General features: G+C 43.3%; 2 protein-coding genes across 3 annotated transcripts; both read right to left on the bottom strand.

The window, feature by feature from the left end:
• Positions 1-3,129: 3,129 nt before the first annotated feature.
• EXOG (exo/endonuclease G) lies at positions 3,130-26,773 on the bottom strand. Its single transcript, XM_074869302.1, has 6 exons — positions 26,616-26,773; positions 25,065-25,214; positions 21,232-21,371; positions 18,811-18,887; positions 15,708-15,822; positions 3,130-3,719 (listed from the first exon to the last, which is right to left on the bottom strand). The coding sequence occupies exons 1-6, from the start codon at positions 26,761-26,763 to the stop codon at positions 3,261-3,263; spliced, it is 1,089 nt and encodes a 362-aa protein (XP_074725403.1). The 5' UTR covers positions 26,764-26,773; the 3' UTR covers positions 3,130-3,260.
• A 10,190-nt stretch (positions 26,774-36,963) lies between these two features.
• On the bottom strand, positions 36,964-138,823 carry ACVR2B (activin A receptor type 2B). 2 transcript variants are annotated; one of them, XM_074869301.1, is made up of 12 exons: positions 138,724-138,823; positions 138,082-138,279; positions 57,688-57,895; positions 53,868-53,977; positions 52,370-52,521; positions 51,097-51,240; positions 49,854-49,997; positions 48,808-48,956; positions 45,022-45,136; positions 42,035-42,173; positions 39,582-39,712; positions 36,964-38,418 (listed from the first exon to the last, which is right to left on the bottom strand). In XM_074869301.1, the coding sequence occupies exons 2-12, from the start codon at positions 138,131-138,133 to the stop codon at positions 38,224-38,226; spliced, it is 1,539 nt and encodes a 512-aa protein (XP_074725402.1). In that variant the 5' UTR covers positions 138,134-138,279; positions 138,724-138,823; the 3' UTR covers positions 36,964-38,223. The 2 variants fall into 2 exon arrangements, with proteins under 2 accessions (XP_074725402.1, XP_074725401.1); XM_074869300.1 differs by lacking the exon at positions 138,724-138,823 and having other exon boundaries at positions 138,082-138,495.
• Between the last annotated feature and the right edge of the window lie 5,356 nt (positions 138,824-144,179).

The raw sequence follows: 144,179 nt of genomic DNA, 5'->3' as shown, positions 1-144,179 counted from the left end.
CATTGCAAGACATCAGTGAAGGGTTAAATCCTCACCTAGAATGAGATTCATGAAGAAGCTGCAGTCAAAATTGTCTTTGGAGCAGATACACAACTTGGGTGGTCAATCTAAAGGCACTTTCAAACATTATGTCAAAACCCTTATCTAGGAAAAATCGTTAGCTTCATACTGCACTGCTGTCAATATAATGCTCAAAACAACAATTCATTTTAAATGGGTATCTTAGTATCACAAGCAGAAAGACAGTTATTACAGGCCAGAGACACTTGATTCATATCCCCCATCATTTCTGGCCACCGAGGCTGACACTATGGAAACAGTCTGCCCTCAAAAGGCCAAATACCAAAAGTGCACCGAGTGGAGCTGGGTGGGTTGCAGCCCGAAGCCCCTGAGCAAGCAGCAGCTCTCCCCTCCATTCCTTTCCCATCTGCCTCCCATTTACCATCCCTTTCACCCTGACGCAAGACTAGCAGTAACCATCAAGAGTAGAGAGTCAAGGGAATTATCAGAAAATCACTGTATCAGGCTGCAGACAGCCTAGTCGTCAACTTCCCTTGTGATTCAGTTATTTAGCTTTAAAAACAAACATAGTAAAATAGCAGAGGAACAAAGGACAGACTTCTCCATTTCCAGGACTCCTGCTGCTTAGCTGCAATCAGAGAGTTCATATTGTCATTACAGATGCATGGCAGGGAAGTGATTAAGTGTGCAATAGGAATGACAGATGGACACAGACACGAGCAGTTCTCACGAAGGATCTGGAAGCAATTACTTATGGAGGTGGCTCATACAAGTGTGTAAAGCCTCACTCCCTTGCTATTACTTGTCTTATAGTTCCTGTTGTAAAGAAAGCACGTTTTTTTGCTATATGCTAGACTCAACAGTTACTTCAGATGAGGAAACCAGCAGAAGATGAGCACCTGAAGGTACTCTTCAGCACAGGCCAGCACTGGAAGTGGTTTCACTGTTCACCACCTGCTGCGACCCTCCAAGGGGACCTGAGGAACACCAACCACGCTCAAACAGAGATGAAAATTATATATGGAGTCTAGTCTCTGCAGTAAGCCACAAGGCATGAAAATTATGGTAACTGGGGCTTGCAAGAATTCAAGGGGCACATAAGGCCCAAGGAGGTACTGAGTTAGGGAGCAGCCCACCTCCATGGCAGGCCTCCGCAGGAGTCACGCTCGGCTCTTCTGCTGTTGTAATGGCAAAGCTGTCATCAGAAAGGGAAGATACCTGGAGTTCCTCACATACAGCCGGTGCTGTCCCAAAACAGGTTTTTTGCTATGGATGGACACGTATCTGTAGCACTGAGATCTGTTTCAGCTGTCTGTGGAAGGTGTGTGTGAGCACTGCAGGAGAGATCTGTAACCACTCAGCTGAAAGGATCAAGAGCAAAAGGAAGGTGGAAGGCTGTATTAAAAAACATAAATAATTCAAATAATGAGGAAAAGAGAAAGACAATGCAAAGAGCAGTGACCAGGTATCTTTTCCAAAAGGACACCATCACAGTGCCAAAAGGCTGCTTGGACTCCAGTGACGCACACAAGACCATCAAGAGGCACATGAAGTATCTGGCACTTTGTTATTCCAGGCAACACACACTGACATCTCCCACGTTCTGCAAAAGGAGAGGTGGCTTGTTGTTTTGCGATTTACTGTTTTTGTTTCATTTGCTAGGATTAACAACCAAAATTCTGAGCTAAAATTGAAATGAGCATTTTGTCAGGATTTCACCCAATCTCCCTCTAATTTATGTGGGCAGCAGGCTTTTATGATGTCCTTAGCTAGTCACGTTTCTCTGGTTTTAAATGTCTGGATTTTGTAAATATGTTCTTGGCAAACACAAAGGTGTCATGGGAACCATAACTGCTTTATAAAGTGATCTACTTTTGGATACTGCAACTGAACTGAGATGATGGAAACTATACAGTTTTTAGAACATCCAGCCGATGATTCACAACATCCAAATAATGCTCCTGATTCATCCTTTATGAAAACAGCCCAATTCAGCCTGGCACTACATGACCCTTCTCAGAAACTATTAACTCTCATGTTAAAACTACTGAAGGTGTTTTTATGGCACAACTCCAAATTTATACAGATTCTTACCATTAAAAAAAAAAAAATCTAAATCTTTCCAGCTTTTACTTTCTTTCCAGATGAAAAATCTCAGAGGATACATGTCACAGTAACTTATGTCTGAAATTCAGGACATATACACAAATAAAGTACAAAACTAATGAAGAAAAATAATTTCATTAAATCTCTCAAGCAGATGAAAATCTGAGCAACTTCAGTTGGTGTTGAAACAGAACTGGAAATGCATTTTTAGTCAATCTTCTGCTTTCACATAGAAGTTTTGTTGAGAAGTTTATAGACCAAAGACTGACACTGGGCAAAAAGCCAGTGACTGACTACCACAAACAAAAAGCAAGCAGTGCTCACCTCTCAAACCAAACAATATGCAAGAAAACACGTTTATCCAAATTTAGGGGTGAAAGTGAAATATTAAGCTTACATTTATTTATGAAGACCCTATCAACACTGGTAGCAACTTGTGTAAACTCTGCTTCTTTTGTTTGTTTGTTTGTTTTTAAAAAAATTGCAGAATTATACATGAATGGAAGAAGGCTGCTGCAAATGACAACAGTTGACATGCTGAAGTATCCAAAGCACACAAGGCCAGTAGAGGTAAGAGACAATCTGGTTTGGTTAACACAACTAAGTAAAGACTGTAAGGGATTCAGATTATGTCTTACAGGTCTCTAATAAAAGAGTGTTAAATGAAATATTTCTAAATTAATTTAATTTTTAAAAATCCCAGAAAGTACCATTGCTTCTACAGCATCATACTGAAAGACATTTGGAGGCGGAATTACATTTAAACATGTTCCAGTTATACTCCCAAGGTGTCTATTGTCTATTTTTATAATATTCCTAGAAGGGATTCCATACAAACCCCAAGTCTGACATCTCACTTGGAAAATAGCACAAAGACTTTTCTGGAGGTCCAGTAATCTATTCATGCCAGAAAGGGGTCATTTCCATTTCCCACATCTAAGTACTGCAGCAAACCATGTGTGTGCATCATGTTACACGCGAATGAATGTTATTCCAAACCCACCAGCTTCCAAATGTTTCTTTATTGTTTTCACAATTCAAAAAAAGAATAATTCATAGAGCCCTTGTCTTTGTGTTTGCCTTCAGCTCCACTTTCAAAATACAAAACCCCAAACATCTTCTTGAACAAGTACTCAGCCAGCTTTCGCCTCTCTAGCTGCTACTTGTTTTTCCTGCAGTAGTTCTTCCTTCTTCTTGTGAAGCTTTAGAAGATATTCATCAGGCTCGATTCCTGCCTCCCTTAACTCTGACATGGCTTTCTCCAGTTGGTGCAACGTACGGGCACTCTGCACCTTCCGAGCAGTGATGTACAATGTAAACTCCTTGAAGCCCATCAGTTTACAGGTATCCACTTCACAGATATTTTTAACATCTTTGGTTTTGTCCACCTGGGGGAAGAAAACTAAACCTGACATTTTTTCCAGATCTTCAATATTTACTTGGAATTCAGTCAGCTGGTGACTGAAGCCTATGGGATCATTTGGCACCACAAAAGCCCCCAGTACCAAGGGCTCTGTAGACATTCTGCTCCGTCTGGCAAGGACCACCTTGTACAGGTGGGATGGCACAGCCACATCATCCTTTCCGATTACCTGTGAAAAGGAAAGCTATGTTACAGATCTTATCAGTTGAGGGGGAGGGGAAAAAAAGTGACTAATCCTACTACCTCTAAATAGGAGCCACAGCATGTAACTACACATCAAATCCATGTGCAGTGTTACCAGACTACAAGCTGGGATGGAGTTAATTCTCCCCACAACAGCCCTCATAGTGCTGAGCTTTGCGTCAGTAGCTACAAAGGTGTTGATAACACCCCAGTGTTTGGCTACTGCTCAGCAGTGCTCACACAGCATCAAGGCAACATTCCCCCCTCACCAGTAGGCTGGGGGTGGGCAAGATCCTAGGAGAGGACATAGTCAGGACAGCTGACCCCAACTGACCAAAGGGAGATTCCATACCATATGACATCCGGTCAGCAATAAAAACTAAGAGAAAGGAGGTGGGGAGGCATTTGTTATTACAATGTTTGTCTTCCAGAGCAACCACTACATGTACTGAAGCTCTACTTCCCAGGAAGTGGCTGGGCATCATCTGCTGATGGGAAGTAAAGAATAAATCTTTTGATTTCCTTTGCTTCTGCACACAGCCTTTGCTTTTGCTTTAAACTGCCTTTATCTTGACCCACGAGTTTCTTCCATCTTATTTTCTCCCCTCCCTGTCCTGCTGACGAGGGGAGTGATAGAGCAGTTTGGTGGGCACCTGGCATCCAGCCAAGGTCAACCCACCACAACACCATTTCATTGCAGCTCCTTATATAGCTGGTCAGGAATGAGCTAGTTATTTGATGCCTGAATCTCTCACTTGAACTGGAAAAGCTGGGCAAAGAACACTTCACTACAGGGTTATTCAGCCACTGTTGGTAGGAGACTTTCCCAGAAGGTTCTCTGCCTTTCTCCTGTAACACCACTGACTTTATATTATACTGTTAAGAACAATGATGCAGTCAAAAGGTCAAAAGATTAGTCAGTAATTGCCTAAATATTTGTAAAGATCTGTGACAAGAAGCTCTGGTAGAACAAACTAAAGTTAAATGTCTCAAGCAGATACAACTTTAGTTATGACTGAAACTGAACTGGAACAAATCTGAAAACCACATTTGGAAACAGGGAGTCAGCCAAGACCCCAGCTCCCTAATCCTTCTGCAGATATGTAAGTGTAGCTGACCTGAAGGGATGGCAGCGCTCCTTTCTCATACTGCATCACACTTTTAATGCTTGGAAAGCTGTTTTCAGTAACAGTGGCTCTATACTACACAGTGGTTCCTGTCCTGACTGTTCCAAATCATGCGGTTTTTAAGATGTATTTCAAATCAACTGTAACTTACCTTCTGTCAGTTATTTTTTGTATCTCTATTACCCATACACGAGTTGTATTTAAAAGCTACAGTACTCAAGCAAGTGTTTTTCTGAGGGGTCCTGGATATAAAGAAGTACATTCAATGACTCAGTATCTTGGAAGAGAAGTCTATCCAAAGAAAATGCACCTATTTCTTCCATAAATTCACTATGATTCAAGTTAAGATCTTACACATGTTGGGTTTCCTGCTGTGTCACTCAGACCAGGGTCCAAGAATTTAACTGAAGCATGAGGAGGGGAGGATCAGGACTCTGAATTTATGTGAAATCTGTTAAAAGCTCACACATATATGTATACAGTAGACTGTGTCAGGAGTAAGTCCAAAGGAATATACCTATTGATGACAAATGTAATCTCTCCAGTATTCAAAAAGTGATGCTCATGCATTTATTGTATCAGGCTTTTATTTTTTCTCCAATACTGCTGAAATGAATCTGCCGTGCTAACAAAGTTTAACAGGCTCACACATGGGAAATCTGAATTTTGCATAACCCTTCCGTATAACTGCCCTTCTAAAATTTGTACATTTAGTCTAATGGCAACAGAAGAAAAAGATGCAGATGCCTTACAAAAACTACAGAGGCATCTTGTTTTATACATAAAATCCAGTAATTTGGTACTTTTTCCAGTATTTGCAATACCTGCAAAAGCAAAGACTGCTTGTTTTGATATTTTTGACAGCTTTTGTTACATACAGTTAAAATACAATTTCAGAGAAAGCAGGTATTACTTCTTTCACTGCCACAAGCAGTCACATTAATTGAAAGTATTTTACAACTAATCCAGTATATCAGTTCAGACATGCTTTGTCCATTCATATATTCAGTATAACTCAATCACAAAAGAAACACTTCCTATGTATGTTTTATTCTGAGTATTCAGCACTTCTGCAAAAGAAAATACGTTTTTAAAACTAAACTTTGCCTATGGCTACTGAACCAAGGTTCACATCAATTTATTCCAATAGTTAACTTATTTCAGGTATGAATTCTTTCAGTGCATGAAGTGTTTTTTCTACCTCTGTTGTCAGTTTTTTAAATGACTGTTTTTTAAGTTTTACTGGTTAGACCAAAATCAGAGAAAGTATATTTAGGAGAAACGGAAACCTCTGATAAAGAAAGTTTTTTCATGTTTTGTACAATAATGTAGTAGTGATGTTATTACTGTCTCTGACAAACATGTGCTCTTAGATTTCTTTACTCTGTTACAGATTATTTTCTTCCCCTTCCCTAAACTAGGCTATTTAATGATTTTGCTGTAGTTTAGAGGTTTTTTTGTGGTAGGGCTTTGTTTTTTTACAAAAATGATCTTGTTTATGCCACCAATCTTCTAAATAAAGCTCTGCCTAGACATTTAACAGTCATTGAAACTGGTAAGCAATAAATAAATGCCTTATGCCAAATCTACTTTCCCTTTCAACAACGACAGATGTCTTGATAGGGAAATCAGAGCTCCTGAGTGTCAAAGCACTTTGCATTTAGCATTCAGTGTGGGTGAAACCAGAATTACAGCTCCTCAGGATCAACGGCATAAATAATCAAAACTGACTGATGCACAGGTAATTTTAAAATATCCTAAAAACTACGCATCAACACCCTGTTGTATCTGGTGGGTTAAAACTGAGTTACAAAATGAACGGTATTGGGAGTTTAACCTGTTTGAGATGGGTGGCACTCAACATGCAATGTACTGGGGGTGGGAGGCAGGGAGCCAAGAAACATGAAAAGCCCTGAGGGGGAGAGGAAGGGGTTCACAGTTCCATATTCAGCCAGATGCAGGCAGCGACTGACGCTGCTGAAGGCAGAAGGCTGCAGTTCCTTCTCTCCCCCTGGAGCAGGGCGCCTGCAGAGCCAGCACTGCCTCCCACCTCCTGCACGACCCCGGGGTGGGCAGGGTGGAAGAGAAGGAAGAGCCTGTGCAGAGCTGCACTGCACCCTGAAGCTGCTGTAGCCTCCCGAGAGGAGGCAGTAGTGAGACTAAACCCTGTTCCCCAGATTCTTGCTGGGCCAACCATCTCCGGACCTGCAGCATTCCTGTGCAGCGTGGCCTGTCTTTTCCAGGCCGCTTCACATACTTTTTTCCACATGTATATGTACTAGGTCCTCCTTAGCTCGGCTCCTCCGTCTCAACACCTCCCACACACATACACATACCAGAATCCTCTGTCTGTTGTATAAAAGACTAGAGGAAGGGTGAACACACATATGGAGCTGCTACAAGTATCTCCAATTAGGGGGTATATGGCACATGTAAAACAAACACATGAATGCATGTTGAGTGAGCTAGCAGAGTGAACAGGGGACTGAATCAGGACAGAGCGGGTGGCTAGAAAGGCTGGGGAATTAATACAGCTGCACATAGAATAGTTAGGTATGAAATGGAAATGGTGAATGCCTAAGTGGGTGCTAAGGGAAAACACACCCTGTGCTTATGTAATAATATGCAAATATATACATTCTATGCAAAATAATGCACATTTATGCATAGTATATGCACCTGTGAAGGAGGGAAGGAAAGAAGGAAAGAGAGGACTAGTTCAAAATGAAGGAAGGGTTGGCCTTTGAGAAACATAGTTCTAAATACAACTCAAGTCCATACAAGCAATGGCCATACATGTAATTTATGTGGAACTGAAGTGGTACATAAGTTCTCTTTTGAGGGTTTAAATAAAATCTAAGTAGTGCATAGGCTTTATACTAGTCCTCTGAACAGCAGTAAACTACTTCTGTAATTACTGCACTGAGTTCCAATACTGTTAAAGTGATTGAAACAAACTTCAGCCTGCCAAATGGCCAGAGTCCACAACTGCCCTTCCCTTACTCAAAACAGGGCATAAAGTTCTATCCCCAGCTCATTCTGCTGGAGGAGAATACCATCAAAGGAGAGTGCCTGATTTCTCTGACAGAGTAAATATGCATGAGAAAGAATATATATGTTTTCTTCTGCAGTTTAACGCTTATGTGAACCATGCACAGGATGCATCACCAATAATTTATGCAGCCAGTGTGACCCAATGATTTTCGTTAAAAAAGGAAAAAGGAAATGCAGTTCCACAGCACGCATAATATTTCCATCATTATGCTCTGTAATATACCACAATTTGCTTTTTATGAGAGTAGATACAGAAGCTGCAGATGAATGTCTCCATGGAGTTGCCCCACACGCAGAGCTCAATAGCCAGGGAAAAAAGTGTGATTCTGTAGAAGTGAAGTTTGCAACAGAAGCAATAGGTAGGAAAACCAAACTCAACAATTCATTTCCGATTGCCACCTAGAGGATTTTCCTACCTAACTACAGCAGTCTGAATCACTATTCTGATCTGCACCATCCCATTTATCTCAATGCCTGCCTAACAGAGGCAGATAGCATATGCTCCTATTGTAACAGAACAGAAAATGGGTTAAGATTATCCATGCACACATGCTGACTTTGATTTGTGCTAGTCTACCCACAGGCAGCAGATGATCTTTCAGCAATCAGTGCCTGAAACAGCTATCTGTCCCAGCTGGAGAAGAGCAACAGTTTTTAATAGTATCTGTGATTAAAAAAAAAACCCTCATGCACTAATACAAGCAAGAAAATACAGTAATGGCCTGATGAAAATCACTGCTGTCCCACATGCCTTCACACCGTGTTTATAACAGGCCACGAGGCAAATTTTTGTGTAATCCTTAATCCTTTGAAAATTTCCATTTTGCTATTCCTATAAAATTTTGCTTAGTCTTTCAAATCTTCAACAGCTTCATAACAGAAAGAAAAAAGCACTCAAGCTAAAAGCCTTCTTTTTATAGCATGAAATATATTCCTTTTCAATCATTATTTGTGAAACCGATATGAAATTTCAGATACTATTTCTCTTTGCTGCCTGTATCAGTTCAACACAAAAATGTTCATTGCCCTAACTTTTTGCAGCTGCTTATTCCTTTCATTTTTGCTTTGCTCTTGTTTTCTTTGGTGATCTGGCCCTAGGACTGAACTGGTGTCGTCTAATAATGCAACATTATGATAATGTCATTTTCAGCATAGCGTTTATTGGGCTTTATTACTATTGACATTGTTATTGACATTCCACAAGTGCATATAAATTTGTTATACTCCTCAATGCCCAATTAAACGTGGACAGCTGTCATGAGTTCAGGCCATTAAAATGCGTGCAATTCTTGACATTTAGAGATGTTTACATATTGCTAAAACAACAAATGTGTTGGTAAGCAGTTATACAAACTTAAAGAGCTCACAGGGACAGATAAAGATAAGGGCAGAAGTAACATGATTTCTTAAAACAGAGAGAACTCTGTAAGCTTTGACAAATTTGCTCTCATCGCTAAGTCACTGGATGGGGATTTGTCTTAAACTTGGCTTTCCTCATGATTTTGACCAAATCATTAAACTGTTCTTGGTCGTAGTTTTTAAAATTGGAGGAAGGACAAATTTGATAATATACATGGAGTACTTAAGTATCACAATAAATAATGAAGAAATTTGCTAATGGCATCTAAGGTTAAGTTTAAGCATATGGCATTAACTAATGTCACCTTCATGGTGGCAGTCAGATAAATAGGGCAAAGCAGTCCCTAAAACTGACAGTTTGGAGTTTATGAGAAAGAAAACTCCATTCTTACATAAACAGAAGGAATATATAAGGTGTAATGTCGGGACACTTGGGATTATATTAGAAGAAAACAGAGTGTTACTCTTACTAGAAACTTTAAAACATATACAAAAGTTACCACGTTTTCATTTTATACTGGACTTGTTACAGCTTCCCAGAGTGGTAAGAAAATTATCTTCTGAAAGGGTAGGAATAATTTTTGAAAGGAAGGACTCAGGAATCTAAAAGTAGTGTTTTGCCACCTAGTGACTAGAAGACGAAAATCAACCGTGAAGAGAATTAGCAAAGGACTAGCCTTTCATGAGCGAGAGCCAGCTCTGGATTGGCAATTATCTGATATTCTCTTAGAACCTGGTAAACAGAAATCACATTCAATCATGCCTTAATTGCCAGCACACACTGAAGAGTTCTTGCATCAGAGGGTACCATCATCAAATACAGTAAAATGGTAACTCCAGAAATTCCCTCTACACTCCAGTAACCGTTTTCTCTCTGTATAACAACCAGAGTTTAGAATACTGCAAACCAGAACTGCAAACCATACTGCAAACCAGAACTGACTGAAAACAAGCATACACACAATTCTCTATGTAACAGTACTTCCATCTACATGTGGCAGTAAAAAATTAAGACTTCTGTCACATTTCTTGATGGACAGAATTCAGGGACATAATTCCTGTCACCCACAATAAGACTGTTGCTTTCTCTGAGCAGGCATTTATTTTGTTTCAGCCATAACTTGAGGCATGATACTGACCAGGCCCATCAGATATTTTACTGTAGATAATATCATTCCTGCTGGTAGGACCCCAGGTTTGACAAGCCAGAGCTTTACTATAATTTGATACTAAATTCTGTATAGAAAGAGACTTTCTGCCACTATAAAAAAATTCCTCTTGCTATCAGTATAATTCTATTTACTTGGTCATTGTGACAGAATTAACTGCCTTCACTCCAGTTCCTTTTGGATTTGTGTTATGCAGCACTGATTCTGTTGATAGTGTTTTTTCCCAGTATTTGAGAGAACTGTCAGATGGCATTGAGAAGAACTGAGGGGTGTGAAGGCAGACCTAGCAATACAGAAAATAGAAAACAGTACAGATAAAAATCACAGTAACAATCTGCAACAACACTGCACAGCCAAGCGCTCCAAAATGCAAATGTATGTAACTTCAGGAAAATTTAATTTGTTATGTCTGGTCTGATTGCTATTGCCAAAATGATTTGGCAATAGACACTAAAAATCCTAAAAAAGATGTTAAAAAAAAAAAAGCTGAGCCTAAATACATACTTATGGCATTAAAAGACAAGACACCTCAACCCCGTTATTTTTTTTTATTTTAACAAAGAGGGTGTGTATATGCATTATGATACTGTATTTACATGATGACAGACTACTACTTCCACAGAATCTATTTAGGTTGCTTAACACTGATTCCACTACAGTCCCTATCACCACTCTTCCTACAACAAAGGAACCTTCGGGATGGGTACAGTGCTAAATAAAAGCAACCCCATAAATCTATCCTGCACCTTTGGTGTCTCTTCTCCTCCAGTCTTAACCCAGCGTCTATTAATTTCATTTGTACATCATGTCTAAATTTAGGGCTGACAGAGCTCTAGTCGTTTACACCAGCTGATCTAAGATCCCTTTGTACATAAGTTTTATGGGACACGTATAATGGACCTAGGTCCATTAGTTGCCTGTGTAGCCTTGAGCCCATTTGAAGCAGCCAACAAACAGTAATAATCCCCAGATTTACTTCCTCCTTTAACATGGATTCCTTCTCCTATAGTATCTTGGCTAGGAGAAAACCTCTACTATTTCTGAAAACCGACTGGGGAAAACCGTAAAGTACCACCTTAAATATAAGAGGTGCAATTTGTTTCCCGGGGACTTATTTGCCACAGAACCAGATCACAAGTAAGTATATCTTCTGGAACAGTTATTGTGTATCTCTGGCCCAGCCTAGTCATTCCATTTTGACAGTTAAACAGCAGACATGATGCCAGTATGAACCTAGCACATCACTAAAAAGTACATGAAAATGTCTTCTTCAAACAACAAATAAAATGTTATCTAAACTGTACTTTCGTTCGCCAAACATAGCCAATCCTTCTTAAATTAATACTTACTACGACGGCATTGGGAATAAGAAGGGTGAAGCATTGAGCATGACGCAGTAGAATTATTGCAAAATTTGTATTTCAAACTCTAGATCTGCTGACAGAGGAAAATCACTAAACTGACAGTCACTGGAGAACAGTAATGTAAAAAACAAGACAATGTCATTTTGATTTGGTCTGGACAAAGATGAAGAACCTGCATCTGCCTCTCCAATGACACAGAAATTTTTCCTCTTGGCATTCTATTTTACATATATTCTCAAAATATGTTTTTCAGATACCAAGCATGGTCATCAATCTACTCTTTGCATAAAAGCCTCCACTGGAGACAGATGAAATGACAGAACATATCTGAGGATACAGCAAGTTCAGCCAATAGATAGAACAACACTGGCATCTAAGGAGTTCAAGGTTAATTCCCTTTCTGGAATTAAACAGCAAATGGTACCAGAGTTCAAGCAGGAACTGGGAACAATGCCATGACCGATGCTCTGTTTTTCCTCTATAGTGATCTAAAAATAACCTTTTTGGATGTCTGATGAGAAAAACACCAGCCTGTAAAGCCATGGATACGTATTTCACCACTCCTTTAGCCAAAACCAAGGGAACTAAGATTGAAAAGAGGTTCTGAAACAAATCAATGCAGACATATTCACTGTAGTACTTCTGTGTTTTCTTTTTTCCACAGTTCTAGTCTCAGAGAAGAAAAACATTAGAAAGAAGCTCAGCCTTAACAGTCACACTGCCAGATTATAGCATGTGAGTTTCAGCACTACTGTGTATACTACAGCACTTCTCCTTAAACAGTACATACAAAGAAAAAGGACATCTCATATCAGCTTCATAAGCCCAAACAATAAGGACTAAAAGCCTTTCATTTCTAAGTCACTTGCTTGAACCTAGCAGAGTTCACTCTGAAAGACAGCTAAGAGGTACCTTCCCTTCTCGTTCAGCTGCCAACTCTTAGCGCTCTTGGTTTTGGGGCAGAATCCCAGACTACCGAAATCAGCAGCACTGACTGCCATGATATCCAAGGTATCTGTTTGAAAAGAACTCTCTCCAGTGCTTTGACAGGTTGGGTTCCCTTTTTAAGTGTATGCATTGATGTAAGAAGAAAAAAAAACAAACCCCAAACCCAACAGACCACTCTACTCCATTCTGAAGTCTCCCTCCCCAATGGACAACTTCAATAGCAAGCACAAGAACTTGTGCCATAAAGATATTTCAAAATAACAATTCTCAGCCTGTACTTATTTACTCTTACGAGTGAAGCCAAAGACGACCCAAATCAAATAATTTAATACTTAAAACAAAAAATTGCCTCAAATCAACATTTTACTTTTCCCACTTGTAGACAGCATTATCTGAACTTAAATAGAGCTTAAATGCAAATCAATTTACATCATGAACCTCACCATAGGAAGCTGAATAAAGGATTTATGAATATGGCCAAATGGTGAAATGAAATCACAAATACTATCATGCCACCTTTTTCAATCTTACGCTGAACTTCATATATAAAGACCAAAACTGATAAAACATTCATAAAAGACCAGAGTTGTCATCAAACCCAAAGATGATGAAGACATCTTGGCAACAGACAAGAATAGAATGACATGATAATCAAAGCAGCATGGACATTTTGTGCCACTATTATTCCATCACCATATCCTGGTATCAAGTTATTTTGAATAAAAGCAGCAAGATGCAGTGACTGTTCTTGTTTTTATCTGTGGAATACTAAAATTTACATTTCAAAACCACAATGGAGAGCCACAATCATTTTTCAGAAAAGGTAATCTTTCTCTTCTAAGTAAACACTTTCCCCAGAGAAAAACTAGACAAAGATGACCAAGATTAAAGTGAAGCGGTTGATAGATGCAGTTGATAGATGATTCAACTGCTTCCTGGAAAATAATTTCCAGTTATAAAATGTTCAAGTCAGCTCAGGATTTTAAATTTTGCTATGGAAGACAAATATATATTTTTAGGGATAAAAAATAAGTGCAATATCCTGACAGCTACAAGGAGGCAAATTCCACCAAGCTATGTGCAAGCCTGGAGAACTCTTACGGTACCATTCCGCATGACAGTAAGCCAAACGCTCAGCTCAAGATTGTTGAAACGGAACATCTCCCTCATGCTCCCAGCTGTGTGCTGTTGGATATACCTCATGCTGTCACCAGTGAGTGCCGGACTGCTCTGTGTGCTGCTCTTTGTATGGTAGTAGAAAACAAGCCCAGTAAACAAATAAAGAGTCCAGTACAGATGGTTTGCTATTGCATTGGGTAATTAAGCATCTCGTGGAAGAATCTGACAGTCGTAAGCACTGGCAGACAAGGGAAAGGACTGGAAAGTATAATGGGCAATAGTGAAGTCAGCACTCTCCCTTTGGGTGGCAAGGAACCATTGCCAGTCTAAAACTGGCTTTGCCACTAACTTATTATGTGGCATTGGTCATATGCCTTAACCACAGCTTATTTATCCACTTGAAAATGAGCACAGTTGTCACCTTCCCCACAAAGATGTGGTGAGAACTGAAATCTGGAATGGCCACTGAACATGAAAAAGATAAATTATTATTACTGCATTTTCATATGCATAACATATGACTCTCTGGAAAAAAAAATAACAAATCCCAAATCAAAGCAGCGATTTTGTCACAGTCAAGGTTACAGACGTGTGTGGATGGGGACATAAGGAACAACTGTTCAAGAAATAAAAAGGTAAAAGCAAACAGGAAAAATTACATTCTATTATGACTGAGTTCAAGTTCAATCAAATGGAAATAAGTTGTGTATTTATAATGGAGAAATAGTGCCTAAATCTCATCACTAAACAAGCCGGTGTTGAAAGCTGAACACCTCTCTCTATTGTGTCTCATATCCCTCTGAAACAGGGACTTGTTATAGCAAGCTCATTCATTGCTCCTCAGAGAACTAGCTGGACATCTGAATCACTCATGAGCTGAAGCTGCAGTTGATCCAAGTACTTATTTTCAAGGAAAAGTGTTTTTTCAAGAGGTGCAAAATACAGCATTTATTATTTGCTTTATGCTAGCTTTCATCTAGCAACTGAAAACAGCAATAATATCTCATTACAGTAGGGGCAGAAGGTAATGCTTCCTCCCTTGAATACCTTACTACTCTCAGATCCTACAGATGTCTAAACACATGCTTACAAAGACTAAGTCAGGATAAGCAATAGTAAATTCACCTCTCAACTTGATAGCCTTTCCTATCTGTCTATCAGTGATGGTTTCTAGACTGTGCACAATCAATCCTAAATCTTTACAGTATTTTAAGCAGGTAATAAAAATGGGGGACCAAAAGAAGAAGGGGGCGCATCAGTACCATGGACCAGCGATTACACTGCATTCACCTAAAACCTACTGAACTTGAATGAAGTCTTTCAGTTGACTTTGGTATGCTCAGAATCTCAGTTTCAAGGCCTCATCTAAGTGATGCATATGGGACATCAGCAAAAAACTGCTTTTGAAATTAATGGAGTAAAGAATTCCAATACCCTATATAGTTTTGAGAAACCCACACTAGCTTTGTATTGCAGTTTCTAAAATGTATCAATAAATGATTGAATAGATGCCTATACATCAACAAAACCCACTCACTCTCTGCTTAGATACTGTCATGTATTATAGAAGTCAGAAAACAGTTTACTGCAGATTGCAAACAGACATTTAATAGATCTCTCTTTGGAAATAAACCAAATTATTTTAAAATTATACTTTTTCATGTGTAGGCAGGATAGGACACGTCTACTGAACTCATCCCAACTAGTCTTGGACATTTCATATATTTTGCATGTCCTAGGATGTTCAACTGTTTTATCAAGCTATAATATCAATTTTAAATAAATAAATAAAGTATTACCACTGCACTGTTAACCCAGCAACATATACACATACCTGGTAAGTAACACTCTTCTTTCCATCATCATTTGTTTGAGGCAAGGTCAGAGGCCCAGAAACTATCCAAACATCCTCAAATCTCTCAGTCAATTCCCGACAATACATTTCCATTCTGGAACATATTTGTCAGACAGGGTAAAGTCAGCTAGGAAAACAACATAATATTTGAAACATACTGTGAAGGGCACAATGAAATACTGACAGTTTGGGAGCATTTTTCCAAACTCATGTCATTGACTCGCAAGCTAAGGAAGGTAAAACACAGGCCCAAGTCATACTTCCCACTAGTCCTAGGTTCACTTATTTACAGGTAGGCATGTGTTATCACACACATGTGAAAAATGGCCTTACCACCTGTCCTAAAAACCTGAGTTCTCTACTTACTCCCACACTTGACACTAGAAAGATACTGTTGATAGTCACTTGGGATTAGTAAAATACTTCTTTTAAACAGCATGTTGGTGGTATTCTTACTTTGAAAGGTTTTACCACATTACTGGATTTGTATGTTCCTCCCTAAGGAATCAATGTCCTGCAACATACAGCTCTTTCCACAGCTCTAAGTACTTAAGAAAGTTTCTAGGTGCCATTCCCACTAAGTCTCCTTACTGTTTTTTTTATATAAAACTGTTTAAAAACAAAGTAGCAACTCCAGAAATAGTATTAATTTTGCTCTTTAAATTAACTGGTTCAGTTTACAGCATAAAATATTTCTCCCTATCAGGTTTCTGGATCATGCCTATTTTACATAAAACAAAAGACTATAGCCTGCCTTTGATCTAACATCCCAGATGTTACAGAAATCACATACAGTGAGCACCCATCAGTCCTTTACTAAAGACAGAGTTGCACTTAACTCAAACTGACAAACAGAGCAGAACAGGAGACAGATGAGTCCAGCTAATCTGGCTGCCTCTGAAAGGGGGCGGTTTCTCCCCCAGCTCTGTCTCATCCCTGTTCCTCATACCTCTCACTTGGGCCACCTTTAGCACTCTTAATCTGTCAATAACCCTGAACAAAATCAGGGGGTTTTTTGTGCTGGGTTAGTGAGTTAAATCAGCTCACACAAATCAGAATTAGCAGGAATGAGCCCCATGAATCAGAACTAGTAGGAATGAGCCCTTTCTTCTCTGGTAATAGTGAGCTGCCATGTGATACACCAAAGCATTGACCACAAGCTAATTTTTTTCCTGCTGTCGTCAGCTTTGCTTCCAAGCAGCTCAGTTCCTCGGGCTGTCTCATGGCACGGCAATACAAACACCACCTGGCACAAGGAAAGAATGGGAATAAATGCAGATGTGGAGAAAACTGCTTTTGACGGCAGCAGGGACAGAGATCATAATATAGTGACCAAGAAATCACACTCAAAACAAGACAGAAAATGACAGTTAAACATCAGCAAAGAAAGAAGCATGCATGTTGGTGGGAAGAGAATGAGGAATAAATACTAGAGGTGCAGTTAGACCACACCACTGAACCAATCTCATAGCTTACTATCTAACAGCTTGCTGACAGATGAAGTCCTGCTCTCCCTTTTCCTACTGCTCCCCTTGTCTGCCCCAGCTGAACAGTCCTACTCCATCCTCCGTGCTGGCTCTGGCACTCATCTCACCAGTTGATCCAATTTTCTAACCTGACAGAAACATAACCAAGCAAAACAGAATGCAAATCAGTTTAACTGGGTTAGCAAATGGAATTGACTCGCCACAGTCAGGCGGAATGGACACCAGAATGAACACCAGAGCTGGAACTGGGAAAGCAGAAAAAACACACAGCTGGAGTGTGACCACCACTTTAAAAAACAACAGATCATTAACCTGACTAAGCTGTGTTGTCTACCTGCACCTCAGAAGACAATTCAAGAAGCAAGCAATTAAAAAAAGAGAAAGAGTACTAAAGCCAGGAAGGCATACAACACATGTGAAACATGGTACCCTTAAACCTATTTATCATTAAACAAGTGACTGACAAAACAAGTGGCACAAATACCTTGTTGATGTATTTAAACTGTGAGGATAGGGTGCTGGGGTTGGGAGAAAGTGATAACAGCTGCTTAAATTGTGGGGCTGATAGTGCTAGGGGAAATTTTCAAACACTCCCCATGATTTCCTGAACAGGCAGAGATCCTACTCAAAGGAAATAAAGAGGGTTTCCAACCTTGAATTGGCACAAATGCCTAGCTTTAGTATAAGGAAATTTTATGCTCAAATACTTGAGGTATTAAAACAATACCAAAAAAAAGTCTTAAAATGTTACAGCATTTTATTTGTCTATAAAACAGTATAACCTTACTGAATGCCTCATATGATTTTATATGGATTCTTGTAAAACTGGAAAGCAGTGTGTAGTTGAATGATGATGTATTTTTGATAGACTTTTAGTACAATACTGTACATCATTTTGCTAACCTTCCCTTGAGCGGACCTTGTGAAATTCATCATTTTCCCCTCCTGAGTCTTAATATTCTGTAAGTCCTATGCAAGAAGCACTGGATGAATGTTACTTTTATTAATGTTTTTCTCTGCTCAGAGGAAGGACTGAATAAAAATCCTACATGAAGAAAGTTTAAATTTATCAACCACTCACTTCACCTCAAAGCCAATCCAGCTGGCACTCACAAGTGACAGAGAACCTGCCTGACTCCTGCTTGGAAGCCAGCACTTGAAGAAACACCTAAGACCTGAAGTAGTCACGACTCAGTGGGGAGCGCTCAGTTCTCCAAAGTGAACCACTGTCCACATACAGAGATGTGAACATTCTCACACTGGAAGTGCTTTTTTGAGGAAGAGATGTTAAGGCAAGATCTAAATCCCTTCCTTGCTTCTACTGAATTTTCCTTAAGGACAGAGATGTTAAGCCTGCTACCTTTACCCACATCAGCCAGAAGAAGTCCTCTACAGTTGGACTGAATAAAGAACTAAAGTAGTCATTATACTGTTCTTGCGCTGCGAGGACTGAGCTCCCTTTCATTTCAGAGAAAGGTCCTATGATCTCTACAGATAGCCTATAAAATGCTCTAGAATACTTAGATGTGAAGAAGCATTTTTTATTTATGCCACTGCCTGATATTCACTTAGTTTACTTACAAGCAATTTCTCACCTGTTCCAAAATCCAGCATTATTTTCATAATTCTGAGGTACGATGTTAGACAGATAAAACGTTTCGGCCATAGCTCTCTGCATAGAGAAAGAAAGTAATATAATTTCACTGAAACATTTACAAGCTGAAAACACATTTTAGAAGTTTTTGGATCAGAATCCATTTCTATTTTAGTCTTAACATTATCGACATAAAAGGTGAGATAAAACCTAAATCAGAACATCTACAAAATTATTTTGGATTAAGAGGTGCATAACGGAGGTGCAAACCTTGCAAAATGTATCTACTTTTTTTTTTGGAGGGGGGGGGGGTGTTGATAGAAACATAGCACAAGAATATCAAATTCTAGAGGCACAGGAATTACTATGTCACCTAGTATGAGTTTAGCAATTCTTTGGAAGCAACTAGCTACTCTTCTTTTTGAATAGGAAGGATGCTTTCACTCATGCTTTTCATTTATTTGACTGCTTAATGGATAGCTTTTTCTTTCCCTTACAAGGAAAGGTTTTACTAAAAATATTCATCAATATTTTAGAAATACATAACATGCAGGCAATGAGATGATTTATGAGACCATAATGGTCAAACATCTACATATTTGCTTAGTTTTATCATTAAAAATTGTCATAAACCTCTCTGAACTGAAGCCCACATATCTCCAGATGCAAAGAACCTGGTGCTAAAAAACTACGCATATAGAATCATAGAATAGAATCACAGACTGGTTTGGGTTGGAAGGGACCGTAAAGATCATCTAGTTCCAACCCCCCTGCCATGGGCAGCGACACCTTCCACTAGACCAGGTTGCTCAAAGCCCCGTCCAACCTGGCCTTGAACACTTCCAGAGAGGGGGCAGCCACGACCTCTCTTGGCAACCTGTGCCAGCGTCTCACCACCCTCACAGTGAAGAATTTCTTCCATCTAGTCTAAATCTACCCTCATCCTATCCCTACACTCCCTGACAAAGAGTCCCTCTCCATCTTTGCCGTAGGCCCCCTTTAAGTACTGGAAGGCTGCTATAAGGTCTCCCCGCAGCCTTCTCTTCTCCAGGCTGAACAACCCCAACTCTCTCAGCCTGTCCTCACAGGGGAGGTGCTCCAGACCCCTGATCATCTTCATGGCCTCCTCTGGACCCTCTCGAGCAGGTCCCTGTCCTTCTGATGTTGGGGGCCCCAGAGCTGAATGGAGTACTCCAAGTGGGGTCTCATGAGAGCGGAGCAGAGGGGGAGAATCACCTCCCTCGACCTGCTGGTCACATATGCAGGAAAATACAGGAGAAAAAATTTCTAAGATCTTAACCCACTATCTTCATAGGTCCCATACTTGGTCAATACTTTTCATTTACTACTTCTTCAAAGTGAAGGGGCTGACGGAACTCCTTAGGATAATGAGCAAACACTACCAGCACTAATTAAACTGTGAAATTAAATGTTTATGATTCTGTATTTGAAAGTTTGTATCATCTCACTGCATTTCAAGCCAGGTCCAGAATCTCTCTGGACTGGTAGCTCACCAGCAAGAACTGCCCAGATATCACAAATAAATAACCACAAAGACACTTCCAGTAGAAATAAAATGACTGGTTCTTTCATCTACCACATGCCACTACACTGTCACTCTGCCCCACTGCATACTCTTCTGCCTAGCAGAAATACAAATTCAAACTGCTTCTTAATTGACAAATTGCTGCATTATGCACATTTCACAGGAGGATCCAATAAATCCAAGGCTGCTTTGTTAGTCAGCCAAGGCATTAGGGCATGCTTTTCTTATAGCTCAAATAAATGGCAGGTGAAGACATTTTATAGACTGAAAGAACTACAGCAAAAGAAGGTTCTAATTTACCTCATACACATTGCCAGAAAGGAAAAAGCCTTTTAAATCATCCAGGCAATCCCCTTGCCAATACAGAACAGTACTTAACAGCATCTTTGCTTTGCCCAATGTAGCCTTAAACATCTCAGCACCTGTTGGCCAGAGTGAAGTCATCATTCCCTGTCTCCCTTTAACTGAGCTTCAGAAGACACTTTCAAGGTTTGTTTGGTGAAGGTTATCACCTTTATTTTACAGGTAGACAATATGACATACAAGAGGTTAGAAGACTTGCTTAAAACTGTACTGTACAAGATATACTCACATCACCTCTGCCAAACAAGCTAATCTAGGTGTGATTTAATGAAGAGAGGTATGTCACCAGAGGATGCACCCAATTTAGACGCCTGAAGCAGACTGTGAGAGCATCCTACAGTGCTCAGTCAGGAATAGACCTTGTAACTCCAAGTCCAGCTCTGTGCATCAATAATGAGATCATGTTCCATCTCAAAACAAACTGCAAAAGGAACATTACACATTACTTTTAAGGGTCTTTTGACCCTTTACAACTGATAAACACAAATTAAAAAGAAAGAGAAAAAATCCTACTGTTGAAAATTTGTTATCTCCCGCTGGCGCCATGTGTCCTCGTGACCATCCACTCCCAAGGTAGTCTTCATTGACAGCACTAAACATTAGAGGGATGTTAGGATCTGGTTTGAATTTACAGTGCCTTCGGTCTGCATTGCCTGAGGAATAACACACTAAATTGTTAGGTTATCGTTAAACTGTCATAACAAGAAGAGAAAAAAAAACTGTTTCTGTCATAACTTGCCAAATGACCCATGCTTAAGGATTCAATACATTAATCTAAATTGAGTATTTTTCTCCTCAACCATACAAAAGAAGAATGCAGTTTAAATATCTGTGCTCCAGTCCTAAATTAATTTCCAGTACACATTAGAAACTATAACATGGTGTTTTATAGAGAAGAAACAAAAGCAAAATATATTAGTCTTATCATAAGTGCAGATTAATATTAAAGGCAAGATTGCTAAAGAAATAAACCAGTATAGATTCACTTTTTATGACAATGATACAGATCTTCACCAGCCGCAGTTCCATTTTTTTGTTTGATCCACTACAAGTATTTTTTTCTTTTTCGAACTCTAGCCTGGAAGTAGAATGGGTATATCTTAATAAAGTTACACTTGGTAAAAACATAAACTCATTCAAGAGAAAGTCTTAAGTGTTTTATTCTTCATGGGCACAGAAATAAATGTAGAGCTTTCCTGTTCCTTTCCAAGATTCCCCTTCTGTCTTTCCAGACATTTGGGAATTATGCACAAAAATTACTATGCCTAAGTCTTTCGGTAGACAAAACATTTTGGCGGGAGGATTGTGAGGGGACCTAACTTAACTGTTGCAGAGATGGCAGCCCACTCTCAAAGAGAGCCCAGCTTCTGTCTTTGCTGGGGAGCCTGTGCCTTCTTCCCAGGTTTACTGGCCATACACCTATATTTGCATTCTTGCACTGTGTAGAATCCCAGTCAACTCCTTGGAAGAGATATTACTGACTGGGCTGCAACTTTGAGACCACTTCATCCCAAACACTGACTGCTTCATTGGAAAAGCAATGGCTAGAAAAGACTTTCACGAATTATTCTGGCACTGACAACCTCCAGTAAGACACCATCTTTCGTAGGGAATGGCCTGAGAACCAAGAACATCCATAGTTAAGGAAGGTGCTCCAGAGAAGCAGCGGAGGCATGCGCAAGGGCTGACTCAGCTGTGCCTGTGCAATGGCTCCATCCAGGCATCAGCCCAGTGTGCAGCTGGAAAACAACTGGCTTAGAGCACCATCACTGCTGCCCACAATTTTGTTTTTCCCAAATGACAACATAATTCAAAGTATCTACAGCATACTGATTTTTTTCTTTATAAAATTCAGTGTGTCACCTTAGGCATAATTTTACAGATGCAATATACAGGACCATTATATAGTCTCTTTTAATTTAAGCATGAATCAGGGCCCATACACACCAGAGAATTTTCTTCAAGCTTGGCACTTTATAAAGTACTTCCTGTTGCAATACAACATGAGGGACAATTTTCAATAGTGATCACTCACTGCTAGTTGTTAAAATTATTCTTTCTTCTATAGCTGGCTGTGCATACACACACAAACTGCATGCACTCTGCCTTTTTGGCACGTCAGTATTATCACTGAGCGCATATGCACCCTACACTTCCTTGTGCTCCATACTGAGAACAAAGGGTGGTACATGCTCTCCACTTGGTAGCTCTCTGAAGAACCCAAGAATATTCAACAACCACAAGGAAGAAGGGGAGGGGTGGAAAATGAGCGTGCATATGGATAACGCATCTCTTGGAAACCAGTGGCTGTAAGCTATTTACTCTTCTTTGCTGACCATCTGTGCATATGTCCATAGAGGTGATGTCAAAACAGAGGGGTGGTCAGAGCATCTTTATGCAGTGCAGGGAGAAGGAAGGAGCTGCAGGGAGAAGGAAGGAGCTGCAGGGAGAAGGAAGGAGCTGCAGGGAGAAGGAAGGAGCTGCAGGGAGAAGGAAGGAGCTGCAGGGAGAAGGAAGGAGCTGCAGGGAGAAGGAAGGAGCTGCAGGGAGAAGGAAGGAGCTGCAGGGAGAAGGAAGGAGCTTCACTTCTCTTGTCTGTTTTTGGTAAAGTATGTGACATGACACTTCAACACAGGACTGATGCTTAGGAAGCAACACTGACAAGTTTATCAGTGTGCAAAATGACAGAATTCCGATTTTAAAAAAACATATTTAATCTCATTATTTAAGACAGTGTAATTTATTGATTAAACTTGAAAAATGGAAAAATATATCCTCATTTATTCTCTGTTCACTGCTTTGATAAAAACAGTTAATTTCTTCTGTAACCAGTTTTGTACACCTCATTTACATGTCAAGCTAATTTCTTTCCACTATGTTTTTTAAACATTCGAGTTCTTACTTATCACTAAAATACATTTTTTTTACATCACATCCTTTCAATACTCCAGGATATGGAAGGTTTTTGCAACCTTCCCTGAACAACACAGTTCCGCTTCCAATCTCTGTTAGAGTAGCTATCAGACATAAATCAGAGCTGAATGCCTCAAGATGCTTTAATTTCAACTTGCAGGTCAGTTGTATCTGATAATTTAGAAAACATTTTAACAATTCTGCTGTTAAGGCCCACTTGAAAGTAAGCCTGGAATTACTGCTTTCTCCTCAGAAAGAAGTGCAATCAATGATGCTACTTAGGGGTTGGTTATAAATATTTTCAGGATCACGCTTTTAATTTTGAAAGGTAATTTGAAGACAGTGATTAAGATATATTTAGAGGGGTACTGCGTTCATAAAACATTTTACAATTATACAGTTACCTCCACTACTAATAATTTCCCTTATAAAAACTGAACTAATGCTATAAACTTAATTTACTGTGACTGTATACCACTCATATTTCATTCACTACTGACAGCAAAAAAATCACTGAGCCTCTGTCTTGCATTAAGAACAGGGGAGAGAGTATTAGATAATGCACATCAGAACTGCATCAAAGTAAATAATGGCTGCAGTGAGCAGGTAATGCCCTACCTAGCTTTAAAAAATTATAACTATTGATGCCCTTTGCTCCATTTTTATCTCACAAATGGACATTCATCTTTTCTTCCCATTCTGAGCAAATCTAAGATCGGCAGATGAAGCAGTCTGGCCACTAAAGGTGTTGACTCCACAAGCATTCACACATATGGGGCAGTACTTAAACTGACATAAATTGGACCACAGAACTAACCACACTAGCTAAGGAAGCAAGAGCAATTTTTATGTGCTTGAGCAATAACACTGAACTTTGCAGGTCTGAATCAGATAAGGAAAGTTTAATTTTCAGTGTTTCATCTTTTCTTCATTCATGTTTAAAAGAGGTAAGCTAAGCTTCCCTCCTGTAACATGACTTAAGAGTATTTACACCAACATGGCTATATTGATCTGGTGCTTACAGACTATTTCATAAATTCATAACAGAAATTTCTCATGGAAGGTAGCTCTAGTTCTTCTTCATTCGTCCCTTTCATACTCAAGCCATTGGGCCAAGTGTATCTTGCAGGCTTCAGGACACTGTACGTTCAATACCAGACTAGTCCCAACAAGAGAAAGAATACTGAAGAGGCCTGCCAACCTGCAGTGACAGTTCTCTTTTAAATCACTTGCAACATCAGCCTTAATCCTGTCATGAAGCTGACATCCACCCAGATGCCTTCTGCCTCCAGTGGGATTGTGAATGGGTGGAAAAATCCATACCTAGAGATCACTATAGGATTTTTCTCCCTGCCTGCTCCTGGTTCCACCTTCTGTGAACACCAAAGCCCATTCTGGGCTTCATAAATGTAAGTAAATAAATACCTACATACCCAGCGTCTTCTGTTTTGAGATATGTTCAATCACCCATCTAGGCACCCGTTTTGCCTGGTCATAAGACAGTGCATGATTTGTGTAACATCTGGTCTCTGTTCCAGCTTCAGGGAATCCATATTTTTCCAGCAGAGACTCTTCCACTGGTTCTAAGGAGAAAAATAAAAAGAAAGCCATAGAAAGATGAAATGTGATCAGTGATGACATTAAGAAAAGCATCTCAGTTGATGTAAACATACTGTATAGGGAACTACTTGAGGCTACTGCCACAATTCCTAAAAAAATATTGAGAGCATTCCAGTGAAAATCCTTTTCATCAAAAAAGTTGTGCTTTTCATTCTGTCCTCACACGAGGATTTCAGCTCTAGGACTAACTCATCTACTCTAATGCCTACACACATCTACTAAGCAATCGCTCTGGGCCGGCCTTCAGAGGAAAACTGATATTTGGGGACAAATCAGGCAACAAGGAGTTGCTGACACAGGAGACCAACACACAGATTTCATCTTTCAGAGCTGGAAATTGCACTCCTCCTCACAAACTGAGATGTATGAGTTGAGCACAAGTGCAAGTCCTGCCCTCGCCAGGAATGCTTACACTCTGCTGAATGAATGAAAGTTCCTCTTTGAGATTTTTTTTTTTTTTTGCAAGGAACATTTTTCTCTCATGAAGGAATATTTACATCTGTCTTACTGACTTCCTCAGCCTCCAGCCATCTGTTTGACAGCAACTCAAGTTTTTAAGAGCCATTCTTCCTGTGCTTTCTAACGCTTCAGTACTTTTAAAACCTTCAGGCTGCAGAGAAAACCATTCATTCCCACCAGGCCCTGGTGCCCCCCAACAGCTCCCTCCCCACACCTTGCACCCCCACTAGCCCCCACGTTTTTTCCCCACGCCTCACACCCCTGCCAGCCCCCACAGATCTTCCCCCACACCTCACACATCCGCCAGCCCCCATGGCGAGTGGGCCAGGGCCCTTCCAAGCAAACAGTCACCACTGGTGCTGGCCTTTGGGTCTCCCCAAAGAAGCACAGGGGAAGCAATAACTGAATTTAGTTATGGCCTGACTTGAACTGTGTGTTTAAAAGTAAACATAACTATCTACAGATGCATGTATATATTAAGGGGACATTACCAGCTCACACAGGACGACTGCTCTCAGCTCCCCACTGCAATACGGAACATTTGCAGCCATCGTGGCCACCGCATGAAACCACTTTCCTCACGTCGCCAACACTTCGGTGTGAGCAGGTGCAGCAAGGGAAGCCGCGTTTCTAATGCAAGTTACAGCCCAGCATCCCCAAAAAACCTCCTCCCCCGCCAAGACCGGCGAGGGTATTCGGGGAACTCCCCGCCCTCCCGGCCCCCTTGGGCACCCCAGGATGGAGGCAGCGGGGAGAAGGATGCTCCGTGGGGTGGGAGCGGGTTTAGGGGCGGGGGGGGGAGGGGCGGTCTGTGGGGATTGGGGCCGTGCTGAGGCGCCGCCGCTCCCGCCCCGCGGAGCCACGGAGCCGCCGCGCCCGGCCTCCCCCGTACCTGCGGCGCTTACCCTCCGGCAGGGCTCGCCCGGGGACCAGCTCCGGCTGGCTCTGCCTGCGGATGAGCCGCCACGCAGCCCAGGAGGACGCAGCGGCGCCCACCGCGGCCCCGCAAAGGAAGCCGCGCAGAAAGCGGCGGTGGCGGGGCAAGGCCGCCATGGCGGCGGGATGGGGGGGGGGGGGGGGGGGGGGCGGGAGCGGCGGCGCCGCTCTGCCCCCGCAGCGCCCCCTGCCGGCCCGCCCGCGGCGGCGCAGGCGCCTGGCGGCCATGGCGGCATCGCCTGAGCGGCGCAGGGGAGGGAAACGACCCCCGGGGGAGGGACCCGCGGGGACCGAGCGCAGGGGAATTTGCCCGAGGGCTGTGAAAAGCGGAAAGCGAAGACGCGGGGCTCGCCCTCACGGCCATTACAGGAACAGCCCGGAGAGGGGTGGCTAAACTAGTCCCCAGCTAGTGAGGCTGGGGGTGATGGCCCTGGGACCCAGTCGCAAAAGGGGTTGGATTTAGTTAGCATTTGGTGATTTGACATCCGATTTTTTGTCAGGAAAAGCACCAGCTTGATTATTACTGGTTTTGCCTCACAGGTGTCTGATATTGTTCATATTGGCCTCATGTGGGTCCACTGTAAGCATTTCCAACTCAGCACCAAGTGAGAGGCATTTTTTCAGAAAAAAAAAAGGACCAGTTTAGCAATGGAATACACCAAAACATGAGGGCTGCATCACCATGCCATCATTTCATTGCAGGCAGCTTGCCTGGAGAGCTCTGGCCATGATTCCGATGGTGGCTGAGGGCATCTTCTTGCCTTATGTTGTGGGGATTACAGAGCTCACTGTGTTGCTGTGTACAGGGAGCCTAGGCTTTTCACAGGATCACAGAATCATCAAGGTTGAAAAAGACCTTGAAGATCATCCAGTCCGACCATTAACCTAACACTGACCATTCTCAACTACACCATATCCCTCAGCGCTGTGTCGACCCGACTCTTAAACACCTCCAGGGATGGGGACTCCACCACCTCCCTGGGCAGCCCATTCCAACGCCTAACAACCTGTTCTGTAAAGAAATGCTTCCTAACACCCAGTCTAAACCTTCCCTGGTGCAACTTGAGGCCATTACTTGTCCTATCGCTTGTTACTTGGTTAAAGAGACTCATCCCCAGCCCTCTGTAACCTCCTTTCAGGGAGTTGTAGAGGGCGATGAGGTCTCCCCTCAGTCTTCTCCAACACCCCCAGTTCCCTCAGCCGCTCCTCGTACGACATGTGCTCCAGACCCTTCACCAGCTTCGTTGCCCTTCTCTGGACACGCTCGAGTAATTCAATGTCCTTTTTGTAGTGAGAGGCCCAAAACTGAACACAGTAATCGAGGTGCAGCCTCACCAGTGCCGAGTACGGGGGTGAGATCACTTCCCTGTCCCCACTGGCCACGCTATTTCTGATACAAGCCAGGATGCCATTGGCCTTCTTGGCCACCTGGGCACACTGCTGGCTCATGTTCAGCCGGCTGTCAGTCAACACCCCCAGGTCCCTCTCTGACTGGCAGCTCTCCAGCCACTCCTCCCCAAGCCTGTAGCGCTGCTGGGGGTTGTTGTGGCCGAAGTGCAGCACCCGGCATTTGGCCTTAGCCCATCGCTCCAGCCTGTCCAGGTCTCTCTGCAGAGCCTCCCTACCCTCGAGCAGATCAACACTCCCACCCAGCTTGGTGTCATCTGCAAACTTACTGAGGGTGCACTCGATCCCCTCGTCTAGATCATCAATAAAGATCTTAAACAGGAGTGGCCCCCAAACCGAGCCCTGGGGGATACCAGAGTTTTGCTCTTTTAAAAATCTTTTTCCAGGTCCAGTCCTCTTACCTCACTGAATCCTGTTCAGTTCTTCAGTGAAGCTGAGGAGGGGGGAAAAAAAGCCCAAAACCCATGGTGTATGGAAGCAGCATCTCAGTCCCACGTCCAATGCTCACCCTGACGGCAGGTACCTCACATCAAAGCCATTTCCCTGACTGGGAACCCTGCAGCACTTCTGCATGCTGCGTTTGCTAACAGCCTCCCTTACCCGAGGAAGTACCCAGTCCTCGTCAAGGACTCAGCTGTGCAGTTGCCATGAACAGGGGCATGTTGGTTCATACTCTTCATGGCTCTAACAGCAGCTGTGCATTCAGTGTAACTTTCACTTCCAGCAACTATTAAGGTATTAGCGGACAAGATTCTGTAAATCAGGTTGGAACCATTTAGGTGATCCTTGATCTCTGCTCTGTTCTTCTGCTAGAGCTGGTGGAAGGGAAGAGCAGACACTTCACTGCAAGGTCCTAGGATTTAGCTTAACCCCCCCCCCCATCACTGGCAGTTGCAGCTATGTTGCTGGACTTCATAGTGATACAGTTTAATATGCATGTAATGCTCTGTGCAAGCAGTTCTTCACTGGGAATAAGCAATATTACCACAGTGCTGCAAGAGGCAACAGCCTTAAAAGGACGCAGCGATTCAAGCTAATTCCCTCTTCCCTTTGGAAGAGTTCGCAAATGATGGGTAGTAGCAGGCCTCAGCTATGCCTCTGCAGGGATTTTGTTAGGGATTTTGGATAGCAGAGATGCCACTGAAACACTAAAACATTCTCCAGCTAGATGTCAAAGACAATAAAATAACAATGATTTTCAACGTCGCACCAACAATAAAAGCAATTATTTGTAATTTACTGTTTATTTTCATATACAAAAAGATAAACTTGAAATAGTTCTTTCTAGTTTTTTTCCTCCTATCTGTTGGGGTGTAGCTGCTTCACACAGGGCAAATACTACATTCATACTGGTTTATTCGGACACCCAGTGCAAAGCTGAAGCAGCAAAACTCCAACTTGGCAGATCTAATTTCAAACTTGAGACTCATTTCTAAAATACCACAGTAAAAAGGAACAAAGATCCACTGCAAATTCATGAACTATGTTACAATGTTCTTTCCAAAATGTCTTCATTTCATAACTGCAATACAATGGATGTCTGCATTAGGCCATTTTATGTATATATTTTATATATATATACTTTTGCAGAATATATATATAAAATATATATATATAAAAAAATCAGCACACTTCAATCCAAAAGGGGTTACAGCAACGAGCTTAACTCTCTGTATACTTTTTTCTTTAACAGGATACTTTAGTATAACTTTTGTTAACTCAGTAGTACAAGCTATCTCTGTTCTACATTTTTATAGCTACAAGAGTGAAATATAACCTACAACATTTACATTTCACATATCTTGGTATACAAACAGTACTTATTGAATTTGAGCCAAGGACCAAAAGACTCTTTAAAAATTATTTCACCATCTGATAGAGCTTCCTGTAATTTACACTCAGTTTATTCTGCAATCTTCTAAATCATTTACTTAATCTCATAGTTTTGAGTTTAAATCCATTCAAACTGGAAATCCTGGAGAAACAGGTTACTGCAAACTCTTATGTATACTCTATATATACAAGTTAAGTAACACAGCGTAATAAGACTTAGCTATTTATCCTAAAACTGATATACACATATTTCACTACGCTAGACAAGTCTTAGGATTTTTATTTTATTTCTTTAAATAAAGCACAAATTTAGAAGTAGCTGGTAAAACTTACAATAAGATGGTTTAAAATGACAAATGGTTAGGGTGAGATTTCTTTCTGCTGGTGCCAAAACATTTTCTTGTGAGTTTTGTACTATGCTGTGTTGTTTAACTGTATGTGTCTAATGTTACATGCAGAAAGCTCTTTCCACAAGAATTGACATCAAACTGTACTTAAGTCAACTTTACAGTATAAAATTTGTCAAACTTAAGGACGAATGTGAAAATATTAACAGGTGAAAGATCAGACTTTCAACTCTATCATGAGGATCATGCAGAATTCATAAGCAGATAGTTTGAGCAGATTGACAATGGCATTGTGCGGACTTATGGCATAGAATTGAGGTCAAGAATGTTACTTAGTTTGCAGTAACCACCTCCTTCAATTCTCATCCACCAACAGATCAACTTTTGCATCACAGTTATTCCATTGGAAGGCCAGCAGCATTGCAAAATACCTCCTTCTGGGAGATTTTAGTACTTTTCTAAATGATTTACCAAAGATAATCATAAACCATCAATAGCCATAGAAACAATAGACAGTCAAGGAAAAAATGGGGAAAGACAAAAGTTTCCTTTTATTCCTTTAGTAATAGTAAATTAATTACTAGCAATTAATTACTAGTACTTAATTGAATGAATTTCTAGTAATAGTAAATTCATTACTATTTGGATTGAAAAGCTACTGTTTTTTCCAAGTAAAATACAGTCTGTAGTGTTACATCAGCTATATGGATACATTTTTAAAAACAGACATTTGGGAGGGGAACACGTACAGTAAAATGTTGATGAAAAGAATAGTCTTTTTATTTTTCCCCAGAAAATATATCCTGAACAGAATTCTCTTCAGCAAACTACCATTAAGGAGAAGTCACTGTGGCTAAAGGTCTGCTTTTATGAGAAGGTTCCTGGGAGAAGGTAGTTGGAAAAAGGAAAGGGCCAGGCAGGTTCTAGGTCTTACCAACACATTTTTTGCTATCCACAAAGGCGCTCTGGTGCTAAGTTCAACTTCAGGAGCTATGAAATGCTCCAATGTACTCCTCCTTCTCCTCTGTCATGGCTGGATTTTTGGTTTGTGTTGGGTTTTGGTGGGTTTTTTGGTGGTTTATTTTTAACAGAGGTGGCAATGCAGAGATGCCAGTGACTACTGAATTAGGATTTTGATTGACTAGGATGGTTACTGGTTAAACTTCAGTTCCTCCAAACAGTGAAAAATTTGAATAAAGTATGGCCAACGCCTTCCTTTTCACATAAACAGAAGCTATGAAGTCTTCCCAGAACATGTTTTAGTTTTGCAATACTAACCTTACTGGAATGTTGTACACTGAGGTTTTTTTTTTTGTTTTTTAACAACTGGAAAGATTAAGAGGCCTCTCCTTCAAAATGGGCCAAAAAATGCAGAAATAGTGTTTTAATCACATCATCTGCCCCATTAAAATACTGAAATAAAAGGCTAACAAAGGAAGCACTTTTCAGAAAACACTTTCTTGATATATATCCAGCACAATGCCATTACAGAGCTTCAGAGAAGCCCTTTTGGTTTCAATGTTGGAAAACAAAAAAGTTTTGCTTTTTTCCTTCAGTCCTTGGGGATCACTTTCCATTTACATATATATATCATATATATACATGCATATATATATGATACATATATATAAACACCCATATATAGCAAGGTTCCTGTTTGTGTATGTTACAATATTGTAGTATCAAGGAGAATCCAGATAGCAACACTGTTTAACATGAGGTTTGAGGTAATTGGTTCTTGAAATACCTGGATCACAGACTGCATCCAGAAATAACAGCTGGGCAATGAAAAGTGTTTTTTCAGACAGAAAAAACTAGTAAAAGAAAAAAAAAGCTTACAGCAGTTGCTTTTACATGGAAAAATAAAGGCACAACAGAATAGCATTACATTTCAGAACAGCTGGATAGACATAACACAAGTCTGATCTCTTTCTGTGGAAGTGTCCTGACAAAAAGAATTACTGCTTGATAGGTTACTACTTCAGTCAGGGAACCGAGCATCACTCTAAAACTAGTTTTAAAAAAGAAGTCCCATGTAAGTAAGGGACCAGGTGTGTTTAGAAAGTGCTCCAGGAACACACGCACACTCGCGGTCCCACAGAACTGGATGGCAAGTCTCCCCCTGGCTTCCACGGGGCCAGGGCTTCACCAAGAACACAGACATAGGACTCAGCAATTGCAGGAGCCTGCTCAAAGTCATTTAAGCACTAATTTCAAAAGGCACACTGTCAAACCAGCTTCAAGGTAGCACAATGTATTGTTTGGTTTAAAGCTTTTTCCAGTAACTCTTACCCCACTGACACTGTGCTGCTGAGGTTAAGGGAACCAAAGAGACAGGAGTGAATTTTAGGTCCGATGGGAAAACTTAGTGTAAGTGAAAAGAATACATTTTAAGGTGTTTTTCTTTTTTTTTAATACTTTCAGAATACCTTGGATTGGTTACACAAATTTGGAACGCACTTTTCCCAAGTAGGACTTTGGACATGACAGTGCTCCTTTTCTTTAGTGCCTCCAACCCAGACGGTAAAATCTGACGTTGGGAACACAGAGCACATATCTGCGTGTCCTGGTGAAGCCTGATTAGTTGTGTCACTTCAGAGAGAAGGAACTTCTAGGAATTGGTTTTATCAGGACTCTACTGGCAACAGCTCCTTACAGATCATATTGTCAATGCAGCAGACGCAGCTGCTATAAACGGATACCGCAGCGAGCGAGATCAGCCCGGCTATTTGGTCTCAGTAAATTCTTAACACCCTGACTTAACAACTCACTGCAGCATCACAGCATATGCCAAAAGACACACTGCTCACACATGGACACTCGCATGAATACATGAAAAAACTTCCTGGTTAAACTGGAGATGGTCATAGAAAAGCAAAAAGCACCTTAGCAGAAGGGATGTGACATGCAAGATAACCCAAACATATACTCAGTGCTGTCCTCAAAGCATGTCCAAGTACATCCAAGCTTGCTCCTCAAACTGGTTTCAGGCTAAACTTGTTCCATCCTCTAGACTTTGATGCAGTGCACACTTAATTTAAACATTTTATATATATATTTATTTATTTATTTGCTGTGCGTACACAGACCTTTCTCCCTTTTCCCTGCAGAAACATATTAGACATTACAAAAATAATTTGTGGTATAAAAGAATTCTCACACAATGTAGAATTTTTGTTTGTATATGTAACTAAAATATATATATATTTTTCCAAAAGTAAAAAAGTCAAAATGTCCTTATTTTCCTCTATTATATAGTCTATTTTATTTACAATGTTACCAAACAATATTCTGTATGTAAAAGTGATAATAGTTTGCGGGACACTTCCTGCTTAGCAACTTCTCAAGCGGAGTGTGGTTTGAAGAGGACTGCAACAACAGCACTGTCACAACGTTATCAACCAGCACCTTCATCTGCAGTACGAGTTTCTTCCATACTAAGTGAAACCAGATCGTTCCCCTGCAAACAGGGCAAGTTCTGACAGTCTGCCTAGAAAGTAGCACACAAGGAATAAAACGTGTCTTCTCTGGTTTCTGTGCTGTGATATTAAGGGGGATCAGGATTCCTAATGGCAAGGCCTGACCCAGCCAACCTGGAAATACCCGCCAGCAATGTTGCACTGAGTGGACCCATGGCTTCTGCTGCTTCTACTGGAACCAACAACTTCCAGTGGGAACAGCAGTGAGTCAGGACACCCAAGTAAAGTGCAGTGGAGTTACTGAGGGGCACTCACAGACCTTCTCTTCGAAAAAAACATACACAAAGATCTCAGCATTTCCATAGGTGTAACCTTATCTAGCATAGTATATTCTGTACGAGAACTTCAGCTGAAGAATGAGTCAGAATAAAAAAATGGGGGTTTTTTGTCTTAGAGAAAAACTTTATGATCAAGACTATCTAAAAATCCTTCATCATAACAAATAAGCCTGGTGCTACTTAACTGATGGTTAGACTGGTTTACAGCCACATGCACATATATTTCAACATGAGCCACATACAAGTTCCAGCCCTGCTGTACTAATGCAATTTCATTAGCAAGTTACAGCTCTATCATCTCAAGAAACAGTTTTAGTTCCTGTGGTATTTCCAGTTTCAAAATGTGAACTCGAACTTTCTCCACCTAAGAAACCAGCCCAGCCACTGCAATAAATTCATAAAGGGAGTTACACCAGAGAGATGGGGAATCCTGTCTCCTAAAGTCAAGGAGAATTTTTACTCAGGATATTCAAGGTTAATATTCACCTAAGAACTGCCACACAGGAGAGGAAGGTCAACAAAAAAATTCTGCAGCAAAGTTTTTGAAGAGCTACTTCCTCTAAGTCTGAGTGGAGAGTGAAATTTAGTGCTCGGGAAGTAATGTAAGAGGTGTTGTAGCCATCACATTCAAGGGAGTGTTAAGAGGAAAAAAGACACAATTGCTTATTACAGCTACACCTATGGATGTGCCCGACTGCTGACTAGGAAAAAAACTCTGCAGTACTGAACAGAACCAAAATCATGTCAATGAGAGTTCAAATGCTAGATTAGTGGTGAGGAAACTACTTGCTTGACAGCTCAAGTGTTGAAAGACCAGTAAGTTAATCAGAGCTTGTCTTCGTTAATAAAAGAAATAAATACCAGTTTAAAAGAACAACTTTAGCTAAACTGGTACAAATTTGTAAATAAGCAAACGTTCAGGATTTCCTTCTCTGCTGCGATAGCAAGACACGCATACCTACATATATTTAAAATTTGTAACTGAACACACACGCAGTTTGGAAACTCTTTTTAAAATCAGTTTCTGAATCCTGTTGACAAGATGATCTATAAGGAACCATTACACCAGGGAAGATGTAATACTTTACAATCAACATTTGGTCAAAGTTTGTATGGTTGTGCAGTTCCCTGCAGTAAGATAAGCTACACGTGAGAATTTTTGTTTATGCTTTCTCAAAAGAGAAGATTTCAGAGACTGACTAATAGGCTATTAAAATCATATGGCACTTTCAATAAATACTTTAAAGCTTCTTAAAGAAATCAGGATAAAAAAGCAACTGCTGTAATAAGCCTGTTTTAGCCATAATACATAATGCTGAAGGAAAAAAATCCAGAACAGCAAACAGATATTAACAGTTAAAAGACAGTACAGCTTTTTTTCTTTCTGCAGCAATATGAACTGGCTCCCATTCCCAGGGAAATGGGAGCAAGCCCACCTCGAAACAAGTATTCACTCATTCTTAACTGCTCTACGCTCCACCCCAACCCTTACATCACTTCACTTCTAAAACATAGTCACATTTTTATATAAATCTCAGTGCAGAAATGTATTAAACATGAAAAATACTGATCCTGCAAACCTTTACAACCACACTTAACATTAAGTGAGTGCCTAATGTCATGACACCAGAAGAGCTACCTACATGCTTAATGCTAAGCATAGGTATGTTGCAGCATCAGGCCCAAAGATGCCAACCACGACCAGGGACATCGGCTGGGTCAAAATGGTATCGTTCTGTCTGGTTTTGTCAAGGTGTTCTCAACAGAAGCACATCAAGAAACAGAAACTTCCAAACCTACACACGGAAATACAGTTACATGTGTGTACATACTAATATGCAATATACATTCAGTAACTTGAAAGAATAGGTTAAGACTTTATTCAGATAGACAAATTAAGGCAAGTATTTTAATGTCTCTTCAAGATAAAGGACCATGTCCTCATTTGTGACCTCTAGGTTTTAAAGCTATATTTTTCAAGAAATATATTTCAATTTTCTTTATATTTTCTCCAATTAGTGATTTTGTTTGCTTATTAAATTACATCTGTGCAAGGAATGCACGCTGACAATTTGGCAGTGGCAAAAGTCCAATTCATTTATGTAATACAGACTTTTTACATTTTTATTACAGGGTGTTTAGTTTAGGACTGCATTTTGGCTTAACACAAAGAAAAATTTAGAAGTTCTGGCCATCCAATGGACGTAACTTTGTCAGTCTAGCAAGACACAGAATTCATGTTATATTCAAAGTCAAAAAATAAAAATAATAATTAAAAAAAAAAAGGAAAAAAAAAGATGTACTGTCCTTTCACTAAAACAGACAAAAAAAATAACACAGAATGGAAACAACCTTCACAAATAAAAGTGAATAATGCCCAGGTACCTTATATAGGCAGTTATTCTACAACTGTATACAGTTATTTACAATGGTGCTTTATAAAACAAAACAAAACAAAAATGGTAGCACTTCCTAAAAGATTTTGGAACTTTTTTTCTTTTTTTTCTTTTTTTAAAACTCCCTTGTCATAAAAGCCAACTTACATTAAAATATACTTACTACAAGACAACACAACTAACAAAATATATAATAAAACTCATACAAGTAGAAAATTCTGAGGTATTTCTGGTTTGAGGTGGTCTGTGGTCATGAAGTTTTTAATTTTTTTCAGTTTAAACCTCGGAAGCCACGTAACGTGTGTGTTGTGTTTTGTGGTTTGTTTTTTTTTTTTAGTTTTTTTTTTTTTTAAACATTGCATGTTTTGCAAATTAAAAAAATATTTCAATGTTGAATCAGCAGCATTAGGAACATTCACTGACTAGAGCGAGTTTATGGCATAATAAGAGTAACGGTATTTTAGAATATGCACCACTTTAAGACAAAAGAGTTTCGTCACAGAATAAGGAGAAAGCAGCGTCAAAGAAACCAGTTGGAGAGATGCTGCGATAATCACTGCTGCTGCTCAGCTGCCTCTGTATCCTGCAACTGGGCAGTTCATAGGCTTCTCGGATGCTACAGGAGCCATCTGCCACCAGTTCAGGTATTTCCACCCCCCCCAACTCCAAATTAAATATAAAAAAAAAATAGTACAGAGCCAGTTTTCGCACTTTTCCTCTTTTCACCATCTGTACCAGCAGCTTGGGCTGACAGATAACCAACCCCTAATTGGTTGGCCTAATTTCCTGAACTGAGTCGCACTTAAGGTGAGATGCAAAAATTTTCCCATCTTCCAGTATTTTACCAAAGTGTTTCTGAGAACACACTTTCCCACCTCTTCCAATTACACTGCTTAAAAGTGTCCTTCCTGTTACTATCTGGAGTCGAAAAATAAAAGGTAATTATAGTTCTGCTTTGTTCTTTTACCACCCAAGTCCAAGATACTGGAGGAAGAAAGAACTAGCGCCTTGCTTATAACCACTGGCTCTTTAACTCAGCTTTCTCCATACACTGCAGCCATTAATACTCTGCCCAGAAATGTCCTTCCCCTCCTCTAATGGTTACCTGAGAAGTAGCTCCATAGCAAATGATGTTTCCCCAAATGCTGCCAAGTCCAACGTCACTCTCCCCACCCCTATTCTACGCTCCCCCCTTCAATTCTACCATCAAGAATTAACATTCTCTGCCCAGTTACTTTTTTTCCATGTTACAATGACACCCGTTAGATCCGTAAAAGACACATCTGCTGTTTTTTTTTGAAGCTCACTTCCAAAAAAAAAAAAAAGGAACTGAACCCAAAACCAAAACAAAATGGGGAAAAAAATCCTTTTGAGGAAGGTGTATTCTTTATATAACAGTCTTAAGTTTCCTCCACAGTTTGCAGCATTGCGTTTTCTAAGATGGTAGGTGGTTTTCCTTTATGTCACAGATGCTCCGCTCAGAAGACAGACTGATAAAGAGAAACCCAGAAAACTGAATAAAATAAAAACAACTGAAGTGAGTTTGTTGAGGTTCTGAGGTACCTGCACCTTTTCTGCATTCATTAGTCGGCACCTGAATGCTTGCTGAAATGTCCATTTTTTTAATACAGTAGAGCAATGTGCTGGTAAAATTGATCCAATCCAAAAAATAATAATAATAATAATAACAATAATAATAAAAAGTCAAGATAAAATAGCAGCTGCATTCATGTGTTTGTTGGATTTTTGTGTTGGGGTTTTTTTTTTTTGTGGGTTTTTTTTTTTTAAACTTTTTTTTAAATCCACTGAGTCTGGAAAGACAAAAGTGAACCAGGACTTAGATACTAGACTCTTTGGGCGGCAAGTCCACGTTGGTGACGGACGTCACGATGGAGACGAGGCAGTCCGAGGTAGTGCCGTTTACGGATTTGCGGATCTGCGCAATGCGCTCCTCAACACAGCCCGCCGAGAGCCGAGCCTCCGCATCGTGGTCCCAGCACTCTTCGATGGTCACACAGAGCTGCGCCAAGCCCTGCAGACAACAAGGGGAGAAAGCACCTTCAGCAACAAAGTCTGTTCTGAGGACCATCTTTGCAGCAGACAGGGAGGTCCATTTAACACAGCTTAACGCTGTAAAGAAAAACTAAGAATATTTTCTCCACGGTATGCAAATTATCATGAGATTAGCTTTAAAAATTACTTTAAATAGGTGGTTTGGAGTTTTTTTAAGCTTCTGCTTTCTAAGGTTGTAGGTCTTGGTCACAACCAGCTTTTTTTCATAGGCCCCAAAGTACTTTTTTAATATCAAAATACATCCTGAGGTTCAGTAGTTAAAGCTTTAAAAGACAAGTCATCAAGTATTACAATCCCCATGATAAAACCACGACAGCTGGCAGCACCGTTATCAGTTGCTACAAAACCGTTGCTTTGTTTGCAACCGCTTCTGTAGATATCCCCAAAATAACCCAATTCAACACTGCTGGGAGAGTGTAGCTCTTACTTGAACCCTCATTTGAAGTGGAACACTCATCTCTATCTACAGCCTGCAGCTCTCCTTGACTTCTAGGCAATGAGTTAGTACACCTGAGTCTAGCCAAAACTGGGGCAGTTTGGTCAGAATAGAGGCATTTAGCTTCTTGCTGAAGCGCTGTGAGATTTCATCACCTGCTCAGTTTCCCAGTCTGAAAAAAACCACCTTTTATTAAAAACACAAGCCTGGAATGATCTACCTCTGGGAAACCCACGCTGAATTTTGCTTCATTGTCTGCTTGCCTTCATGTCTAATTAATTTTTCCTCAAAAAATTGTTCAAGTCTTGCATGCTATCTAGCTTGTGAGGAACACGTCTCTGATGGTATGAATAATTTTCTTCTTCTTAATGAAAAGGACTTTATTTTCCATTCTTTCACCGTATTAAGAGAGTCCTGCTAAACCACCACACACTCCACGTTCAGCACTGGCTGGTTTTAATCAGCTGCTTTACTCTCTAGTACAAGGGACAAACAGAAAGGGGAGCATGAAGCTGTTGAGCCAACCCCATTCCCCAGCGCTGACTCTCTCTGGCACCAGGGAGTAGGTCCGTGCACCAGGGCAGACTGGTTAGCTTCCCTCTGAAGCTAACGAGTGATGCATAACCGCATCCCTCATTCCCATCACACAAGAAAACATTGTCCACCATTAACCAGCAAGGACATACAGGGTGTTTCAGCCAGTGATCCTTGAACACAGGGCGCATCTTCTTGTGAACCACCACTTCTTGCAGGTCCTCAAGGGATGGGTGCTGACCTATTTCTTCTTCGAAAGGCAGCATGTATTCATCCACTGGACCTAAGGTGCACATGCAGAACCAGGTTAGTAAGCAATGTCCTCTGCAGAGCCACGTCCTCTGCATGCATGAGTGAGCTGCGGCTCCAGAGCAACCTCAACCCACCACAGCAAAGCCTGAAGTTCACGTCACTGCAGACAAACGTGATTTACATTCCTCCTGCACAATGGACTTTGCTGTCCCCGCTGCTTGTTTGGCCACACATTTTCCACCTCGTCGAGTTACAAATCCGAACCCTCGGCCGGGCCTCCCAATCCCACCACTCTCCTTGAGGAGGCTTGCTGGGTAGTCCGTGATTTATTTTAATAGAAAGAGGAAATCAGCCTGTCCTCCTCGCATTTTAGCATAGCAATTCAACACAGAGTAACCTAGAGAAAGGCTTCAGCAGGAGCATGATTTCTTTTTAGGCACTGACTAGCAAGATCAAGCATATGCAACACTTATAATTTCTTGCTTTGTGATCTGTGCTGAGGCCAGATGCACTTGTCCCAAGTATCATTTCCTAAGTGCAAAATGATTTCTGAATGCTTTAGTTATACCAGTTATAGCTGTGAACTGCCCTGAGCCACAGGAATGAGACAACTGTTATGAGTATCAGTGCAGATGCCGGACAGTTGCAATAACTTCGGCTTATTGAAATGTCTGCTGGCTTTTGGCAATGCGTAGATGCTCTCTCACAAATGGCAGCCCAGTTTAACTGATGGGCTTTCTCAGGGTGCTCTGCAGCATCACTTATATTTTCTCGGTAGCAAGACTGACCTCTTTCAAGAGTGGAGATATTTCAAGAGGGCCTTTCCAGACTAAAATAAAAGAGCTGATCACTTTAGCCAGTCATGAACTATGACACCAACAACATAATGTTTAGGTACTCTAAAAAAACATTAGATCACTACAACAATTTATCATTATTCTTGTTGACACAATGCCAGTCACTAAACCAGACTGAAACACTTGTTCCAATGGATGGCACAGTAACACTCAAGACCTTCCCTTCCTTTTCCTCCAAGAGGAATCAAGGCTATGAAGATCTGCACTGGTGACCTCCAAGCCAGATCTGCTGTTTACACAACATCACTTCTGAGCTAGAAGTGCAAATGAGGTTCAGCATAACTCCCCATCATCCCAAAGGAATCCTTCCCTCTGATTTAACAGTGCTGTGTATGGCATCTGGAGCATCTTGGCCAGCTACTGCCTGAGAAGAGCTGGAAGGAGATCACAAACATGACAGGCAAAAATTCAAGTGGGTATTTGGGGGCCTCAACAGAGAAGGGTTATTCCTACATGAGTGATCTGGGTACCACTGTTTCACCCCATTGTGCTCCTACCTCCCTGTTCCTCTGGCATTTTATCTGGTTGCATAGTACATTTTTGAAGAAAAGGCCTTCTCTTACCACACACCTATGCAGACATCCTAATTACAATAAAACTCCTCAGTCCTACTGTAATAGTAACAAAAACATTTGAGGTCCAGGTGAGGTACTGTTAATTTATGAACTTGACATTCAGTCCAGAGCACTCATATCTACATAAGAAGTTGGAGCAAGCTGCCTTGGAGCTACTACAATGAAATGATTGCTTCCCTGACCAGGGGCAGATATGCTATTTGGACAGAAAGGATGCTCCATTTTGCAGCATCATTTTAGGACAAAAAACTTGAGAAAGCAGACACCATGGAAGTTCATTCTTTTGGAACATCCAGGAAAAAGTGAGATCCTCCAAAGCTGTAGATGGAACAACAAATTCAGCTCACTGCTGAGAGAGGGCTTGATCAGCAGAAGTCAAAGATTAATACCTAACAACTTATGATAGCAGGGAAATGGGCTTACTGACCCAAAAAGATCCTTCCAGCTCTGTGTTCCTGCTATTTCAGCGAGGTGCTTCACTTCTGGGCTTTCCATTCAGGCTACCACACTGCCCTGTAGAAGTGAGGTGTGACAGCCAAGCCGGAGCTGAGCGCAGCTCTTCTTCAGAGCTCAAAGCCTGCCTTGGTCACAGGCAGGAACGGAGAGTGCCACAGAAAGCAGCACAGAGCAGGCTCAGGACTAAAGGACACCCACCTACTCTTCTTCCCTCTGAGTTCTCATCCAATTTGCAATATAACCACTGTAGTTAAAAGCACTTTGAGACTTGAACATTACAAAGGTTATTATCTACAGAAAATGACAGCTTATGTTAAAAACAAGCAAGTGAAAAACAGGTTAGCTGCTTAATAAAGATACACCATTGATTACTGTCTTTTTAAACAAAGCCAGGCCCATTCTCTGGACCACTAAACCACACTGAAACAGTGCCCTCCCCAGGGAAGAGACAATCTTTATTCTTACCATCAACTGCTCTACATCTGGAGACTAGCTCCCACAACACCAGTCCCATTGCATACATGTCTATTCTCAGGAAGGCGTCTCGTTGGAAGTTGATTGCTCCCTCTAACACTTCAGGAGCCATATACCTCCTTGTTCCCACCTAAACAGAAAAAACACAACTCAAGTTACATTCCATTTGGGCCCAACAGCCTCTGCTGGCTGGAGATGAGTGACAGCTGGTTTCATTAGCCTTAAGGCTACTTCTGCTAAAGTTGCACCTCACTCAAAAAACAAGCAAAAGGGGGCTGTCTCTTCTGACACCGATTCTCATTAAGATCATTTGAGTCTAGATAAGCTACCTGAAAGAAAAAGCTTTCACCTGAAAGAAAAAGTGCACGGTTAGGTGTGTGATATTCATTCAGCATACACTACAGGTCTAATTTAAATTCAGCATGGCACAGTGAATACGGATGAAATCCTGCCTTCCCTGTGTCCCACCACATCTTGCTCCAGCAGCACACACTACATGAGAAAATGCTGTCTTTGTAAACACACAAAACACCCTGAGGTCAAGTCAGACTTGGTTATCGTAGTTGTTGAAAGTTCAATCCCCTTTCGCTATAAAAAGATTAAATATATATTAAAAAAAGAGAGAAGAATAAAATTGATATATCCTGAAATGGTAGGAAAAAGTGTTGGTTTGATAGCCCTGGATGAAACAAGTCTTCTACACCCACAGAGTCAGTGAAGCATGAACCCTGAAAATTCTACCCTGCCCCGGCTTGCTGTGATCTGTTTGGAAAAGATCCCCTCTCGCTTTGAGAGGATTTAGTCCTCATTACAGTGCCTTTCTTGTTGTGTTTAGTCCAGGTAGAGCCATACTGAATTTCTCATATAGTTGTGGTTATATACGTGGTAGAATTATAGCCCATAATGTAGGAGAGTGGAGAGGAGAGCAACAGAAAAAGCACCTTTTTAACATGGGAATTGAAATGCCTTTAATATTTTCCTGTAGGAAATTCTCATTTGTTCTTCCTGTTACCTGGGGCAGTGGGGACAGGGGGAAGCCAGGACATGGTAAGGCATGAAAAATACTAGAAATGTCCAAAAAAAGGTGGCAAAAATGAGGAAAGCTGGGGGGGGGGGGCAACCCAGGAAAGTGTTCACTCCTTTGAGATAAAGGTAAAATGTGAGCCTGCATTGGAAATGGGCATTCAGAAAACCCTGGAGGCACAAGGAGGGGATGCTGGCCTTGCTGTGCCCCAACAAGAGAGCAGAACAAGGGGCTACCCGCTGCAAAGCAAAAGCAGAAAATTAAGAATCCATAAAAATGTAGTAAATTGTTTACGCAGAGCACAGCCAGTTCGCAAGATCTGCCGTTACCGAAGGTCACCAAGCAGCCAGCCTGGCTGAATTCTTAAAACTAAATGAGTAATTTTAGGAGTATTAATATTTGTATTGCAGTATTAGTACTTAGCAGTATTAATATTTGTGTCACAGTCTAGACAAGTGGTCTGTGCGGTGGGTGGGGAACTGCCTGACAGGCCACACCCAGACGGTGGTGGTAAACAGCTCCTTTTCAAATTGGCAACCTGTTCACAACTGGGCTCCCCCAGGGATCAATATTGGGCCCAATGCTGTTTAGTATCTTCATAAGTGATCTGGATGATGGGGTTTCTTTACTGTGAGGGTGGGAGGGCACAAATTTCCCAGAGAAGCTGTGGCTGCCCCTCCCTGGCAGTGTTCAAGGCCAGGTTGGACGGGGCTTTGAGCAACCTGGTTTAGTGGAAGGTGTCCCTGCCCATGGCCCTTCCAATCCAAACCAGTCTGTGATTCTATGATTTTATGATCAAGTCTACCCTGATGAAGTTTGCTGATGATACCAAACTGAGTGGGGAAGGGGACACTTTGGAAGTGAGAGCCACCCTGCAGGAAAACCTGGATAGGCTGGAAGAGTGGGCTAACAAGAACCTTACAAAGTTCAACAAGGACAAGGGTATGGTCTTGCACTTGGGAAAACATAATCCAGGAGTGCAGCACAGGCTTGGATCTACCCGACTGGAGAGCAGCTTTCTGGAAAGGGACTGGGGTTCCTGGTGGACAAGCTCAATATGAGCAAAGACTGAGGTGCAGTGGCAAAGCCAACAGGATGCTGGGCTGCATCAACAAAAGCATCACCAGCAGAGATAAAAAAGGCATTATCCCACTCTACTTGGTGTTTGTCAGGCCACACCTGGAATGCTGTGTTCAGTTTTGATCCCCACTATACAAAAAGGATGTGGACAGGCTGGAGAAGGTCCAGAGAGGGGCCACAAAGTTGATCAAGGGACTGAGAAGCCTGCTATAGAAGAAAAGGCTGAGAAAATTGGGTTTGTTCAGCCTTGAGAAGGCTTAGGGGAGACCTTATCACCATGTTTCAGTAGTTAAAGAGTGGCTACAAAGCAGATGAAGACTCCATTTTTACAAGGAGTCACATGGAAAAGACGAGGGCTAATGGGTACAAGTAACTCCTGGGAAGATTTCAGTGGACACAAGAGGAAAGTTTTTCACAGTGAGAACAATCAGCCATTAGAATAATCTCACCAGGGAAGCAGTGGATTTTAAGATTCAGCTGGACATGGTGCTGGGCCATCTTGTCTAGACTGTGCTTTTCCCAAGAAAGGTTGGACCAGATGATCCTTGAGGTCCCTTCCAACCTGATGTTCTATGATTCTATGAATATTTAATATTGAGACAATAGAAAGTCAACAAGTCCCATGTGTGACCGAAGAAGTCACCTGACCCTGGGGCTGGGGGGACCTCATGTGCACAGCGGTCAGGAGAGTTCGAGCCCTCTCCCCGATCACCCTGATCAAAGCAGCTCCTGAAATTTATGTCTGAGCACAAGCTTTTATGGAAAACACATATCTCAAAGAGAATTAAATGCATCTATACAAACTACCCCCCACTCCCAAGGAGCTATGGCAAGCCCAACTTTTTAAAATGTTATTGTTAAAGATAATGATTACCTGTCCATGAGTGTCCCCTGGAGGTTTTCCAGGTTCAAACCGTACAGCTAGTCCAAAATCAGCTAGTACTGCCGTCAAGTCGTTCTTCAGCAAGACATTTTTACTCTTGAAGTCCCTATGGACAAGCCAAGAAGCAAGTTTGGCAAGGGTTTATTACAGCATGTGTCTAAATCACATTGCAACACACCATGTTGTAAGTTTATAGTCTCAGCAGCCCCCAGTAAATCAGCTCGCTCCTTCCTTCCTTCCTTCCTTCCTTCCTTCCTTCCTTCCTTCCTTCTTTCCTCCCCCGCCTGCTTGCCACAGCCAGTGCTGGCAAATTTGGCTGCTCCTCACTGCCCGTGTCCCTAAGGCACAACCAGGTAGCCCTGTGCTGCCCAGCACAGAGTCAGCTGAACTATATGGTGAATTAACCTCAAAATAAAAGCAAGGAGTGATATGAAGGGGGCGTTTTAATTAAAGCAGGCAGTGTAAGGCACCATTTCTTGCTCTGAGCACCAGCTGTGGACCCCCACCTCTGGGCACTTCTTACATTTCTCACTCACAACAACAAAAGCAAGTTAGGTTAAGGTGGTGTATTTACCTTTTATCCTAGTAAGGATGTTTGCTCTTATCTACAAAATTATATCTTCCTGGAAATTTGCAGGTGCTGGTGGGACTCTCTCACCCTAACTACACGCTTCAACAGACTTTTGCCATAGTCATTTATTCCACTTATGTTTTAATTGCTGGATCGATCTTCCCCAGCAAATTCAGAGGGTTGGAAAGCAGGCAGGGAAGGGTGTGAGGCCACACTCAGACAAGCTGTCAGGATTGGACCCAGCAGCTGACAGGCAGGTATAAGCATTTGCAGTAGAGATGATGGGTCTGTGCTTGAAGGTGGCTTTAAGAGGACATTTGTGTCAGTCCTGTGCTGCAGCGGGATCGCTTCAGGGCAGCTCAGGTAAATCTGCAAGGGCTAGAAAGGGGGGCAGGAGGGTGGAGGAGGGTCATACCGAGATGCCTAACCAGTCGAGCTCCGTTCCCTGCGCTTTCCGCATTTTCATCTGAAAAGGAATGTTTGGCAATCTAATTAAATTATAGAACTTAGACAGCAGATGGCAATTGTCCTGTATGCTCAGCATTATAATTTCCCTATCATCAATTCACTCAGTGACCCTGCTGATTGCAGGACATTGCAGGCCTGCACAAAATAATTAATGAGGGCAGATACAATTGTTCCACACTAGAGAGACCTGTCAAAATTCTTTGGGAAGAGAGAAACTGCTGGACCATAGAGAAGAGCTGCTTTCTGTGGCCCTGAATGCCAGAGCACCAGCTCAAAGCACCACAAGCAAAAATCATCCTGTACCACCCAGCCCCTGGTTCTGAGCTTAAAAATTCAGAAGAAAGAATTTTTCCTAAGCTAAGCACAGCATGATGGGCATTTCTGGTTCAAGGATTAAGATGGGGGAAGTGGGTGTGAAGTTGTAAAGCATCACACAGCCAGGCAACTCCAGCAGAAATCAACCTCCATCACCTCAAGGGGATAAACAGGGTTTGTAGGTACACAGTAGTTTTGCAGAGCCTGCAAAACATTTGCACCCCTCCATTACACAGAAAAACAATACCTGTCATCTTAGACACTGACTACTTCCATGCTAGAGCTGTTTCCCCACAGGCTTAGAAAACAGCCATCACATAATGGCATATATAAACCCCTCTGCTTGGTTAGCATTAGGGGATTATGCCCTCCAGGATAGTCTAGATTGTGCACGAGATTTTTGCAAAACAGTAGCTCAACAAGGACTGCACAGAAATTATAAGATAGTCTGCCTGAATGATACATTTCCAAAGTGAAGTGAGATGCAAACCAGTATTATTGTATGGCCATTGGCTGCTGTTGTTCACCCGCACTGCCCTTTGGGCATGCAACAGTTAACTACTACATCTTGATATACAGTGCAGTTCCTTTTTTCCCCTATTTCCATATATTTCCCCATTTTTCCATGCTTTCCTTCTTTCCACAAACCACCTTCAACTGGCAAGTGTGAGCTGCAATGCAAACACATCCAGGACAGGGACAAAGACCTGATCCAAAGCCATGCCAAGTAGAATTTCCACTAACACCATATGCATTAGACCATCCTAAAATGGCCACTGATAAAGTGGCCTGAAAAGAAGAAAGTATCTTTTTCCATGTAATGCTTCAAACTGGGGAATAAGAGAGTGAGTGGACTATGAACAACCGGTGGGTTAATTCGATTCAGACACTGGAGATTTTATTTTCAGCTTCCACGTGGGGGCACTTTCGCACCAAGAAGCGATCACAAAACCGTAATCCTGCTTGTAGTGTCAGGGGCTAGTAAGGAGTTAGCTGAACCCCTTGACCAGCAGTGACTCGGGGAGTCCCACCTGGCAACCCTAGCATCTTCCATGCACTGTGTGAAGCCATTCAAAAACACCTTCCCCCACCCCAAATTTAAAAGGTATTTGGTGGGGTTTTTTAAAACAAAAATAAAACCGAAAGGAGTAGGGTAATCCAAGGGAAATCCCGTCTCCTGAAATCCCTCTTCCTGTAGGTATATGCTAAATTCACACAAACGGTGCATTCTCCATCTTTCATCATTTGCTAAATGGATGGAGACACTAATGAGCACGATCTGCTGCTTTAAAGCCTTTCTATAGCCCTTCTCTGTTCCCCACCCTCAGGAATTTTCATGTATAAACCACTGCCTTTATTCCACAGGGACAAATGTCAGGGACACAGGGGTCAGCTCCAGGAGCAGCACAAAGGCAGCTGCAGGCTCTTTCACCAGCCCACAGCTCTCAGAACCTTCAGGTTTGGGGAAGGGGGTTGTTTTCGGGGCAGGGACACTCTTGAGAAAACTGGGATTATCTTGCTGTACATGAAGACAGCTCCACCAGATCAGGTACAAACTGCTGCAGCTGGACACGGAGTTTAAGTCCATCCTAGATGAAATGCGGTGGGTGGTGGGGGAGTACGGTGGCGGATTACTGCGTGTAGCCCACGTAAATCCCTTCTGGAAAACTCCCCCCTTCTGCGCCACTAGCAAACCACTTGGTAGATATGCTTTAGTCCAGGGCAAGCAATGTGGGACTTAGGAGAAGGGCTAAAACAAATATTGTTGCAATGAGCATGGTTTAACCCACTGCTTTCTGGATTCTCACTGTCCCCACAGTGCTGCCACTCAGGTGGGTTGAAGCATGAAGAGGTTTCAGCTGCCTGCTCTGGTGTCTCTCAAAAGCACCCTGGCACAATTTGGACACTATAAAACTAAATAGCAGCCATTTTCTGCGTTTCTACCGTTTCTCCATTTCTTACCTAATGATAAAAGCTCTATGGGAAGACACATAATGGAATTATCAGTCTAAAACACTTAGGGAAAAATAGGGTCCAAATCCTGGTACGGCCATAGAAATACACGGATTACAATGCAACTTATCAAGCACAGTCCTTTCAAAGAGCAGTTCTGCAGCAACCAGATTTCCCTTCCCACTACACGTCAAGACAAGAGTTGATAGAAGAGGGAAGCACCTATGCTTCAGATATTTGCCATAAACCACTACCAACCATACTGACTGTTTCATGGACAAGACACTTACTTGCCCTTCACCATTCATACGTGGTTGAAAAAAAGTCTTGTCTTAGCATAGGATTTGTTGGGTTAAAAGGCATTTACTTCCTAAAAGCACAGTCTCCTCCTCCGTTCAACAGTATCATTTCAAAGAGGTTGCAAACATTTGAACACAGCACTTGAATGGTTTCAACAAAAGAAGCCATACCTGTGTGCTATAGCAGGTTTGTGTCCTTCACCTTTGCACCAAGGGACATCTTCATGAAGGTAGGACAAGCCACGGGCCATTGTTTCTGCAACATGGCAGAGCTCATTCCAGCTGATAATATTGCCCTTCAGGTAATCCGTCAGAGAGCCCTAAGAAACAGGACATCGTATGTTCTTAATCGTAGACCCTGCTACGTGACAGATGTGCCAACTCATCAGTTCAGAAAATGGTTTTAATGAGTGCTTGAGAAATTTGAACCTTGATTTAACAGGGGGAAAAAAAAAATCACTAGTGAAAGTAAAAATGAAGAAATGAAAAACAGAAGTGTTTGTGAGTCCTCAGCCCTTGACAGCACAGAAAGTACATGGATGTCTAAGAGGAGTCTACTAATCTGCCAGGGAAGAGGAGGGAGGTAAGGAAGGGACAAAATCATGTCAAACAGAGAAATTCATCTAACCTAAGAAAGGCGAAAGCCTTCCATGCAAGAAGTTGATGCACTGTATCAGCTGGTTGTGGCAATGATTGACTCTGTAGACCTTGGATTAAACAGAGGGATAACGCTGCTGGCTCAACCCTGGATTTGTGCGTGTTTACTTTATTTTAAGTGTTAGCCATGTTTGATAACTAAAGCAATCCATGAAATGGGAGATATGCCCCGAGCTTCAAAAGCAAACACAGAGCTCATCTGCAAGGGGCGAGCTGGGACTGCAGTGGTCTGTGACATCCGGCTCCCATGTGCTCATCTACGCAGATTACGAGATGGTGACTACCACATACGTGAGCCGTGGCCTTTTGTACCTCTCTCTCCCCCCCCAGGTCCCACTTTATTAATCCTATGTTTGTGCAGGAAAGCCTTGAAAGCTAAAGGAAGGACCTTTGAAGAAGGGGAGCAGGAGCACTTCTCCACTACCACTGAGCCATGGCTCACCAGGGACAGACTGGATAGATTACAGGGGAGCTTCTGAGAGAATATTAGACACCAAATCCTGCTGCTTCACAACCAGCTGCCTCTGCCTTCCCAAAATGTATGTGCAATGACATGTTACCTTGTCGTGGAAAGCTGTGATCAGCCAGAGTTCTGTCTCTAGGTTTGTCCCTCTTTTCTCTGCTGCGATAAATTGCAAAAGGTTTTCATGCTTCATGCCAGGAGTATTGAAAATCTCCCTCTCGCTCTGCCAAGATTGCTTATCCTAAAGCAGGGAGAAATGCACCATCAAAGATCATGCTTCTCTTTAAAGCAAAAAGCTCCTTCAGTTCAGTCAGAGCTGCTCATGGTCCTCTTAATATCATCTTCCAGCATTCGGATGTGATGTATCCCTTCAAAATGAGGCTGTTTTCCTAAAGGGTAGATGCTGGAGAAAGACTGGAAGTTGCTGTTCTCAGCCTCCCTTCCCCAAAATTATCCTTGGCTACTCCTAAAGCACCTGTGTGGGGAGGAGGGAGGAATCCAAACTCAGCCTCACCGAGAAATAAAATTTGTCAAGATTTCCTAAGGATGCTTGCAAGAATAAAGCCTGTGCATACAGCACCCAGATCTGCATTGTAGTTGTAATTTTTACGACTGCAAAATCTAATCTAGGCTCTATTGAATATTTACTAGTAGGTCACAGCTGGCTTGGACAGAAGATGTGTAAATCTCCTTTAGCAACACTATGACAACAAATACGGGGCAAAAAATTAACAAAGGAGATAGCGGAGGAGCACAAAGATTTTTCAGTCATTTTTCTTTCATTTGACTTTTGATTACTTTACGCTTTCCATCTGCAATTCCTAGAGAGTCAAGTCAGGAGTGTTCAAAGGTTTCCTAGAGCGGAAGACATGAGCTGACAAAACGTTGCAGAGCAATTAGCTTTCACAGTGCCGAGGCTGTGCCTTTTTAAGCTGTAAACTGTTTGCTAGGTTTGGGTCCAGATTTACAACTACCCAGGCAGGACACACAAAGCCAGAGCTTTGGTCCTTTGTGTGCACTTTGGGCATCACAGCTGCACACTGCCTTCCTGGACGACTTTAACAACACAGACATTTGCAGTGAAGTTAAAATACCCCGTAGATTTCAAAACGTGCTTGGTTTTGCCCTTCTTTCAACAACTACTACTACAGAAAGCATTTGGTAATGAGGTAACACAGAGAAGAGTGTAGGAAGGGAGGGTCCTTGAACTTCTTCCCCCAGCAGAAGAGTCCAAATGCATCTTTATTATGGTCTTAAAAACACTTCCATAGGCACTTAGAGCATTTCAGCCCCAGTGAGGAAGCCAGGCAAGTGAGAACCTAATGCAATGTCCTTCTCACCTGAATAGGGAAGATTTTCACTGCTACGTAGTCATTCATCAGCTGAGCCTTCCACACGCAGCCAAAGCGTCCCCTTGCCTTGATCTCCAAGAGCTGCAGAGGCTTTAGGCCAACCAGGGGAGAAGGGGGTGGTGGGCCAGGGTCCTGCACAGGAGAAAAATTGTTACCAGCTTAAGCTGGACTTGAAAACAAAGGGAAGGGAGGAGTGGAAAGATTGCATATGGGGAAAGAGATGTAAAGAAGTGACATTTTATTTACTACAAATTATTTAGATGTACTGTTTGCAACAAGAGCAGCCTGAAATTCCCTATCTTGCTTTGCAGGGTATTTGTATAGAACATATATGACAATCTATGCCTCCAAGTGTCACTCCGTGTGTCAAACTACTGCCTGTCATCCTCTGGCAAAACCTGAATTCTCCTGTGTTTTCAAAGCAAGAGCTATTTTGGGCTGTAAAACACCAATGACCTCAAGGCTACCTTCTGTCAAAAGTAGGAACTTTTTGAGCTTTGTGACCCAACAGCCAACTACACCTAAAACCTCCCACTGCTTTGCATTTCATTAGGCATGTTTCACATAAGCCTAGCAATGGGCAGTAAACAGGTCTGTCAGCATCATAAAGATCGTATCTGTTTAAACTCTGCATTTGTCCAGGATAACAACACAACCCTGCAGGATGCGTGGCGTTGGAGCTCTGTCCTATCTGCTTTCAGATGAGAAAGGTTTACAGTATGGGCTGTTACAGGCAGAAGAGGGAGGCAGAGGTAGCTGCTTGGCCCTTCAGAAGAAACCAGAAGGCTCAGGGCACAGCAGAACCAGTAAAGACCAGTTCCTGATGGCTTTGGGTCATGAAGATGACCTCCTGCATGCATTCTCTGATGGCTCATAAAAACTGAGCTTCATCAGGGAAAGCATCTCCCCTTGCCCCATAAAGCTGATAGAAACTTGATCATCTCTCTGATGTCTGCTCCTCTGCAAAGTTGGCTGAAATAAGGCAATGGGTTTAAGAGTTTGAGGGGAAGGATAACCACCAAGCAGGGCTGTGTAACTCCACCCCTTAGGAATCTCGGACATGGATAAACCCATCTAAACCCATCAGCCTCACAGGGAATGCTAACACCACCAAGGAGGCCAACTGTAACACCAACTTCAAAAAGACAGGGAATAAAAGTTAGGTCACCTGAGAATAGTGAAGCAAAAGTGGATGTGAACTTATACTGAGCAGTCTCCGTGACTTTTGTAAGGTCCAAATAAAGGTGAGTGACTCCCTCACCTCATTAATGTCGACATGCCCGTAGGGAGGCTTGCGGTGACGGTACATCCAGAAGGCCAAGAGGATGGCCATGGAGAGGACAGCGATAGGGAGCAGTGAATAAACCAGGATGTTGAGCAGGGAGGGTGTTGGCGGTGGCGGCTCATATATGACTGCAAGGAAAGCAGCAGGGTAAACGAGGGAAAGGACCCTTCAGGCATGCAACAGCACTGTCAGCTACATGTCTAAATGCAACCAAATCCATCCTTCCTTCTACTCCAAAGTTGACAATGCTTAGTGGCGTGTCCCATCACATCCAACAGTATTCATAAGACTCTGTGGTTTACTCTTTTCCATATGGCTATTAGTAATGGAGTCGCAATGGTCCAAACCACACTTTGCAAGCCGAGCCTCCAACTGACCTTTATTTAAGATGGGTATTTTTTGCTGGGATATGTAAAAGCAGATTTCCTTCTCTTAACCCTTCCGAATGTATTAAAGCAAGCACGAAATCCCTCACAGCATTGCTTTGACTTTTACAGTGATTGACAAGATGTCAGTTTTTAGTAAAATGCTGCTGGAGCCACAATCAAGTGCACTATTCCCACATTAGTTCTTGTTCCAAATTACATCAGTGCAGTTGAGACACAAACAATGGGAATACTAAATGGAGCCATGTTGCTATGTTGGAGACAGGGAAGGAAAAAATAGCAAGACTTGCCAAACTAAACAAAAAACAGTGAGAGAAAGAATATTTGCTACTAGGTTGCTACGGGTACATTAATAACAGGAGATAATAAAACCCATGTAAACAATTAAAAACCTAACAGGAAAGCCCAGGAAAATCTGATAATGGTCTACTGGAACATCTCAGTAAATGTAGGTAGTTGATAGCAAAAGAAACCATCCTAAGGAAAAGATCCACCTGCTTTAATAACTTTTATTGAATGACACTTTAGCAAGCGTACAGCTAAAATAATCACCATTTTTCTATTAGCCTCTGAAGAAGGACCTGCTATTACTTTTCTTCCTTGAAGTACATCTACAAACTCTGAAGGCTGACACACACACCCGTTCCCTTTCAATCCCCAGACCAACAAGATAGCAATCAAATGCAAAAATCCCAGATGCTCAGGGTATTTTGAAACCTGTGACCTATGAAAATTAATGAAGAAGCTGTCAAATACCTTTTAAGAGTTTAAGTCTTGATCTATGTCCTCTTCCTCTTGTGCGAGATTTTGTTTTCTAATATCCCAATGTGAACATCCACCATAAAGAAAACCTAATCCTTACTGACAGCATCCGAGGTGTTGGTACAACACACTTTACCCACAGCGTGAAACAACCTTAAAAAAATATTCTTAAAGAACCGTAGCAAAAGGATTTCTGGACTTTGTAACCAAAATGGTACTTTGTGTCCCATCAGATGTATTTTTTCCTCAACATCCAACAACTCAAAGTCATCACAAACTGGGTCCAGAGGAAGAGACCCCAACTCCCCATCCACCCAGTCACTCACCTTCTGGACCGGTGACTTCAGGCAAATGGGTAAATTTCTCATTGCAATAGTTGCCCTCACAGCAGCAGAAAAACACTTGAGGGTTTTCTTCTGTGGCCACACACTCCTGCCTGCGTCAGGGAGGGACAGACACAGCAATGAAGGGAAGAGAAAAGCCAACATCAGCCAACTCCTGCCTCTTGTCTTTGGGAGAGACCTGCCCTGAACTGTCTTCTCCACATGCCTTCTCCTGCTGCTGCGCTGCACAGATCAGCACTCTCCACTTACAGAAAACAACCTGGCACTCAAATACCCCAGTGGATAGCAAAGACCCTTGAAAAGACTGTAAAGGAAACAAATGCTTCCATATGTACTGAAGGCATTAGGTGGCGAGTAATAAATAACAGCCACCACTGCTAACTGAATGAGAAGCAGAAAAAAAATGGAGAGATGCCTCGTTCCCTGAACAGTGTCTTTCCCATAGCCCATATGTATGCTGTCAGGGGAGAGGAGTATTCGATCATGCAATTAAAGATTGTGCCATAAAGCATATATGATGAGGACTGAGCTAAGACTGCTCTCACAGCCTTGAGCATCACTAACTCAATGCAGTAGGACACCAGACACCAGCAGCATCAGTCCTGCTGCAGGCAGGAAGGGAGGCTGCAGGTTTTGGGTTTTTTTTTTAAAGTTTAATTTTCAAGTGCCATCTCCTTCTCCTTTAAAAATCTTATTCCTGCACAAAAACCTTTAAGAAAATCAGGTTGCAGCTCTTGTTTTTTGTATTTGCCTGTTATCCAGGTAGCACTACAGTCTTCTCAGCACCGGGGTTTCCTTCCACACTGTGCAAGGCCTTAGGGGACTTCTACGGAGCAGACCAACTCCACATCCACAAATCCTCCCTCTCCCACAGATCAATGCCAAAAGAGACGTACAGTGATTTTTGCAGTGCTCTAGCAGTAATTTCTTTTTCTTAAATGCCTGCTTCCCTTCCCTGCCACCTTTTGCTACGTTACCCTCTGCTTTTAGTTATTAGGGCTACAGAGCTGCTCTCTGCAGAGAACCGTATCAAACTATTTCCTGAAGCCCAGCTAAATTATATGCATAACTTCCTTCCTTTGACCATTCAGAGGAAGTAGCAAAACAATCATATGTGTTTGACATTATTACTCATTTATGAACCCATGCCAAGCCTCCCTTTCTGTGGTATCACTGACGTACTGCCACAAGAAGAATGGAAAAGGCTCTCTTCAATCATAACGCAGGGTAGTTTTCAGTGCTTTATTCCTTTGGGGGGAAAAAAGCAGCTATAGCTGAAATGTCTCCTGCAAGGTCCCAGCTGGGAAGCACTTGGTTTATTTTTCAGGCTTTTACTTTTTTTAAACTTCAAAGAAAAAAAGCAGCTATTTGACTTATTCAAATGAACAAAGATGTTTCAACAAGTTAAGCAATGTTTCCAGATGCTTTTTCATGAAATCAGATAACAAGCCGTTTGGATTTAACAGCATCAGTATTGGAGTCTTCAATAGAAAACACATCCTTTGCTGAATCTGTTGCTTAAGAAATCAAGCTAATGAGTGAAAACAGCCTGCTCCACATCTGCAATTCATTATCCCTGTCTTTGAGTTGGTGTGCGCTTGGGGCAGCCATCCAGGTACATATGACATGTTATACTTAGCAAATACTACAAATGAGACAGTGGGAGAGAATGACACATTTTTCTATGGCAGCGAGGGCACATTTCGTAGCAGTTCACGTGCTCTTCAAGGGAACGTGAACACGACCTCTCCATTGGAGCTGTGTAAATAAATGTAGAGCACACAAGTTGATTTTTAAACACTACCTTTTTCCTATAACCCTAAATGTACATGTGCCACGTACTTGTTTCCTTAAGATAAAGAACAGAGTACTGAGCCATCACCCTCAACATCCCAACCCTTGCACTCCTCAATTTTTCACCTTCCAGCAACAAGGAGGCAGTGCTTGGCACACACCAACACATGCTGCCTGTGCTCCAAGAGCTGCAGCCTGGCAGAATAGGACCATGCCCTACATCCAGGGAATACTCTTGCAGGTATTACAGGTACATCTACCGAGGCTGCACTCAGGCACTCAGCATCCAAAAGTGCTCAAGACAAAGACAAAAAGGGTGTCAGCACAGCACCATTGATCGAAAAATCATCTTTTTAGCCATTTTTGACATCATGGGATGCAATACTACCTGCATGAAAGACTACCGAGAGCACTCAAGGGAAGGGAAAAAAAAAAAGAAAAGACTGCATTTAAACAGCCTTTATTTAATTAAAGCTAACCTTTATTTCAAATGTTGCTTTCAACACCTGTACTTTTTGTTAATTCTCAGAAGATCTTTTAGCTTTGCTCTAGAACTGTGACTTTGAAGAATCAGGCTGCAGGATAATGGATGCTCAACCCCAGGGCTGCAAAAAGGCTTGTGAGGAGCCCTGGAAACTTTTTACCATTGTAACAGAGCAACACACGATGACAAAGTTTAAGAACCACTACATCCCTTCACAGAGACACTCAGTGACAATAAAAGTGTCACTGTACACGAGAGCAAGCACTGAAAGGAGAAATCTGTTTACAGTAAACACTTCTACTTGGAAGTAGGAAACTAGAGTGACCTTCTGTTCTCAGAGGGGTTGGCATTAAGATGACTAATGGGCCAAGGAGGATTGATTTATCGGGAAGGAATACAAATTTAACTATATATAGAGCGTGGCTATGCAACTGGCAAGTGAATAGGTGTGGTGGGAGAGTGACCCCAGTGCTAATAATAGAAGGAAGATGAGGAGCAACTCACAGTCAGGATAAGCTAAGGCAACCGGCACAAAAGCAGGGATAGTGTACAGCACTGAAGGGAGAATACTCTCCAGCCATAGGACATATCTAGTCCCATCTTAAGCTCCATGGCTTAGGACCTGATGCCCTAAAACTTTTTGAATGAGAAGCTACAAAGATGCTCAGCTGGCAATTGCACAAAGGTGAGATCAACAACATTGCTGTTCTATCAAGGGAAATCCTTCAATTTTATGTTCTGTTAATCATAATTGAAAGGGTTGTGTTTGGGTTGATTGGTTGGCCATTGTTGGGGTTTTTTTTAACAGAAACACTGAGTCTAGAGCTACTGAACATTATCCTTTTAAACTGTGAAACTTCAGAGGGCTATTTTCTTTAGCTGTAATTCTTTTCCCCTCTGTAGAATTACATCAAGGGAAATGAGAAAAGACTAGTTTATTTTCCCAGCTATTTAATGAGGCTGGAGCCTTCGTACTACAAATCCTCGCTCCTTTTCAGCTCGCTACAGGCAGCAATGCACAAACATACGTATTGCTTTTGCTGCCCCTCTCTTTCTCCTGGCACGTCTCTTAACTCAGCCGAAGAACAGTGAAACTTTTTGCAACATCACAAACACCAGAATACCTCAACCTCTAACCACCTCCAGATATCGGTGTTTTTCTAGAGAGCTCCCAATGATTCCAAGTTTTCCTTTGTATTGCCAAATGCTCTTGGAAGAACGTATTGCTTTTCATTTGATGGTACAGGACACGTTTTTCAACGCATGCCAGAATTATCAAAGCTTTGCTAAGAAAAAAAAAACAATACAACAAAACACCTAAAAGTGCCTTTTGCAGCTTCTATTTAGAAAGCCAAAGTAGATAAGTGAGAATTTTGAGAGCTGCATTAGCAACAGAAGTAATTACAGGAGATGAATGGCCCAATTGACTTGGACTTGCTTTCTTTTCCTCAATGCAAAAACCCGAGCCTTTACACTTAAAGGAACAATTAAATCTGTATTCAGAAAAAACAGTTAAGCTATTACCTGTCATAACAGTTGAAGTCGTCTAACCAGCAGCCTTTCTTCACCAGCTCAATGGAGCCCGAGTTGTTTCTCCAGGAGGCGTAGCAGTGGAGCCGCTTGTCCTTCTCCCCCTCGCAGCGCTCCACACCACTCTGGTTGGTCTTCTCCAACTCCCAGTTGGCATTGTAGTAAATGCATTCCCTTGTCTCAGCCTCCCCATGGCCTGGTCCTGAAGCAAAATTCAAACCCCAAGTATGTTCAAGCAAAATCAGAAACATCTCTACGTGGCTATGCTTTAGGTGATACATACATTTGCCTCCCTGATTGCTAAGAAGCTCACTGATGTGAGCTTCAGCACAGCGTGGAGGGTTATTCTTTTGTGGGTGTGATGTAGGGAACAGAAAGGTGAGGTTTGCCTAGGTTCACAACAGGAGCTCACGGTGAAGTCAAGAGTCCAGCTGAGACCTCCCCCAGATCTCCTTCAGCCAGTGCTTCAACCACAGGATAACTGGGGGATGTACTAGGCAACCCATACCCAGGACTCTCTAACCACAGAAACCCTGTTTAAGAAAGACAACCTCCCAGGGTGCTACTTGATGCTTACTGGGATGTCACACAACGGAGTTACCCTCCCTCTCCACCACTATTTTGGGAAACACCACCTAAAAATAAATGGTTTCTTATGTGGGTAGGATGTAACTGAGAACAGATAATATTCTTCCTGCGGAGGAGGGCCTGACCAGTTCCTATTCCTCACTTAGATCCCAGTTCAGGCTTATGTGAATAAGACTCCGTATGATAAATTACGTATTTATAGTTGTGGCTGACACAGCTCATGCTGCCTCTCCACCCAAGCAAGACCTTCAGCAAAAAGCAACTCTATTCCCCAGACAAATCTGGCCACCCCAAATGGACATTTGGTCACCACAAACAAAGGTGTCTCCATAGTCTGTGGGTTTTCCCCCTTTAGAGCCCTGTACCAAAGGACGGCAAAGTTCCTACTGCCCCGAGTGAAACTATGTGGTCAATGGCTCAACGTCCAATTGGAGAGCAATAACAAGTGGCATTCCTCAGGGGTCGGTATTGGGACCAGTGCTGTTTAATATTTTTGTTGGTGACACGGACAGCCGGATTGAGTGCACCCTCAGCGAGTTTCATGACAAAACCAAGCTGTGTGGTGCAGTTGACACACTGGAGAGAAGGGATGTCATCCAGAGGGACCTTGACAGGCTTGCGAGGTGGGCCCGTGCGAACCTCATGACCTCATGAAGTTCAGAGAGGCCAAGTGCAAGGTCCTGCACATGGGTCAGGGCAATCCCAAGCACAAATACAGGCTGGATTAAGAACAGCCCCAAGGAGAAGGACTTGGGGATGTTGGTTGACGAGAAGCTCAACATGACTCCACAACATGCATTTGCAGCCCAGAAAGCCAACCATATCCTGGGCTGCATCAAAAGAAGCATGACCAGCAGGTCAAGGGAGGTGATTCTCCCTCTCTGCTCTGGTGAGACCTCACCTGGAGTACTCCATTTAGCTCTGGGGACCCCAGTGTAAGAAAGAAAAGAACCTGTTGGAGCAGATCCAGAGGAGACCATGAAGATGATCAGGGGTCTGAACCACCTTCCCCGTGAGGACAGGCTGAGAGAGTTGGAGCTGCTGAGCCTGGAGAAGCAAAGGCTCCAGGGAGACCTTAGAGCAGCTTTTCTGTACCTAAAGGAGGCCTACAAGAAAATCGGAGAGGGACTCTTTATCAGGGAGTGTAGCGATAGGATGAGGGGTAATGGTTTTAAACTGAAAGAGGGTAGATTTAGACTAGATGGAAGAAATTCTTCACTGTGAGGATGGTGAGATACTGGCACAGGTTGCCAAGAGAGGCTGTGGATGCCCCCTCCCTGCAAGTGTCCAAGGCCAGGTTGAACGGGGCTTTGAGGAACTTGGTCTAGTGGAAGGTGTCCCTGCCCATGGCAGGGGGGTTGGAACCAGATGATGTTTAACATCCCTTCCAGCCCAGACCAGTCTGTGATAATTCCCCCATAGCCACCATGGCACAGAACTGAAACACGATTACAGACACATCCATTAAAAATGGATTCAAGTAAGGGAACACTGATATCTGCATGTGACCTGTTTCTTGTCCTAAGCCTTAAAAATCCTCCCTTCATTTGGAAGTATTCTGCTTTATGGCATTTTTAGGACTAGTTTAAAATGAGAAGAATAATGAAACAAGCACACAGCATGTAAGCAGACAACCAAAAAAGGTACCATGAAACTTGTGATTTCGTAAATCCTGAGATGCCCTGCAGCCATCTCTCTTTGGGATTACTCAACGTAAGGCAAGGTCAGACCTGGCCATTATTTTGATGGATTGCAGTCATGCAAAATGTAGGTATCCCAATAAAATATGTTGACAACTGGGTAGAAAACACAGATGGATCCCACAGGATGGTGAAATTAAAGTGCTGTGCTCCCAGAGTAGCCAGACCTTTGCAAAGCTCAAAGTTCTAAGTATCTGTCTGGAAAATTTTGCAGTGCTTTCATGACTTTACCTTCTCCAAAGGCCATGCAACCTTTAATGTTGAGATTAAGGCAGTCAGGGCCATGTCTGGATGATCTAAATGCAACCTAGCCTGTGATTCCCACTCAACATGGCAAATCAGCCACTTCTGAAAGGTCTCTACAAAGTGATGCAATTCAGTCTTCATAAGACACTGAGCAGCAAGTGGCTTACAGCCAGCAGAGAAAACACCCGGCCTGGGCACAGGCACAAGCTCCAAGCTCCGGACACCTTCTGTAGCTTTGATGTTTCCATACCTGAACACCCACCCACTAGCGATGTACATACCCTCACAACACCCAGTCAGAGAAGGCAGTATTTCTTCCAACTGAAAATCCAACACAGTAAGATTAAATAATTTGTCTCAAGTAAACAGGACGCTGGGGGGAGCCTGACCTGCCTTTCCACAGCCTGCAACTCCTCAAGTTGCCAAGTGTCCAAGTTGTTACCTGGTGGCAGGATCACCTCCAATTTTGCAGTGCATGGAGAGCCCTTTAGAGATGGTGCTTGAGCTAGAGATTGCATTCAAGCTATTCAGTGTGGCCTGATCTGCTGTAGGGAATCAACCTTCTGCGTCAAGCCAGGCATCAAGCAAGGAGTGCAGATGACCTGGCACGGAGGGGAAGTGGAACTGCAAGAAGGTTGCAGGAGAAACCATAGTTTCTGCACAAGCTAGGGGTGATGTGTCCAGATGGCTCCTGATACCAACACCTGGACTCAGCGATGGGTAATTTTCATGCAAACTCATCAGACTAGGAAGATCTCTTTGAAAGTCAAAGAGATGTTCAATCCTTCAATAACGTTTCTTGGGAAGAATGTTTAATCTGCATTGTGGGAGAGACTGCAAGGGAAGAAGGGTTTGAGAAAGTCATAAAGCTGACTTCTGAAACTGAAAATTATATTCAAAGCACACACAAACAAGAGCTCAATTTCAATAGCACCTGCAGGTTTTATCGGCACTTGCAAAGCTCCATCTGAGTTTTCCTCTGACAAGTTGCTTACTATAATAAAAACAACCTACCAATATCCCTCAACACAGAACAGTGTCAATATTGACACTACTTGTTAAAGCCTTGATATTTGTTCTCTTGATACTTACACCATGCTTTGTTAGGGCAGATTAAGCATTTTTGCTAAATACTGATTAAATCAGCAGGAAAGCGAAGGAGCATTGTCTTGTGTGTAGGGAGGGTGATATCTTTTTATTTATAAAGGACTAAGTAAATATCTTAGCTTTACTGTAATACTACATATGGCTTCCAGCTGATACCTGATAGCTAATACTCACTATCACCTTCTGGTCCAGTCCTTGAAATACATTTTGTAATATCATTTCCGTCATCCCAAACTGAATCCCTAGATGGAAATTTCCTCTCCCTCCCCCACCTCATCTCCCAGAAAACAGGAAGATTTAATGAACTGTTTGCCTGGGAAACAGCCCCAAAATCTAATCCTGGCTCAGCCACCTCCGTCTGTAACCTCGAGCAATATTGTGCAGCCTCTGTTTTCTCCACCTGCAATGAGGGCCAATGCAACGCACAAAGCTGCAGTGAGATTTAATGTTTCCACTGTGCTTTGAAAAGGGAATGTTAAAAAGATGTGAAGCAGGAGCTGTATCGGCTCTGGGACCAGCAAACCAAGGCTGCTAAATCCTGTGTTGAGCCCAGGCTCCCTTCCTCCAAGACAGTCGTCTTTTCTGGAACAAGTTTCAGCTGAAGACTAAGATCTGCTTGCAAACATGCAAACCCAACTCGGCAGACAGCAACTGCTCCAGGAAAAAGGCCTTTTGCGGTTTTTCCCCTGCTGTCAAAGCTTAGATGAATTGAGTAAAAGCATGTATAAAGTTTTGGACGACTAAATACATGCATGTTTTCCTTAAAACAGCTCCTAAGGATGCTTGCATTAAGGAGACACTTTAAAAACCTGCGTGTTTGCTACCTGCTTTCAGATCTTTTTAAAAAGCCATTTGGTAAGGATCCTCATCCTGCTGGGTACTCAGGACTGCAAGAAACCCTTCTGTTTGTGCCCAAGATGGTCTCAGCAGAAAGGGGCATGGCTCCAGGACTGGGTATTAATTTACCTGCTGCTTTAGCTCATCAAGAAACACTCACACCTTCCTCTGTAACGGATCACACGGAGACCAAAGTTTGTAGCTAACTGCCTTATCTGCACTCAACTGCATTAAAACCCTCAACTGAATGGAGGGAGAGGGAATTGAAACGGGGTTTTGTCCCTTTGAGGTAGCTTGGTGGGGTGGTGGTAACTAAGAGGAGGAAGTCTGAGCTCTGCTTCTGCATCTCCAGGAAACCATCTAGTTTTTCCTGCCTCCTCTTCCCACCTTGGGCAATGGATATGTAAGTGCCTGTTCCCCTAAGGCCACTGGAGGTCTGTAAGAAACAGGTGGGAGAGATCAACCATGTCCTGATTCTCATTTCAAGTTGCAAGAAAAATCAGAGGGTACTTCCCCAAAATGGGCACAGGAAGCGCTTGTCTCCTTCCACCAGACACAGCTGATGCAACAAGGGTTGGGTTGGACTTGAGTGGGCTTCCGTCAAAACCCAGCAGCACAATCTTGCTCAAGGGACGTGTTGAACCAAACCTGAGCAGCCGAGGGAAGGGACAGGATTAATTTTGGCAACAGAAAGGCTTTCCAAAAGCAAAAGCCTTTGGGTGCAGTCACAAACCACAGCTTGAGATAGACTAAAGGGGCTGTGTCCCCCAGGTCCTGCCCTCCCCTCCCTACAATGCTCTTGCAGTCTCCCTCATGTCAGCATTGGTACACGGTAGGAAAGCTGCTGAATTCCTTCATTTGGTGGCATTGCCTGGTAAGGATATGCTGCTTATGTGGGGAGGAAAATAAAACATACCGGGGAACTGCTTAGCTTCTGGCAGAAAGTCAACAGGACTCAGGCACAAGAAAATATAAAACATTTGCTAAGCAAGTGTTTGAAGATCACTGTCAGAACTTGGTCCTTGGGCCCTTGTTCGTCTCCTGCCTAATCCAACTCCACCAGCCACAAAGCAAAGGTTGGAAAAAAAAAGCTGTTTCCTACCCAGCAGGGACTCCCATTAGGTACAGGCAAGAGGTACAAACACTGGTGGGATCTGATGACCCCTGCCACACATATGTATTTTGCAGGGGAGATGTTTCAACCATGTCTGCAGAAACTACTGCAGACAGAACTGCCTTGCTGCATAGGCAGCACTTTGCAAAAAACGCTGAGCAAGCAAACCAGAAGCATGAACATCAGGCAGGAGCATGGCATATCCAGCAGCGCAGCCTGCTATCAGCCCCAGTTCTCTCCATGGAAAATAACCTCATGTCAGCAGCTAGGCAAAAGCAATAAAAATTTTAATACCACAATCCATAGATAGCCATTTGTGAGAAGGCGGCCCAGGAAAGCTGGTTAATATTCAAGGATCACCTTCTCCAAGCTCAGAAGCGATGCATCCCAACAAAGAGGAAGTCAGGCAAAAACACCAGAAGTCCTGCATGGATGAGCTCCTGGACAAGCTCATACACAAAAAGGAAGCCTTCAGAGGGTGGAACCAAGGACAGATAGCCTGGGAGGAATACAGAGAAATGTCCGAGCAGCCAGTGATCAGCTTAGCAAGACCAAAGCCCTGACAGAATTAAATCTGGCCAGGATGTCAAGGGCAACAAGAAAAGCTTCTATAGGAACATGCGGGCCCTCTTCAGAAGGAAACTGGAGACTTGGTTACCTAGGACAGAGAAGGCTGAGGTACCCAATGACTTTTTTGTCTCAGTCTTCAACAGCCAGTGCTCCAGCCACACTGCCCAAGTCACAGAAGGCAAAGGTAGGGACTGGGAGAATGAAAAACATCCCACTGTAGGAGAAGATCAGGTACAAGACCATCTAAGGAACCTGAAGGTGCACAACTCCATGGGACCTGATGAGATGCATCTGCGGGTCCTGAAGATAGAAGGAATAAATTCTTCACTGTAAGGATGGTGAGACACTGTTACAGGTTTCCCAGAGAGGCTGTGGATGCCCCCTCCCTGGCAGTGTTCAAGGCCAGGTTGGACAGGGCTTTGAGCAACCTGGTCTAGTGGAAGGTGTCCCTGCTCATGGCAGGGGGGTTGGAACTAGATGATCTTTAAGGTCCCTTCCAATCCAAACCATTCTATGATTCTATGATTTAAGGAATAAAGTCTGAAGTCCTGTTTGAAATCAAAGTCTAAGGAAGAATTACACTTTGCAACAGCAGATTGGTTTCTGGCATCCCACTGCATCCATCCAGCGCTTCGGGGATGATGCAGGGTGGCTTCTCCCAACACCTTCCTCAAACAAAAGCCACGCACAAACATCTTTACACAAAATAGCATGAAGCCCAAATAACTCCCAATGCATCATGAAGGCAGAAGGAGGCTACCCACCACCAACCATTTTGGGGGTGTAAATCAACTTTTTGACCTCAGCCCTGAGAAACTATCATGCCAATACCCTTGGGTCAATTTTCTGCTCCAAATGACTGAGGCATCACTAGGTTTTTGCCGAGCAAGACCCCCAGCACCTATCCGAGGCATGTAATGATGGGAAGAGCAGTTGAAACATCGCGCAATGCGGGAAGCTCTCTCTCCTCTACTTGGGAGTTGCAAGGCACAGAGGGAGCTCATTAAAAAGGGTCCTCTTGAACTGAAGGACTTCAGCCTGCTGAGGCATGGGACCTTGCTGCTGATCTGAGACTAAACTCTGCTCTCCTAATTTGGAGCTGCTGACAGATCACTAAGGCTGTGTCATTATCCAACAGCTGCTAAATTATAGCCAAGATCCAGTGTAGCAACTCTGGGTCTAGGTGTTAGCGGTTGCTGGGCTCCCAACTCATAATTAGATACATAGGGAATATCTTCCCCAAGGCTGAAGGCTGCTATAAATCTCAGCTCTTTATCTCTGCCTGTCCCCTTTTTAAAACCTAAAATGAAAGTATATACAAAAAGATGGGATGTGTCAAAATAGTCTGCATAAACACTGAGTGATTTACCAGACAGTCTGTTTGCCTAACTGTCAAAACCACCGGGCTTTATATATGAAACTGTGTATGCAACTGAAGTTATTTGCAAACACTTAGTTATATCCCTATATAGCTATTTGTACATGTAATTTTATAATATAAAATGACAGAGATTGTACACTGAATTGGGGTAATTGCCCTCTAATTTGGAGGGTAATTGCATGTAGCAATTAAGCAACTGCGGATGCATTCTTGCATGTGTGATTATGAAAGTCGGGCCCTTTGTTTGAGGTTTGGGTTTGTTTTCAAGAGCTATCCCTCAAACCGCAGCATGGTTGAGCAGAGCTGGGAAATAAAAGGCTGCTGGGTGCTCAACTTGCAGCACAGCATCCACTGGGATGAGCCACTTCAGCACTGGCTCACACCCTCCCCGTCCCATTGTTCAGCTCCTTGCGGGGATGCTAAACCAGCCGCCTCCGAACCCGGGGCTGCATTTTGGCACATCTTTCAGCAGGGGGACCACAATCTAAGCACGTGTAGAGCACACACTGGGAGGCACTGGTGGGGAGGGAAAGGCAGGGAAAGAGGGCTGCCGCCCCCCAGCTCTTCCTCTCCCAGACACCTGCCCAGAAGCTATGTGAATGACTGCAAATTAAAGAAACAGTTGTTGCTAGCATATTGGATCCCAAAATCAAGCCAGAAGAAGGCTTGCAACTGGGAAAGCTTGGAAAATGTTGTTCTGCAGAGACCACCCAGTTGCATCTCTACAGAGCTGATAATGAATCCACAATTAGTAAATGTTGCTCCAGCACTTATTCCCCAAGCAGGGTGATTTCATTCCTGCTGTACTTAAATAATAGGGTCTAAATACGTTTTTAGGCAAAGCATCAAACTAGCGATGACATCTGCAGTTAAGTACATAACTGTACATGAGGATTTAAAGACTCGTTGCTTGTATCCCCTGTTCTTTCACAAAAACCTTGAAATGGCGGAGCCACACAAAACAGAAATGAGACCCCTTGACTCTGCAGAGCCCCGTTCTCAAGCCAAAACTTCACCCCACCTTTGGGGACCTCCATGGCCAGCATACACCCAGGCACAGAGTGATAAATATCCAGGGATTGTCCCTTCCAGAGAGCATGTAGAGATGGAATGTAGAGATGGGCACTACCTTAGCTAATTAAAAAAACCTGGTAAAGCATCGACTATTGCAAAACGTTTTGGTTCTTAAGCCAGACCAGGTAAAACAGGGCCCATGTAGCACCAAGAACAGCAACAGCGTAATGCCAAGGGAAGACATTACTTTGAATTTTGTTTTCTGTCAATACATTTGGCATATCCCACGATAAAAGAGCTCTAAGTTTTCTAGTCAATCAATGGCTGTTAATCTATTATCTCAGCATATATTGCCATGGTAACCTGCAATGATGCCATTGACAACCAGTCTCAAAAGGACAGGAGGCTTTAAGTCATTTTCTTTTAAAATTAAAAAAGGAACTTTAATATTAAGAAATACATCCTCTCTGCTCACCAGGGATGACAACTCAGGGGTTCTATATTCACACCATGACTCACGCTTCACAGCTTCCACGGACATCTGTGTAGCAATCCCCCCCCACCCCCCCCCCCAATCTCTTTTTTAACTTGGGCTTAAGTCAGTAAAAGATAACAAGGAAATTATTCAAAAGAATTAGATCTTTATTAGAATTTTCCCCCAAACTTCTAGTAAAACCAGTTTTGTAAAATATAGAGAGCATGTTTTAAGAGTAATTACTACCAGCTTGGGAAAGGATACAATAAAGGTTTAATTCTTCTGAATAATTTCCCTAGTACTTTAAATGGAATAAGGTAGATAGAAGGATCCAGAGAAGGACATACAGCATCCCAGCTCCTTACAAATCCATAAAACCAGGCAGATTCCTGTTTAGGGAAGACGGAGCTGAGTGAGATGACAGCGTTATTCGATTTAGTGAAATACTGAGTGTACACATGCACACGCGCGCACACACACAGAGAGAGAGAGAGAGCTGATGAGATTAATCTCTTGGCCCAAAGGGGAGGATAACTCAGGAAAAGGTTTAGTAAATCATTCCTCTGGCCAGGCAGAGCGATCCAAGGAGGTTTGGCCAGGTCACCAGCTGGACTGGTGTGCGGCAGGACAGAAACGTTGCCAGCAGTTAATCAATTTTTGGAAACAGTGCATTTTTGACTTGAACTCAGCTGGTCATTTCTATATTTTATTTAAAGAAGAGATCATTTCAGTTATCCATTAGAAAAATCCTATTTTGTAGCATTTCAGTTAAGGACAAAGCCAAAATGTAATTAGATTTCTCCCTTTGCATCGCTAACTGTATCTGTCTTCCCAAAAAAGGTTTTAGTTCTTTAATAAAACCATCAGGGAGATCAATCAAAAGCATTTAATGCCGTGGTGCTTCTGCAGTTCATGTTTAAATGCACTTTGGGTCACAAACGAGGCAATTTGGACAGCAGAGCTCAAACCGGATTAGTAATAACACAGGAAAAAAGGCCTAATTTCTTTTTCTTTTTTTTTTATACAGATACACCCTCCTCCACTACACCCAAGAGAATAAAACCAAAATCAAGTCAGCCTTGACAAACACTAAGTTACACATCCAAAAAGGGCCCCACCACCAACCGCCTGCCTGCATGTGGCACGGGGTGGAGAATACATGAAGCTGCAGACTGCCCATCTAAACTTCCTGAGATGCTGAGCTGCTGTCTACCTGTGTGTGACCGTCCCGAAGGATGCCACCTCAAGCAGGACCTCTACCATAAACATACCAAGCAAATGCCGACTCCATCCACCCTGCTCGCTAGGAGACACCTTCTGGTTTCCTTTGCACCACTATACCAAGAAAATGCCTTGCTCCACATAGGATTTCCACAGAGGAGGGGTTGTGTTTTCTCCCCAGACCATGAGTTTTCAAGCAAGCATATAGTTATTGAGATTTTTTTTTTTTCTTAAATTTGAGGCATGCATTTATAAAAGCATTAAGTAGACCATTTATTTGGCTTGTAATAGCAACAACTACTCTCTGGCATGAAAAATGGGCCCCTGTGGGCTAAGCAATGTGCAAATAAGCTACCAAGAAGGTTGTCTCAGCCCCCAAACTTTGCAGCCTCAGTGATGGAAAATATTAGTGTTTAATGACAAGATTAAGTTATTTCCAACTACACTCCTAAAAATGAAATAGAGGGCAGATTTTGACCAGATGCCACAAATCACTGAGTAAAATATGCAGCAAATTCTGAAATGACATTTAAAACATAATCATTTGTTCTCTCCAGTTCTCCTCAGGAGCCAGTATGAGGTCTCCAAAGAGCATGGGAGGAGGAAGTGAAATCACATATGTTCATAAATATTTCCCCCCCCCCCCAACACAGTGAAGTTTTGAAAAGCTTTCAAAGCAAGCCTACAAAAGAAATTTCCTTCCAGGGAAAGGGATGAGGATACGGGAGCATCTCCTTGTGGAGTGCAGAGATTTAAGGAAAGCAATAACCACGTGGCAATACCTTTCCCAGCTCTTTCACATGTGCCTGCTCCATGCTACCATCCTCATCCTCCCACGCTACTGCCACCAGCAGAAATACTTTCAGAACTCCTGATTTCTAAGGTCTTCTGGGGGAGACTGGTTGTGTGTCTAACACACCACAGCACACCTGGCAAGACACAGAGCTTCGGTACCCAAACAGCAGCACCTCAATTCATAATCTACATGTGGTCCTCTGAGATCTATCAGCAGGGACATTTCAAATATGCTTTAAAATGTGCTGAGTCTACTAAGATTGGGCCCCAAGTGCTTTTCTATTGATTCTGCTTGACATTTCCAAATACCACAATTCCAAATTTAATTCACTGGTAATTGGAAAAACTGTAATGCATGTAAATGGACAAGAAGATGTTGGAAGTCCAAAAGGTCAAGCATCAGGAAAGCATGCCCCCAAGAACTAAATGATGTTTGTTTGTCTTCTTGTCACCCTCTTCCACTTGAATAATCAAAGCTTGGAGCTGAACGGTTTTCTCAGCGGGACAGAGGAAGAAAGGAAATAAAAAAGCACAATCACTCTAAACTGTGGGACAAGGTTCAAAATCACTGTTTTAAACTCCATCATTGACCAAAATTCAAATAAACCAGAGATGACTCACTTAACCAGAAGATTACATGAGCAAGTGGGAAACTCAGGGAAGAAATAATTTGGTAACTCTGTCAGTAGAAGAGTCTCACTATCTAGAAATCAGGTTTCTAAGATTACCTTTCTGCTACTCCATAGCTTTACAGGCATTGAGGTTCTCCTTGCCAGCCAGCTGAAGGGAAGGCAGTGGCAGACAGAAAATCTTAACAGATGTGTAAGTTCAAAGCCCAGTTCCAGGGTGATGATGGATGTTTGTTGGTTGATTCAAACTGGGGTGTCTACTTTTTTCACCTGAGAAAACCAAACTTCTGCTTCAGAGGAACCAAAGACCTCAGCAAGAAGAAATGCTGTGGGACCATGTGGGGGATGCTTGCCCAGCTCTTTATGTAGAGCCCAGAGTCGCAGCAAAGCCCATGGCTCCCTACAGCATGCTCAAGAGTTCAATGTATTGATGGGTAATTAAACTCTTTTGGACAAAGACCATCTTGTATTATACAAAATACACTATGACAAAATTCCTGTATTTCTCTATGTTCTAGAGAATAAAACACGGAAATTTTAGCACCCAGTCCGACCTGCATTCCCAGCATATAAGCAATCACTGATGCTCTGACACCCTGGTGCATTTTAGCTCAAAGTGTAAGAATATGATTGAAGTACAGTGCACAAACAAGCACTAGCACAATTTATAGCCAGCATTACACTGATGAAGCACAAGCATGCGTTACCACATCCCAATCTGAGTTTCCTCAGTTCAGCCCACAGCAGTATATATGAAAATACTTGATAACTTCTTGAAGCAAGTGACATCTCTTACTATTACATCCTAGATCTTCAGTTCATTCAAGTTTTACAAAAGAAGAAACCACTGATTTTTAAAAGCCTCTTTCCCAGGGTACACTGGTATTCCAAGAGTTAACAAGCTTCAGTCAAAGCATGTGAAGGCAGCTGAACCTAGCCTGAAAGAGAAGGGAGGCAGGAAGAAAAGCAACTCTCTAGACCTTGCAATCACACACTAGCCTTAAGCCCTCCAAAAGGAAGTAAAGACATTCCTAAAATTCTTTGGAGGATGAGAAGCAAGTTGTCAGACGAATCAGAAGGCCATTTCTCCCATTTTTATGCTCCTAACGGCAAACCCCACATGAGCAATTGTAAAAACCTCTTTTACAATGGAGTTGTCTCCCAGGTGACTACAGCACATCTAGGACTTGTCTAATGTTTACAGAAATGTACCTTTCTCCTTTGGGTCTATTGAAAAAAGCTCCTGTCAAATGACCTGAGGAAGGAATGTGGCACAATCCAATATCATCATGCAATTTCCAGTGATTGTTTCTGTTACAAGAATGAAAGACACGGAAGAAATGGCTGGATGACTGCAGTGATTCTCTAAAGACAAGTTATAAAAGAAATGCTGAAGAGATATTATGTTAAGGGAAGGGGGAAATAAAGTCACGTATTGGCTTTCATCTTGATTACACGCACTCACCAGCATCCAGATTCCTCTTTGAAATAAAAATGTTTCTGAGCAGATTGTCCCAGAAAGTTGAAACTCTGCCTGTTTCACAGGCAGAAAGCAATAAAATAATTGCATGCTCTTGGACAGGTCTTCTCCTTCCTGGTGTTTTATAGTTTTCTCAAGCCATAAGGAAAACTAAAACACTTTGGACTACAGTGCACACATGATTTGGAAGGAGAAGCACTTACCTTCCATCCATGTCTAAGCTTTCTGGATGACATGAGCTCAACAGCTCCACCCCAGAAACTGGGTACATTCCCTTCCAATTTAACTTTCTATTTAGATGCCTGTTCCCATGGTGACCAGGCTCCAATATTACGTAAAACAACAGAAAGTAATATTCTCAGATTCAGTACTGTACTCCTAGACAATTTCCTAACCTCAGATAGGTGGGAATCTCCGCAAGCCCCATCTCTGATGCTGCTCCCACGTATTCAGATGCTGATGTATGAGAATAAGGAGATGGAGGTGCCTTTGTCTGGGCACTTTCAGGGACACCACAATTATTTAGGGGGATTTATCACTGCAAATGCAATGAGAAACCAAGAGAAGAGAAGGCTCCAGGGAGACCTTATTGCAATCTTTCTATGTATAAAGGAGGCTTAGAAGAAAGACAGAGAGAGGCTTTTTACCAGGGCCTGTAGTGACAGGACAAGGAGCAATGGTTTTAAACTGAAAGATGGTAGGTTTAGATTGGACACAAGGAAGAGATTTTTTATTATTAGGGTGGCGAGACACTGGAACAGGTTGCCCAGAGAAGCTGCAGATGCTACATCATTGCAAGTGTTCAAGGTCAGGTTGGATGGGGCTTTGAGCAACCTGATCTAGTGAAAAATATCCCTGCCTATGGCAGGGGGGGGTTGACTTTCGATCTTTAAAGGTTCCTTGCAACCCAAACCATTCTGTGATTCTATAATGGAGACAGTCGTGTCTCTGAAAGAAAAACAACAGTACATGGTTATCAGCCTCAGTTACACAACTGTTGTGGTGACAAGAGGATGTTTGATCCCTGGTGATTCTCACCATGTTGAGCTTTACTAGCTGTGACCCAGAGCACACAGCACTGCTCTTGCTGACAAAGTCACCATCCTCATTCCACCACAAGGCCACTAACTGCCCCACGTCACTCCCTGAATTGCCATGCCTTGGTTTCCCTGTAGATAAAAAAGACTATCAACAGGCATTGACATCTGAAGCACTATGTAAGATCCAGCTGAATTTCTCAGTAACCATTTCATATAAATCCTTCCTCTACTAACCTGAACACTCAGTGGAGAGACCTTTCCTGACATCAGAGAGTATGTCAGACATTGGCAGAGCAAACCCTTTCAAAACTTAAAGATACTTTACATTCCTTCTCTTCCTGCTCCTCCACATTTCAGTAAGAGGGCAACCAAGAACCAATTCATCCTTGTTTAAACCACCTTGCAAAAAAATCTTTCAAATACTCCCTCTATAACCTGCAACGTGATCATTTTAGGCTGTAGTCAAAGCCTTTCCTTTCTCCTCAAGAGCTTTATCAGCAAGATGCAATAATCACTTGTTTACCTCTGTGTGCATGAGTTGTAAGATGAGAGAGGTGCCTGCAGGAACATACACACACACACTGAGGTCTGGCAGCTACACGGAGATGAGCAAACTGCAACCCTGAACACATCTTCTCACTGCCTCTCCCTGCTCAGACATACCCAGAGATACAGGCATGCAAACTACCCGCACCTCTAATAAAAACATACCATATGAGACATTACTGTACACTCCTGTTAATCAGCAGGAACAGAAACGGAAACCTACCACCAATAAATTCCATTTTTCTCTAAATAAAACAACAAAAAAATTCCAAGGCAATGTGAAAAGTTTCACTGAGACAGCAGCTGGTTGCACAATAAAACCACTAAGCTACCCACTAAGTTTGAACACACGGGTATCAGTGCTCTTCAGCCAATTTTCCTGAACTTTGGTAATGCGTTGCAGCTATCCGAGAAGAGCAAACAAAGCTTTTGATAACTTTTTGGAGAGCACAGGACCCTCCATCTGCTTCCACACCAGCAAGCAGGTGAACACACCTGCCCCAGGCAAGGCAGCCACAAGGACAGGAAACTCTCCACCTTTTATACCTTTCTTTTTATGGTCGGAGCAAAGGTAAGACTATAGGAGAGTTTCAGCCCATGCTACATGTACACTTTTCCCCTGGGTATCACACCACAGTTCAAGCTTTTCAGTATAAATACTCTACTACAGGATTCACTGTCTTTAATATAATAATCCCAGCATAACATAACCTGTTATTCTACCTATCCTGGGACCTCTGGTGAGCACTCTTCTTAATGCCGAATTAAGACTGGAGAATAATATTGCTCATCGATCTTCTCCATCTCTAAGATGGCCCCTACTTTGCAAGAGTGAGACAACTGATGAAGAGTGAAACAACTGATGAACACCAAGTGATGAACACCAAGTGATGAAAGGTGAAACAATCACAGCTGGTGTGATTCAGGTTCAAAACAAACCTGGAGAAGGTGGTTCCTCACCGAAAGGACAGGCAATGTGGGGAACCCCTTCCCAGAAGATGCCCCATAATGTTTTAAGAAGAACCACATGCACTTCCTTCTTCTGCCATTCTCCCTAGGCATCTTTAGGTAATACGTGGGGTCAGGCCGCCGGGCTTGGTGGGCTTTTTTTCTGGCTCAATTCAGCCACTGTCCAGTTCTTATACTGAATGTCTTCAAACTAAAAAATATCATTTAAAAATATTTCAAATGTTGCAAGACCCAAGCAGCTACTAGTAAACAAAACACAGTATGTTATTGCTGCAACTTCATTCTTGATTTCCAGTTGACCTATCCAGACCGTCTGCATTTCTTTTCATGTTGGGATTTGAGCAACCCAATCCCTTCGAACAGCTGCCCTGAGCCCAGAAGTGCCATTTGGAGCCAACAGCTGCTGAACAAGGACATAACACCTCTGCAAGCTCCCCCTGCCAGAGCGCATCCCGGCTCCCCTTTAGATCAATGCTTGCAACCATTTCCCAATGGGCAGAGATTTTGCGCAGGGTTTTCATCTGTTCATTGGTATTTTTCATCTTAACAAGTTTTTAATGTTTTATGTAGCAAGGATGCCCCTGCTATTTAAAGAGGAAAGCATGCAGTAGTAATTATCACAACACATCATAAGTGACCTTTATACTGAAGCAGAGGAAGCTGTCATGCCTGCCTGGCTGTATTCTGGAAGAAGATGTGGGCCAAGAGTTTAAAAAAGCGTAAAGACTTTCACGCAGGGTAGCCAGTCCAAGCTATCTTGAAAAGGTGCCTGATTCCTGAGGGGACAAAAAATGTTGATAATGTCTCAAATTAAGTATCCACAAGCCACTGCACTATCACCATGGTGCTCAGTCCAAGCTGGCGTCTCACAACCTCCTTTGACCTCAGCATAGCGAGGAATTAACATATTGCCTTCCTTGCCATAAAAGGTACATTTCAAGCATGGGATAACTAATGGGGATTAGCTATCTTACTGCAGTACTGGAGTTTCTACTGAAAACCAGTTCTACGGATTGAATCAAAAGCAAGGGCAGACCTACAAGCCTTGCAGCAAGATCTAGAATAGAAAAGCCTACAGCAGGCTTTTCTAATGAGATAGGGACTACATATTAGTTATGCTGATACAAGCCACACGTCCCTAGCATAGCAAAAATATAACTCCTGTCCCTGTGCCACTGTTTTTTCAGAAGGAGATAACTAAGCTCTTTTATTGTTGGAAGATGACTAGTCCCATCCTTAGGTTGCCATCTCAAGCATACATGCACGCATGTAGGAAGCAAAGAACCTTACACACAAGTGAGAAGGACAGACAAGACACACGTACACACAGTCCCGGCACCAGAATCGTTTGCGAAGTAAAAATAACGTGCATCACTTTACGCACGATTACATTTTCAAAAGCAAAAGCCGTTAGTAAATTTTTTTGAAGACAGCCAGTAACGTTTTGCAAGGATCGCTGACTCAAGCCCTCGATCTGGCTGTTTAGCTGATGACTGGAAAACAGCCCTGGCTATGTTTATTCTTTAGACAAAGTCCAGCTAAAAATGCATCCAGGCTTAAATAATCTATGTAACAATGACCTCAGAACCCCAAATACAACATTGCATTGCATGCAGGTTTCCCAAGAGGATAAAGCACCTAGCTATCCCTTTTTGATGCAGAGTCTATCAACACAGCATTTTCATCTTTATACCACCATTACTGCTCTTGAAAGTAATACACTATTTCATTTCCATTTGCATTTCAATATGGCCCCAAGGGCTTAACATACATCTGGTCCTTACTGCGTTAGTCTCTTCCCAGAGAAGATATTGCCTAAAGAAGGCAAGATGAAGGATACACCATGTCTTGAGCAATCTCATGCATCAGCTCTCAGCCGAAACCGTGAGCAGAGCCTCCCACATCCTAGCCTGGCGAAGCATCCCAGTTTACTTTGCAGCTCTCCATGCCAGAGTTGCTTTACAAACAGCAGCAAATGTCATTTCCCAGTTAACACAGGTGGGGAGAGCCGGAGGAGGAGGCACAGCTCCAAGCCCAAGGTTATACATCAGGTCACGAACAAGCCACTAGGAATATTTGATTCATCAATGTCAAAAGATCCCCAACTTTTCTGTTACCTAAACAACAAAAGCTTAACGTAAGCCACTATAACGGGTCTGCTGAGCACAGCTTGGGAACTGCACACAGGCTTGTGGCTTTATATCCATCACCTTGCTGTAACTGCCCCTCTCTACTCCCTCTGCACAGCCCAACCCAGCAGTGGTTTTGCTCCCATCATGAATGTTACATTCAGTGGGAGAGAAGGACTTAATGTATTTTTAAAACATTCATTAAAACATTAATTTAAAACATTTATATAACATTATTATTTTGGATTTGTGAGCTATTTCCAAGCAGTGAAATACCTTTTTTTTTAGATTAAGAAATACTTTTATTCTCCTGCCCCAATGCTGGCCCTGTATCCCCACTTTGAACCCACCATCCTGGGGCTGAGCACAGGCAGAGATGATAAACGAGACTAAGTGCCCCAGACCACCCATGCAGTTGATTAACCCTCTCTCCTTCTCGGAGACCTCACACTGGCCACACCAATTTTGCCCATGCCATCTGGGGGACTGGCAGTGGCCACGTTGGGCATGGGGAATGGTCCCTCCTGCCCAGCACAGGGTCAGCCTCCAGCTGCTGGTAAGCAGAGAACTGCAGACAGGAGGATACTCAGACTCATTTTAAAATTATCTTAAAATAGGGCAATGCCTCTCAATCAAGCAGGCAGCACACTTGTCAAGATGCTTAAGCTTTCAGCAGCTCACTTTTCCCACTGGCCACATGTGTGTGTATTCCTACCCAACCACCTGCACATCTCAGCCCATCCCCACCCTCAACCACTGAACTGCTGTGCATTTTTTTTTTACCACAGGTATCTTTAGCAAAGGTCCAGTGACACGAAGCGTAACATACTTATCTCTCCATCTATAAAATAAATATATAATTTTTTAAGCAAGGACACGTATCAAAGAGCACAGGATGCAGTGCAGTGACTCATGCAACCGGCAAAGTATAAAATTGGCTGCTTGCATGCCCGCATAGGGCATTCTGCAGCTCTTCCTATAATTAGTCCTTCAAACGCTAGAGGGGAAAGTAACAAATTCAAAGAGGTTCCACTTCCCAATTATTCACATATTTCCAAATCAAATGGTTGTCTGTCAGAGAGCAACATGCCATTGCCCTAGGATATCAAAATGCAAACTGAAAAGTCTCTCCAGGAACAGGATTTGCTTTCATTACATTTATATCACCTAATTCATTTTAAGATTATATATAATTAGTTTCTCCCTCCATTCCCCCCCCAGTTCAATATTCTCTCCCAAGCAATTTCGGAACATACCACACATGTCAATGGTGCTTCTTCTAAGGCAGCAGCCTCTTGCCTTTCAAACAATATATGGAATTTTAATTTCTTTTTTTAGCATTTTCTTTCTTTAAATTGTGCAACAGCACCGAACTCTTCCACAAGATTTTTTTTTTTTAATTTTATTTTTTTAAGCAAACACCTCTGAGGAACTTTTATCTTTACTTTTCATTTGCCTTCTGACTGCCTGAGATTTCAGACTACCCTCCCTAATGTTTTACAGCCATTTCCCATCACCGTCAGACTCTGTGCACTATCTTCATTTGAACACCTCTGCTTTCATTTTAAATCCTCTCAATTCCAGCAGGTAAACCTGCTGTAAGGTTTAATACAAGAGAAACCCAAAGAGCCTGGATCGCTTTTCCATCAACACACTATTACAGCATCACTCCTAGCAAGGATGCAATTTTCTTAAACCAGAAAAAAGTGAGCCCTACATCCTGAAAAAGATTTTCAGCAAACACATAAGGAGACTCTCAAGATCAGCAAGTTTTTTCTGACCAGCTACGAGTATAAAGGAATTATTTCATTATTGTTATTTTTTTAATAGGGAAGGAGGAGGATCTCTCCCCATGAGGGAGAAAGGTTGTTTGCGGAAGCTTTCTTCTCTGCTCCAAACTTATGCTGAGATTCCCTGAATTTAGGGGAAAAAAACCACATTAATTATCAACCATTTTTGCACAGATAATGTTGGGGCTAGATGAAAAGCAAGGACTTCCATCAGATATGAAATAGCACAGTATGAAATATAAGGAATATGCATTGTGTGCTACCCCCGCCATTGCAGCACAAACCACCTGGCAGATTTTGCTACGATGAAATCAAGGGTTTCTCTACAGCAAGAAGATGCCACAGGGGTGTGACAACACTTGACAGTCCAGGATCCCGCAGCTTTTCACTGCTTTGCTCTGACCACCCGCAATCTCAGCTGCAGCCCTGTACCTGTCCCTCTTCACCCTTTTGAAGTGATGGGTTTGTGGGTTTTTAAGCAACACGACAAGGAAATAAGTTTTTAGAGCTTCTTTCAATTTTAAAAACCTTATACAAAAGCCCACAGAGCAAAGAGATGTTTCACAGCCTGGAATGTGAAGCCAGGGTAAAGATGGGCTTGTTTTATCACAAAATAAACCAAGTAAGGGCAATCTCAAAGGCTGTACTAAAATAAGGACTGGCACTAGCGGGCAGGGTTGTCTAGATGTATAAATAGCCGAAGCGGAAAAGAACCACAATCCCCCATGAAGAGGATCACAGAATCACAGAATACCAGGTTGGAAGGGACTTCAAGGATCATCTAGTCTAACCTTTCTTGGCAAAAGCACGGTCTAGACAAGATTGCCCAGCACCCTGTCCAGCTGAATCTTACAAGTGTCCAGTGTTGGAAAATCCACCACTTCCCTGGGGAGATTATTCCAATGGCTGACTGTTCTCACTTGTGGCCAATCTGAATCTCCTCAGGAGCAACTTGTACCCATTACCTCTTGTCTTTTCCATGTGGCTCCTTGTAAAAGGGGAGTCTCCATCTGCTTTGTATCCACCCTTTAAATACTGGAACATAGTGATAAGGTCTCCCCTAAGCCTTCTCTTCTCAAGGCTGAACAAATCCAGTTCTCTCAGCCTTTTCTCCTATGGCAGGCTTCCCAGTCCTTTGATGATCTTTGTGGCCCTTCTCTGGACCCTCTCCAGCCTGTCCACATCTTTTTCGTATAGCAGAACCAAAACTGAACAAAGTATTCCAGGACAAATGCGAGTAGAGTGGGATAATGACTTCTTTAAAGAGGAGGGGGGGGAAAAAAAAAAAAAAAGAAAAAAAAAAGAAGAAACATGCATTATTTAACTAACTCTATCAAAGAAAATATGGTATCCTGCACTGCTTTCAACCAGAGGACCCAGAGCAGCACAGCAGCCTCAGGAGCCCCACAGCCGCACACCCCAGGTGCCACCAGCACTTGTCATTCCTTTGCCCTGCCCAGCAACAACCGCGCTGGGTGCAGGGACACTGGCACTGGGGCCACCCAACCTGCCTGGGACCGCTGGCACAACACCAGCAGAGCAAGCAGGGAGAGGATGAGGAAGCAGTCTGGCATGGAAATCTCTGCTGGCATGAAGGCATCCCAAACGCAACTGAACCCCTGTGATCTGGGAACTTCTCTCCCAACTCCAAAATCTGCCTGAAGGGGTCAAGGAGGAGCGTTCCTGGTTTGGCACATCTGGAGCCACACATGCAGGCGAGCACTAAGACAGGAGAGGGTGTTAGAGGGGTAGAGGAGCTCAGCTCAGGCATGTTAAAAGGGGAAAATATAGTGACCACTTATACCTACCATAGATTTATATTTCTTTTTAGACTAATGAGTTCTCACAACCACCTTGAAAATTACCCCATCCCCTCATATGACCCTCAGTGCAAACAGCTGCCACAGAAAGGCCTCTCACAGAACCTGCTTAGAGCGGGCCTCACGTGAATGCCCCAGAAAATGGCGGTTTGCAAGAAATTTTGATCAATCTTATTGCTTTTAAGACTGATCAGGATCAGGAGCACTGGCTTAATTTCTTTTTTTCAAGTTGTGGTGGTTTGACCTTGGCTAAATGCCAGGTACCCACCAAGTCACTCTATCACTTCCCCCCCCTTTCCCCTTTTTTTCTCAATAGGGCAAAGAAGGGAAAGAAAATAAGATAGGAAAACAAAACAACCCTTGTGGGTAAAACAACAGCAGTTTTAATATAAGCAAAGCGAAGCAAAGGTCCGCGCGCGGAAGCAAAAAAAAAGAAAACAGATTTATTCTCTACTTCCCATTAACAGGCGATGTCGGGCCTTCTCAGGAAGCAGGGCTCCAATACGCGTAGTGGTTGCCTCGGAGGACCAAGGGTGACCCCACCCCCTTCCTCCTTTCTCCCAGCTTTATACTGAGCAGACGTCATATGGTATGGAATATCCCTTTGGTCAGTTCGGGTCAGCTGTCCTGGTTGTGTCCCCTCCCAAGATCTTGCCCACCCCGTCCCACTGTGGGGGGGAAATGTCAGAAAGAGCCTTGGTGCTGTGTAAGCACTACTCAGCAGTAGCCACAACACCAGTGTGCTATCAACACCCTGCCAGCTCCCAGCCACCATGAGGGCTGCTACAGGGGAAAACCAATTCTGGCTCAGCCAGACCCGATACACAAGTGTTTTTACTTCTTATTCTCTAACATCATAACTGCTGTATACCACACTGCAATTCCTCATTAAGTTCCAGCAGCTTATTTCCAGCTTTACTCAAGTTTTCTGCAAGCTGCTGGCCCTCGACTGGGAAGCAAACGTGCTGTTTTCCCTCCCTCCTGGCTGATCCTCAGGTATGACTGACATATCAGCTGCAAAGGATTTTCCACATCATGGGTTCCCTCTTAAAATCACAGCAGACGATTGCTGCCTGCAATCAGTTTGCAGCTTGTGCACACATGGAGCTGTTCCAGCAGAGCTGTTCAGGCTCCCATTCCTCCTGAATACCTGCAGGCGAGCATGTTTATCCCAGAATAATATTGTTTTGTTTCAATTTAGCCTCGTGGATACACTGCAATGAAATATAACCAATTAAAAATTAATCTCTGCTCCAGATTAGGAATATCAACATGCATGCAGCAATTTAGGAGCAGCTATTTCACATTAAATTCTTACTGCATTTTAATTTCAATAGCGTATCTGACCACATCTTTACCAGCCACTTCTTAAAAGCTGTAGTGCTCAAGAGCAGTGAAGCTAATGAGTTCCTGCAAATACTCTCTGTATTCAGGAACTAGTAACACTTTAAACCAGGTAGGCAAACACAGGGTATGTGTTGAGTGAGAGCATTACAACAGCAGTCCAAAGAGCTCTTCCAATGCAGCATCCAAGGAGCTGTTGGCAGCAGTGCAAGGCAGGTTTGTGCCACTGGAGAAAAGCCTCACGTGGATGCAATTTCACCAGTGAAGGACAGAGCAACCCACCTTCCCCACAGAGACTCAAAGTCACTCAAGAACTCAAAGAGCACAGCACTCAGACAAGGACATCTTCCCCATCGCACCCAGTGTTTTGGTGCCAAGACTTGCTGCCCACATCCAACTTCCCCGAAATTCCTGTCTTGTCCCCTTCTGCAGGGTGTCCTCTTGCTCATCAGGCAGGAGAGTTTGCAAGCCAGAAAGCCACTGCCCTGAGTTTGTCCATACCAAAAACCCCACTCACAGCTCCAGGGATGCCCTCCTTTCTTCCTGGCATACACCAAAGACATTGCCAAAGTTCCACTAAAGGGGGATCATTACTATAAAGGCAAGACATACTGAGAGCTGCTGCAGATCGGAAGTTAAAAGTCTTCAGAAATCCCCGCTATCTGCTCTCCACAAAATCTTTGTTTCAAAGAGCAGCAGACAGCAAGATCAAAGCACATGTGGAAGTCCCCACAGACCTGAGCAACTCCAGAAGGGGCTTCCAAGTGCCTCAGCAGGTATCTCCCTTAGCTTCTGGAAGTAGGGCTGAGTCAATACCAAGTGCTTTTGGGAAATCCCACCTTGCAAACCATCCACCCCAGGGATGGCAAGAACAGAACATGCCACAGCAGTGCTAGAAAGCAAACGACTCGCATGCATTTCAATGCACAAGGAAGCCCAGTGAATCTGCAAGATGTTTTCTGGGTCACAACAGGAATTCCAAACTCAGGGCACCCTCAGTAGGAGATTAAGGATTGACAAATTTTTTTTCAGAGGAGTTGTCTGTATCAGGCAGATGTGCCTTCCAGGTATTTTCTCATGATGCTATATTCTCTCATCTCATTATCGTAGGATGGAAGATTTCTAACTCCCGATTCTTATTTCCATCTTCCATTTATAGATGAAGGACACAACTTCTCCACAGTTCCTCTTGGAAGCACACAAACTTCTCATGCTGGACTAGCAGGAGAGCTCAAGCAGATGGTTTTCAACTCAAACACCAGCGTGGATATTAGGTTTCATTACAGTCAGATTTCTTGGCCCCATTCCTTCGGCAGAGCTTTCCATCAGTAGCAACAGTCTCTGTCACATCATGGGTATCCCCGCAGGATTTGGAACTGATATACTCAGTATCATTTTGTTTCTCAGCCGACTGTGCTGTTTCCAGCTCTACTGACTGCTAAGCAATCTTATAGGCTTAAGAAGACTTATCTTGGAACAGATTTTAAAACTGAAGAGTATCCAGTAGAAAAAAGACAGGCTGTGGGTATCAGAAGATGTAGTTCCTCTGTCTGTGCTATGTAGAAGGTTAAATTAATGCATCACAGTCCTCTTTAACAACCTTAATGTCTACAAAATCTCAAGCCCATCACACTAAGCTTCTGCTGGGTGATTCCTTTTGTCATCCAACTGCTTCCCTGAATGGTCAACCTATGGCTGGGTATCACATAGCATCTTCCAAGCACACAAATCCATCATAAATCCTACTGAAGATAGCATCTCTCCAACTCTGTTTAATCAGGGGATGGAGTAAGTTTGACTGGTTGTAGTTTAGCCCTGTTCTCAAGATACACTTGTCAGAAAGAGAGTGAGAAATACATTTCCTGCCCTCCAAGAATGAGACATTTTGGAAAGTAAAACACATGGCTTGGGTAGAAACTAGCTTCACTTAATCATGAAGCATTTCTCCCAGCTGGCCTTGTAAAATGTCAGACTTAATCCAGCCTCATTGCGGGTGGATATTTTTTGATAATGAATGAGGTGCAAACCAGTAATTTCCTCCAGACGAGGCTGAATTAAGAGGGGGCTGCAGCAAAGGCAGCTCCAGCAGAGCAAACCAGGATTTCTTCCCAGTATATCCGCCCCTGGGGAAGAGGGACACATGTCACAGATTTTCCACATGGGCATTTCATGGGGTGAAGATCGTTCCTTGCCTGCTACAAGGGGACAAGCAGACCACAATCTGCTTCTCTGGAGTCACTGCTCAGGCGAGTAGGATTTCTCATGGCTGCCTCGTGTTGCACAGACCTGAGCCCGGCTCTGCCCTCTCCCCTGGGTAAAACGCATCCCACATGCATGCATAAACAAGGTAAGAGAATGGGACAGAAAGGGAGATGAATAGGTGAGTAATGATATGCATTTTATGCTTTTTTCCCCAACCAAAACAAACCCCCTCTATCATTAGTGGCAGGTAGGGATGAGGATGTACTTTACATTCTCCACTGAACAATTGTTCTGCTTCAAGAGGATGAGAAATTCAGAAGGTGAAAGAGATACAGTCCTTGTGAAAGAGATACTGTACTTGAGGCAGTAGTTGCAATGATGTGTGCCCATGAGACAAAAACTACCTTAAAAGATGCCATACACAGCAGGAACCCAGTTAGTAACATGCAGTGACAACAGTATTTCCATGATGGGACAGAGCCCAACTGAGGATGCCATGCCTGTAACTAACACAAGGCAGAGATTTTCATGTTCATTTGAGTAAGTCAGAAGTAGGTCCCTGTGTGCAGGATCTCCCCTGAAAAGCAAAAAATCTGCCAGGTCTCTGGCTGCCTTTAATTAATGCAGCATCTCTGTTCCAAAGCCAGACTGCTTAGCCTCTACCCTAACAAAAAACATACTCTTTTTTTTTTTTTTTTGTTGACATTAAAAGATTCGTGACCACAAGCGTCCATCCTCCATTTCATTTATAGCACAGTTAAATTGAGAGTCACTGGCCAAACAAAAGCCATTAGTAGTCTACTGCTCAAAGCATGACTAATCTTTCCGTGTATTATGAAATACAGATAAATCATTCACATACACTTACTTTAAATGCAATCAACTTCACCTTCCACATTTTTAATTTTTTTGCTGGAATTAAATCCCAGCGGCAGGTACTATCACAAACAACATTTCACATTTAGCAGTCAATGGCTGGATGCTGCATCAGTTCACCTCATCGCTAACACAGCTGGCTAAGTTTGCTGATCCCAGCTACAGCAGGACTGCATGGCAGATACACCTCTGCAGGGGGTCACAAGTGCAGAGTATACATCCCACAACATAAATCACAGAACAGAAAAATTTCCACTGATTTTTCCTTGTACCAATAATTTTCATCCTTTTTGTTGTTGCTGCTGTTTTTAAATGGGATGGTATCAATGTAAAGTACCAACTCTTTATCAGGACAGCCTCATTCTATGCTTACGAAGAGCCTCAATACGTTAAGTAATGTAGACTAAGATGGAATTAATGCAAAGGCAGCTCATATATATCCATACTAGGGGCAGAATAAGCCCAGATAGAAACAGCACATCTGCTCCTACCATCCTCAGTGTATTCTTCAAACAATGGGAAGAAAAGCCTGGAGAAGCACTGACCCTCACTTCATTCAAAGAGTGCCCCTGCTCAATTCATGAAAGTTTGCCTTTCCTTTTCAAGTGAAAAGGCCAGAAGAATACTTGGGAAACCAAAGATCGCTTGAAAAAAAAAAATCATTTTAACTGCAGGAGTCTTCAAACCTTCAAACACCATAAACTTTGTTTAAAAGATTTACAGCAAACTAATGTGCTGGGGATTTAAATTTTTTCTTTCTGTGTTTTTAGGGGGGAAAGTAAATATAGTTTTTTATCAATCACTCCACAAAGAGATTTACAATGTTAACGTGCTGAAGCATAAACTGATACAGTGACAAACCTCCTTTCTCCTTAAATGTGCTAATAAGGTTGATCCTTTCTCCAAAGCTTTGTTCTTGGGAGGTTTCTGCAATGAGTTCACGTCTTTCACCAGCACAGAGCCCTGCTCATGTGGAAATCATTGGGCTGAATACATTCTCTGCCTCATCTGCCCCTCAGCATCAGGTCTCAATTGGGATTTGGGATGGTGGGCAAATGACTGGCCAGCAATGAAAAAAAAAAAAAAAAAAGAAAAAAAAAGAAAAAAGAAAAAAGAGCCGAGGGTTACTTTTACAATGCAAAGTGAAGCACCATTTAAAATGATCTGTCTGGAAGTGGGAGCAGCTAGCACAGGGCATGCCAGTCCTTCAGTGCAGCTTCCCAGCACCTTCATGATGATGAGCAGCAGCATCCACCTGTGGTGTTAATACAGATGGCAAGGAAGCCCCATCCCACACCGCAAATCTATCAAGACAGCAATAACCCCACACAACAGGTTTAAGAATGGAAACACTAAACTGAAATTACCTGCAGGGGTAAAAGGCCCCAAAGTAGAAGGTTAAGCCAAACGTAAGAAATCTCTCCCCACTGAGAGACGCATGGGAGCGGTTTAACTTTTCAAAAGCAGTGAACTGATCAAAGGCACGCATGGTTAGAGGAAGACAGTCGATTCGCAGGGTCAATATCCATTTTACCCGTTAACACAGCGAACAGGGTGCCTTGCTCAATGAAGAAGGTTCAGTGTCATGGATTGATTCCTACAAAAAGCTAGGCTGAGATGCCTCTCCTTGCCCTCCACCTCTGTGCAGCAGCAGATCGTCATGATGACGAGCAACCTCGAAGATGCTTCATCCTGCAGTCACCAAAGTTCAACTCATCCCAGTAACCTCCAGGTTTTCTGCTTTTGCAGGTAACTGCAAACAAAGCCAATAGCCTCCTTCAACCCATGTTGCAAACAGCTGCCAAGAAGTCCTAGTCCACGTCCATCCTCAGATGCAAAAGAAGGTCAACGGGGACTTTGGCTCTCCTAATGCCCCACAACCACCACAGCATCACTTTGAAGACAGATAAAGTTTAAAAACAAACAAAATCCCCACGACACAGCTGCTCTCCCCTATTGGGGCTGTGGCCAAGGAAGGATTCCTCCTGCAATATTTTTAGCTGAACACGTGCTGTGTTTATTTCATGAAGAAGAGAAACCTCCTCAAGGCTGTGGCGATGAACACATGTGGGAAGACATTTAACTCTTTCCCACTAAAGAGCCCATGAGACAAATGTGAGTATAAATGTCCCTGCAGACATTTTATTGGAAGACAGAGATTTTCTTTAATACCCCATGGGTTTCAGCTCCTGCCAAAACCTCTTCCCTCCACTCCTGCACAAAGAGGCACCTCCAAATCCTTGTTACTAGTCTGAGTGCCCAATAGCCAGCTCATACCTACGTCCAGAGAAGGAAAATGTATATTAAACAGTACTTTCCAGGGACTTCACAAGTGGAATCATTGCCATAGCATAGCAGGGCTCATATAAACACACCAACCCCTGCTAAAAAATTATCATATGCATGAACCTGTGATCACTCCCAGATCAAGGAGCCTGCAAATCTCTCCAGTGTTTAAAATTAAGTTGCCCAAGGATGGAGGAGTGAGGCTGGGGACACCCACACACATGGATGTCCTAACCTCTAATCCAGGGCAGGACCACTCATCTCTGCACCACCAGCCCACTGCTCCCTCTTAGTTGCCATAAGGTGCACGATACAGTCCTTGAGAAACAGTTGTATCCCATTCAAACCCTCCTCCCCAGCCAGACTCCTCCATCCAAGCTGGACACCGTGTCCTATGGCCACCCTTCACTTGCTGCTGACTGATGGTTAGAGGAGTATTTATGGCTGAAGTCTTTCTCCATAAAATAAACATAAACAACTTAGCAGCACAAACACAGGCTGGACACATAAGGCAGAGTATAAATAACCTGGTTACCCTTAAAACGTTTTTTACAACTCACCTACGCCAAGTGTTTCTGCAGAATCCCCGTCTTAATTTAGAAACCAAATATATTTTGACCAGGAGCTGGCACTGAGCATCCCCCGCCTCCGTGTGAGTAAACGGGCCATGCTGGCACCACTGACAAGCAAGGAGCCGGTTCCTTCCAGCTCATGGTTACACCTTCCCAGCAGGAAGATATTGCAGGGGAACGGTAAGGAATAAAATCAGAGACAAATGCAGACTGCTATTCAGCTGTGCCTTCTCCTTCCTTTTAAATGGGACCTGAAAGCAGTCTGGAAGGGCAAAGCCCTAACCTGGGGTGCTGGCATCTGCGGAAGTGGGAATGCTGACTCCCTGGCAGCACTCCGGCAAGCTGGCCACAAGGGATTCGAGGCTTTGCCCCAAAACTGGCCGTGTGCATGCCAACCACAACCCAAGTCCATTGCAAATTCAGATGCAACCAAGGCCCTTAAGGGGACTTCAGCTAATCTGAGCTCATCTCACCCAGCACCACCCTACTGAACCCAAGATGTTGACTCTGCAGCACCACAGTGCAAGCCCCACATTCACCCCTTAGCATGTGCCTTTCAGTTTTTAATTGTTCCCTTTCTTCTGTTTGAAGCTCAAAGCAGCAGCCTCTGGCCAGAAATGCTTTGTCACATTAAAAACAGTTACTGGAGTGCAGTCAGAGCCCCACAGCACCCACGTACACCTTCTCACATGGCTGTTCGGCTGTAAAACATGGTTGTTGCTTGACCGAGCCAGGGACAGCTCACCCATGAGCTGGCACTGGGCTCCATTACTGCTCTTGACAGAGCCAGCCCAGCTCAGCCCCTTCTTGCACCATCCCAGAGCGATGGGGATGACGAGCCAGGCAGAGCTGATGGAGAGGCAGGTCATCACGGCATGCCTGAATTTTCAGCTCTGGTAGCAAAAGGTGGAAGGCCAAAACTCAATTTATACAAGCTGAAGTTCTGTTTGCTTATGCAATAGGAGATGAAGGGGGCAAGATTATCGCAAGATAATTGCTCCCTTGATTAATTATAAAGCAAAGCCAGCTGCTTCCAATTCCTGCACGGTACACGCTGCTTCCCAAGGAGCTAGCCAGCACAGGAAAGTTTCAATTGCTTTCCTCCTCAACTGTTTAATTCTTAAGCTTAAATTTAATTATTAAAACTTCAGAAAATAATCACACTACAAACAGTCCCACAAAAGTGCTTACTGCTGAAACTGTACTGATCATTGCTTAAACATGAAAAAAAAAAGTTATACAAAAAACATTCATTCAAGATTCACCTGCACACAATTAAAGAACACAGGAGCAGCTGATGAAAACATTTACAAGATATTATTAAATCTTACAAAGTGGGGAAGCCAAGAGGAATACAGATATTCAAATTTCTGCCAGGATTGATTTTTATTCCGCACGCACAAAAAAACAAAAAGCAGTTGTAGAAGGTTGTTTTGCCTCAACAGAATTGGTAAGTGCAGCTATCAATAACCATTGCAATAAATAAAGCATTTGCAGGTGAGAAAATACCTGCATAATCATAAATTCGATGAAAGTCATCCTTCCCGGTACGGGGTGTGCTAAGCGCTAGGTACATGTCCTGTCACAAATTATTCAAATAGCAAAGTACTCTAGGACTCATAGTCCAGAGGGACAAACAGGAACAACAATTGTAAGAGCAATGAAAACAGGACCATCCCAGATGGGTCCAGCATCATCCCCATGACCCGCAATACAGGCACAAGTGGAGAAACCACTGAATTTCTTCCTAGAGAGGTAGAGTTGGCAATTCCCCAAAAGTGATACCAGGAGGAAAAAAATCCCTGTTTGCCTCATTCCCCAACACAACCCTTGGGATCTGGCCATGATGCCAATGGGCAGTGGGTCCCCAGAGCAGCCCAGGGGCTGACCATGTGTCCCCCATCTCCTTGGGGTCCTGCTGGTCACTACTGCTGCCCCTTGAGCCTTGAGGAAGAAATGCACCTGGAGGGGACAATTTAAGCAGATTTTTGTGACCCTGAATTCACCTGGGAGGCTACATGACACTTGTATGAAAGGGAACCTGTGCCGCGGAGCTACTGCGGCAGGGATCAGGTGAGAGCCGTGCAAGCATCCCCGCTCGTGTTTCCCTAGCAACTCCAGCTCCTGCTTCCCCTTACACATTCCCTTCCTCTCGTTTCAAAGTAGGCCAAGACTCCCTCCACCGCTCAGGCACACAAACCAGAGATTAGGGGAGTTCAGCGAGTCCTATTTCCATTTAATATGGATTTTGACAGAGGACGCATTCGCATTAAATCCTCTCCCCACATGTGCATTCAAGCTTTCCTGCAAATACAGAAGGGACCCAATTTGAAGAAGGGGCTTTTCAGCATCCCACACAAAGCCTCTTAGCACTTAGAACAAGGACGCAGACAGAGGACCAAACTCCAACACCTGCTTGCAAACTTGGAGGAGCCTGGGCAGATATCACCTAAACCCAACAATCACATAAAGGGTCTGACATCCTTTGGAAAACCAGCTCTAAGGCTCAGACCTGCCAAGATATTGAGGTGCTTAAGTATTATTTTTTTAAGGCTAAGGTTTACAACATCTTTCTAATCCTGGAGAACACGCAGCCAAGGTGGGCACCCCAGAGCACCATGCCCCTTACTCCCATGCAGCACCATCACTTCACCAGTTAAACCAGCTCGTGATGCTGCTTTTTTGCCTCCCCATCATAAAAATGACACTTGGAGTTCAGGCATGAATGCTCAAACTCAATGGCAGGCATTAATCAGCCTCCATGCACCCAAACCTATCCCGTGACAGAGGAATTAGCTCAAAAAGCAGCTTCCCTCAGCATCACAGCCACCCCATCTCTGGCTGATAATAGCTGCAGCAATGAAAGCTCAAGTTTAGATACAGCAATATCAGTGAAAAAAAATACCAGCTGGGTGGGTGGTGTCATCCAAAATACCTGTCTGCACAACAAGGGTTACTGGGTATAGTTATGTAATAAATTTTGTCCTTTAGTAAAGCATGGAGCTGGAGGTTTGTGTTAATTTTTTAGACGGGTTCTCAGGGAAGGTGGCAGTTTGGAACTTAAATCCTCCCCTATCCAAGGCAGCGCATAAGCATGTGCTTAAACAAAGACTGAAAGATGCTCGAACTGCTGGGGTTTGTGGAAGGTACACACTTAAATAAAAAAAAAAAGACAAGAAACAGAGCAAGAAACACTACAGGGGAGAGGAGGCAGACAGCTTTCTCATTAGGAGAAGACATACCAGATTGCAGCTGCATCTAAATCCACACCACAGGAATACATCTTCATCCCCACCGAAGCCAAGATCAATTTTCAGTCCCATGGATTAAAAGAAAAAAAACTCCCCCAAAAAACCCACCTCCCAAACAAATTAATCGATCTCCAGTTATTTCTCCTGCTTTTGCACCAAGGTAGAAAGAAGGGATCCAGCTAAAATGTTTTGAAGTAGCTGGCATTAAAAGAAAACCCACTGTAATGCTGTGCAATTTGGTCCTGCATTGCACATGCATTTTGCCAACCGAAAAGCCTTGTGACATGTTCGACAATACCCATGCAAAACTCAGCCACTATGGCTAAAAACCATATATGACCACAAAGAGAAAGCACTCCTGAGGCGGTGGAGAGCCTGTCAACAAGGTACCTTTGAGTGAAGCTTCTCAGTTTATCTCCTCAACTGCACAAAATCCATTCATCCAGAGATGAAGTCAAAACACTACTAAAAAAAATGCGGAAAAAGGCAGCGACTGTAGAAGTATGCAGTACTGCACCAGCACTGGGATGCCCCATCGGCCAGGGGTTTGCTGAACAGATTGCTGGAGGGCTGACCCATGTGGCAATCCCTTCTACAGCTTCATCTGGCAGCTGGGGTTTGCACCCTGAACAGTCCAGATGGAACAAAACACCCAAGAAGCCAAGAAGATGGCAGAAGCACAACTTTTTCAATCCAGCAGGCCTTTTCTCAAGATAGCTGTAGAAACACACGTCACCTTTGAAAACTTCATCCATGGAGATGGCACCAGCATCAAAAGGCTGAGCAGAAGCAGAGCGGGCAGACACATAACACTATTGCCAAACATCTCCTTTGGGAAACCTGGGATAAGAAGAGCTTGTGGAAAGAAAGCCCAAGCTTTGAGAAAGGACTTAAAACAATTTTGTTGAAAACCAGTTAAAATCAGGAACATTTATTTTCATCTGCATCTGGATATAGAAATGTGGATGAACAACTGTGTCCTTAATTGTTAGAAAAACAGAGGATGATAGAAAGAGCTGCCACCCCTACCCTCCATCTACATGTCTCCCCCAAAATAGGCTGGCTAACATCTGGTTAACATTATTAAACACCCCAATTCGGAGAGCATTCAGACAACATGCTTTAGTCCGTATCTCTCAGCAAAGGCCTTAACATTAAGACAATATATATAAATTACGATGGGCCTAAACTAAAATTGCAAGATGTGCTCTGCTGAACAGGGGCCAAAACTGGGACACAGGCAGACTTCAAGCAAATTTCATGTTCTCTGAATGAATTGATCATCTTCAACACTGGAAAAAAATTAAAAGAGAGAGAAGTTTTGCTTTGGAAACATCAAAATGCTTGGCTCTACTCTGCAGGGCCACTACCCAGCTGCCCTACAGTGAGGGACTTCACTGAGGACGCTGCAACCTGGAGACTACAACTCTAGCTGCAACAGGACAGCAGGCAAAATGCATTTAAATCAAATTAAAACACTAATGTACCATCAATAGCACTGGCAGTAAATATATGTTTATTTTATATTCACATATTGTATTTATGCGTACATGTGTATATACCTGATATTTTAAAAATTCAATAGTAAACCTTTCACTGGCCACAAATCTCTTTTTTTCTTCCACAAAAATGAAGTATTGCCTGGGTTAACCAGCCACAAATCTCTGCAAAATTTTTTATTTTTCTTCCCCAAGAATGAAGTATGACGCAGGTTCAGAGATGAGTGCTGTGGATCCAGCCCAGCTCCACCACACGTGAATCGTCCTCACGCTGGGGAACACTTTGCCACAGCCCCATAAGGTTATATAGGAGTATAATTAATAAGGTGACATATCCCTCATAAATAACTTATGAGAAGCCTGCCGCTTGGAGAAAAAATGGTAGCCAAAAGGTATCCTAATTCACTCTAATAAAAGATTGGAAAGAAAACATGAATACCTGGATGAAGCATCCATCTTTGCACTGTCAAATATCCTCGGCTAAGAAGAATCTGTGTATCTGCCTGGAAAATACTTTTTTTTCCGTTTCTTCCCCCTCAGCCCTTTTTGGGGGTGAAGGGTGGCATTTGGGGTGCGTTACAGTTTCAAGCTAGCATGAACATGAGTAAAGAAAGAACTTTTGGACAAGATGGGCTTTCTATTATGAAACATCCTGCAATGAGTTTTAGGTATTGTCCACCCTTGTCCACCAAGGGTGTCTCTAAACCACTGCCAAATTTCGGTGAGATGCCAACTGCCAGCGAGGCAAAGGAGAAGAGTTTATGAGGAATTTCCAGGAGCTGCAGATCAGCTGTTGAAAGGCAGAATAATCTATAAATCACTCCTTCAAATAAATGGATTTGCTTCTGAGCACAGTAATCTGACAGTCCAGGTACACAAACACAACTCCCCCTTAAAAAAAAGAATTTTAATCCTTTAAATATTCCCAGCAGTGCATATTAAATAATTTTGAAGTCATTTAGTTTATACTAGAGCTGACATCAGGGGCATTCTCTAGGGCATCCTCTTCCCTCCCTCTTGAGCCTCTCTCCTTTTCCATCTGGCTATAAGTGCAGACCTTCTCCACATGTCCTTCCTTTCTTCTGGCAACCTTCTGCCTTGGAGCTGACACCATGAAGGCACTGAAGCTACCAACCACTCCAGGTCACCCCGATACCTGTGTCTTTGCACCCCTCTCCGGCCCTCATGATAAAGCCAAATTTTTCTGTCGCTTTGTGCTTTGCAACACTCCTGCACCAAAAGCTGGTGGAGAGGGCAAGGAGAAACCACCACGAGGTCCACCAGAACATCACTACTACTGCCCTTTATGAAAGGGCACGGAGCATTTCAGGCAATGCATTAAATCTACAGCTATTACATGCAACAGCTCGAGATTATTTGCTGTTTTATAACAACAGAGCATAGGATGCTCTGGCATCGCTCCCACTCTTCGAGCATAACTAACCTCCAAGACTGCTCACACTGTCAGGAGGCTGATTACATGAAATAAAACACTGCATTTGACTATTAATTAATATTGACTTCACTGCTTGACCCCCGAACATGTAGAAATTTATAGGATCACTCTCCAGGTTTATTAGGGCACTATTAATAATCTGAGGAGTATTTGGAGTCAGTCACCTCAAGGAACTAAAAAGAGCTCTTTGGTATGATGCATAGACATCATCTCAGGCTACTTTTGGCTTCGAAAAGCATTTGGCTAATTTTCAATCTGTCAAGTGAGTCCCTGACAAGTTGGTAACATATAACAGAGCAGATCTTCAGGAATCTCCAGCAAGCTTTTTGTCAGCCACGGCTGGCCACAACAGTGTGGCAAAGGGACATTAAGAAGCAAGATAATAACCAGATGGAGCAGCACAATCATCTAGACTATTTTGGTAGACCCACTGCAGATGACCATGATACAACTCCAATATATCTGACACGTAAAATAGTTTCAAATTGAAATTTTTTTTCTTTTATATTTTTTCCAAAATACTGGGACTTCCTAATACACGATATTCCAATTTTTTTTCAGCAAACACTGAATTAGCCTTTTCAGAAAGGTTTCAAAGGAAGCATTCAAGTACAGAACATTTTAAGTCCACAAGAAAGTGGAAAAAAATTAACTACTTTTGTTAAAAACTTTCATTTCCTAAAAAAGACTAGAAAGCATCTTGGTTTCTTACATGTATCACATATTAAATTGTTAAGGACTATATTTTTGGGTAGTTTATTCAGTGACAGGGAGAAGACTTATGAAAAAGTCTCCAGAAATCTTGCTTCTAAACCATAATGTTCTTTACAAAAACCAACATGCTTTTTAGAAAGGCCAAATCTGTGAATATCAATCTCTAAACACTACAAAGGGTAAATTTAGTAAGCGTGCTTTCCTCAAAAGAAATAATAAGTAAAGTATGCGCTGAGAGAACTAACAGCCTCCAGCATTTTATCTTCTAAATCTATTTGTGACATATGGATGCTTAAAAGCAGTGGTCCAAGGCCTGAGAGCTCAGCGCCTGAGATGTTAAAAGCACTTTAAATCCTTTAGGCTGCTTTGAAAAATCACCCAGTCTTTGCCACGTGCGGAGCCAGGAATCAATGCAAGCATTTAAACTTCCTTTTGTCAGGAATGACTTAAACTGGGAGAACACAGAGGCTCGTAAACAAAACTGCTGACACCTCCTGTGTTACTGAAAGCAAACCATGATGCAGCATTAATTGAACGAGCACCTTCAATCTGTCAAGTCAAACAACACCCACAGGGGCTGTTCCTGGCAGAGCTAGGGGTGATGCTGCGGCCGTCAGGACCATGCCATTAAATTAGGAGTTTTTCATGATACCTGAACAATCGTGACAGTGCTTGGGTCATCTTGGAGAGATGAAAGGACCAGCACAGCTGCTGAGACCATCTTCACAGAGTCTGGGCTTGATTATCAGTAACTACATGGCTCCTGATAGTCTCACTCCACTCGAAGATTTCTTCCAGACCAGCTGATTGTAACCTCTCCAGTAGATTGGTACCTCCACTGAATCTGCACTGCTCCTCCAGCCCAAGAAAACAGGTTTTCTCCCCCTGACACTGGTCCTCTAGCCCAAGAAAATGGATGTTTTCCTCCTCCATATCCCCATGCGTGCACTTGTGTTATTTCCACCACAGGGAGTTGCAATGGGACAGCTCTGGTTTCTCACCAAGCAGAAAAATGATCAGGTACTCAACAGCTCATCCCAACACAAAACCCAAACCATTTCCTTACAGTGCAAAGTCACTGCAGCCAAAGCACTTAGTTTTGTACAGTTTGCTGAGATGACATCGAGTAACTAGTGCAGAGAGGAGCTTTCAAAAAAACAAAAAAATAGCATCATCAGGAGAAACATAAAAACCAGTGAAGGTCTGGGCCACTATATCAGCACAATTGGCTCCCGAGGAGCTCCTGCCCTCTCCAGACCAGTAGATTTCACTGGTGCGAATGAATGATGCAGGGCCAAAGAAACAAGCAAAAATGAAATCTAGTTTAAATGGCTCAGCTGCTTTAAATCATTTTTACCATGAGCAATCAATCCTTCCAGTTCCCTCCATGTTAAAACAAAAGAGAGAAATAGGAAAGAGTAAGAAGGTGCTTGATTTTTAACCTCCTTCTCTGACTCCCTTTACCATCTCTGCTCAGGAGACCTGCATTACGCTTGTTTTTAAGTGGAGGGTTAGAGGACAACATCTCCCCCTTCAATGGAGAAAACAGAAAAACATAGCAAAAAATTAAAAACTAGCTAATTTAGGACCAAGTTTACAACTAGCAGGGCTCCAAACTGCTAGAAAGAGGAGGGCAGAAGAAAGGCAAGACCCAGCACAAAAGCTACTTTCCCAAGGATCTCCTCTGATGGTTAGAAGCAGAAACCAGTGAGGTCTGATCCTATGCCCATTTGATACAGCTAAAGCAACCACTGAACAACTAATTAACGTCGACACCTCACAAACAAAAAGCGTATTTTTACCTTTCCTTTTAATCATACTCCATCTTCTCCACTTCTTTAGGCCATGGTATTTTGCAGCAGGAACTTCTGCTTGACACTAGAATTAATTCTCCCTACTGACTCATTTTTGGTAAAAACCTGTTAGTATGAACACTTGAATTTGACAGACATTCGCATTATTCACTCTTGCAACTCAAGGTACAAGACCCCTCTCAACATTCTCTCAGAGTAAAATTACTGTTTTTTTCTTAATTACACCAATGGTTAATGCAACCTCTAACAGAGGAAAGGTTGAACATCTAATTTGGCAAGGTTTAGTGCCAATCTGCATTAGGCCACAGTGATTTAACCTCTATCTCCCTGGCAGTGTGCCTACATCATCCTCCTAATAGCATGCATCCCTGACCTACATATTTCACTGGGATCCCTACGGCAGCTCTGCCGGAGCACCCTGGACCAGCAGTTCTCAAGTCAGTCATTAGGGACACTGTGCAACCCCACCACAGCAACATGTATTCTTCCCAACCACTAGCATGCTATTTTGGATGTCAAAATCAAGGCTTTCATTAATAAGAAGGCTAATTACACTGCTAATTACACTGTACACTCAAATACACTGTTTTGCACGTCTCAAAAACACAACTCCGTACAATCTCATACTCCAAAGTTTCAAATAGAGAAAGCATCTGGCAACTCTTGCAACCCACTTTGTCTAGTGACTACAGGCATCCACATCACTTACAGTGTTTTGCTCCTGAAATAACCCTGCAATACCCTCTCCATAATTTCAGTGTGTGTATGTATAAGTAAACACAAGAAGTACATAACAGTAGCAACAAATAAGAGATTTGTTGGTCAGGGATGATGCATCTTGTTCTTCGCATACTGAATGTACTTGTCATGACCTGGTAGCCCTTCAACCCAATCCAAACCGATGCAACCTGATCACCTAAGAAAATTAGTACCTTATACACATGTGGGCTTATCACAACAGCAATTTCTTGTACACATAACCAGGAGACAATTTCAGCATGCACATACTAGGTGCACACAAAACCTCCACTTAATAGTTTGAGTACCCTGCAAACACTGATACATTATTTTCAGTCTCCCAGTGCAGCTGTAAAGTGCTTTCTGTGCTTACAGACTAAGGGCTGGGACACTGAAAGGTAAAGTGACTTAACCAAGGATCACAGGGGACAGCCTGCGAAACAGCAGGGGAGCAACCCGGGATTTCCCGTGCCCAGAGCTCCAATGACTGCTTCATCCTTCCTCTCATCAACAGGATGAAGCAAAAGTGGCCTTCAAGTATGGCTATAGCAGCTATAAAACCAATATGCCCATAGGGTTTTTTTAATGGGAACAAGCTTATCTTCTCATCCTCCTTTTTTTCTGACTTAGCAGAGGAGTTAAAGCATGAAGTCTCGTACTTTGTTTTGCCTGTAGTTTAAACAAGCATTGTGGTTTCAACTGGTCTCTTGCCACTGATCCATGACTTTCTCAGGTGCACCAGGAGATGTGAAACCCTTCTGGAGCAGTGAAACTTGGGTAGCACAAGCAGAAGGTCTTCTGTCTCGCTTCACTAACTATGAGCATTAGGAGCTTAAGAGATCAAGAAACTGTGTCATATCAGGAGACGTTTTAACTAAAAAATACATTTAATACAGTTTAAAAAAAAATCCATGTAAAATATAGAGGTATTGTACCATAATTAATCAAATTGTATCAGAAATAGCGTGGCCAGCAGGGACAGGGAAGTGATCTTACCCCTGTACTCGGCACTGGTGAGGCCGCACCTCGATTACTGTGTTCAGTTTTGGGCCTCTCACTACAAAAAGGACATTGAATTACTCGAGCGTGTCCAGAGAAGGGCAACGAAGCTGGTGAAGGGTCTGGAGCACATGTCGTACGAGGAGCAGCTGAGGGAACTGGGGGTGTTTAGTCTGGAGAAGAGGAGGCTGAGGGGAGACCTCATCGCCCTCTACAGCTACTGAAAGGAGGTTGCAGAGAGCTGGGGATGAGTCTCTTCAACCAAGTAATGAGTGATAGGACAAGAGGGAATGGCCTCAAGTTGCGCCAGGGAAGGTTTAGACTGGATATTAGGAAGCATTTCTTTACAGAACGGGTTGTTAGGCGTTGGAATAGGCTGCCCAGGGAGATGGTGGAGTCCCCATCCCTGGAGGTGTCCAAGAGTCGGGTTGACATAGCGCTGAGGGCTATGGTGTAGTTGAGAACTGTCAATGTTAGGCTAATGGCTGGACTGGATGATCTTCAAGGTCTTTTCCAACCTAGACAATTCTGTGATTCTGTGAAAGCAGACTTTAGCCTCAGTGCTAACAGTAAACCTCCTAACAACCCTTACATGAACTGTGCAGTCCCAGAGTGCACCAAAGTCCGCACAGGAAGAGAAACAAAGCCAATGGCCCCCAAAGTGCTTTTGTTTCTCATGCAGCACCTTCACTTATTAATGTGTCCTTATCCACTATCTCTCATTTATTAAAGGACAACACTTCCCTATCAACAAACTATGCTGCCACAAATGAGCAAAAGCCACTAAGGAGAGAGAGTTCACGGGGACCGTGGTTGCAGCACTCCAAGTATCTCGCTTGGCTCAATCTCCTTAAAGCTGGACAATTTAATTCCTCCAGCAGTTGTGACTATAAGGGGAGAAGGCTATTAGCTAAAAAAAACATAAACAGCATTTTATTACAGATAACAGTGTTTCCCTGGATAACAAGGTCTTGCTGTCAGAAAAGGCTCCTCCAGTGACCTCCAGATGTGGCTCAGCATCTCAGTGATGCTGGGGAACAGCTGGAGGGGCAACTAGTCCCTTTGCACCGCAGTTCACGTCCTTACACACCTTCACTCAAGGAGAGGGGAGGAAAGGGACAGAACCATGAGTTGGTGATAATTACCAGCTTCAAATAATCTATATGACAACTGCAAAGGAAAAAAAAAATACCTTTCAACATTTTAAATGGATTATATCAAACCAGAGCTGCTCACTATGGGCAAAACAAAGTATGAAACTTCATGCTTTAACTCCTCTGCTAAGTCAAAAAAAAGAGGGATGAGAAGATAAGCTGGGTGCAGCCGGGCAAGGGCTGGGTTTGAAGAATCACCCATTCCTTAGTATGGGCAGAGACATCAGCCCCATGTCGCTGTCCCAGGGGTTCAAGCCACCTTGTTTTCTTGGCATTCCAAGTAATCAGAGACAGACACACATGGCCAGGTAGGTCACTAACTGCCAGCTACCAATCCCCCTCATAAATTTGGGTTTGCTCAAGTAAATGCAGCAGCACCTCTAGAAACCTCCCACATCCACACACAGTGCCAGCACCACGGAGAAAACACAAATCAGGAGAAAGCTTCAAATCTGGTATTAAAGGTGGTGCTCCCATGTCCACTTCTTTCCAGACTTCCCAAACTATCACTTGCAAACTGCCAGCTCAGCCTGGCATTTGATCTCTGACCTGGGTTAGCAAACACCACCATGCAGAATAAATTCTCTACTTTGGAAAAGGGAAAAGCCAGCCCTCCATGTCTTGGCTTCATCCAGGAACAACCCTGCAGTCTCAAAGAGGATGGTGCCCCACCAGGACTTGGGCGTTGCAATCTTCACTTGGGTTTAAAGAAGGGCTCTGCTGACCTTCATCACTCAAATTCCCCTAATGGCATTTCCAGCCTGTGGCCCCCACTTCATCCCACTCCCTCTGGAGGGTCCCACTCTGATCCAGCTGCCTGAAGAATTTAAGGGGGGAAAAAAGCCCCCCTCAGTCTCTCAAGCAACCCTTTATTTTGCAGCATCTTACACTTCATCATGGGAGATCAAAGTATCCCCAATATCACAACCGCACAAAATAAAACTTCAGATTTCAGGTTCTCCTGCACAAGCTCTCTGTCTCCTGCTCCAAAACCAGAAATTACAAAATCCCAACCTAAACCTCTATAAAAGAAATATCAGCAATTTAAATGAGGCAGATTTTTTTTTTTGGTCTTTTTACTCTAGCTACATAAATCAGATAGTGAAAAATAAGACTGTGACACAAAAGACCAATCATAAAAATAGCCCAATTAATTTTCCTCTAAACAGTTCAAATAAATAGTGCTGCTTCTGGATTTTGAGACTATTCAATTACAGAAGAAAAAAAAAAAATTATCCAGCAATATAATGCAGCTATAGCATCTGAATAGCTATGAAACCAAAAAGAGGGAGATTTATTTATTAAATTAATGTTGCATTATCATCATTGTAGGACGATCAACACAATTAGCAGGAAGCTTCAAAAAAAAAAAAACCAAAGGAAAGTCCCCAAAACACTTAAGAGAGCAAACCCCACAGTATACAGCTTTTCTGAAGCAGACTGTGCAGGTCTGAGGTTATTCTGGGCAGCAATGGTTACAGTAACTGCTAAATCATAGCACAACAGTCATAAACATTTGAATATATTGTTCTGCCATATAAGCAATCATTAACTCATTACCATCACTATTAAAAACTAACGCTGCTTCATCAGCATATCAGCTGATCCCTAATGTCCTGTTTACTTTTTTCTAGTGCTAATTTATCAGAAATCTTACCTGGTTAAATAAATCATTAATTTTACTTCTTGAAGAATATATTTTTTTAGCATAAATGTTTCTCACTGAGTTTGCAAACAAATTATAATAGGGAGATGAAAGAGTAAATAAATTCCCTAAATACTTCTACTTTTCACCCCTGTTTTTAGTATCTCATAACTCATTGAAATACTCAAGTTTCAGACTAAAATTTAGCAAATTCAGTCTATACTCCAAAAGGAAATTTGGTGGTGTTTTTTATTGTTTTCCTTTTTAAAACTGAAAGCCAAAGACAGCAAACTCTCCCCTCATCCTCTTTCCTTCCCACAAACCTGGCAGGCTCTCCAGGCTGAGCTGCGGCTCTTCCTAGAAAGCCTTTCAGCATAGCTGAAATAACTGGACAGAGAAAAGTCAGGTCTTCCCCAGCCCAATTCAGGCTTTACTGAAAAAGTATCTCTAAGTGTTTTGATAAAAACTCATTTAATTCAACAGTAACAATGCCATTTAATACACGCTTCTATATAAGGCACTTAAAGGCACTTTTTATTTTCTTCTTTAACATATATATAAAGACTTCTTAAACAAAGTCCCTGATTAAAATTAGGTTTTCTGTGCATTGAGGGGAAAAAATATATTTATCAAGGATCTATTGCGAGTGTTTCCTTCTAGTCTATTTGCACAGCCCCAATTGCATTGGGGTCCACTTGGTGCTACAGTAATGCAAGAAATCCTCACCATGCCGTGGGAAGGAAGAGCCTGGGTACGGGCTTTGGGGTTATGGGTGCCCTCTAGGGTGCCCAACCAGCGGCTCAGCCCCAGATATGATGGGGGCAAAGGGAGAGATGCATGATGGTCCCATCCCTCCCATTGCAGAGGGGCTATTCCCACTTCCCAAGCTCAAAAGTCCAAAACCTACCAGGATCACAACCTGTCATGAGAAGCGCCAGAGATGGGACACCCATAAACATGTGCAACACCCTAGTTTGAGCACGATGATTTCCAGACCAGAAAAAAGGGAGAAGAAACTTGACCAATGTTAAACACATCATCAGCCGGGGCAAAGTCACAACCAAAACCTACCTGATTTCCAACCCAGTGCCACCTCGCCAGGGATCCTCCAGAGCATCCTCACCGCTTCATCCTTCCCCAAGGCTTGTCCATTAACACTGGGAGGGATCAAAACTCCGTAGGAAGCCTCTCCCAGCCTGCAGCATTCCTGCCGGCAGCACCACCCTGCCCACAGGCAGCCATTCATAAAATAAAACCCCAACAAAAGACACACACAGAGACATACACACACACCTCTAACCAGAGAAAGACCATCTTACTCACTGCTCTCTCCTTCCCACGCTACCTCAAAACACTCATCTGCTGAAGCAATGCGCTGCTTGGCCGGCAGCCAGCTGGAAGCCAAAAGGGGCTTTTCCTTTCCTGCCGCTCAACCTCATTCAGGCACTTCTTGCTTGTACACAACGCTATTTATAGCTGCTGGCGAGCAACCAGGCGCAACCCAACCGCAGAGACCCAGCGGTTCCAAAAAAAATTAGACAAAAAATAAAAAATAAACAAACCAAAATAATAACAACAAAATAAACTCAAGTGCAATCAGTTTGTTGTTCTGCTCCTGCAGACCATGTCACGTGTGAACGCGATGGCAAGGGAGAGGAGAAGCGCGGATGGGCTGTTCTGAGTTAAAAATAACCCAGCCAAAAAGGCCACTGCAGGGAAGCGTGACCTTTACTACTACTACAGGAAGAAAGCACGCTGCACCCTGTATCTGCCTGGGTAGGTAACTCTGCTTCGTAAGGCAAAATTACAAATAAAAGTGGTGGGGAGAAAGGGAGATGGAGGGAAAAAAATATGCACCAACAAAGATCTTTAGATACCACCAAAAAAACCTATGCTTTTTCCAGGAAACGTCCATTTTCCCCACCTCCAAAAAGCAAAACCGTCATTCCTTTGGAAGCCTCTTCCCAGGGAGTGACCCTGAAATATGGTTTGAAGGGGGGAGACGAAGAAGCAGCTTAGTTTCTCGCAGCTTGTTGTTGTTATTATTATCATTTTGGAAGGAAAAGATTGTAGAGAGGGTGCAGAGCTGGCCCCCAAGGCAAAGCCTCAGCCAGCGGGGTTCATCTTCCCACACCATCCTGCGAGTGTTGGGTGCTAGAAGCAATGCCACGATAAAACCCACCCCTCAATCCTCCCTGTTTACACATATTTTTCTGCCAAATCACATTTAATCCCAATGGAAAGATGCTGCTGCCCACGACTGAGACTTCAGCTGCCACTCACATACACCAAAAACATCCTTTGACCTAATTTGACCACTCAACACTGAACTGTCCCCAAATCAATGACCAGAGGAGTTTCATGGCCACTGCTTTGCCCTCCCCCAGCAAAGTGACCGGAGCTGAGATTTTCACAAAAAACAATGTTTTTTGGTCCCTTCCTCTCTGCTGTGACCTCCCTGGGGTCAGCACATGCATCCTTTAGAGGCCAGTCAAAATATCTTCGGTTCTGGGGAGTAGTGGCATGAACTGGCAATGACATGTGCAAGTGCACACATCAGTGCAATTAAACACTTGTCATAAATTGGACAGTTAAAAAGAAAAAATGCATCACACCTCCATGAGGGTGTAAAATGGGGGAGCGACCCCACGGTTGGGCAAACATCAGCCACCCTGAACTCATTCTCTCCTCTCACTCTCCCCTATTTTTTTTCCCCCTAAATGAAAGCACTTTGATTTTGCCGAGACAGGTGTTTCAGATACAGCTTGAAAACTAATTAAATCATATCTGCAGCTTGAAAACTAATTAATCCTTTATTCCCTATTATAATAGATAATTACAATGCATGATAGGAAACGACTTGTCAGGTTTTCTGTTTAAAATGCTCACACTTTATGGAAAATAAAATGGGGGAAATGGTTACAGGGCCTTCCCATCCTCCTGCAGGCCACCAGTTGAGGCTGCTAAAAGGGGTGGGTTTTTTCAGATGTAACACAAACAAAAACTGCAGTTACTGGAAATAGCTTTGAGAATGAAACACAATGGTAGGTTAGATTTCTCAGTTGTTCTTGTTTGTTTGAGTGTATGGTCAATGGGCTATTGCTAGTGTCCAGCCCCCATGCAAACAAATGGATAAGTAAAACATTTGTAATTAAAATCACAAGCAAGGCAGGATTCAATGTGCAAGTTGAGCAATAGAGCTGCTCCTTGCTTCCTTCTCCTTTTCCCATGTCAGGATCACACAAAGCCAATAATCCAGTCTCATCAGGAAGGTGAGCAAACACCCACAATCATCCATCAGCAAAGGCACCCCAGAACCCACATCCCCAACCCGCCCCCCCCAGGATTTCTCTCAAATGCTCCAGCACCTTTACTCCCACTGCAAGATAAAAAGTGTGGTCGTACTGAAAGTTTCCATAACTCCTTTGCAACAAAATAAAGTTTCCAGTCTTGTTCTGCCTTTAAAAAAAAAAAAAAAAAAATAGTAGCAGCACAGGTCCCAGCCCACAAACTACAGCACTATCATAATTTAAGGGATTAGAAGTTTTAAGGTATTGGTGCACAGACTCTTAGGATCCAAGGACTACTTGTGAGAGGTCTAGGAAAGCAGCAAAAACAAGCAACTCTATTGCCAATATTATTAAAAGGTGCTCCCCGAGATCTGTAAATCCTTAGTAAAAATGTGTAAGGGTCCGCAAAGCCACGCAGGATGATACCCACCAGGTACCAAAAAACAAAGTCATGCCAAGAGCCAAATAAAATGAGATGACCCAATTTGCACTCAACAGAAAGTAACCTACAACAGAAACACCCTGGATGACCATTTAAAAACAAACAAACAAACAAACAAAAAACCAAACAAACTAATCCCAGTCTTTTTGTGTTCACATTTGCCTTCTCCTTCACCTTGTTGCTATTCTGCAGACTTCATGACCTCAATGCAGCTCCACGCTGTCATGCACTCCTGTTTTGAGTGAACCTGCTCATTGCTTCTTTTGTTTCACACTTTTAGTTCGTTGTTGTTTTTTTCTTTTAGAAACAGATTTTTCTAAAGCACCCAAAGGTGAGAAGCACCTTTCAAAACCACCCAACTCTCCACTGGGTCCACACAGGGTTCCCGTCCAAACTGCCTCCACCTTCCCAAATCCCCCCGAGCAGCACTGAAAAACAACTGCTGCCACATTAAAATGATCAAAACTACTGTCAAGGTTGTTTTCTCTCCAAGGAAACTTTTTGCCATTCAGGAAAACCTCCAGAACTGTGTGAAGCTGGCAGCGGGGAGGATGACACAATCAATTAGCGCCATGGACAAAGATCTTCAGCACGTTCTGGTGCCAAACATGCTTATCCTTTAGCAACATATCCTTGGGAGCAATCGCCCAGAGATTGATTGGGGCCCTGTATACTGTATTAATGAGGTTAATTATAAACTGTGTTACCAGCAGAGGGATTAAGGGTGCAAAGCCAACTCAAGGGCCAGCTCCCCTCTTCCCTTCCCCTTCCAGGGAAGGTGTCATCCAGCCTGGTTTTTCTCTTTCCCTATGGGGATGACCACAGGTCCCACATCCAACAGCAGTTTTAGGCCACACTTCATCCCAGCAGAAAGCATCCCCCACCACCAATGTGTCCAAAACAACTTCTCCATCTCCTCCCTCCTAAAGCAGTGCTCACCCTGCAAGCCACAGCTTTCCAACCCAAAAAGGTCAATACATCACCCAATTTCACAACTGATGGTCTGTCGCCAACAGGATGAATATGTAAAGAGATTTGGGGAGGGGGAAGCGGAAAGAAAAGAGGGGAAATGGGTTTTAAATCAACACAATTAATTGCTTCGGTATTTGTTCATATATTAGATTAGTAGACTAGGAGGCAATTAAGCATCTTTGACAAGAGGATGTCTCATGGCAAAGCTTACTCTGCTCCTCCTGACATTTAAGAGCTTGGGATGGAAGGGAGGGAGGAAATTCCACTATTCCAGATTATTTTGTGATAAAAGAAGAAGATATTTCCAAAGTTTGCACAACAGGTTAAAATCCTACTCCTTTGCATTTATCAGTTTCCCTTTAAAAATATCAATTTTAAGTAACAAAACTAATGCTGTGTAGGAATGAAGAATATTAGAGAAAAATTAAACCCTCCACCTTGTTTTGTCTATCCTGATTCATTTTCTGATTTTCACCCCAACCCAAACTGATACTCTTCTAACAGTATTTAATGAAACCTGTAATGGGAAGACGTGTTTCTTCAAGCATTAAATCATCTGGGGAGACTTAAAATGACCTTTTATATACACTAGAGCCTATCAAAAAAAAAAAAATCTCATCTCTTCACCTACTACGAACTTCATTTTCATTGCTGTTGTCAGAATCTCATGGACTTTTCCACCTATGCAACAAATACACCCTCCAAAGCCACTGAAGCATAGCCTTGGATATGGATTTGAAATACAACTGAGGTTATCTTCCAGTTTTGATCACTCAAGCACAGCTCTTCCTCCACTTTGCTATTACTTAATCTCCACCACAGTTCTAAACCTGTTTTTCACCCAAACACTCATTTCCTACTCTTTCAGTAATTAAGGTGGCAGTGGACAGCCTGGCAGCACTTCAAGCTGTTTTTATTAATGCTGTAATGACTCGAGTTACAAGATATTGAGCCATTTTCATGTTTTTGCAAACGAGGCTAAGGGTTTTGCCTGCTGCTCTGGGGTTTCTGGTTCTCCATTTTCCTATTCAACATATCTTTTAGATTCCAGTGCAACGCAGGCACTTCTAAAGAAGGCACGGCCTAAATGGCTTTCCAACTGAACTATATGGTCTGAGCACAGAGAAAGAATTTTTCAAAACTATTTATATCATAGCCTTGATTTTTTTGGTGTCCAATTTGTCCAACCCTAAAGGGTCCCAATTTTCTAAGACAGCACCAGCTCTTTATGCACTGAATACCCCTTTAAAAAGACATCTTTACTTCTAAGCCTCTGAAGGCACCGATAATATTTACAAGACACTGGCCCAACATCTTGATGTTATGCTGAGAGATACTCCGTGGCATCTCTTTTGGTCAGTAGTAACAATATTTTCTTTAAGAAAACTTTGAAGTGGTTTCAGGCAAGTTACAAGACATATTAAAAATGACACGCCATCTGCTTCCCAATGTGATGTTTTGCATTGTGTAACTAAACCAATTTAAGAACTGAAGTCTATTTGACATCTAATTAGTCTGTTTGGTAGCCTGATCACTTGTAGATGTTTTGGAGAGGAAGAACACTCTAACAATCTTGATCTTTTTTTAAAAAGAAAACAATTAAAAATAATTAGTCACAGAACTGTTTTTCCTTCCTAAATATTTTCTTTTTCTCTATTTAGGAATCAAAGACATATGTTTCTTCCATGCTACCCTCTATTTCTGGTAGAATGTAAATCTAGCCATCCTTTTTTGGGTACCATATTCACAGAACTTTACCAGAGCCCTGGAAAAGGGAGAGGAACATTCCCTGGGCTGCAGAATCAAATGCTCCATCATCAGTGCCCAACATCATATGGCAATTTGCCAGTCATTCGTTTGCTTGCTTAACAGTATTTCTCAGGAAACGCATGGTCACCTCAAGAATAATTTATCCTGGCCAGGTAGCACTAGGGTATAAAAGTGGTAGGCGCAATCCAAACAGAAACAAAACAACTCATACCAGAGCATTTAAAATTCAAAGTCTAGACTCCAGCTTGCATACCGCTCCAGCTTCCTCGCATGCTACACCAGCACAAAGAGGAGGACCGCAGAGAGCCATCAACATACTGCATCTTAAAATACCAAAGCAGTCAGAAGAACTCACAATCAGAAGTACCTGCTGGCATCTGCTCACCACGGATGGGGGTGTTTAGATTCACATATCCATTGGGAATGCACAGCAAGAAGTAGTTAACAAGCACCTTTAATAGGGACAGCCTGTGTGGTAGTCACACCAAGGAGAAACGATTATTTTTCACGTGTGAGCGGATGATGGAGAAGGAAGTGCACACAACATCTCCAGAAGCATTCCAAACATGTCTTGTAGAAATCAAAGACAGTTTCCAGCACTGCAGACTCACTGCACACACGCACACACCAAACGCAGACACATACCAGAAGACCAGAGACAAAATTTGATTCCAGTGTCAGGCATGAACAGCAACACACAGAAGCGCAATGTATTGTGCCACACACCATCCCTCCAGGAAAAGAAAAAAGGGGGAAACAGATCAAGTGTTTTTAATCCATGACATTTATCAGATATATTTGTACCCCGATGGATCAACTGGGGAAGTTAACAACAAGATCCAGAGCCTTTCCCAGGAGCAGCCACCTCCAGACATGCTGGGAGTTCCCATCCCACCTCTATTTGGAGACAACTCTATCTCCAGCATTTTCTGCTCACAACCACACCTGCTGCAAGCCTTAATCCTACAAGGTTTGGAGCTATTTTGGATAGGGAGGGAAGACAAATGAGTGAGAACCACAAGGAGGCAAGGGTAACAGTAGAAGGGAGGGTCAGATCAGGTCAGTCACAGTCACACATGTTGTTCCTGGAACCACTGGAGTTACAGTTTGCAACTTTTATCAGCTCACACAATGAAATATGTCCACTCTTCTGGCCGGTCTTGTTTTCCAAGTTTTATTTTCTATTGTTTTGACCAAGCAACTGTCAGCCCTTATCAACGCCGCCCCATCCTGCTTGTTTTCCTGTTACCTTCCCTCGTATTATGCTGGTTTTCCAGCCTTGACTGGACAGGCGTTTTGGAAGGTGTGATGAGTTTGATAGCCTGATCTAATTACTGCCTTCCCAAAACAAGTCAAAAAGAAGAAGAAAGAAAAAAAAAAAAGACCATTTCAGTTAGTTAAACATGCTGCTACCCAAGAAAAGAGCTGGAAGGAGACAGGGGGAATTTGCTAACTTTCACTCGGCAGCAGAGCAGAGCTGCTTTCAATATGCCATATTGACTTACCACTGCTGGAGGCACAATAAAGGCAGGCCTTGGAGTCAATGCGGGCTCCTGCGGCTCTGTGTAAACTCCGCTTAAAATGTATTTCAAGGAACTTGATCTATTGACATGGCAACTGTGAAAACTTCAGTCCATTTGAAATTTAAATAGCATTTCCACTCCTCTCTAAATGCCAGCCTCGGGGTGGGCCCCACAGCCGTTGTGTGGAAAATGCTTTCACTGGAAGACATCTCCCCCAACAGAATGCCTCCAGACACAACTGCTCTCCTCAAAAGCAGCCAGCACAACTGATTGGGACCCCTTTTTGATGCAAATTCATATTATTCTGTTGGGGAACAGCAGGTGTTCAGCCATGCTTTCCTTTAGAAAAATTAGGACCTTGCTTTCTCCCCCTCCTTCTTGCACTTGGCTCCCAGTTAGCTTCAACCACTCTCACCCTTGGCGCACACTTGGGTGCCTCCTGGGTTGTAAAGTACAAATCAGCACTATTCAGGAACAGGACAGTGTGCGCTAGTGATGCGTAAATATGACTTTTATTACACACGACAAAAGCTACATGGCAAATGCCCACAGCAGAACATGCCGAGTGTTCCCAGCATGGTGAGCACAAGTCCTCTTTCCCACTGCATGACCGTTGAGACCCAGCATGGCATGACTTGAGATTAAAATACAGGGGAAGCATTTCAGAACCAATTTCATTCGACTTACAGAACTAGACTACTAGAAGCCTTACCAGCAACCATGCCACATAAGTAATTTACTCCAACTTTACGAAGGGGCCAGAAGAAAAAATGGGTCGTTGTTGAGTATCTCAAGGTCATTGTGGTCTATATAAGACATGTGAAAGCTGCCTGCCCATGCAGGGAGCACAACCTAGCCCCAGGAAGGTACTAGTGGACAGTGCTGTTGGGGAATTATGCATGTTGCTCCATAAAAAAGTCCCCATTAAAGTAGTATCAAAAGGTATGAAATAGGACCAAGCTCTCACTGTGGTAGGAGCCATTCAAGCACATACAGAAAGGTTCCTGCCCTTCCTCCCTCTCTGTGCTTCCACTCCATCATTTGCAATTTAATTTGGGAAGAAACAATGGAAAGGGAGAGCAATAGAGGTAAGAACAGGAATCTGCAACAAGGCACACAGATAATGGGATTTTACACAGGCACCATCTAAATTCATGGGGTTTGGAAAGTTAAGCCCCTCAGCCTCCTATGGAACTGTATCTCCAGGACTCCCTGAATTATCTATCTGAGCAAATCAAAAGGGCCTTTCTCGTAGCATGTGTGAATGCCAACCCTCTGTAGGATCCCTGGAGTCTTAAAGAACAGTTTGGACAAAAAAGAAGCATCTTCATGTACATGTTTAAGGAGCACATGAAAGAGCAGCCAAGGACACCCGCAGGAGAGCCAGACAAACAGATGATTAAGGCTGGCATCATCCAAGTGACACCACAAAGCACCACATCACCTCAGCGACCGGAGAGGGAGCCATGAAGAATCTTTACAGATGAGGACAAGGAGCTTAAAAAAGATCATGTGATACCGGGAATGGAGGAAGTGTTGAAAGGAAGAAAGAAAGGCTGGGGGATGTTCAGATATGATGCAGTGGGGATGGCTGAAGGGTTGGTGTCTGGAGAGGAGAGGTCAAAGGAGCCTAGACATGGGAGAATATATGGCATTTGCCCATCACTGCAACTTACTTTAAAAACTAAAAATACAACAAAAAGGGTGGAAATCTATGTCTGACATGTCTTCTACTCAAGTCTCAACTCAAACCTGCTATTTGCAGTTGAAAGCATCTATTAAAAAGTTACATAACCAACACTGCATCTGACCACATTTAAAATACTGTCACTTCATTCCTCTTCAATAACAAAATGGGAGGGGAATGAGTGATAAACAGAAATTATTTTATTTCAGCTCTTCAAAGTCAAAACAAAAATCATTAAACTTGTTGGAATATTAGTCTAATTTAAGCCTTAAATTCCTAATTTGAGACACATTTATTTAAGCATAATGTAAGATAGACATCTGAAGTTATAAAAATCACAAGACACTTCCAGCAAATTTGCCAGTTTTTATTGCCAATAATGATCACTGTCTCTATTATGGGCTCCAGTTAGGACTCTATTATGCTGGACTCTTTATAGAATACAATCTGTACCATTAAAAGTCTACCTGGCTGGCTTACAGTAGTTGGATAACACAAAGAAGAATAGCTAATAAGGAACTGAAAGAAGGTATGAAAGTCTTCTCTTTATTTTCTTTTAAAGAAAATTTTAATCCAACAGACCACTGCTCAGTGGTTATAGCTGCAATGCTTTTTAATGTATTTTTATATTTTTATTTATATATACATATAGATATATATATAACTTTTCCCCTCATTTGTAAAAAGGTCAGGCAGGTCCTCTTTTGGAGCAGATTGGTGTACATACACAACCAGAGCCCACAGAAGCAGTCCCAAGCAGTTTAGCAGGAATGAAGCACATGGACTGAGGAAGTCATCCACCAAAAGCTGCTCACAGCACTAACACTAAAGTGACAATCAAGTGTTCAGTGGTGAAAGCCGAGATAGTCTTTTCCCTTCTTCTCAGCCATACAGTCATAAAAAAAGCAGGCATACACTGATGTAAACTAACTAGTTTTAAACAATATCAAACTTGTAGCTCCTATTTTCCACCAAGCTATCAATGCTCAACCCTTCCCACAGCTCCACTTGGAACTACGTATTTTTATTGCCGCGAGAGAAGACCCAACTCTGTAATGGCACAGCAATTCTCAAGTGAGGAAAAAAGGCAGAAAACTCAGTTAAAAAAAAATTCTGAGGACATACGAAGAGTTATGCTGCTAATAGTCTTCAAGGGGAATGGATATATAGTATTTCCAGTAACACCTTGGTCTGCCAGGAGGATGGCTTCTCCTGTGACCAGCACCTTTCCATGGAAAGGAAGAAACTCAAGATTGTCAGAGAGAAACCTGGGATACACTGAAAGTAGAGGTTTTAACACTAAATGTAAAAAAATGTGGGAAAAATACTTGTGTACCCATCATTTCATATGCCTGGCTAAATATCCTTTAACAAATTAAAACTCTAAAAGACATGCTGAATCAAAGTCTATGTCAAAGCACAATGTTTGACATTTGTCTTCAAAAAATTAGTTATTGGCAGCATCTAAAATGCACTGTCACACCAGAATTACAGCCATATAATTCACCTTTTAGTTCCTCAGAAACAGGGATAACAAAAAGGTACTGGCCAGTCACACCACAGTTCAAACTAACATTCCCAACATCCAATGTTCCTTCATTCTGCCTTTGGCAGAAGTTTGGAGTTTCATTCTTGAAGTTGTATAATAGATACTTTTGATTTGTGATTGAATGGAAGATTATAATCAACCTTGGGACATTCACTCACTCATGGAATAAAGCCACCCAGTCCACTATAAATATTTATCATTTTTTCCACATTTGTTAGTATAATTAAAGGCAATGAAATTCAATGCAACAGTTGGGGGAGGGAGGGAAGTAAAACCTGTTATTTACAGTGTCCTTTAAAATTAAATGTATAGACATTAATTGCTTATTATACACACTGTTATTCAACCAGCAACACACAGGAAACTGAGCCAAAGAGAAGAGCCTGCTGCTTATAAACACCCTGCAATAATTTGTCCCAACCGGTCATTCAGACAAGAAAAGGCACAGGGCATCTTGTTCGCTTCATTTGCTCCAGCAGCGAATATAAGATGCTACCACAGCAGCATGGTATCGTTTTACACACCGCAGCACCTGTGTGAATGACTGTGCAGTGTCAGATGCTACCAGCCCAATTTAGGAGTATTTTATACCACTACATCCCAGGCAAGACAAATACAATTGGCCCCGTTATCACTATATATAAACCATTTACGAGTGCCTGGAAGAAATGCAAGGGCACAGAGTGGTTAGGAAAATGCCGTTCCAGCTCCATCCTTGCTGCTGCTCCTCTTGGAGAAAAAAAAAAAACAAACACCCATCACCTGAGTACTGAATTTGCGAAGGCAAACAACCACCTAGCCACAAGCTAAGAAATTCAAAGTTTACACTGCAGTTCCCGAGGAGGAGCTCCCATTTTCAAAAGGGTGAAATATTTTGGCTTAGAGGGTTTTAAAGCTTGCCTTCAGCAAGAAGGGGGGATTTTATTCTGGTTCCATTGCCTATTCATTTTTTCTTTAATAATACATGCTTCTGTTAAAAAGGGCACGCACTATTTTTAGACTATCCCATAACATATAAGAAAGCATCAGCCCATTTTTTTTAAGCCTGCTACCGCAAAGGTTTGAGAGTCTGGAAAAATGGGGCACAGGTAGGAGTTAGTCCCAGGTTGCAGGGCAGGATTTGCAAGCTAGGTGAGAAAGCACCAAAAACGTGCCCGGCTTTCTTCGACTCTTCTCAAACCTGAAATGTGCCAACAGAAAAGTAGGGAGAGAAAGAAAGAAAACAAAACCACTGAAGTGCTATTGCTTGGAAACCACTTTAATGAAAGCCACCGCAGAGTATGACAAGATACCTAACCTACGCTGACAGGGAAAACAGGCAAATCAAATCCACACAGCCACTTTTACATGCCCTCTGCTACAAAAATAGCTGGATAATAACCATTTCGCAGCTGAAGACGTTTGCAGGATCCAACACCTCTCTGAATCTAAAGACTGCTGCTGTACATGGAGGAAACCCTTCTGGAAGCATCAGCTCTGAGGCAGAAAGATCCTTCTTTACTGCTGCTGTAAAGGACAAAGAGCTTATTGGAATTAAGGGATGTCTCAGTCCCTTCTCAATAAAATGCTAGTTCTTCTTATTTGCTTTGTTACAAATAGGCTTAGATTTCTTTTTTTCCTCCACTCTTCTGAACACAGGAGCATGGTGCAGAGATCTGTTTCTAAAGGAAAGATGCTGCCTCGGTACTAATTTCTAGAAGACCCGTGGGGAGGAGTCCCACCTTGCTCCCCATCCTCTATCAGTTCAATGCCCTGGGAAGGGGAGCAGGACAAGACCACGCTCTCTCTCATTTCCTTCAAATATCATTCCTCTGGGGTGGGGCAGGGAGAAGAGCTGCTCCTTTTGGCACTGAAACTGAACTCCTCTCCTGGGATTTGATAAGCAATGATGAGTTAGGCTGATAAAGTCCTGACTCCAGCCACCAACGCAAGGCAGTCAGACACCAGGCTCTACAGCAGGATCACTTCCTAAACAATACACGCGGGAAAGGTCAGTGCTCCAACCTTTACTCATTAAACCCTTCCTAGAGATCAGCACAGTTTGCTTACTGGATCCCCCAAAAACATGTCACTGATACACGAGCTTTAAAGCAGATCTCTGAACTCAATAAATGCCAAGTCAGATGCAGCTACATACGCCAAGGGATTTTTTGCTCAAATAAACCCAAATGCATTTTAAACTTGCTCTGTTGGATAACTGTGTCCATCCAGCACTCCAGACCTCCTCACTGCCTACCTGGATGTATTCTTGTACCTTTACAGGGAATGTCACTTGTTTCTTACACACAAGAACAGTGAGAAACTAAAAAGGATGATATCATCTTTAGAAAGCCCAATGACAAATGAGTCAACCAAAAAAAAAAACCAAAACCCAAACCTAAAACTACAGTGACTGCTCTCTAGACTGATATTTTAAAAAAAAAAACAAACAAAAAAAAAAAAAAAAAAAAAAAAAACCAAAACAACCTGCTGTGCAAGGTGCCCAGGTCACACAGACAAGCTGCCTCAAGATTTATATACTAATCCCACCTTTATTCTTTACAGACCATACATTATTTTTTAAAGAAATCTGAGTTCAATGGGCCCACACTTTATAAACCATGAGGAGAAGGTTATTGCTCTCTTCTTCCAGCAAGACCATAAAGTGATCTGGCCAGGTTCTATCACCTTGGACCAACAAAGCCCTATGACTGAGCGTTATGCCCTGTTTGCTGGAGAATTTGCAGGTACCACTGCAGTGCAGTGGCTCATCCAAGAGACTACACACACATACGCTGAACTTCTAGTTCAGAAAAGCACATTTTTCACTTCTTTTGGCAACACCCAATATATGTCCCCTGCTGTGGTCAGCCCAAACTGGGAACCTAGCTAACCACCCTGATCCTGACACCACCAAATTCATCCACAAGAGTGATGGTCAGGGACAAGGACTGAGGTCCCTGAATTTTTCTGTATCCTCAGATCCTTCCTCCAAAGCCAGCTGTTGCAGCATGGGGACGGGAATAGCCCCCCGTTAATCACTCATCGTTCTGAAAACAACATATTCACCTGTCATGAGAAGCTATTCTGTGACCAAGAAGACATGATCATGACAGTCTCCACCTGCTAAGGAGCCGGAAGAGCTCTGCCCTCTCCCCCTTCTCCTGGAGCAGCAAGATTTCCGTACCTTATATGCTCTTAAGGGCCACTACTGCTCTTCACCCTCAGGAGACTTAGAGAGCCTCAGCAAGAATACATGCAAAATCCTCATCAGCTGATCAAAAGCTTTGCTTACTACCACCCTTTACATAACCAGCCAGCAGCATCCTAATTATCCAGCTAAACATAATGAATTCAATTTGTCTTGGCTTCACGCACTTTCACTATCACACTAGATATAAATTAAGGCACGGGGCAACTCACCCCACAGCACTTCAGTAAGACTAGAGAGTTTGGGGATGTGGAAACACTGGGTGAAACCATCCACCAAGTCTTCAATTGAAGCATTAACCTAGATCAGGACCAGCAAAAACTGAGTATACAGAGGAAAGCCCCATTTACTGCTCGGGGTGGGGTTTTTCAGTGGTTTTTGCTCAGCCAGAGATTGAGAAGCAACAGAACAGCTGCAGCAGAAGAGTAGATGGATACTTTTTTTTTTCTTGGTCCAGTTCCCTATCACACTGTAAGTAATCGCTGCTCTCATCATCAAGAATGCTTGTAATGACTGCAGAATATAGCTCAAATTTTCACTGTTGGATCCCTCCACCCTGACCTGGGTTAACACCTCTCTTAAGCTTTCGCTTCCTAGCCTGGGTTTTCAGCTTTTGGGTTTGTTTGTTGTTTTTTCTCCTAATTGAACCTCACTGTACTCCATATAAGCCTTGAACATAACGAAGTAAACAGCACCACAATGCATTCCTCAACACTAGCTGAACCACTAAATAGCTGCCTGGAGTTTGAGACTGAAGCAGCTGGGTGTTGGATTACAAACGCAAAACAAATGCCAAGGCATGGCCATAATACGTGCAATACATTGATGACCCACTGCGCTTAAATAACTCATTGGAAAGCAGATCAGCCATTCAAAATGGTTTTTTACACCTAAGAAATAAGAGAAAGTAGTTTGTGCTGATAGTGCGAATTTGAAAAATTCAAGGCAAAATTTTTTGCACGTATAAAAATTACACCAGTGAGAGGGGGCAGGGGAAAAATTCAGCCTTGCGGGATCAGCACACTGGGAGGGACAGCATTTCATGCTACTGAAACATTTCCAAAGGACACTATCCCTCCCTACCAACACCAGGAGAGAGGCTCTTGCTGATCGCGGTCCAGCAGAGGATTTCCAAGGCCAATCACAGCAATTTGAGCTCCCTCAGATCCTCCTTTTTCCTGCCTAGAGGAGAACAGTGCTTTTCAAAGCACATGGAGTCCACAACCAAAGGTCCCAGCCAAATAGCTCACATAGCATTTTAAAGCTGTGTATCAGCATACCACGATCTCAAGTGCACCAAGTAAAGCTATCCATCGAGTCTGCAGAGTGCTTTTGGGTTTCAGATGAGGTATGCAGGGTCTCTGACCCTGCACACAGCAGGATGAAATGGGTGTTTTCATTCAAGCTACAACGCAAGTTAAGATAAAGCAGCTAAAGAGTAAAATTCTCCCAAAAATTGCTTTTTTACCATAAGGTAACAGTTGCATGATAGTTATACCACTCTAAAATCATCACAAAGGCAAAGCAGGGAAGTTTTCACCCACAGTTAAGCGAGGTCCTGGGAGGTCACCTAACTATGTCACCACGAACACTACTTGTGTCTCATCTTCAGTAAAATTTACAGAAGAGGAGGGAGGACACAGTAGATAACTCCCTGCTACAACACGCCTACCCAGCCACAGTCACAGCTCCCCGTTGCTTTGTCTTCCCCAAAACCAGAGTGCAGCCTAGTTTAAAACAGGTGTTTAAAGCCATGTGTTGCTGGACCACAAGCACAATTCAAGACCTTAGTTTGGTGCTGCAAAGTTAGCTGCGAGAGTTTGCACTGTACATCTGCTAGTCTGCAACAATAAATTAATTACCAAGTATCATGCTTTTGCTAAAATGCATCAGAATGGAAGCAAGTTTTTGGCCAAGGCAGACTGCAAGGAACTGGAGGAAGCAGTTCATCCTGTGGCACTTCCAAGGTTTTCTGTAGAAAGAGTGACAGAGGGGCTAGCATCCACCTCCTCCTTTGCTTTTAAATGCCACATCCAGTGCAGAGCAGGAACATCTTGATCTGCAAAAACTAATTCAAGTTGTTCTAAGGGTGTCAAAACTTCTTCAGTACCTCAGCAGCAGATGGGACATAACCAGCAGCATCTCACCAGTTCTGTCAACCTCTTGGTCAACTCATCAGAGAAAGTTGTAGACTCTTGAATACAATGCTTTAAAGGGTTTAGGGCTTTTTCCTTTGGGAGGCTGGGGAAAAGGCCCCTCTTACGTTAAAATATCCCTGACAGCAAGGCATTAAAGCTAGATTTATTCAGAAACTAATGGTAGCTTACCCTAGCCAACGGTGGCAAGGCTGTGACTGGACCTTGCTGCTCCTGCACAGTCAGGACAGGATACCTGGCTCCAGCTGACCCAGCCAGATACCTGACAGTGGACAACAAGCAAGTGCAGCAAGAAAACAAGAACAAAATTCCTATCTGTGTGCACCTGATTGAAAACCTGATGGATTAAGAGGTGACCCAAACTGGAAAGGAGAAACATTTAAGGGAGTCAAAAAGGCCACATGCTTCACAAACAAGAGTAGCAGCTAGCTGAAGAATTTGGCCCTCTACATTTTGCGTGATGATAATACTCCTCCCCATGGAAGAGGGGACATGCTGTTAGAATTTTTGACTATACAACCAAAAGAAAAATAACTCAAAAGCCACTGGGGCTGCTCTGTGCTCTGTCCCCACCCAGCCCACTGTGCCTGCCCCAGCTGCTCAGGCAGGAAAGGAGGCTCACGAGCCTTCGTGCACAACCACAGCCCTAAATTAAAGAGTTAGGATATGCTCTTGCAAAGGCAGAAAATTTCCAAGAAACTGGATTGGACCCAAGAGCATTAAACTGAGGCAGACATGGAAAGACCACTAGAGGAAACAGAGATGTTCACAAGTGCCAGCCTTGATTAAGATCAGCACAGGTCTACCTGTCCCCAACGGACCCCTCCCGCTCCCCGCTGGATGCTCCGCTGAGTTATCTCAATTATTGCAAACTCTTCCTTTACTCCCTTTGCTGCTGAGCCACCCGTTGAGTGCAGCAGAGGAAGAGTCAGCTCATGAAGGGGGTTGGAAAGGCAAGGAAAACTCTGCTATCAGAATGAAAAAAACCCTCCACTCTGTCCCCTCACACGTGCTGTTGTCTCAGGTCACCAACCATCCAACGGAGGCAGAGAAAGCAGCTGCCATGAAGGAAACGACTGCCTCTTCATGCTGCAGACTTACAACCCTCTTCCAGTGCTGAGACAGCTCAAATTTTAATTAAAAAGTGCAGGATTGTGCTTGTAGCAGAATAAAGGGGGAAGGGGGAGAAATCACTACAGCAAACTACCACTTCTTTTTTGAGGCCCAGTGTGTATGAAACCCTGACTAGTTTTGCCAACAGCTGGTCCACAACCTGCACAGTATTTCCAGAAGTGTTTCCAGTCCAATCTACTCAGTTTAGCTAGAATAACTCACTCATTTTGTAACAGCAGCTGGAGAGGTTTGCAGTACTGCTGCTTTTAAAGAGAAAAAAAATTCTGGATGATTTTTAGGAATGCAAACAAAACAAAACAAAAAAAGTAGATGCAAGTCTTAGTTCAGCTGTGATTTTGAATTAGAAGGCACACTCAAACATGATCCTACCAGGACAACAGCAGCTTTTCCGTGCAGGGATTTTCACCTGATGCAATTCCTTCTAAGAAGGAAAACCCTGAATAGCTCTCTGAAATACACACTACTGCCTGGAAGCAAGGGGTATGGGAGAACCACCACGTGCACCCTCCAAGTTTGTGGAAGCTAAGAACTCTTGCTCTCCTGGGATAGCTCCACTGAGGATCCCCAGATATCCTTCACCTTCCTGATGCATCCCACATCCCACCAACTGCACATCCTCATCACCCCTTGGCCCATTCCAACATCCATCTGGAGTGTGATGGCTGTGTGGATGTCCCCAAGGCCATGGCACTGGTCCACCTGCTCCCATGACGCCCAAGCTGGACCTCACCTCGGAGAGCGAGGTGGCCCGTAGTCCACACGGAGCCAATGTCCAGATTACAGTACGTTTTAAAGAGCACCCAGCAGGGCACCATGGAGATTACTGCTGGGCCAAGGAAAATCAGAAATGTTGGATGAGATGCAACTGTACAAGGAGACGTGGGCAGAAAGCATAATGGCAGAGCACCCAGCTTGCTTGTGGCCACAGCCCTCCCCTCCCTATGTCCTTGCAGGACAGGGATCATCAGATCATTCTCTGGCTCTTCCCACTCTTTGGTTGCATCCAGTGGACAGCACAATGAGAAATGCAACCGCAGCCCAGCACGGTGGTACACCAAGCAGGACATGGATGGGACACGGGAGCAGCCACCTCGCTAGCCAGCTGCTGGATGTTAGGAGCAAGGGGAAAACCAGAAAAGATGCTGCCTTTCCTCCTGGAGACATCACAGATGTCAATCAAAAGAGAGAAAAACATATACTTCCAGTAACTTCTATTCCCAACAATAGGCTTTTCATTGCTTTAAAACTTCCCCACAGTGGCTGTACCTGTTCTGCCACTCCAAGTACCAATAGCTGGAATAAGGGCAGGGCATGTAAGGGCTCCCATGCCAAGGCAGGACCACTTGTATCTGCTGTGTGCTGATGGCATGCTCCAAACTGTATGATCATGGAAAGCTGGATGGCAGACTCAAGAAACCCTCACCCTGGTACAAAGTCAAAGGAAAGCATCAAGATGCCTCCAAGCTCATGTCATTTCACAAAGACGAAAACAGCAAGCAGAGCAGCAGTCTAAATTTCCTACCCATGCTTATATATTCTAGGCCCCACTTAAAACAAAAATATTAAGGATGGAGAGGTGCTTTATCTTCTGTAACTTTTAGCCGAATGTTTCCTAAGGGAGGGGATTGCATCTGCCGGAGAGTAGACAGGCTGCAGTGGTAACTTCATCTTCAAAGCACACTGCAAACTTTCAGCTACTCCAAGAAGGAGTGCTAAAGAGAGAGCAAAAATGTATTGGCCCCACTTACAAGTAGGAAACGTGTACCACATCATCCATAAAACCCAAGTAGAGGGATAATTAAGGAGGCTTTAATTACAGAATTAATGCACATGTTTAACTAGGTATACAACAGCTTCTCAACATGCTTCAAGCGAGGCACACAAACATATCAAGGATCCAAGCAGACTTAGGTGGCCCATAGAAGAAAGTCTCTACCACAGAGTAAAAAACCTGGTTTTATAAGGCTGTAATTCACCCTGAAGATGAATACGTGGTAAGGGGCTGCAGCAACTCAGAACTAGCCCCGCCATTTCCATACCAAACCTCCTCCTTTCAAATATGCAAAATGTCAGATGGCATCAGGTCAGCCTCAAATGGGATTCCTCTTTCCCTGTCTTGACTGCTAGTTGCTTACCCAGCTTACCTTGAAGGACATGTGGTACAGATCAACTGAGGTGAAGCCTGAAAGGACAGAGGTTATGTTATTCCCTTCACAGACCGAAGGTTTGCACATACACAAGGCGACCTTCGTGTTTTGCAGAAAAGACAATTTCTTACTTGAAAAATATGGTTTGTGTCAGCCACCACAACCGCTTGGGGAGGAGAGGTTGCAGTGTGCTCTGGCAGGCAAGAAATCACTGCTGGGTTCTGGAGTGATATCCCTATTACAGAAACTATCCCTGACTGTGTTTTGTCTTTTCTTGGCCAGCATGGGGGCAGGATTTCCAAAGTTTGTACGTTCACCAACAAACGAGGGGAATTAGTTTGTCAGTGACTTCCAGAAAGACCACCTCTTGCACAAAAATCTGATCTTTGTTACCATCAGCATCAGCCCCAGCTTCCAGCCCTGGCTAAATGTCATCACAGCTCACAACAGGGGTGAGTCCCCTGTCTTTACAGAGATGGAAATAGTAAGAAAAATTTAGATAGTTACATCTCATAAAAAGATACCAGCCTGAGACTCTTAAATACCTTCCAAGCTATTTTTTTCCCCCCTGTGTTTTCCTGACACCAGGGATTTCCAAGTGGTGCTCTGGGACCCATAAGTGCCCCACTGCAGGTTTGTGTTTTCAAGTAAATGCCTGACAACAAACATGAATGTCTCCATGAGAAATTCAAAGAGGGCAGCAGTGCTGCAAAAGCTCAGGAACATCTCCCCGTTCCTTTAGAATTACTAACTCATGTCCCAGGGAACCTGCACTAAACACTGTGCAAGCCAGCCCCCAGGTATGCTCACACCCCAGTATGTGCCATCACCTTCCTGCACCATGTGCCACTTCTCCAGCCTCGACAGACGTAAGCCAGTGTGCTATTGACAGAAGAGGTTTAGCAGAGAGTCAAACAGATGTGTAGGAGATGCACATATCAAAAGCATTAAGTCACATGATACCAAGATCGGGAGGCAGAAGAGGTGGAGAAACAAAAAGGTAAGGGAAATGGTGAAAGGAAGCACCAACAGACCGCCTTGTCTCTCTTCCTGCAAATCTTCCCATTACCCTACTCTTTCCTCTATAAATCGCGTTAATGGTCGATGTTCCCCTTCCTTCTCTTCCCTGGGAGCTGGGCCTTCCACAGCTCCAAAACCAGTATAATTAAACAAAACACTCCACAAACAAAACCAAACAAACAAAACCCCCACCCTCCCCCCAAAAAAGCCAAAAAACAACCCATAAAAAAAGTGTATCTTTTATAGCTTACCTTTTTAAAAGAACCTTTGTATACTACTAAACTGTAGCATTATTTTAAACATTCCTTTTCTGCCACTAGCTCAGCTTTGACAACAGAAAGGAACTGCTTCTTTTCAGGTTCATATCTGGTAAAGAAATACGAAAAAGCCAGGGAAAAAAGCATTTCCAGGCTATGATGGTTTCCTTGGGTTGTTTGGGGTTTTTCTGAAGTACCACTAAAACAAAAACATTACTTTCATGATGCTGACCACAACATTTTAAGCTAGTGAGGCCTCAATAAATACTTTTACGATGAAGCCCATGAGAAAAGATAATATTTAAGACATTTATAGGACATTTGTTTCTTTGTAAATCTATCATGAAAGTTGAAAAGACAGAATGATTGTTTTTATTGTAACTTTGGAAAAATTAGAGAAGAGAGGAAAACAGATGCCTTAACATTTTACTAAGAGGAGACTTTCTTGGGACACTTCTCTCAGGAGCTCCCATTAACTCATTCTTGCAGCTTCTTAAAAGCAACATCAACAACAATAATTTAATTTACAGTCCAGATAAAAGGCATCTCCAAAGATGTAAGGGGAGGCAGAAGGGGTTTAGTAGGGCACTACCAGTTTAGTTCAGTCCAGTTACCTGCTGCCTGTTTGCAGTTTAACTCCTGACAGCTCATCCTCTACCAAACAATAGAACTGCTGTAGATAATGGTGTCCCAGATACCACAGGGGAAAAGGGGGAGGGATGAGTAGCAATGCCTGTACACACAAGAGAACCCTGTAACATCTTTAAAATGCAGCCAAAATGGATCGGGTCACAGCAGGCACTGCCTAGACTTTGCAAAAAAACATGACAAGCATGGCCATGCTGAGAATGGGAGCTTGCCACGCGGGGTGGGGGATGCTTCAGCCCAGAGAGTTTGATTCAGCTCCTCTCCAGGGCCCTTTGAACATAAGGAGCAGGAAAAGAAATATGCATAAAGAATTGCAAGCATCCACCCCCAAACAGCCACTTGGGAGAAAGATAAATAATAAAGCCTTTATCAGGCATGGCTTTAAGGACTCCTGACTAATGGCAAATCATTTGTCACTAGGACTCCAATGCATGAGTTGGAGAGGACCGTCCCCTTGACAGGGAAAGGGCAGGGACAGATTTCTCCATTTCCAGTGAGGCTCCTCCAGCTGTGAGGAGCAACAAGCATGTGGGGAGGGGACTGGAACAGACTTGATTGCAAACACAGAAGGATTGATACAACCATCACTGCAGGACGACCTCTCCAGTGATGGAGATGCCACGAGAGGGTCCCTGTTCCCAGCGCCCGTCACCCCTCTCCTCTCCTAGCAGGCAGGAGGACGAATCCATTGGCAAAGGCACTGCATGAGTGGTGGTTACAGCCTTCTCCTTCACTGAACTGTCAAGACTGACTTCAGGCTAACCTTCCCTGCAAACTGAAGATAAAAATCTGTGAAGATATGTAATCTACAAAGGAGCCTGGCTTTCCTGGCCCAGCCGCTGCTGACAAGCTCCACAGCAGTGCCCGTAAAAACACCCTGACACATTCCCTGCACACACACGAACAAAAAACTCACCAGGTTCACCTGCTTTTGTTCTGACAAGTGAAAAAACATTTACTGAAGTTGGTACAGACTATTTCTTCTAAAGAGAAAGAAAGGTGGAGAGAGCACAACCAGAAAAAAGAAAAAAAAAAAAAAAAAAAAGAGGCCAGAAGAAAAGTAGGCAAGTTGCATGAGAAGTGATAAAAGAAAAAAGTTAAAAAACCCACAAACCGAGCCCATATATCACTTGCTACTGGCCATGTTTCACATTAGGAGAAACCCCCAGTAAATACCACATCTGAGCAGTGTGCAAACCAGGATGGATGCAGCAATGAAGAGGAGGTGACCAACATTATGTATGAACAAGTCCCACATCTTACAGGAGGTGCCTGATCCTGCAGCCTCCTGGATCTGGAGGCCAGTGAACCCACCAGGCAACTGAAGAGAATAAAGCTGCCCTAACCACTGGTGGTGTGCTAGGGTAGTGTGGGGATGACATTTTAGAGCTGCTGTAAAGAATGGTTTACCTTTCTGGGGAAGATTTCACCTACTACAAAGAGCTCAGGGACATCAATCATATTCTGCTTTTCACGGAAAGCCCCTGAAGGACCAGAGCTGCTCACATAACCCATCCTTCAAGCAGTACCTTAACCTGCAGCACTAAGAGAGCTGCTAGCAACTGGGTGACACCACAAAAAGACAAAAAGTTTGTTTGAACAAAGCGTGCAATGACAAATTTCACACACCATCATGTCCAGCTGGCAAGAGCCAACCTGTCCTCGCAGATATGGCAGCCTCAGTTCCTGTCCTGTTCTCACTTCCCAGGATTTCTTGCTACCCAGTCAAGACCTGGATTTCTGTCTGCTACAAACTCATCCCTCAGAGACGTTTAGTAGATGTTAAACATCACCTTCCATTTAAAGAAAAATATTTTGCAGCCCTCAAGGAATGGGAAAGGAAATACAAAAAGCACAAAAATGCAACCAATGTGCGTTCTCACACCTGAAACCCCAGAAAGTAAATAAAACCAACGCAGCTATATTTGTTGTGGTTTGCTTTCAATTCCCAATATCTAAAGCAAAGTCTGCAGGCTTTACTGGGAGGAAGGGAGGGAGGGAGAGAAAGGGAAGGAGAGAACAGGACAATGAACTTATCACTTCTAACATACTGAAAATAATCTGTTCCTCAGACCTGTCCGTCCAGCATGGTGATGGAAGAGAAGGAGCAGTAGTATTTCATACTCCCAGGTCCACGGTCTACATCCACAATCAGCTCTCCAGTACCGCCACACACTTCAGGAGAAGATCCAAGCAGATTTATGGGAGGCTGATTCGGGATTACAAGTCCCCAAGGAAATTTTCCTCCCAACACCCACAAGTCAGAGGTTGATTTATACCCAACATATAACAGACTATATTCCTTAGAGACAACTCCTTCTCCTCAACCTTGCTGCCATTCCTGCAACTGGAGGCTTGGTTTGTTTTAACAGTTGTAGAGTTTATAAATACTGAAAGCAGCACTCAATTCAGGCTGGAGACAGTTAAACTAGCATAGACTAACAGGACGCCAAGTGGTAAGGAACAGTAATGAGATGATGACACATTCATAACCTAAAGCTTTCATTAAAAACTTGCAGCCCAAGAAAGCTCACCCTTTCAGAGTAGAAACATTCCGTTCTCATAATTGCTCAAAGAGCGAGTTTTTGCACAAACCAGCAAAACCTGGGGATTGCTCCTGAAGAGCACATGTATCTGTTAGAAACTGGGGAAGTATCAGCCAGGGGGTTGTAAATGAGGTGGTGCATAACCCATTTCAAGTGCCACCAAGCACTCTGGCTTGCACACATGCAGCAAGGAGCCGCTAATGGTGGTACCAGCATGAGGTTGGGAGCCCTTGGTTAGCAAATTCAAGGGAAGCAGGACTCCTGAAAAGAAGTTGCCGGATGCCAAAAGTCCTTGGACAGAGCTTTCTTCATCCACAAGCACAACACAGTCTCTTTTCCAGTTTTTAATTATTTTTAAAGGCATAACATGTTACTCTGAGCAGAGCCACAGCACATACACCGACTGCGAAGCTACACATTTGTCACAGAATCTCTGCTTGAGGTGAAGTCATCTATATGGTATATTATCAAAATAACAACAACTGTAGGTATCTACTTCCCAGCATGGGAACACTGAGATGATCTAGAGGTCCACTTACAAACCCCTGTCTTTGAGGATCAGTGACCACACACTTTTAACTTGCCCAAACACCACCAGGGGTCTGAGCATGGCTCCCATAGACCGTATCTCCCTTCTTCGGTCCTCATCTGTGCATGCAAATAACAGCACTTCCACATCCCACTGGGGTGGTACTCTTGGATTACCCTCTTCAAGATGTATGAAAGTGAAGTTGGCAGGGATATTGCAGAAGACAGTCCTTTGTAAGAGATGATCCGATACTGCTGGTTCCTGCCTCTGCAAACATTTCCAACACCAGTGAGTGTCTCAAGGACACAGGCACTTCCAGGACATTATCCACCCAAATATAGGTGATGAAAGGCACCAAAATACAGTCTCCAAAACCTTGCAAAGGAAGCTCTGCTAAAGCATGGGTCTAACTTTCATAGCTGTGCAAAATCAGATCTAACTGTCCAGTAAACAGGAAATACCCATTTGTCTATCCAACTAGAAAAATCCTGCTGGTTAAAGAAACAGCAATCAAACAAAGAGATGGTAAGCACCAACTATGTTTTATGATGCAGAAGTCAAAGTCACAAAAATACATCCCTGGGAGTGCTAAAACCATAATGAAAACAAGACCCAGACCACAAAAAAGGGGCAAAAGCACAAAACTCCCTTTCTCCCACAATTCTGCCCCAGGACCGTGTGCCACAGAAAGTTCTGGTTTGGGTTGGGGTTCCCACCCCCCCAAAAATTAAACCTTTTTGTTTGGATTTAAACAAAAAGAAAAGCAATGCGAACCACTTTTAAAATTAAATTTTGGTTTTATGAAGTTTTGTGTATTTTTTAACTTTAACATCACAAACCAAAATGAGTGGCTGCTCTTTCCAGAATGGTCTCCTCCTGGTTCTTCTCAACACAAGATGACGATGACGTCAAACATCCCAGCTCTCAAAACCACTGCCACTTATGGGAACTTCCTGGGTAAAGAACACCCCAAAAAGGGGAAACAAGCAACTTTTCATCTCACCTCATCTTCAGACTATTCCCCTTTGCAGGGTTTGTGAAGGAGGAAAAGAAAGGGAAGCTGTAACACAAATTCACCTACAGAAGTACGTTTAAGAAAGCAAAGCACCAAGATTGATTAGAGTGTTCTGCTGCTTTAATAAAGAGCCTAATGATGTCCAAATTATAGCAAAGCTCAATTGTGTAACCAAGGAGCCAAGATTTCATCCTTGATAAGGACATGGATTTCTGTCTCGCAGGAGAAGCCTGCAGTTCACTAACAAAGATGACCTTTTATATTATACCCTTCAAGGCCACAATTAGCTGGAGAAATACTGTACTAACTTGGCAACATGAGTTTTTGTACACTGTGCTAATTTTTAGCAGAATCTTGCCAAGACCATTACCATCTTCTAACAAGACCAAAAAAAAAAAAATTACAAATACAAAACCCACTGCTCTCCAGACCCAAATTACTTTCCACAATGCAATGCAGTTTTAATTAAGATGATTAAATTACAGCAAAAATGATTAAGATGATATCCCGCAGCAAACCACCAAAGGTATAACACCTTAATCCAGAAGAAGCTGGCATACACATATCCATGATAAAGTATTCATGAAAAACTGGAATTTTACACATGAACCAATTTTACATCACTCAAACAATACCTTGGGAGATATTTGTCACAAGTAAAAAAACAGTGACATCCATCAACAGAGCACAGTTTTTCTGAGACTACACAGAAAGAAATCTACACAGAAAAAAATTGAAAAGGCTACAATTACTTTGACAATGTTTCTACAGCTCAAAGGAATTTGGGGGTTGAAATAAATGGTTTCCTTCTCCTTCCCAGGGCTCCCAAAATCAATTTTATATATAATTTTTTTTTTAAACAGACGTTAGATCAGAAATGCATGTGAAATCAGGTCACTGCAATAATCATGTACATGGTACATTTCCACTACTGCCTATTAACTATGAGGTTTAAATGAATGAGGAAAGTCTCAGATCCATATTTCACCAGTGGAAATTATTAATATAAACATAGCACAGCTCAGGTTTTAACCTCACCATCCAACTGGGCCTATTCTCCTTCAGAGAAGGGTAAATGGTAATAAATTAACAGACAGGGTTCAAAAGGCAGCTACATGGAGGCATGTATCCCATTAAGACCTGGGAAAGGATCCTGCAATAGGAGCCCTGGGCTTAAGGTTGCTTCTTGTGGTGCTTCAGCACTGAATAAATTCAAACTGTGATCTTCAAGGAATGGCAGCTTCGGCATATTTTTTTTAAAAAAAAAAGCTGTGCCAATGACATGAAAAATAGTTGCAAACCAGTTATTTCTAAATGCAATCTTCTGGAAACCCTCCGCAGGGACAGAGCCTGGCGACAGAAAATGACAGGAGAGATGTGCAAAGAGGAGGAACTGTTGACACGGCTCTGGACGGTGCTTCTCCCAACCCATGCCCAAGGGATGGGACAGGACAGGGACAGGGCTCAAATGTGCCCATCCTGCTCGGGTCGGAGGAGAATCGAAGCACGTGGAACCAGTCGTGTCATGCCATGCCACACCATACCACTTGGCCAGGGACTGTTTTATTCTGGAGTACAGATGTAACCCCAAATTGTATGAAAAATTGTGGCTGAATACACAAGAAGGTACCAAGTAACTAAGTTTTGCCTTGCTCTGGACCTCTGTGACTCCTCTAAGACTGACCCATACCAGAGGGTTTTGCAGAATTAGCTACATTGGAATGAAGTCCCACGATGTAGATTCATTCCTGAAACTCTGCTACACTTTGCATCTGGGACTCCTCTGAAGCTGTTCGCTTGTTCACACTAGCCATTGGGTCTCAAAATGGGGGGGGGGGGGGGGAGACTTCCCTGAAAAATAAGGGGAAAGAAGAAAAGAAATCTGCATGTCACATTACATGGCCACACTAGGGAGATACTAACAATCCCTCAAAGTCACCCAACTGCTCAGGGATTTAAACAAAAACCCTGAAGAGCTCTTTAAGGATAAGTGCATTAGTGAAAGTTTGAAATTTTTTTTTATAAATATAACTCTGAATGCCCAGTTAAAAGCTAACTTCCTCACAGTAGTAATTTGCTGTGTATGACAAGAGGCAACACACAGTCCAGGTGAGAGGTTAACTTTGTATTTTTCTTTAATAGATGAAGAAAAGTCTAAATGGAGAAAGATAAAATTCCAACACAAACCCTCCACCAAGGCTGCTATGAAATAACTCTTTTGTTTAATTATTATGAGTTGGATCAGCAAACACTAGATCCCGATGGACAGAGAGCAGCTGTTACTATAACAGAAAGACATTCATCTTCCCTTCTCGGGACCCTGAAACTCTATCAACAATGCCTGTAAAACAACCCTCAGCTCCCCCCTCTCCCAGTTTTCGCCTGGCTTTCATAGTCAGACCTATTTTTAGCCGACTTTATCTTGTCGTACCGCACTTCAAAGTTTTGCACATTAGCTGGTTCGAAATCATTTCCATGCACAAAAAGCATCGGGGACATCAACGGGGCGATTCTCAAGCGCAGGCTGCAAGAACGGTGCGTCCCTCGCTCGAGGTTTCTTCTTTCATCAGCAATTCATTGAGAAGGAGCCTATAGACACAGTTACACAGCCAGATACACTTGCATCTCACTTATCTAACAGGGCAGGAGTGATCTCATTTACCTTTGGGGCTTACAGTTACCTTGGAAGGGCTTCTTTTAGCTGTTATTTACATAATAAATAGCCGATCTGTACAGGATTGCATGGGAAAGGAAATTCTATTACCAATAAAAAAAAAAAAGGTTTCTCGTGTTTGCTTTTAGCAGCACTAACTCTGTCCCATTAGACAACAGCAGAAGCTATCAACAGAAAATTATCTATAGCCATAAAAATTATCTGTAAAAGACTTCCCCGGTTATCTCAGGTACAATATAAATGTTAAAGTACCCCCCCCCAGAAACGGACGCATAGGGCCAAACTCCCTGCTGATGCAAACAGGCATGGTGCCAGGGCTTCAGCCAGGCGACAGCCGCAGGGACATGCACTTGCAGGGACGGTAAGTTCAGTTGGGGGGGTTGGGTTTTTTTGTTTCCTTTTTTTTTTTTTTTTGGCATCCATCACCTTCAAAATTCAGGCTGAATGAGCTTTGTGCCACCAAGCTGCACCCACGAGGGGAACTGCCCAGCAACAGCAAGCATGCTCATCAGAAATGCTCCATCAGGCTTTGCTTTTCTTTATCGCCTGTGTAAAGAAGCCTGAAAATTGAGAACGGAGGGCCACCATGTTGCTTCAAAGACTCTAAAAGGTGATTTAAATCTACACAGGAATTTCTTGCTATAACTAAGCATGCCAAGCCCGCCCTTTCTACAGGCCCCTGCTTCACACTTTCACTTTAAAAAGTTGCTCTAGGAGCCTGACAAAGGAACTAAGGTCTGTTGTAACAGTGAGGCAGTAAAACAGCAGCAATCAGATAAAAGCGTTCATCTCCGCGAGCTTTGGTTTATTGGGGTTTTTGTGTTTTGGTTTGTTGGTTTGTTTTTTTTAAAAGACCGTTTGTCTTTCTTTGAAGTATTTCAAAAAAAGCCAAGGAGCATGGATGATGTGGCTCTGTGGCAGAGAGCACCCCGTGAGAGCATCCCCACCCCAGGGTACACACACAGCATTTCAGCTACAGATGCTATGGCTCTGGTAGTATCACCAGAGTTGGGCACTCACAACCCCACACCATGCCTGCCGGCAGCCAGAGTCGACATCCTGGTCAGTCAGTGCCAAGCATCAAATGTACCATCACCCTCCTCTTCTCCTTCGGATTGTGCTAAGCTTTATCAGAAATTTCACAGCCGGGAACTGCTTCAGGTATGTCAGCAACAGTTACCTATCGCCACCACCTCAAACTTGCTTTTTAGGAGCCAAGCAGATGAGTGTTATCCAGTGCAACTGCAATAGGTATTCAGGAAAATCCCTTGTTCCAGGCATAGGCATGTGCTTTAGCAGAGACTTTCCTATAAAAATAAAAGTGCCTGATAAGTTGCGGGTGCATGTGAAAGCAAGGGATTCCGAGTTCAAACTTTTGTGCACCCGAGAGCTACCCAATAGCCACCAAGCTGTAACTGGATACTCCCCACCATGAAAACCCAAGGACAACTGAATTTCTCAGCCTGCACATATATAGGGGAATTAGCATTAACCCATTAATTACTCTCAGGAACTACAGCAGCAATATAAATCCTGCTGCATTTCAATTGTTATACAGGAGAAAGAAAAATAAAGACTTGGAGAAACAAGTGAGCCATGCATTCACAGATTGTACTGCCATGTCTCGGTTGTCCCAAGAGTGAACTTGCCAGGACAAGGTTACCACCAAGATAACCACAAACCTGCACTTTGCTGAGCAGCTGCATCTCAAGTCAACTGCAGTTTCCCTTTGTTGAGTACAGGGACTTCTGCAAATCCATGCAGTAGCGTACAGGTCTGAAGCAAAGCAAATGCCTACATATACCTGAGTGCCTATGAAGCTCACAGGCTCTTCCAAGACCAGCACCATAGTCTCCTTACAATAAAGCTCAGCTTGCTGCCTCAGAGAAAGGCCTGAATATCAACTGTGCAAAGCTTAAATGCCCTCCTTTCCCAGAAAAAGAAAGTATTGATGGCAAATAGGGTGACTGGAGAGGGGAGTTTGCAGACAGCTCAGCTAAACTGCAGCAACAGCTACCACTCTGCAGAAGCAAGCCAGAGACTGCAAAATGTGAGAACAGTGCTAAAAGGGCTTAAAAATACCCCCATTTTATGAAATGCTTTTAAAAAGTCACAAAGAGGAGACAGAGCTTGATTGAACACTTCTTCACTTCAGACCCACAGTTGCATCCCTCCCTCCCCAGGAATTCAAAACTGTCTGCAGAGGTAAATCACGTATAAGCAAAATATTCCTAAAAGTCAAATTTTAAAAGTTGCACACATTACACAAGATGTTTTAAATAGATAATGTTGGAGGAAAGAAGGGTTAGCTGACTAGATTGACCATTTGATAGATCAGGCACAAATGGAGCTAACTTCATCCCTCTCATCCACTCAAAGGCTTATAATCCCACACCTTGGAGCAATAAATTAGGAAGAAGCATTACATTAGCACTACAGGCACCACATAGAAAATTTAAACTTCTGCTACCAGTTAGAAGACAAGTTCTATAATGGGGAAAGCTTTAAATAAAAAAAAAAAAAAGGGGTAGAGACAGTCACAGTACTTATGACATTACAGGGCAGTGTCAGCTACCATGGACTTTTTAAAATGACAACCTTTGCCATGGCTTGGAGCTCATTCAGCACAAGCCTAGGATTTGGGATTGGTCTGGAAAGTGCCAGAGACACACTCATCTCTACCAGTTTTTGTTTATTTCTCTATAAAACTGACAGCAATACACTCCATTTCCATCTTTAGTGGAGGAGGATTAATGTACCCCCATTGCTCCCATGAGCCCCTTTTTCTTCTTTTGTCGTCACACAAGGGTACATATTAGACATGAAAAGTCAAGTTCAAAATCCATATCTTAATTTGCACAAGTATCCACTTAGATGAAAATTAATGCAGTTGTGACTGTAAAGCACTGCATCTTTCATAAACATGCTTCACTCTTATTTAAAGAGGAGGAACTCATACATGGATCTATTAGTATGAGACTGAGATAGGAGAAAGAAAACAAAATGATACCTCTGGTTTCACAAAATTATCAAAACATTGTATTTTTCCCAGCAAATTTAATTCCAAGTGGATAAAAAAGGATAATGTGGTGGTCAGAGCAGCAGGTGTGGACCCAAGAAGATGGGGATCAACACTCTTGCCCTGCCACTGAGTCCCAAGATCTTAGAGAAGTCCCTCCTGCCATAGAAGAGGTGGGAATACCTCGTAAACTTTTGTTACATCCCATAAATTATGGACTATAGGAATAAGATGCAAACATCCATAGATACCAGTTTTATTTCTAACAGCTCTTGTACAAACATTTTTACAGGCTCGTTTCAGCTTCTTAATACCCCTCTGCTTACCAAACCCATCAGTGTGTCAAAAAATGGTGCTTCAGGTCCAGGCTGCCGCCTGCTAACACCCAGTCCCACACCCTCCTCCGAGCAACCTCCTGCCCACAGAGTTCCCCTAAAATCCGAAACCAAATCTGCAATGAAATGGCACACCAAGCTGGAAATTGCAGAATTATTAATGAGAAATGGGTAATTCGCATCTTCCTCCAGCAGAGCACAAACAGGCTGGATCCTTCCGCTGTGTTTCTTTTATGTTTTAATTTACATACCTATATGCATGAGCTGGCCCCTGCCTGTGGGCAACCCAACCTAAGAGGAAAGGATCTTCTCTAGAGTGAAAACACACCAACCACCTCCAAACAAAGTCACCAAAAGGAAAGAAAAAAAAAAAAAAAATCACATAGGATGGCCAGAGCACACAGGTTAAAGCCTGATTTTACCCAATACAGAAACGTTTCCTCACGCAGCTTATTTTTTTCAGTATAGGTACAAAATATTTGGTGTGACCTTGGGTGAGCCACTTCACGATGCAGCAGGGAGCACTTGCAGACAGTAACATTTTTTCATGCTTGGCCCCTCTGCTCAGTACTTTTGGGGCAGGGACCTTCTCTCTGCACAAACAGCACTTTGCAAAAGATGAGCAGTATTTTTCAAGGCACCCAGACATAAGTAACATTTTTTTTTCTTAAGTAGCATGATGGACCAATGCCACATGCAATAACATAATCAGAGCAACAAGACTCAAATACTGGCAAAATAAGAGGCACTTGTGTGCTAGAGGGAAGCATATTACTATTTTACAGTGTACACTGACAATTGCTGCTCTTAACTTTTAGTTTGAATTGAAGCTATACCATAGTGAAGGAGGAAGATGACAGAGAGAAAAGAACATGAAATTGGTGAAATAGACCAATGGTTATATTCAAATCTAAGCATAAAATGTGCTGGGTCTGCAGAATGCAAACTGGTTTATCTTTAATTTACTTCTCTGCCCCTTTGACTTCAGTAGCTCCAAGAAAACTTACAAGTAAGATGGGGGGGTGATGTATATTTTTTTAATATACCTTAAAGGAACAAATGACTAAAGAGATAGAAAATTATTTCAGAATGAAGTAATAATGAAGAGATGAGATTAGACATTAGTTGATCCTCAGTGGTTAATGGAGGGGAAAGGCAGGGGAGAGGAGAACTTACACTGGTGAATGCTTTGGCCACAAACACCTCTCAAACACATCCAATTTCACTGATGTGAAAATCTCCACATGAAGGAACAGGCGAAAAAGAGCTTAAGTGGGAACAGGGTGCAGAATGCCAAGTGCTACACTGAATAATTCAGAACCAGGCAGCGCTATTGGCCAGGCAAGAAAATCACACCCCCCTGCTAGTTTTAAAATCAAAGGCCAAGGAGGGATAAAAGAGAAAGACAACACCTCTTTAAAACAGAGATTACACTCTGTGGTTCCCATTTCCCAACTTCCCACAATGTTTTGTTACAGTGAGAGCGCTGGAGCCGGGGTACTGCGGTAGTGCCAAGACACGGCACCACGCTGCCTGCATTGCTGCCTGCAGCTGACCAAGGAACATGGAAAACACTGCTGCCTTTTTGACACCACTCCTTCAGTCCAGTAGCAAGAGAAAGCCAACTCTGAAGCAGGTACCAAGCAACCCTGGCTTCCTAAGAGTTGCCTTCGCAAGACTTTTTCAGTGCATAAGCAGTTCTTTGGTTGCCAAAGCTGAGGGTAAAACCCCACTAGGGCTTTCACCTGAGTCTCGATTACCACTGAACTCAACCAGGTTCTCTCCCCTGCCTTCACCCTTCCCAAATTACAGCAACGCTTCTTCAGCACTGGCTGATGGGGCTGGATACACAGATTTCCAGGCGAGGGATGGGAGGCACGGTAAGGAGAGGCCATGCCACCAACACTGCGTGCAGTGCACCCTAGAGAAGAGAAGGGGCATCTTACAAATTACCCTGCCTTGGCCACGCACAGCCAGAAGCAAGCAGGTTATCAAGTCACTTCCACAACTTTTACTCTACAGCTACTACATTAAGCTCAAAATAACTGTCCTGGGTGTGTTTGGTAGAACGGCGTTATATTTTATGGGGCTTGAAAGATGCAGTGCTACTAAAACCCCATTTCATTCTGACTATTCTAGTGCAGCTCCACGTGGTCAACTAGTATTAACTTTTAGAAATGCTTCTAAAAGTAAGCCCTGAAATATGACAGCCAAAGCACCTTTCACTACAAGGCCCAAATGTGGAGTAACTTTGACTTCTATTCCTTTATTTTAAAGGTGTCTTGACTTTCTAGGAACAGGCACCATTGTGGACAGAGCACACAAATACACCTTTGCTGGGTGCCCAGCCTCAAACCATCTCTTCTATTCACCTCCTTCGCTCTTGGTAAATTAAGACAAACATCCCTTGGTTCCTTTTACACCCACGACACCTCTGCAGAGGAGCCCATCCCGTGGACAGGCACAATGCAAATCACAGCTGTGGGATTCCTGGACTGGTTCTGTCATCCCATTACCGATGTTCCAATACCGATGTTCCTCCCCTCTTCCATTGCAACCTGTGTGCCAGTCCTGCTTCCCAGATCTGGAAAACCCTCCAGGTTGATCTGCAAAGCAAGGAGTGCGTGCGTTGTGGGGAAGGGGGAAAAATGGTGGGAAGGAGAGAACAAACAAAAAAAAAAGGAAGGAAAAAAGTGAGGCTGGCCTGTTTCTTTCTTCTCTACCATCTATTCAGTGGCAGCAGGGGAGGTCCACAACTGTTGCGTCACATAAAGCACAAAAAACCTGACAAGCGTGTTTTAGCTGATGGAGACCAGAGTGGACAGCGGGCTGGTGACAGCTCAAACACGGGGAGTAAGAGACCTCTGCTTTAATTAGCTGTTTCTTACTATCTCATCAAGCGAGCAGGAGCACTACATCCTGGATGGGCTGCTCAAAGACATAAGAAATGGCAGAAATTTCAGTGTGTGTACACTTTAGCTAACTACCCAAGCTCGGGTTAGACTCTCACTCCAGCCCAGGGATACTGAATTTTTAACCCTGTCTGAGCCACAAAAACCTACACCAAAGGGAGGGTGCAGAAGATACTTTGAAATGGAGAGGGGAGAAGGGGGGAGTTAAACCACAGGCTGTGCAGGACCTGGAGAGGTGTTTATAAATAATGCCACTAAAAATAATACACTGCGCACTCGCATCTCTAACATAGCATTTTCTTCTCCACAGAACTGTGACAATGGTTATCTCAGTGGTATAATTATCTAGATTTGATGACAGATTAAAAAAAAAAAAAATATATCCCAAACACCTGTTCAAGAGTTTTGTGTTTTTAAAGGCCATTGCCATTAACCTTGGGCCATGCACTTCATTGTGTTTAATTAGCAAGCTAATGAAGCCAGTTTTATTCCTTTTCTCAAGCACAAGAGGATACATACAAGACAGTGAAAGAACAGACCAGAACCATTTGCAGCACAGTTCATTGCTGCATGACATTACTTAAACTTGCACCAAAATAAAAGTAATGTAATGGCTTGGGAAAACGCATTAGCAATGCATTCTGCAAGACAAATCCTTTTACACCTTCTGTATTTTCTAAAGCTCATAGATTAAAACATGATTTCTGAACATTTGGGCTGCAGAAAATTTGCAAACAAAGGGCTAAAAATGAACATAATGTTTTCCTCAATGAATCCTCAGTATTCCAAAAATTAAGCATAACAGATTTTTATTTTTCTAAAAAGAATAGCAGCCCGTGCTTGCTTTGTTACAGCTAGCCAAGGTAGCTATGAGAAGCATCAACAATGGAGGTCAAGCGATTTTCGAAAAGCCCACCACTTTCACACAGTCCTAACGTGCACACACACAAAAGACATACTTCAAGCAAAGCCCGGTGCTATGAATCCCAGCAACACATTGCAACTTCGGGTATTTGAGGTTGTTCTCTTCATTTTTTTTTTTGACTTAACAGCTTTGGGAAAAACTGGACAATGAAGATCACGTTGATAAATACTCATAAATATCACAAGAAAGGCAGAAAGGCTTTAAAATAGAGGGAGGGATTTACAGAATTGCTAATGCACCGATTTAATGATTCAAGAGGACCTTTCCAAATAAGCAGAATTATATTCATTTTCTGGGGTTTCTTTATTGTATTTTCAGGAGGGACAAAAAGTCAGCATAGGTATGCCCTATCAGATTATCCTTTTCATAACGTGATACATTTAAGAAGCTTTCAGGGTTAATTTTTTTAAAGCAATGTTTTCTTCTCCTCCAACTTAGATTTCTGCCACTATATGCACACAGCCATAGGATCAGGTTAAAAACCAAAACCAAACCAAACAAAAACCCAATCCCATACCCAAAACAAAAACAAAAAAATACCCCGGAAGCCATCTCTTTTATTGAATCACCCGAGATAAAAGGATTCCAAGATATATGGAAAGAAAATACATTGCCCATAAATCTCCTTTATGCACATAATAGAATTTTCCAGCCAAGAGAGCTGTTGTGATGATAGCAACGCCGAGCACCACGAATACTGATGGCACACACACACACCCCCCCCCCCGCCTGCTTCTTCCAAAATACCTGCTCTCCCTCAGCACTGCTATGTAAATACAAGCCCGCACAACCCCCTTCCTAACACATGGAAACAAAGCTGCGTACAAGTGTCCCAGCGATCAGATTAAAAACCCCAAGCTGGCTTTGCTCACCATCAATTTTTTTTTTTTTTATTTTTTATTGCCCGCTCCCTTTTTACTGCCTCCCCACACGCACACACTTTCGGTGTGACTTAAAATAATTAGACGATGGCACTGTTTATAATGCCCAAGGCAGGCGGTGGCAGTGCATATTTAATGGGCACTCGGAACAAAGGAAGCCCGGCTGCAGGAGCGCCCCGGGGCCGGCTCCGCCGCCCGCTCCTGCCCCGGCCCCGCCGGGCAGCCCCTTCCCCGGGGCGGGGAGGGACACACACACGCGGGGAACCCCCCCCCCCCCCCCCCCCCGCCTTGCAATACAATGAAGCCGCAATGGCAAAGCCGACGGAAACTCCCCGGCTGCCCATCGCGGAGCGGGGAAAGGGCACGGCCGCAGCATCGCTGCCTCCCACACCCTGCCCCCGGGAAGCCCTCGGCCACAAACAGCCCCCCCACCTTCGACACCCCCAGCCACCACCCCCCCGCCCCGGGCTGGGAAATGGAGGTAACATAACAAGTTACTGCCCAGCGCCGGGGCGAGGGGCGGCAGGCTCAGCCCCGGGGGGGGGGCGGAAATCAGGGGGGGTCGTGGTGACCAGGCAAGGGGAGGGGGGAAGGAGCAAAATTGCTGCCGCCCCGGTTTCTCCTGGGGAATAGGCAGCAATAATAAAAAGGAATGCGAAAATAATAATTTAAAAATCGAAACAAGGAGGGAAAGTGGGGAGCATGGAGATTTCAAGCGTCCCCGCGTTTTCAGTGCTGGGGGTGGGGGAAGCACAAGGGGTCTGACCCCTCCCGCCTCCCGAGGGCTGCGGGATGGGGGACCCCATGGAGAGCCTCCCCCGCCCCCCGGAGCGCTGCCCGGGTGCCCCTTCCTGCTCCCCCGGCCGTGCCCGGGCTTTCGGCTAACTTCCACCCCGCGTCCCTCGGCAAAACGCGCACCCCGCAGGCTGGAGCTGAAGTTTGGGGGCCAGCCCAGTTCTGCAAAATAAATGGGACGAAGAACATACAAAACAAACACCCCCGCGCCACAAAAGCCTCCTCCCGAAGGATGCTTCCCCAGGCACCCCCCCCCCCCCCCCGCCCCGCACACCCCCTTTTGCCCAACTTTCTCCCAGCTCCCCGCAGCGCCAGGCAGCCCCAAACGGCTCGTTTCGTGCTAACAGGCAAAGCCCGACGGGACCGCGGCGTCCCGTGGGGGGTCCCCCTCGGTGCGGAGAGGGGGGGGCTCCCCTCCATCCCCCCCTCCCGGGTTACACAACCGCCGCCCAGCAGGAGCGGGGCGCACACATGGCCACTACCTGAGCAGCTCCGCACCATTTCGGAGCAACCCCCAGGTCTTCTCCCGCTGCTCCCAACTTCTTCCCCCCTCCACCCCGCAACCTCCCCGGCTTCTCGCCCCACTCCACTCCGGCAGCACCCGCCCAGAAGTAAATGCCTATTTTTGTAAAGTTTCCTCGATATCGCGCGGTGTTTACATTGCCATTAATTCCCACAGGCTGCCTGAAGGGAACAAAAAGCAGCACGGGAAGGCTTGTCCTGCGAGCGGGGAGAAAACTGAAGCGGGGGGGGTGGGGTGAAAAGCAAAAAAAAAACCCTCAAATACTAGTAATAATAAAGAAAATGAAGCAGATCGCAGCGGTGGGGTTATTCTCCAGTTTGCAGTCTCGCCGGTTGCTCTGCTCTGTTTTGGAGGGTGGCTACAAATAATTGCACGGCCCATTCAATTCTGCATTTGGAGAGGCGACCGTAAGCCCGAGCGGGAGGTAAACACGCAGAAATGCACTTACCTGCACAGAAAGTTCCACAAAGCAAGGCGAAAGTCAGCCACGAAGCAGTCATATTCCTTTACTTTTTTTTCCTCGTGTGCCTCTCTAGCCCCAAGGGAAGCAAAAATAAAAATAAAAAGATCGAGAGAGTGAAAGAAGGGGAGAAAAGCGAGGCTCTGTCCTCTCTCTCTCTTAAAAAGAAAAAAGAAGAAAAAAATCCTGGAAAAAAAATAATATCGGGTTTAATTCCTTCGCAGTTGCAAAATGTATCCAGTGAAGAGGAACAGCCCCGGACGGTTCGACCTGCTCCTGCCTGGCCCCGGCGTTTGCTCCGAGCTTTCCAAGAGTTTCTTTCCCTGGGCTTTTGTGCTGGGAGCGCGGCGTGCACCACACACCGACTCCCCCTCCTCCTCCTCCTCCTCCTCCCAACCCAGCCCCTCCGGCTCCCCCAGCAGCAGGGGCGAGCGCACACGCACACGCCCGCGTGCGCGCACACCCCTCACCCCCCCCCCCCCCCCCGCGCAATGCACGCGCAGCCGTGTGCAAGGCGCGCAACACCCCCACCGCCCCCCCTCCGCTTCCCCGTGCAACGCAGACGCGCTCCCAGCGAGGCGGAGGGGGGGGGGGGGGGGAGCGGCATCGAAACTTTGCAAGGTTACCGACCCCGCATCCAGGGCGGCTGCTGCGCGGCTGGCAAGAGCCCGCGGAGGGGGCGCGGAGCGGCGGCGGCGGGGGGCTGGCGGCGGCGGCGGGCCGCGCCGCGGCATCGCGGGCTGCGCGGGGCGCGGAGCGAGGGGGCGGCGGGAGCAGAGGCTGGGTCGGGAGTTGCCATGTACAGGGGAGGGGAGGGGGAAAAAAAAAAAAAAAAAGGCGGAAAAAAAAGGGGGGGGAAAGGGGAGGTTTGTTGTTTTGTGGGTTTTTTTTTTTTAATGATTAAAAAAAAAAAAAAAAACCTGAACAGCGTCCAAAATGGCTTCTAAAAAAAGGGAGAAGCCAAAGCGGAGCCAGCGGGGGAAACCCGGATGTTTGATACAAAGAGGCTGGAGGGGGGCGGAGCGGCGCGGGGGCTCCGCGGCCGCTGAGTGGGGAGCGGCGCTGCCCGTCACGGCCGCGCCCCGCGGAGCGCCGCGCACCGCCCGCGCCGCCCCCCTGCCCCTCCAGCGAACAGAGCCGGGGTGAGGCGGGGGGGCAATAGGGGCAGGGGGTGGGGAAGGGACAGAGGTGGAGGAAGGAGGGGTGCGGGGCGAAAGCCTCTCGGAGAAAGGGGGAACCCCCCGCGCCCGCCACCTTCCCAGGGGAGAGAGCAGCGCGGACCTCCGCGGGGGTAGGAATAAGCCGTATCCTTGTAGAAAAAAACCTCCTTCTCTTCCACACTGGTGAGAATGTGTTTTCCCCGCTCGTGTCCCGCCTGCCCCGGAGCCCCCTGCACCCAAGAAAGTCCCGTGACCCCAGGACCTTGCAGGACAGATGGCTCAGGGAGCGTCCAGGGGTGCCAGGGCTGAAAGGGGCACCTCAGCAGAATCAATTTTCAGGCCGTTTCAGGGTTAATAAGGTTTTCTCTATTGCCAGGGTTACAGGAATTGAACTGTCTCCACAATTTATTTTAATTATAACTAAATAATACGGCATTAGGGAGCACCAAAGGAATCTTAAGGGGAAGGAAGAGGAAGGGAAGATGCTGAAGTTGGGTCATTCCCAAGACTTCGGGTCTGCGAGGTCCACTGACTCATCGGGAGAAAGGGATGCGCCACGGACGCGGCAGAGCTCGTGCGCACAGCGTTGAATCGCAGGTCAGCTCCCTCTAATTTCTCCGATGGGGAGTAAGGCTGAAAATATTTCTAAAACCATTTGCTTTTTCCTCTGGAGGGAGATAAGAGTAAATATGAATCATCCTTTAAAAAGTTCTGGAAGCATTTTGTTCCAAGAAGAAATATGTATATTTTTTTACAGTAAGAGAAGTTCACAGGAAACTTCAGGAGGCTTTTGTAAGGGCTTATAACCTCTTTGAAGCTGGAGACTTTTTTTATGTACGTATAGCACTTGCGTAACAAGGTCTTAACTGTGAATGGGATTCCTAGGTGTAGTTGCAATAAACTGATTAATAGTATCATTCATGGTATCATACCTCATTCATATGTTTACTATAAGAGGAGTACATCAGCAGGAATATAGTGGTTGCAACTTTAAACATGATACTCTTGGGGGAAAGGTACAGCTAATGTGTGCGCCGATGGGCAGTGCAATTGGTAAAGCTTCAAAAAATGCTCAAGAATATAATTTTTGGAGCAAAAAGCAGCAAAACCAAGCCCACGAAAAGCTACTGCTGGGCACGTCTATGGCATGGAAAAAGCAAGGTGGGTAATGTCACCCAGCTAGTCAAAGCAAGGACAGAAAATAAGAAGGAGATGTGTCTGTCAAAGGGATGGGTCAGGGGTGATCCCTATTTATTCAGAAACAAGCACTCACAGGTAGGGTTTGTTTTTTTCTAATCTGGAGGCTGAAAGGACTGATTTTGTCGCTGGACGCTTGTGGGACAAACCACTGAGAAGGCCACGCAGAGTGCAAAAGAGAATGCAAAACAGTGGTCAGAGGAGAAGTAAATGTCTGGGCCATGGGCTATAGCAGCTCGGGATGCATTTGGAGCCTCAAGAGAAGAGACAAATAATGGGTCAATATTTCCTATAAAGCTGCTTATTTCATTCAAAAGCAAATAACAGGTCAATATGTTTGCTTATTTCATTTGAGGAATAATTTCTTAAACAGCTACCAAGTGGCTGAAGTATGGAAAAATGTGTGGGGAGATAAAATATGTCCCAGTGTTTCACTGTACCGGCATCCCCATGATTAGCTAAAACAAGACATTTAGTTCATACCAAGAAAATATTAGCCTTCGGGAGCAGCAGCGTGGCTAACGTAGCAATCACTTGGGCTGTGTCCCCGCTCAGGCTGAAATGCTCCCTGGCCAATGCTGCTCCTATTTTTGATCACTGCACTATGAAAAGCCCCGTTTCACGGTACCTGAATTTGTGCTTTACAGGCAGAGACCTGGGAGCACGTTTATCACGCGGCTGTCATCACTTTTGAGGAAACGGGCCCAGAGTGCTTCGGATGTTGTCCTAAAGCTACCCGATGAGACAGGCATAGCGTGGCCTTTTGCACTTGGACAGCATGCTGCTGTGTGGCACAGGCAATGCTGCGAAGAGCAAACCAACAGAGAGCCGGACCCAGGGCAATTTTTGCCCAAGGGTGGATGATACTCTGAATTTTTATTTATTAAACTACAGTCTGTCTTGCTTACATTGTTTCACAGGGAGATGTTTACCCTCCTGAAAAGCTAAAGTGTTTTTTCTACTTGCAACATAAAAGCCCAGGAGTGAATATTGTCACTGGAGATAATGTTACAGCCTTAGGAAGATGACACTTAAAATTTCTTCCTCAGCCTCCAAGAATTTTGGAAATAGTGATGAACAAAGGTAGCGAGTGTTAAGAGCAGGCAGTGCTTGCAAGAAGTGCCCTTACAAGCAGCGTTTTCAAGAGCTTTTTTCTGTTTCCCGTTATCATTAGAGCTGCACAGCTCAGACCATTTTTAAATAATTATACTTAAGAAACCCTCCCACACTAAAATAAATTTTAGTGAAGATGGTTTTATGTTTTGCAGCCTCATATGACACTCGATCTTTCTCATGTGACTGTTGTAACAAGTCAAATTCATGTATTTTGATACCCCGCACATGATAAAGATACTTGGATCACTTAAGCCTGTACAAAACTGCAGTGCTCGCATGTCATTTATCTTAAAATCCTATTGTAGCTCTCGTGAAATGTAATTTCTTCAGTGAATGGAAATTTATACTGACAGAGGTGTTATAAAACATGGAAAATACTAGGGGAAGGGGACCCAACGTTTCCTTTATCTCTTCAAGTGTTCACTAACAGAGATTTATTTTTCACCTCTGCGTTGGTTCGTTGCAGGTTACAGAGCTCTGGTGCAATTAAAGGCACCCGTTTCCAGTCTTAAGCAAAACTTGTGTTATTTGCAACAGGTGAGAAATATGTGCTGCGGCCCTGAGACAGCAAACTGGTTCACAGGCTGCAGTTTCCATATCGGTTCCTAAAGCTGCTTGTAGGAAATCACTCAGCCTAAAGAAACTCCTGGGATCCCAGCCTCTACCTTCCCATTTCAAAATGCACGGGTATGTAAAAAACAATTTACATTCATAACCTTGAGTAAATAAATTGTCACTTTAACTACACATTTTGTTGTAATTAAGTGCTTCCCAGTAATAACCAACCCACACTATGAAGTGGTTTCTTAATATAACGGTAAACTAAATTCTTGGTTGTGAGCAGAATTAGGAAGCTTTTAAAAGCACAGACCAATTAATACGGCAGGGCACTGTTGCACAGTTCTCAACATACAGAGAAACGTGGTTTTGCTAAAGAACTTTATCCTTATTTTCAAGAAATACCATTGCTGTGTGGTTGGTATCTCACCTGCAGAATTTCCCAGTAGGATTTATACCCAGTATTAGCCTGACTCTGCTCCCAGTGGCTTCGCCTAACTCTAAAGGGAACAGACCTGCGGCAGATTTAAACCTTCCCCAGCTTTCTATGGACTCGCTGCTGTCACCTCTCCATAATGCAGCTACAATTAACTTTGCTGGAATTTCTATATTTGAAGCAGCTTTAAATTAGAGCCTGAACTTCCAGACGTGGATGCAGATGGTCTTTGCTACTGTCTGTATGAGCCCTTGGTTTTCACACTAAAAAAGCCCACCCACGTTGACAAATTTGCCCTTTGCGGTCTGGCTTCACTGCGGCCGGTAAAAATAGCGAGTGATATGGCAGACAGAATGGGCCCTAAACTATAAGAAGGTATTTTTTGGAAGCTTTTCTTAGCTCCAGACTAAAGAGCAAGGCATCAGATGTTGACAGATTAGGGGGAAATATACCAGCCAAAGGGATCTATTACCAAGGTGCCCATAAACCAGCCATTTTGCCATCCTCCAGAAGTCGAACTTTTCCCTTGGTTTTCAGTTGTATTTTGATTAAGGCGTAAATACCAGCAACTGGCACATGTCAGTCTGTGTCAGAGCTGCATTCCAGAGCTTTGTTCAGGTTGGATCTTTAACATCTCTGTACTCATCCATGGATTTTGTTAGGACTTCCGGGGCATAGCTCATTATTTTTACCACTGTAACCAGCAGGGTCGTTGTATAATGATTTCCCTTTAAATCCAGGAGAACTTGTCTGGCCTATTGGGTGGGGAACTTAATTGCAAGAAGGCTCTGAAGGGCACTTGGAGCTGGATGGTAGCTGTACCGTTAGCATGTCACCCACCCCCAAAAAGGAGAATTCAGGCTCTAATCCATACCCCAAGTCATGCCAGCTCGCTGGGAACCAAAGCACGCCCACACTTGAGTTGGAGACTTCTGTACTCAGACAAGGAGGATTACGGACATCATATGACTAATTCTGCAATGACGGTATATGCTTAATTGGTAAAGGACTGCATTTTCTATCTTTTTTTAACCCAGGACGTAGCGTCAAAGGTCTGCCTGATGTTTCAGGTATTTTCATTGAGATTCACTGTACTTAAGGTTACTGTGGCTGCTGTCTTTGTCTTATGCCCTTGAGCGCTACTATGCTTTTTAGTAATGAGAAACGAGCATTCAAATTCCCCTGAAACACCACTTCTCTGAACCTCAGGTGCAAAAGCTCAGGTTGCAAAAGCTGGTGGCCAGGAGTCAGGAAAAGCATGGTATTTAAATGGACTACAGTACTGAACTTTAGACATTCATTTTAATGTCCTCTTTCAAGCTCCCTGCCTCAGTTTCCCTGTAAAATACAAATACCACACTGGTGATGTTTAGCTCCTAAAAAAACAAATATCTAACTTCCAAGAGTGCGTGTTGCAGAACGTTGAAGTCAATACATCTTAAATCTGGTAGAAGGAAGATGTTTCTACCAGCTGATGGTACTTAACCATTCAAACAAATTACCAAGTGCCACGGCAACAAAATCTCTTCTGCTTGAAATGTTTAAGACTGCCTGGATGCTTGTCAGGAAAATGTGCTCCCAAATTGGTGGTAGCAACACCGGAATGGCTTCTTGGTGAC

The sequence above is a fragment of the Strix uralensis genome, chromosome 1 (assembly GCF_047716275.1).
Source record: "Strix uralensis isolate ZFMK-TIS-50842 chromosome 1, bStrUra1, whole genome shotgun sequence".
Classification (NCBI taxonomy): Eukaryota; Metazoa; Chordata; class Aves; order Strigiformes; family Strigidae; genus Strix; species Strix uralensis.
Note: the sequence above shows the minus strand (reverse complement) of the source record. Positions and strands in the feature narration are given on the sequence as shown.

Excerpts from the sequence above, each read along its gene's own strand:
- ACVR2B (XM_074869301.1), bottom strand. The coding sequence starts at position 138,133 with ATGACTGCTTCGTGGCTGACTTTCGCCTTGCTTTGTGGAACTTTCTGT. Across the intron at positions 52,522-53,867 it reads TGAAGTCACCGGTCCAGAAG|TCATATATGAGCCGCCACCG; the intron begins GTGAGTGACTGG and ends CTTTCCTTGCAG. Across the intron at positions 49,998-51,096 it reads TGAAAATCTTCCCTATTCAG|GATAAGCAATCTTGGCAGAG; the intron begins GTGAGAAGGACA and ends TCCCTGCTTTAG.
- EXOG (XM_074869302.1), bottom strand. The coding sequence starts at position 26,763 with ATGGCGGCCTTGCCCCGCCACCGCCGCTTTCTGCGCGGCTTCCTTTGC. Across the intron at positions 25,215-26,615 it reads CGGGCGAGCCCTGCCGGAGG|AACCAGTGGAAGAGTCTCTG; the intron begins GTAAGCGCCGCA and ends TTTTCTCCTTAG. Across the intron at positions 18,888-21,231 it reads GAGATAACAAATTTTCAACA|AGAGCTATGGCCGAAACGTT; the intron begins GTAGGATTTTTT and ends TTCTCTATGCAG.